The sequence below is a fragment of the Plecotus auritus genome (genome assembly GCF_963455305.1).
Source record: "Plecotus auritus genome assembly, chromosome: 2".
NCBI lineage: Eukaryota > Metazoa > Chordata > Mammalia > Chiroptera > Vespertilionidae > Plecotus > Plecotus auritus.
This window is the reverse complement of record NC_137771.1, coordinates 32318369-32433898: the sequence shown is the minus strand read 5'-3', so window position 1 is coordinate 32433898 and position 115530 is coordinate 32318369. Positions and strand designations below refer to the sequence as shown.

Here is a 115530-nt window from a genome sequence, read left to right as displayed (position 1 = left end):
GGGCAGACCTCGGCCCTGCCCCCTTACTGTTCACAGTGCAGCTTTGCGCTCTGCTCAAGCCACGGCTTTTCTGGCTGCAGGACCCCTGAGACCCACTCCACTCAACTTGAGTAAGGGCTTCATTATAAGGACAGAGTGTTGCTCACGGGAATCCAAAGACTGGCACTAAGGCCTCAGGGATTGTACCGCGAACTAGAAACCCGACAAAATGAGACAGTTTTCTTCTGTATCTCCTAGGACCTAGGAGACTCGCAGCCATCTTATTTTCTCGGTACACTTGCCCAATTCTGTCCTTCAATTGGCGGTCTCCTGGACCAAGTCCTTCTACCTCCATAGGCATAGTCAAACTGCCCTCAGGCTCCAAGTCCCCAATCCAATTCCTGAAAGAGAATCTGATTGGCTCTGTTCAAGCAGGGCCCAGACTTGGTCCAATCAGCTGTGGGCAGGGCCTCGAGGGCGGGGCCTCAGAAGGAGAAGGCTCGGCGGCCCCGAGGTGCCCTGACACCCTCACCTGCGTGCTCCATGGTCTCGAAGAGCAGCCGCACCAGCGCCGGTCGCCCCTGGGTCACCAGGGCCCGCGCCAGCCCCAGCACCTCGCCTGTGTGCCCGCGCCACACGCGCTGCAGCTCCTGCCGCAGGCGCGCCGCCGGGTACTTGCCCTGGGCGCGGTGCAGCCACGCGTCCACCTCGCGGCCCAGCTCGCCATCACTCAGCTGCGCCTGGCTCCACTGCGCCAGCAGCACCTCGAGCAGGCAGCCGAAGCCCTCGGTGTGGCTGCAGCCCGCGTCGTCCAACTCCACCACGCGTTTGAAGCAGGCCGCCGCGTTGGCCTCCTCGCCCTTGATGCGGAGGCACTTGCCCCGCAGCAGCTGCAGCTCAGGCAGCGTGGCGCCCAGCTCCAGCTCACCCGCCTTGGCCAGGAAGACCAGCGCCTGGTTCAGCGCCGCCTCATCCACTGCCAGCAGCTCCTGCATCGCATCCACGCCCATGTAGTAGTAGACCTGGGGTGGGGTGGCCAGGGTGAGCCATTCAAACCCCCACCCTCACCCCACCCCGACTCGCCCTGGCTGTTCCCCGCTTCCACAACTATTCACCGCAAATTTTGGTCCCCCTTCCCTGGAAAAGGAGAGACAGTATTCTGATTCCAGTTCCAACCCTACCACTCTTGGCCACATAACCTTGTGGGCCTCAGTTTTCTCATATATAAAATATGATCTTGTCACCTTTTGGTAATCATTCCCTGAGCATACTTCCTGAGTGCTTAGAAAGAATCAGGCCCTGTTCTAAACGATGTACGTGCATTTAATCCTCACCCGTAGGAGGTGGGTACTGTTATCAGGTAGGCGATGTCCCTATTACTCCCTGTGTCCTAGGATCCCAGGCCCGGCCTGGCAGAAAGTAAATAGGTTCTTAGTAAGCCATTGACTATGCAGCAAGCCAAGAAGCTGCCTTACCTGGCCGATGTCCAGGTAGGTCTTGAGGCCTGGGCATACCTTGACCACTTCCTCGAGGTCTGCCTTGGCGCAGGCCAGGTGGTTCCTGTCAGGCATGCCTCCGAGCCCCATCTTGACCCGCTCCAGGTCATGAAGGTAGGCTCTGATATGGACCTGCCCACAGAGAGTCAGCTCAGGAAAGATGCTCCAAGCAAGGACCCTCTGCCCGCCTTTCTACCCTAAATGAAGCCAGTCTCCTTCTCAACAGCAACTCAGGGAGCTTCTGTGGTGTAGCAGAAAGCCCCTGAGGTTGGGACCCAGGAGTTCTAGGTTTTAATGCTGTGCCAACCCGGGCTAGCCACTCCCCCTTCTGAGCCTTAGTTTCCCTGTCTGTACAATGATGAAGAGCCCTTCATTCATTCACTCATTATATCTGTATTGAGTGCCCACCATATGCCAAGCCCTGAGCTAGGTAGTGGGGTGCAATGGTGATAAGACAGATGAGGCCCCTGCCCTGGTAGAACTTAACATTCTAGTAAGAAGATGATCATGAACAAGTTAACAGCACCATTTCACGTGATAAGTGCTATTAAAATCTAAGCACGGTGATGGGTCGAGGTCACTGGGGAGAGCTCTGATTTACGACCTTAGGCTACCCCTAATCTACCCTACTGCCTTTCACAAGCACCTCCCATGCTCCAGGCATGGTGCATTGGATGTTACCCCACTTAGTCATCTTACCACCAGTCCCAGAGTGATGAGTGGAGATGTCAGATTTCAACCAGGACAGTCTGACTGCACTGGGTACCAGTCAAGAAGAGGCTGCAGGCCATTGACCACATAGGTTATCGTGGAACGGATGCCTGCAGTGGGTGGTGGGTGGGGGGGCGTCCTTTATTCTTTCACTCAACAACTGTACAGAACCTAAACCGTGTGCCTCGTGACTCCTAAGCTCCTTTCTACCATGAAGGCCTCATTATCTCTGAGCTCCGGCAACAGGGTCTTGGCCCGTGGCCCCTGTTGTCTGATTCCCGAGGTAGGAGGAGGTGGAGTTAAAGGGTGACTCACCTTGGCCCTTGTGCAGTACGCCTGCCAGTTGAGCTCCGGATCACGTAGGATATCCAGGGCCATGTTGCAGGTGCCAATGGCCATATCCTGCTTTCCTAGGAAGTGGAAGATTTTGGCCAGGCGATTCAGGATCGGGGGTTGGTCCTTGGCAATCTCGATGGCCTGGGTGGGTAAAGGGAGGAGGGTGAGAGCAAACAATTTGTCTGTTTGTCTGCAAGAACTAGCTAAATAGGGCCTGACCTTCAGGAACCCCAACTCTGGACGGAGCCCGGTCGTCGCAATGCTTATTCCCCATATCCACCTGCCGGGAAGCTCAGTCTTCTCATGGAGCCCAACACTTGACTTGCTGCCGTGCTCTCTGCCATGTTCATGGGTCATGTCCAGTGAATCTCTCCAGACCCCAAGCAAACCCCTTTTCCTCAAACACATCCAGTGTGCTCTTCCCCATTTCTCAGGGCAGGTGGGAGGAGGGGCCAGAACCAGCCTCTACCTCCCTGTACCCAGTGCAGTGTTTCTAGCTCGGCCACAGCACTGGGCCCCTGTTGTTACTGATGGCTGCTGTGTGTGTTCTCTGCTGCCCCTGAGAGGGTGAGTTCCTGCAGGGCCGGGGCCCTGCTGTGCATCTCTTTGCCCCAGCACAGAGAAGGTGCTCAAGGAGGGGTGAAGGCCGTGTTTTTGTTAAATTGGACATAAATCTCAGAACACTCACGAGCCAGTGCTAATGCCCTGTCCTAAGATCTCTCATCAAGAAATTGCTCATCACCCACCAGCAAACAATAGGGACGCGCCCTTGCAGGGCACAGTGCTGCGTGCCGTGCCCAGGTGAGTGGTATCACAGGGCCGGCCTCCAGGGAAGACTTCAAAACGGAGCTGAGCGTAGAAACTGCCACTTACACAAGGTGCCAAGAATAAGGCTTGAACAGCACTTTACAGTTCATAATGAACGGTTTTGAGTTTCTCAGTCATCTAGAAGGCAGACAGACCACATAATTAACAGATAAGGAGGCTCAGAGATGGAAGTGACTTGCCTTAGGATCACAAAGCCTGTGGGCACAGCTGGCACTAGACCCTGGCTAAACCCATCCTCTCTCCACTAGGCCTCTGGAGGTGGGAGGGACAACGTGAACCAAGGGCCAAGAGGAAAAGCACGAGGATGTGTCTGGGAAATGGTGACGAGCATAGAAGACGAAGCTGGACACAGGCTTGGGCCAGACCGGGTGTGGGGAGGGCCTGACTCTCAGCAAAGAGGATGGATGTCTGGGAGCACTTCTGTTTTGTTTGGGATGGAGAGAAAGGCCTGGAGGGAGGGCACCTCCTGGGCGGGCACACAGTGGGAGCTGAAAGTGGGGGGTGACACCCAGAGAAGCAGAGGGTTCCAAAAGAGGAGGATGGGGCGGTAGGCTCCGTCCCAGTTTGGAGAGTGGGTGTGGCTGGGGGCACATACCTTGCCAAAGCAGTCCAGGGAGTCGGTCCCTGAGTACCCGCAGTCGTGGACGCCCATGGGGGTGGTGGAGAAGGTGTGCTTCCTCTCCAGCAGCATCCCGAGGTAGCACCAGGCCAGGGCTGGGGGGAGTGGGGGAGAGGGGTCTCTAGGAGGCAGCAGGGAGGAGAGAGGGAGAGGAGCCACGAGGAGGGAGGGGACCAGCTGCACCCAGGTGTCGGCTCCCAGGTAGACAAAGGGAGGGTCAGTGGCGTGAAATCCCGGAGGGCCACTCAGGGACCCAGCGAAAGAAACAAAGGTGGGGAGAGGGGACGCGAGAGTGGATGGATGAGTGCACGGTGGTGCTAACCTGTGCTTACTGCGTCCCTCAGGGGACCTTTGAAGGTGCACAGCCTCTCTGGCTGCAGCTCGGAAGTTCTGGACCCTGTTCTAGCCCCGTGGCCCTGTGACGGTGCCTGCACTGCTCTCCAGCACAGCCTCCGTTCCCAGCCAGAAGGTGGGCTGAGAGGCTGAGACAGGAGCTGTTTCTTCCACGTTAGGTCTGAGACACACACCTGAACACATGCGGGTGTAGTGATTTGTGATTGGTGTATTCACCTGTGCAAGGTGAGTGAGCTCTCGAGATGAACAAGTGAATATGTGAGACAGAGGGTGAGGGAGAGAAACAGGGTCCGAAAAAGGGAGGCAGTGCTGTGGGGGGGCGGGGGGGGGGGGGAGAGGACAGAGAGAGGCTGCTCTCCACCATCCCCGCGCCCTACCTCGGTGGTGGGGGTCGGAGGACTTGAGGACTTGGCGGAGCAGGGCCAGTGTGCGGTTGAAGGCGGGCAGCCTCTTCTGCTCCTCTCTGCCCAGCTCCAGGAAGATGCCATCTAGCCTGTGGCCAAGGAAAGGATGCAGCTGGTTGGTACCCCTCCAGGCTGTCCCCCGTGTGCTGTAAGTCCTCCCTTTCCCTGGCCACTGGCAGGGAGGGAGGCTTGGGGAGCCCTTGCCATGCAGATGGGCTCAGCCACTTCTCCCCTGGGCTCCAGGCCACACCTCCCCCCCATCCCGTGCCCCCTTCCCAGCCTGACCTGATGAAAAGCGTTGCCATGGTGAAGTACCAGCCCCTTTTCTCCTCCATGGGGATCTGGGGAAGCAGAGAATGGCCGGTGCTGCTGTTATTGAAGTGCTCAGGCTACTGTTCATAGATCCCCACATTTCCCCTGAACCCTGAGAAGCAGCCAGTCGTACAAGGGCTTTGGCCTTAAACATTCTTGATTTAGTCCTGGCTCTGCCATTGACTGGCGGGATGACCTTGGGCAAGTCACTTCCTGCCTCTGGCCACAGAGGATTTGACGAGATGACCTGTGTGAACGCCCTGCATGAGGAGCCCAGCACAGAGCCTGTGCGGGATACATTCCCTCCCCTCCGGTCTTGCTCTCCAAGCTAAGCTCCCCTCCCTGGCCCCCAACCTGTACTCTGCATCCCCCCACCCAGGGGCCCACACTCCACTGGTCACCTCTCCCTGCAGGCCATCCACTCTCCCCCTTGGCACCCCCCTCAGCTCCCACCTTCCTGAGAAAGCCCCTTTGGGCCTGCTAAGTGAGCTCAGCTGAGGCCCAGGACCCCCCTGAAGCATCTCCCATCGTTATTCTTGCCAACCTTGCCATGCATTTAGACCGACTTGGGCACCAGATAAAATATTTATGCTGTTATTTATGGGAGTAGCTGTTCCTGCCTTGGGAAGGAATTTTAATGAAAACCAATAAAACCCCCAGTGCATATCAGCAGCTCCGCTCAGGCTCCAGCCCCTCCCTCTGCATTCATCTCCTGTCGATGAGCTCCAGGCTCCATTCTGCACTCACCCCCACCCCACTGTGGCTTCCTCAGCTCAGACCCCATCATCCCTCCTCTCCCCCCGCCACCCTCCACCCCCAACTCCCAGCAGCTGGGGTGAATGCATTCAGTGCGGCCAGCATTTCTGGGCATCTGTGGTGTGAGGCCCAGTGTTGGGTGCGGTGGGGATGTGGAAATGAAAGGGAGCCACACCCTGGCCTAAATGGGCTCGCAGCCTGGCTGGTGAAACGGACCCAGGCGTAAATAACACAGCATGCAGATGTGGAGTGCCTGCCATGTGCCAGGATCCTGATACCGATGACCTCAATCTCACAACACCTGGGTGTCATCCCATTTTACAGAGGAACATATTAAGGCTCAGAGAGGTGAAGTGACTTGCTCACGTTCACACAGCGTGCGATGTCAGAGCTGGGATTTGAACCCCTTTGTTAGTCTCCAAAGCCCATGCTTCCCTCACCACACCAGGTTGCCAATAACTATAGTACAAGGCAGAGTGTGACCAAGGCCCTGAGAGGGATGCAGACAAATACAGCAGGATGGAGACAAAGTCTAGCAGAGGATGGGCTGTGGGGTGGGTCTTGAATGGCAGCGGTATCAGAGGGGGGGGGGGGCAGGGCTCAGCATGGAGATGTGTGGGCAGCCTGGTGAGCTGGAGCATGGCGTGTGGAGGTGTGATGTGGGGGAACTAAAGCTCTCAAGTTACGTTGCAGCTGCTCCGGGGAGGCCATGGATGAGCTTGGAGGGAGGAAGAGAGGAAGGGAACCTGTGAGTCAGATCCCAGTGAGTGAACCAAGACAGACTACCAAGAGGAGGCCCCACTAAGTGCATTTCTCAGCCACTCCTCCCCAAGTATCTTCCTGTGTGGCCCAGGCTGAGCCATGGGGATAGGAGAGGCAAGAGGCAGGTCCTGCCTTTAGGAGTTCCTGGTCTGGCAGGAAAGGCAGAACCAAAGACACTGAGTAAAGGAACACCAGGGGTATGGGAGGAGGTACCTACAAAATCCAGGGGTACCCCCAAGGCTTCTAGAGGAGGGCGAGCTAGAGCAGGGTTCCCAAGGACAAGTAGGAACCAACCCAGTGGATATGATGTAAGGAGGCATTCCAGACGGAGGGGACATTGTGTGCAAAGGCTGAGATGAGTAAGCATGGTGTGTTGGGGGCTGCATGAAGCCCCAGGTGGCTGGACGGGGCAGGGGTGGTGGTAGTGGTGGTGGTGGTGGTGGTGATGAGCCAGCAGGGCTACACCAGGAGGAGCCTCTGAGTGCCAGGCTTAGGACCTGGAGATCATCCACAGGGCAGCAGGGAGCCATAGAAGGGGTTAGAGCTGGGGAGTGCCAAGATCCAATGTGTTTTTACATTCACCTTGGAGAGTAATCCTGTTCTGTATGAGGGAATATGTGTAGGGGGCTTTAGCTGGAACAGGGCTGTCCAGAGGGGAGAGAAGCAGGTCTCAAGTGTTAAAGGGTATCCTTGAGAGCTCAGGGGGAAACACTGGCCAAAGCCACAGCTGAGGTCAGCTGCTGGGTAACCTTCCCTGCTGCAACTACAGAGGACCTGGGATGTCGGACGGGACCTCAGATTCATGGGACAACTACTGTGGGCCAAGCTGGCTGAAGATCTGGACTTTAGATCTGGTCCTGACCATGGAAAGATTGAAGGCATGTGTGCCTCAAGCTCCCTGGCTGCTGGTAGATATGATCTCATGACCTCTGACCCCAGGCCCACTTTGAGGTTGGCCAAACTGATTCATGATAGGTAGAGACAGAACCTGCTCCCCGTCTCAGGCTCCTTATAAGGAGGTGTGGCCACAAGCGAGATCAGGGGTAGTAGACGTGGGGGCTGTAACACCAAGAGCAGAGGCCAGGTGGCCGTGTCTGGCACTGGGCTGAAGAGTTACACCTCGGGCTGTGTCCTTATCTGCAAAGGAGGATAATAATACCAACCTCATAGGCATGTGAAGCAGCGCCTAGACTGGAGTACTTGCTCCATTAATATTTGCTCCCTTTCTCCTGGTTTGGGTTAAAGCTGAATGGAGTTAGGGGTGTAACTCATGCCTTTATAGTCCTAGCCTCAAGCCTTGTCCACAACACTCAATTATTTTGATCAACCTCCTTATTATATCTTGGAGGACACTGAGACCACAGAGGTGAAGCAACTTACCAAAGGTCACACAGAAGTTAGTATCGGGTTAAAAACCCAGTGGTTTCGCCACCACTCTGATATGCTTGAGTAATTCAAGAGCCTGGTTATGGTTTGAACTAAGCAAGCAATACTACCACCTGGTGGCAGTATGCCTGAATTGCAGGGACAACTCAGTTGACTCTCCTTCCCCTTCAATTAGAAGACTGAAACTGATTTTCAGAAAAGTAGCTAGATGAGTGACATCTGTATGACATCACAAAGACAGTCCCTTCTTAGATTCCAGCTTATGGGGTGGAAGATACGGAACGGAGTTAATTGTTTAAATGGATCTGATCTGAAACCTTGTTGTGCCTGAGGTTTAATCTTCTAGCTCTGTGATGAAGATTACAGGATGCCATGCACTCTGCTGTACAATTCTGGCCCTGAAATGGGCTGTCTCTTTAAAAATTCTTCTGGTTGTAGCTGAAGCAGCAGCTGAAGCTGTTACCAGGGGCAACCTGGCAAGCCATCTTGCATTAAATTAAATTAAACAGGCCTCTGACTGCTCCCTCCCTCCTGGAGGAGGGAAGGGCTATTCTACCTCTCTCCCAGAAAATAAAGTTGCTGTGAAACCTCTTACGTGGCAAGGAATTCACTTCCAGAGCTGATGGCTCCCAGAGGCAAGATGTTTGCAGGCAGCCTGGGAGGGGCTGCAAAGACCTCTGCCAGAAGGGTGTTTACTGAGGGCCTGCCTGGCGTGGGATCTGGGCAGGACGGCTCACCCTTTCTCCTGTTACAGCCTTATCATGAGCTGGGGGTTCTGGGGCCTATAAGAGGGGGGTGGCCAATGTGTGAGTCAGCCCAGGCTTCAAGCTGGAGGGCTCTCAAATGTGGCTGCTCCTCGGGGCAGATCTGTGGGAGGGGACGGGCAAGGAGCAGGTGCCAGCACTGAACCTGATTTGAAATCCTTAGACCCTGGTACTAACTGAAGGTGAGAGTGAGGAATAGACCTCAGGAGAGGGGTTCTCAGGACATTTCCCAGCTTCTCTGAGGCTCTCACTATTAAGTCCCTCATTTTAGAGATGGGGAAACCAAGCCTCAAAGAGGCAGAGACGCTAGTATTTAAATAACCTGGTATTCAGGCCAGGTCTTCAAGTTCGTTTTCCCATAACACCTAGCTGCAAGTGTTCATACAACGCTTATCGTTTAAAAAGTGCACGCACACAGATTCCACTCGATCCTCAGAACACCCTGTGTGGAATGTAAAGTGGGTTATCACTACCCTCTTAGTACCCTCTTAGTACAGATGGGAAAACGGAGGCAAGATGATGTCCTTAAAGTCACGCGGCTAGTATGAAAGCCTGGACTGGAACCTAGGAATGGTGCTTTTTTTTGTTGTTATGCTGATAACAGCACGTTTTATGGAGCACTTGCCATGTACCGGGCACACAGTTTGCGTGTGTTAACGATTCCTGCCCTCTCCAGACTCTCCTATGAGGTAGAGACTGTTATTATCCTGATTTTATAGATGAAGCAACTGTGGTGCAGAGTGGCCCAGCTAGAAGGTAGCAGAGCTGAGAACTCAGCAGCTTAGCCCCAGAGTCCCTGCACCCAACTACCCTAGACTAGTGGTTCTCAAAGTGTGATCCCGGGACCCACAGCATCAGCATCACCTCAGCATCACCTGGGAATCTGATAGAAGTGCAGATTCCTGACTCATGAAATCAGAGACTCTGGGGGGTGGGGCCCTGCAACCCATGTTTTAACAGGCCCTCATGGGGGAAACCTGTACGGCACTGCAGGGAGCCCAGTGAGAACAGGCTGGCTGGTGGATCTTTTGAAAATGAGCCGAAGGATCAGAAGCTGTAATCCTCTGGAAAGCCTGAAGATCCTGCAGTTTGATGGGTAAGTGACAGAGGTGGGTGGTTTGGTAGAACCTGCAGAGACTAGTAGGATGAGGATAAGCTATTACAGAGCAGGTTTGTGTTAACTCGGGGGTACAAGGATGGATCTTAGCCATTCTATTGACTTTGAAAGGTGGCCCTCCAAAGAAGGAAATGCAGGGGGCTAGGCTATTTTAAAGGATCTCAATAGAAGATCTGTTAGTCTACCAGTGGTTTATGATTCTGTGGGCATCTGAATAGGCTATATAGGGACCTTGTTGGTTCTTAAGGAAAATATTCGCCTTGCACTGTGAACTTTGCCCCTGCTGACTGCTGTACTCTATATTTGCCAGTTAGTTCTTGACAGCTGACTCATTTTCTCTCAGGGAAGGGGCAATGAGCAGGAAAGGGAATGAACATTTCTTGAGCATGGACTATCCACCAGGCATTCAGCGCATCGTGGCCCTGGATCCTCACAGCAGCCCGAGGTGCAATGCATCCTCCTCCTTTTACAGGTGAGGAAGCAGAGGCTGAGAAAAAGCCATGGACCAGCCCAGCCCCACGCCCGGGACAGGGCAGAAGTGTCAGGATCCAGTTCAGACCTGCCTCCCTCCAATGTCCCTATTCTTTCCACCTCATCAAGCCAACCCTGTTAAAGCTGACACTGCAGAAAGAAAAGTCACAACAAGGTGGCAGGACTCGGGAATATGTTCTTCCTGCACAACTGGAAAGTCCTCTGTGATGCCAGAGAGCAGCCTCCCTGATCTGCACACCAAGCCCTGCCCCCTCCCCACCTGGGTCTTCCCTGCCACCTGTGGGGCGTGCGCAGGAAGCAGAGCAGGGGTCTCTTCTCTTCAGTGGGTATGGGGAGTGAACAGAGGGAGGGGACTGGAGGCCACCCCTGCCTAGAAAGGCTACTGGCTCAGCCTCGGCCTCAGCGTCCGCCTTTACAAACTGGGATGGTCCACGTGGCCTGCCTGAGCCACAGGTGTGTTAGTGGTGGTCAGTGCGACCGGGTGGAGGCGATTTGAAGGATGGATGCTATGCCATGGAAGTAAGTCACTTGTGCATCCCTGTCTTATGTTCCCTGGAGGGTTCTGTGTGAATCTTAAGATCCGATCAGATCAACCGCAGCTCCCTGTTGTCACCCTTTCTGGTCCTACCGAGGTCTGTCCTGCAAACCCAGGCCCTGTGGGTCACCAGTGCTTTGCACTGGTCCCCCAGACTTGCAGGACTGCCTTGAGCCACTTCTCTCTCTATTCCACTGTCCCCAGAGAAAAGGGATCCTGTCTAGTCCTGGGTCCAAATCCAGCTCTGGCTCTGGTAGAGGCTGGGTGGGTCTAACAAGTGCCTTGCCCTCTGTAGTGATGCCTGCGTTTTCTCAGCTCCTCCCATAGGTCCCATAGTGCTGTGTGCACCCTTAAATAACTTTATCTTTTCTCCTGTAAAAGAGGCAGCTGGGCCAGATGATGCTAAAGGCTTTGGCCCTGGGTCCTGTACCAGTGAGGAGGGCAGACTCAGTTCCCCAACTGTGCCAGGTAAGCAGGGAGAGAAGCTAGCAGCAAACTCAGAATATGCTAATATGCAAATGTGAGTGACAGCAAGGCCATCCGAAGGTTGGAGCTAGAGCCTCGGGAAAGCGGTCCCTTGGCCTGGGCTTTATGTCCCAGAGACCAGAATCTACATCTTTCTCATGGCTCATCGATAGAACGGAGTTAATACCACTTCTGATTTCCCAGCTGATCTATGAAAAGCACATGAGTGCACAGTACCTAGCTCATCACCCAGCAGTCATATATTTCCTTTCCTAGTTGAACTAAATCAAACCACTCAGATTTATGGAGTGTGTGTGTGTGTGTGTGTGTGTGTGTGTGTGTGCGCGCGCGCGCGCGCACCTGCACATGTTTGCAAGCACCATGGGAGGAGAAACCTGCCCATGAGCTCATAAGTTGGAGATCAACTCTTAAGCCCTCAAAATGCTGTCTCCCACATTCCCTAAGCTGAGTGTTCCCACCTCCTTGTGTGTTTATGCATTTTCTTCTGCCAGGAGGTTCATTCCTTCCCCCACTTCTGTGCTTCTCAAGGTCCTTCCTGTCCCTGAAATCACCTACCCACTACCTTAGTCCAGCCCCTCATTCGACAGAGGAGGAAACAGAGGCCTAAGGAGGCGAGATGACTTGCCCACTGTCAGGTCAGGGCTGGGGCGTGTGCTCATATCCTGGCTCCTAACCCCAAGTGGGGGGTCTTCTCTAATATCATTGTTCTTTTTCCAAGGCAGGTTCTGGGCCAGGATGAGGGAGGCCACAGGAAGGGCAGGAGGAAGCAGAGAGGGAACGGGGCTCACAAGGAAGCAGAGTCTGTGGCTCTCAGAGTGTCCTCCTGGCAGTCCCATCAGGGGATGAGAACAAGAAGCCTGCGTCCCTCGATGCTCACTGGGGCTGGGCCTTCCCTCTGTGACCCCAGCTATACCCCTCCTTCTATACCCATTGGGCTGGTACCACTGTCCCCAGTTCACAGAGGAAGACATGGACTCCCCTGCAGCCTGCAGACTCCCACACTGACTGAGGTCACACCTGCATCTGTCCTGCAAAGAGCATCAGTACCTTTGGGGCAGCTCTGATGTTGGGGGAAGAGGGGAGAGTGAGAAAGGAAGATTGAAGTAGAGAGAGGGGCAGAAGGTGTGTGTGCACGCGCTGGAGACCTCAGGATTGCTGACTGGCTGTGTCCTTGGCCTTCCTCCTAGGTCCCCACCCGCTGGGTGTGGCGATGGGAATGTCCACACCTTTGTTTGTGAGGCCAGCCTGCCAGCACTGCCTGCCTCCCCACCCGCCCCTGCTGGCCAGGTGAAATCTCATACAATGGGTCGCCTTGGGCAAGTTACTTCCATCTCTGGGCCTTGGTACAGTGGGGAATCACAATACTCAGCTGGCAGAGTGTCTGTGAGGTTTGAATAAAAATCAAATGCACCAGTGAATGTAAACTTCTGAGCTCCGTGCCTGGGCACAGGCTGGGGTGGAGGGCACCCACTGCAGGGCGGGCCTGCCCTGAGCCGGGTGCAGGGGTGGAGAACCCGCAGCCCTGCACGTGTGCATGTATAAACTACGGGGAAAGGGAAGAAACTCAAGTAGCTGAGTTAGCTTGGGACGGGGATATTACTTCTTTAAGAATTATGAGTTTCAGTCATCTTATTTACAAAAAAACATATTTACAAAAAATAGGGATTTTAAGACTTAAAATTCAGTTATTCAACTACATTAAACTTAACAGTAGTCACAAACTCCTTCTGGGTGTCCAGCTCTGTGCTAGACAGTAGTTGGTGGGGGAAGATAGAGGGAGACACAGGGTTCCCCCTCTAGGGGGCAGATCCCTTGGAGATAAGCCAGAGGCTGGGAATGGCTCGGCTAACAGCAACAGCAAAGTGCTGTGGGGCCAGAGGGTGGGCAGGGAGACGGGCTGGGCCCCTAATGCGATCTGCATCCTGCCTGGAGCTTTTCATGTTCTCTCACTTCACCCGCACAGCAACCCTGTGAGACAGATGTTAGAATCCCATTTTGCAGATAAGGGAACTGAGGCTTAGAGAGGTGACATGATTTGCTGATGGAGACAGAATTTTAACTTGGTCTAATTCCAAAATATTCTTAATACCCACTCAACCTTGAGATTTGCCACCAAGAATCCATCTGTGACTGTGTGTGTGTGTGTGTGTAGGGGGATGGGAGGAGGGGAGGAATGATAGATAAAAGCAATCTGCCTGATCATATTTTTGTAACTTGAGAAAGAGGAAAGGGAATGAAGAGCTGGGAAAGGAAGTCATAAACACTCACCCGCCCACACACACACTCGGCTTATTTTTGGATTATGGGCCAAATTATTAGCTTTTGTAATGTTTTCTCTTGTAATTTTATTAGCAGACGAGCAGCTGTGCATTGGTTCTTCAGCTGCGCTTCATCCTATGAACGGCAGGGGCTCCTCCTGCCTGGGTCAGTCCCACCCCATTAGGACGGCGTCTCTTGGAGCTGCAGCCCTGGTGGGTCAGACCATCAGCTGCTCACCCAGCAGTGCTGCTGTGGGTGGCGACCCTCTCAATTGGGTCCCACAACTGCTGCTCTGCAGTCCCATCTCCTCCTCCCCGGCCCCCAACTCTGACTTCATCTCTGCCCTCATCCTTCCAGACCCCCCTAATGATACATGGAAACCCACCTTTTCTCCCTCGACACTTCCTCCACCCTAGATTCCCAGTGGTTTTCAAGGGGTCACGCTCACAACCCACCAGCCACCTGCACGGCACTTATCACCTCCCCCCACCCCTCCCCCAACTTCTCTGACTTCTCCAGAAAGAGCAGAGGCTTTGAAGTCAGGCAGAGTGAGGTGGATTCAACTGCCACTTACAGTGACCTGGCACAAGTTACCTAGCCTGGCTGTGCCTCAGTTCCCAGATCTGTAAAATGGGATGGGGTTCTTGTGAGGATGGCCTAGGATCAAGTCCGGAAGGCACCCACAGAAGATCTTCATGAATATTCCCTGTGCGGAGCTGTGTGTGGGAGGAAGGAAGGCATCAGGGGGAGGTGACGCTTGAGCTGGGTCTTTATGGATGGAGTCTGCCTTCTATGCAGAGGGCACCTAGCTACGCAGGGAGGTATGAAACAGCACCGAGTGTTCGGAGAAGAATAAGTAGTTTAGACTCGCTGGTAAGTAGGTTCAAGGGGAGTAGGAGGAACCGTGGCAAAGAGGAGGGCGGGACCCAGATTCCAGGGAGCGGGCAGTCAGGGCCGTCCTGTGCTCCACCCCCTGAAGCTTCTGGCTGCCCCTTTCTGGGCCTCCTTCCCTGCTCCCCTTTGGAAGTCACCAAAGCCCTGGGGCTCTGCAGGTCCCCCCAGGCCCTCTGCTGGGCGTGCCCTCACCTCCTTCCTGCCAGTCAGCCCACTCCTGCCTGTTCCCAGCGGCCCTCAGCCACTGGAGCCGAGAGGGAGTGCTCCTTCTCCAGACGCAGGCACGCCCCCTCCATCCCCAGGACCCAGACTCTCAGGGCACTGCTGACTCGACATTGGTCCCATGTCCCGGAGTACACGTCCCTTGTCAACCTGGGGGCCTATTTTTGGTTCAGAAAGTATGGTCTTTGGTGCACAGCACTCGGAGATGACTGTCACCTGGCACAGGCCACGTCATGATGCCTGTGACCTCAGCCAGACGTAGGTACTTGTCCCTTTGGCTTCTGCTCCCACAGGAGGGGCCCAGGCAAGGCTAGTTAATGAAGAAACACCTCCTCCCTTAGTCCATGAGCTGCTTAAAGACAGGGCCTGGCATGCACCAGGTGCTCAGTACATGTGAAGATGCTGAGCACATGCCTCTCAGACATGCCCAGAATTGACCGGTTTATGCACACTTTCAGCTCACGATTCAATTGGATAATCAGTGAACCAAGATCACTATTGTCTAATGTTCACGGAGCAGACACTGAGGCCAGAGACGAAAGTGACAGCAAAATAGTGAGAGCTGAGCCCCTTTCCTCGGATTACAATGAAGTCATCGTCATTATGCTGATTGTAGCTATTTCTTGAGCACCTACTCTGTGCCAGCTACTTTACAAGCACGATCTCTTCTAATCCCTGGATGATGAAATGGGAGCTCCAAATTCCCAACTTTCTCCTAGGATTTGTTGGGGGGAACTGATCACAGCCCCTCTGTCCAGACCTGGGGAGCAGCGGCTGGGCCAGGCCTGAGGACACAGCACACAGGCCGGTGGCCACCTCCCACCTATGCAATCAGCTCTCTCCCCGGGGCACTGGGCAGCACCCTGCTCCCCTGCTCGACACTCCTCTGGGAGGTGACCCCACCAGGGAGGGAGGAGCCAGCCTCCATTCCAACCCTACCCCCAAACCTCTGCCTTCCTGCTCCCCTCCTCCAGGAAGCCTTCCCCAGGAGCCCCTTCCGGAGAGCAGGAGGGGACCTTGGAGACCACCCTACCCCCTTCCTGTCCCCCTTTCACAGGTGGGGAAACCACAGCCCAGGCAGGAGAAGGCCTCCCACCCTTCCCACCCAGCAGGCCTCCTGGCTCCCAGCCCAGGCAGGGCGTAGGCCCCACTCTGCTGCCGAGACCACACTCAACACAAACATGCTGGCCATGCCTTTCCACTGAGGGCAGCTTCATTCAGGGCCTTGGGCTTTAAAACAGGAGACCTGGGTCCCTGTTGGCCCCACGCATGGCCTCAGCTGCACCCAGTATGGGGTGGAGATGATCCTCTCAGGCCGGGAGGGGAAGGGGTTATCTGTGATCCTGCCATCTCTGTGCAGACTCTATTCCGGGTGCTTTCCAAATATCAGCTCTTAGCTATGACATCAACCAGATGAGAATGTCCCCATTTAACAGATGAGGAAGCCAAGGACATCAGTACCATTAGTATTCCCATTTTACAGAGGGAAACAGAAGTCAGTGATGCTAAGGACAGACTGGAGGAGAGAGAGCATGGGGGAGCTGAGATTTGGACCGGACCCCCTGACTGAGTACTGTCTTCATCTCCACCCTGTACTGCTCCTCAAGTTAAACCCCTGTGGTCCACCCTGCACCCCCTGAGGTCTGGACTCCACAATTCCTCTTTGAAGCCAAGAGCTTTGGTGGAAAAAGCTCTAACGGCATGTGCAGAGGCTTTGTGAGTGGAGCCCTATGTGATGGCGTGTTGTTATTTAAATATCACAAATCTAAAACATAATAAAATGTCATTGTTATCAGTTCAACTCTGCCTGTGCTGTGCCTTCACAGAAAAATCACGATACCTCTCTGAACTGAGGTTCCCTCTTCTGTAGGAAGGAGGACAAGGCCTCTACTCACCGGTCATCCAAAGCAGGTTGCCTCTGAGAATGGCACCCAGTGATCCCTACCTCCTGATATCTGTGCCCCGGGGAATCCCCTCCTTCAGTGTGGACTAGACCTACCGACTCGCTTCTACTGAACAGAATGTAGTAAAAATGATGGCTGTCCACATGGCAAGGATTTGAAGGAGGCCTCTGGGTGCAGCCAGTGAGGAACTGAATCCTGTCAACAGCCATCAGAACAAGCTTGGAAGGAGAGCCAGCAAACCTTCAGATGAGACCACAGCCCAGAGGCACCAGCTGAGCCACCAAACCCTGAGATAATACATGCTTATTGCTTTAAGCTGCTAAGTTTCAGAGGGTATTTGTTATGCAGTGATAGGTAACTAGTATGCCTAATATTTGTCTCTTTAGTGCCAGGCCCTGGGCTGCACCTACATTCATTCAAGATACATTAGTGAGCCCTGACTGTTTTGGCTCAGTGGATAGTCGGCCTGTGGACTCAGGGGTCCCAGGTTCGATTCCGGTCAAGGGCATGTACCTTGGTTGCAGGCACATGCCCAGTGGGGAGTGTGCAGGAGGCAGCTGATCGATGTTTCTCTCTCATCGACATTTCTAGCTCTGTCCCTCTCCTTTCCTCTCTGTAAAAAATCAATAATAATAAAAAGATACATTAGTGAGTCCACTGTGTACCACGTATTGGGTGTACATACGGTGGTAAGCCAAGCAAATATTGTCCTCACTCTCAAAGACCTCAAGGTTGAGCTGGGGAGACAGACTTGTAAATGGGCGGTGTGAGCCGTGGTATGGGAGCCCAGGGAGGCATCTGACCCAGCCTGGAGAAGTAAGTGGAGGGATGTCCGAGACTATGGAGAACCTTCCAGGCAAAGGTGAGCAGAAAGGCACCTCAGAATGAGGCCGAGAGAGTGACAAAGTGGGTGTAAGAAGACTTGGCTCAGGGGGGACAAGGGGAAGTAGACCACAGGAAAAGCCTGGCTGGGAGGGGGACGTGGCAAAGGGGGGCTGCGATCACGCAGGGCCCCCCATGCCCACAGCAGAGCCTTGGACTTGTCTGCCAGGCAGTGGGAGTCACTGGTGGTTGTAAGCAGCTGAGGAGCATGGGTAGCAAGATTGAGAACATGAACTGGCTGCAGGTGGAGGACGAGGCAGAGGGTCAGACCAGAGGGCGGGAACCCAGGCGGGATGATGGACTGGTTCAGGCAGGGACTGATGGAGGCTGGGCTGACGGAGGGAGGCTGGAGAGGAGCTGACAGACCTCAGAGATACGAGGAGGCGGAATGGACAGGATTTGAGGTCTGAATGGATGGGGATGGGGGTGCAGGGGAGAGGGGAGGTAAGAATGCTGCCCAAGTGTCTGGCACGGTGTCCCGTCGTGCCTTTTCCTTGGGTGGGTGTGCACAGACACGGGGACAGTTACTTGCTGGGAGGGGCAGGATGAGAAGGATGAGTTAGTCAAGTGGAGTTTGTGGTGTTGCCAGAATAAAAATCTACGGCAGGCTACTCCACTATAGGGAGAGGGCCCACCCCTAGCCCAGCAGAGAAAAGTTCCAGAGTTGGCCTGGGCCCCACGGGGGTGGCTGGAGAGGAGAGGAACATTGGAAAGGTTCTCTGAAAGCCAACGGGCCAGGGTTTGCGTTGTCTAGGGCAGTGGTCGGCAAACTGCGGCTCGCAAGCCGCGGTTTGCCGCTCTGTTGACTAATGAGTTTGCAGACCACTGACCAATAATTACAGGCTATTGTTGTTCCTTGTGATTAAGCCCCAGGGGGTTGCGGGAACAGCCTTGCAGACCTTGAGGACCACAACCTCAGCCCTCCCAGCCTGGGGAGGAGTCACCCACCTGCTGCCCGTAGCTCAGCGCCTTGTCGTAGAGCGTGATGCCCGCCGCCAGCACCTGCGCGCGCTCCTCTGGGCTGGCGCAGCCCACGTCGAAGCCATGGGCATAGCCCTGCTCCGCCAGGCAACGCGCGGCACGGACGTGGGGGTCCCTGTCCGCCTCGGAGTCGGCATCGGCCGCCAGGCCCATGAGGCTGGCCAGTCTCCCGGCGCAAACCTCTTCCTCTTCCTCCTGCCCCAGCCGCCCGTACACGTGCGCCAGATTGGCCCAGGCGTTGAGGTTGCCCGGATCCTCATGGGCCACCTGGAGGAAGCTCTCGCGGGCCTCGTCCAGCTCCTCCAGGTAGAAGGCAAAGGTGCCCAGGAGGTGGCGCACCGCCAAGCGCTGCGGGGCGGCCGCCAGCCCTAGCTCCTGCTGCAGGCCTTCCCGCTGCAGCTTCAGGTCCCGGGCGCGGAGAGAGGCCGGCGAGCGCGGCTCAAAGTTCACCTGCATCTCCAGGTGGAAGTGGCCCGGGAGGTAGTCCAGGTCGTCGATGAGGGCGTCCAGGTCCTCGGCCACGGCCTCGGGGTCCGCCATGTCTGCCCCGCTGCTCCCCGGCCCGGCCCTTGCCCAGGAGGCTGCGGAAGGCAGTGGATTGGGCGCCCCGCGAGCCAGCCTGGCGCAGGGAGCTGAAGGTCAGCGCTCGGCAGCGCAGGGCGCGGCCACCTCCGGGTCCCGGGGCGCCTCCCGCCGGTGGGTAGGTCCCTGTGGGTGTTTCCGCTTTCACCACTCAGGTGCACAATCAGGTGTGCCAGACAAACAGGTGCATTGCCAAATGCGGGCGCGCAAAGCCCGGTGCATGGCAAAGGCGTGTTTTCATTCTCTGTGCGGAAGAAACGGAGGCTCAGGAGGAAAAGGACATGCCGAGGTCACAGAACTGAGTTGCGCTCAACCAGGCCTGGAACCCAGCCAGGCTCTTCCTCCGTGGGCACTGCTCCACCCTCCCTGAGTGAGCTTGCTGACTGGGAGAGCCAGGACTGGCCCTTCCAGCTACCCTCACCGGCCCGCTCACCCCTGCTGCTGTCCCATCACCACCATAGTTCCGCAGTGTTCTTCCTCTGAGCAGAGCCTGCCACCTCCCTCCCGCTCCTCCTTTGGCCTTATTTACCAGGCTTCTCCACTTGGATTTTCCTGCCTTCTCTGCCCGCAGCTGGCCCCATTGCAAAGACGAAGGGGCTCCACGTGCTGGCTCTAATGCTGGTTCTCCATTGCTATTGTGCGACCTGCATCATCTCACACTGTGGACTTCCCTCATCTGACATGAGGGTGACTTCCCCGCCCCCAGGGGCAGGGTAGATCTCATGGGTAGACCTGGCAAGTGTCACTCTGGATAACTGCCAGCTCCCACTCCTTACCCTTGGTCCCAGCCCATCCCGCACTCCACCCGTGGCCTTGTAAGGCGGGGGTGGGCTCCCTACCCTCCAGAAGGCTGGGCGGTCACCACCATCCCTGCTGCAAGGCTGTTTGCCCTCCAGCGCTTGGCTTTTGCGGCAAGCCTGTCCCTTTTCACCGAGGCCCTGCTCCTGAGATCCTGTTGCTTCAACTTTTCGAAAAACAGAGCAGCATCTTCAAGAGGAGAAATAGAGCCAATTAGTAAACTTGGAAAAAAATATTTGACTTGAACAATAAAAAAAAGTAAATTAAAACAACAGTCTGGTGCTATTTTTCACCTGTAATTTTAATTTAATAATTTTTTGGTTAATCCTCATCTAGGGATATTTTTCATTGAATTCTTAAGAGAGAGTGGAAGGGAAGAAGGGAGGGAAAGAGGGAAGAGAGGGAAACATCGATGTGAAAGAGACACATCAATTGGTTGACTCCTACACGTACCCTGACCAGGTCCAGGGATCAAACCTGCAACCCAGGTACATGCCCTTGGCTGGGACCTGCAACCCTTTGGTGTGTGGACTGACACTCTAACCATTTAGACACACCAGCCAGGGCTAAAATTTAATAATTTTCTGGTGATCATGAGATGAAATGTGGGCTCTGACCTTCTTGGAAGGACAAGGAATGGATTCCAGAGTGTTCGGCTTTTTAAAAATATTTGATTGTGGTAATATATACTGAACATAAAATTTACCATTTTACAATTTTTAAGTATACAGTTCAGTAGCATTAGGTATATTCACATTGTTGTGCAACCGTCACCACCACCCATTTCTAGAATGTTTTCATCTTCTCAAACTGTAACTCTGCGCCTATTAAACAATAATTCCCACTCCCCCCTTCTCTAGTTCTGGTAACCACCATTCTACTGCTGTCTCAATTAACTTGACTACTTCAACTGCCTATGAATGGAATCTGTATATATAAAAGCCTAATATGCAAAGTATCCCCTTGGGAGTTTGACCCACTGGGAGTTTGATCGCTCACTATGATGTGCGCTGACCACCAGGGGGTGGCATGGAATGAAGGAAGGCCCCAGCTGGCAGCCAGCAGCTGCTAGGGACTCTACCCGTGCATGAATTTTGTGCACTGAATCTCTAGTAATATAATATTTGCCCTTTTGTGTCTGGCTTATTTCACTTAGAATAATGTCAATGTTCTTCCATCTTGTAGCATACTTCAGAATTTCCTCCTTTTTAATGCTGAATATTTCACTGTATGTACATTACCCATTTTGTTTATCCATTCATCCATTCACCCCAAGCGAGTGGCTTCTGTCTCTTGACTATTGGGTACAATGCATGTACAAATATCTATTTGAGACCTGCTTTCAATCCTTTTGGGTATATACCCAGAAGTGGAATCGCTTGGTCATATAGTAATTGTAAGTTTAATTTTTTGAAGAACTGCTATACTATTTTCCATGGAGCTGCACCATTTTACATTCCCACCAACCATGCACAAATGTTCTTATTTCTCGGCAGTGGCCAAAGCCCCATCACAGAAGCCTGAATCTTGGCCGAGAAGCTGGACTTGACTCCGTTGACATAAGAGATGGTTCCAGAATCTGGATGAGTTAGAAACTCTTGCAGCCAGGGAACTCTCAAACCTAGTTGTGAATTCCAAATCCACTGTGTGGTCCTACACCTCACAGATGTGAGCAGGGCAAATTACTCTCCCCGTCTGAGCCTTAGTGTCCTCTTCTGTGTAATGGGGGTTGGAGGGGGGTTGCAGCAGTACCTACAACAGAGAAAGAGTGAGTTGCTATGATGGGGAAGCTGTGGGCTAACTGTAGTCCTTGCTGCACAGCTGACTCACCCTGGCCTGCTCTGGTCTGTCTGGCAGCCAGGACTCCCATCACAGTGGACCTTGGATGATAGCCTGTGGTCACTCCGCCATGAGTCCTACAGCCAGGAGGCTCAGGCAGGGACAGAAGCAGCCCAGGCAGGTCTGGGACACCCTGAGAGTACCTGAGCAGGCCCAGGGCTGGTCACAGGGGCTCCCCTTGCACAGGACTTGGTAGTGTACACAGCCACCCCTCACTGACACCCCAAAACAGCTCCTCCAGGAGGCTGCAGTCATATGTCTGCAGGAAACGGAACCTTGGCCAGGGTAACTTGCCCAAGGCCACCAGCTGGGAAGCAGCAGGGCCAGGATTCAAACCTGAGTCTCTTTGAGGATTTACGCATTCTTGGGAAGCTGGTCTAGGTTCATTTGTTTGTTCATTTGTCACTCAGCAAAGATTTACTGAGCATTTACTATGTGCCAGGTACTGCCAAGGAGTGAATGAGACACAGTCTCTGCCCTGGACCTTCTGCAGGTCCCTTTCTGAGGGCAGTATTGACCTCTTACTGAGCTTCTGCTGCATGCCAGGAGCATACCTAAATTAGCCCACGTACCCTCACAGCAATCTGGAGAGACAGAGACTATTCACTTGGTTTTACAGGGAAGAAAGTTGAGAATCAGAGAAGGAGGCGGCTTGCCCAAGGTAGCGCAGTTGGGAAGGGGCAGCATCTGTGCTTCAGCTCAGCAGTGCGGGGTGGACACTGCCGGCCATGCCTGGTGCCTGCCTGACCTGCTGCCTGAGCGGCACGGCTGTGCTGGGCGTCCACCTTTCCTATTGAAATGCTATGTTGGGATGTCAGAAGGGCATTGGGTGGGGCCGGAAAGGAGACCACTGTCCCCGTAGTCCAGTTCCACAAGGGGCTAGATGCAGAGAAAGTCCTATTTCTGACTTAAGTCCTTAATGTAGGAGGGGTGTAGTTCTCTGCTGTGCCTGATAAAGGAGGAGGAGGGTAGAGAACTGGCCTGTTGGGAGCATATACTCTCAACTCCTTTCTTTACCTAGTAGGTCATACATATACTTCAATGAGGAGTTTGGAATTCTCCTCCTCCAGGAAGCCTTCCCTGATCTACCCACCCACGGCTGGTCAGAGGCCTTCCTCTCTCATGGGCCTGGCCACACTTTGTGGTCGTTATTTCCCCTGCTAGCCTCTCCGGGCTGGGACCTCATGTGAGCCCCATGCACCCTGCACAGCCTCTGCAGAGAGTGCGTGTGTGGGGGGATGTCTGAGGGAGGATGAGTCCTGACTCCATCCTTGCCGTCCTTCCTCCCTCTCTGCAGCCTTACTCATGCCCCCTGCTGGCTCCCCTTCTCTCCCCAAAGGGGGGAAGGAACCAGGTGCCCTCTTTGCCCAAGTCGAGCCATCGTGGGTTCCCATGGGCAGACGGGGAACACTCAGAGGCATTCCCTGAACTGTGCTCTACCTGACCCGTTGCTGAGCCGGGGGTCAAAGAAAGAAATCAGAAACGGTTCCTCAACAGGTAACTCTAAAACCCGACCATCGACCATGGACATCCATATTAACCACCGGGAGGGGCCATTAAGCCTGCAGGGCTCGGGGAAGGATCTCTGGCAAGGCAGCGTGTGAAAACATGCACAGCGCAATGAAAAAGTCGGGGGACAGCACAGGCAGGCCTGTGGGGGCGCCACGTGGGCACAGACGCGCCAGGGTTCTCTGGAGAATCACAAATCTCGGGCTCGGTTGCTGTGGCAGCAGCGGAGGCCCGCGGACCAGAACCCGCGACAGGCGCGCGGAGGAGTCCCGGGGGGAGGCGGGAGGGCCCAGCCCTCAAAGGACCTCGCCGCTGGGGCGGGCCAGCAGGCGCCTTGGCCGTGAAGTGGTTCAGCGGGGCGCCTTGCCTTTCGGGGTACAGAGCCACAGGTGGGGCTGGGCTGGAAGTTGGAAGGAGAAAGAGCCACCAGTGCAGGGGAGGAGCTGTAGAAGGAGGGGGGCAGTGAGGGGTGGGAGGCTGGACACCCCTCCCCCCATACCTGCTGCACTTTCCTGTCTAGAATCTGTTGATCACTGTTATTAAATTATTTAAAACCATTTCAAAAGCACCTACAAGGTGCCAGGCTCAGAGGCCAAGTGCCCTGGCCCGTACATAGCAGGTCGCTCAGCTTAAAAGTGGTGGGTGGGGTTTCAGTCCAGGGGTCTTTCTTCATTCATACTTACATATAATATTGAGATATACATACCGCCTACTCTATATGTTGTAGCATCTGGTGATACAGCAGTGAACAAAACAGCAAAACCTTGTACTCAGGGTTTGCATTCTTGTGGGGCGGGGTGGTTGGAGTGGATAATAAACAAAAAGAACGATATATAAAATGTTGGGTAGTGATAAGGGTTATGGAGAAAAAGAAAGCTGGGAGGAGGAGGAGGTGAGTGCTGGAGGGTGGGGCGGGGGTTGCATAGAGAAAATGACTTTGAGTAAAGGCTCCCAGTGGCGGGAAGGGGACCAGGCAAGAGTGGGAGGTGACCAGGAAGGACGAAGGCCCTGAGGTGGGAGCAGCGCTGTCACCCTTCACGTACTAGCTCCAAAGTCACCTTCCCTACCCCCAACCTGCTTGTGCTAGGGCTGGGGGCCAGGCGCTGGGCTCTCCCACGGCCTCTGTTCTTCCCCAGGTTTGATGTCTCTGCTGTTTTTCTGAGCAGAAGAAGCTGAGAACCTTCATGGAGGTCCAGCTTCGTTCCATAGACCAAGTGAGTCTCCCCAGCTTTGCTGACCCTCCCACGTGGGCTAGCCTCTGCCCTCTGAGCCCCCCACCGTGGTGGATGAGCTGAGCCATCTAGGGATAAGCCTTACACCTCTCCACGCCCTTAGTCCTCAGCACAGAGCTTGGTTAGAGCCAGGGCAGGACAGTAGTGAACACAGCGTGGGTGGGGGCCACAGAGACCTGGGTTCCATCCCCACCTCTTGCACTGGCTGGCTGTGGGCTCTTGCATGAGTTACTCCTCCTCCCTGAAGTGTGAGGAGGCCAATGACAGAAGAATTCATGTTGGTACCTTGAGTACCAGGCCCCTCAGTGCCAGGCTAGGTGCTGGGGGTGGGGCAGAGAGGGGCAGGTCACGCCCAGGTCAGGGTCCAACTTCATGAGGACTTGCTGTGGGTGGACTGGGTGTGTGTGGCTGTCCCAGCTCTGACTGTGCTCTGACTCAGTCCTACTTAGGACCTGGGACCTATGGCTGCAAGGAGACCTGCTTCAGCAAGAAAAAGGTCAAGAAGGAGGTGGGTACAGGCTGGGCCAAGGCCCAGAAAGCCATCTGGCTGCCCCAGCTGCCCCACTTCTAGTAGCAGACCATCATGAGAGAGGAGCGGCTGCAGGTGAGGTCCCTGGGCCGCGCTGCTCCCCACTCCAGTGGAGGCCTCAGTGTCCTCCCAGGCCCAGGAGAGCTTGTCCTTTAAGGACCACCATCATCTCCCTGGGCTCCTTCCACGTGGACATCCCCAAGTTCAAGGTGTTCACCTTCTCTCTTTTCTTGAAGGGGCAGAAGGACAAGCTCGGGCCTGGCTCCTACAACTTCAAAGACTTCTTAGAACAGCTGCAGCAGAAACCGTGCAGCAACCGGGGGCTGCTCAGCTCCGGGGAGCTTCGCTTCCGAGGACTCATCGGGGTAGGTGTCCTCCTAGAAGGACTGGGCGCCCTCCCACCCTCTGCCCTTTTCAGAGCATGGTGCCTGGGTGGTGCTGGAAGCGCCCCTCTTGTCCCATTTCCTCCCCAGGTTTGGCCCGGCTCACCTTTGGGTCCCCACAGCCCTCAGTTTTCCAGGGCCACAGCCTCAAGGCCACTGGCTGGGGTATAGCCCTGTGTCTGTCCCCCAACTAGACCGGAAGTTCCCTGCTGCCAGGGATGGGTCTGGTTCATCTCTGAGCCCCCAGCACAGAGCCCGGCATATATTAGGTGCTCAACAAACTCATTCGTCTATATGTCCAGCCAGTAATGATGGGGCACCCTCTAAATGCCATGCACTGTCGTTGGTCCTGGGGATCCAGCAGTGATGAAGACAAGGTTCTGCTGTCCTGGCATCCTAGAGCTAGAAACAGCAGCATAAAGAAGCAAGTCCTACGCCATCAGGCTTATGAGGAAACCTGAGACGGGAGGGATAGAAAGTGATGGAAGTGTAATTTATAGAGTGGCCAGGGATGGGCTCTGGGAGGAGGTGACATCTGAGCAAAGCCTGCACGATGTGAGCAACTGAGATTCATGGTATCTGCGAGAGAGCATTCTGGGCAAGCAGGACCAGCGAAGGCGAAGGCCCTGAGTTAGACCAGCAGGCAGGAGGCCAGTGTGGCTGGAGAGAGTGGGCAAGGACAGAGGAAGAGAGAGAGCAGAGCACTGAGGGCCGGCCGGGAGGACCTGGCAGCAATGTGGGGCTTCTGGTTTGATCCCAAGGGCTGTGTGAGGACAGTGGAGGGTTTTGTTGGGAAGGGCCTGGCTAATATTTTCAGAGGTACACCCTGCTTGTGGAGGTGAAGGTTGGAGGCTGCAGTGGTCCAGATGGGAGGTGATGGCCATGGGAGGGGGGTGGGCGGGAGGGCCACAGTGGAATCACTGTGGGCCAGGATGAACATCCCATGTGAGGGAAGGGGGACACACTGAATGGGGTTCAAGCTCAGTAAGGTCATGAGAGAGAAGGCAGGAGTCACACTATACTGAGTGAGTACTCGGTTTGCTGAGTGCCTCACCTCCCCTGGCCCTCGCACGCTCTGTGCTGGACACTCTTGGCTGCTCCCGGCTCCTCACACGCACCACGCTCTTTCAACTAGGGCTTTGCTCCCACTCTCCCTGTTGCCAGAAATGCCCTTCTTCCTTTAGTAGCCCTTCACCTAAGAAACTCCTAGTCACCCCTCAGCTCTCAGCTCCAAGGTCTGATCTGAGCCCCCACTAGGTGACATCTCCCTTTCCTAAGCACCCCTATTGTGATTGTGTGTTTCATCTCCCCTTCTCCCCACTGGAATCAGCCCCTGAGGGTGGGCCACATCTGCCTAGCTGCTGCAGATTCCCAGGTCCTAGTGGTTCCTGGCACATAGTAGGCACACAAGAAGTATCTGTGGACTCTGCATGCCTGCCTCCTAAGTACCAGGTACTCCAAAACATTCTCATTTTTTACATTCACTCCTAATGAGGCCCTGGAGGCTCAGAGAGGGTAAGCAACTTGCCTCAGGCTGCACAGCTGCAAGCCAGGAATGTCCAACCCTACATCCAGGGCCTTTCCCCCATACCTCATCACTGGGAAGCCTTCTCTGCGGCCTGGAAATTACTCCTTGCCTTGCTCAGGGGACAAGTACCTGCATCTTCAGATTTAGATGCTGTAACTGCAACATAGAGAGGGGCTGCCTGCAGGCATTTAAAAATGAGTCACTAGCTTCAGATCTAAAGTAGTAATGGCTGACACTTAACACAACACTTACCCAGGCCAGGCACTGTCCTAAGCACTTCAGTGTAGTAATTAATTTAATCTTCACAACAACCCTATGAAGTAGTCACTGTCGTCATCTCCACTTTCTAGATGAGAAAACTGGCGTTCAGAGGGTTTCAGTAGCCGCCCAAGACCACAGAGCTACTAAGTGACAGAAGCAGGGTTTGAATTCAGGTGTCCACACGTAACGGCTGCATAACTTGGCTTTTGTCCCTTGAGTCACTGTGGAGGACAGGGTCTCATGTCAGAGCCCAGCCCAGCTGAGGGCAGAGGAGTTGGGGAACACATCCGATGCTGTGTGTTTCCTTCCTGGGTCCCCAGTCCCAAGCTCTAGGGCCCCTGTGAGTGTTGGCCAAACAGAGTGACAATGCCATGGCGTGCCCCTCCCTTCCAGCTGTCTCCTCCCCTCTGGTCCCCATATCTGCTCCTGCAGTCACCTTGGCCAGGCCCTGCAGGATTTCCCGGAGTTGCTCTCCTAGGCTCAGCCTTGGACAATAAGTTCAAGGAGGTGTCACTGCCCTGGTGGTGAAGGCAGCGGGGAGCTCACGTCCCAGGCCTGCTTTCCTCAGTCATCGCCTTGCTGTGAGACCTGGGCTGGGAACCTGATGGCCTCCCCCGTCTCTGGTCCCCACTGTTGTCCCCCCACCACTGCAGGTCCATAAACACTACCTGCCAAAGCTGAGGGGCCTGCTTTGGGGTCCCATGACTCTCCCCCCCGTCACCCCCCAGAGGATGGGGCTGTTGAACCCTGCAAAGGCCATGCCTTCTCCTCTGGTTTCTGAGCCCCATCCCCCACTGGCACTGGGTGCTGCCACCACCCTTCCCTCTGCATTCTCCCCGCTCTTGGCTTTGGGGACACTCGGCTCTGCAGCCCTGGAGTTCCTCCACCAGCCTCCCTCCTCTTCCCCAGCCCTCCCCACTTTGGGGTGATCTCTTTCCCTCAGCCAGGCTCCCTGCAGATAGCTCCAGATCCACACCCCAGGCTCCCTCAGGCACCTCAAACTCTGCACCACTCACCACCCCCATCACATGTCAACATCTCCCCCAGGCCTGCTCTTCCAGGGAACGGTTCCACCCAGCTGCCAGAGCCAGGACCCAGACCCCCGTCCTCTGTAGTCACTGGGGTCTGTGCTCTCGCCTCCTGTCCTCCTCCTCCCACCCTTGCTGCCTCTGCCCTGGCCCAGACCACTGCCCCACCCCACCTAGGGGCAGCCTCTGATGGATTCCCTGGTCTCCTACATTGCCAGCACCTTCCTCAGCGCCTCACACCTCAGAATCAGGTCTTAATGAGCCTCAGGCCCCACTGTGGATTGGTTGCCTCCCGCACGTGCCCGGACCAGGGCCAGGGATGGAGCCTGCAACTGAGGCACATGTCCTAGACCAGACTGGAACCCAGGACCCTTCAGTCCACAGGCCTGTGCTCTAGCCACTGAACCAAACCAGTCAGGGCTAAAAAAAATCTTATAAGTGCCAGTTCCTCTGTTCCCACACATTCTTGTGGACCTGAAAGTCTGAAGGAAGGGTGAGGCTCTGCCACGGAGCGCCTGCACTGGGCTGCAGAGGCCGCGGCACGATGTGGCTCACTGCCCTCCCGCCGCAGTGCCTGCATGGTGCCTGGCAAACAGTAGAGGCTCAGAAAGATGGTGGATTTTGGAGTTGGAACCCTTGCACTGCCTCTTTCTGGAGGTGGGACCTTGGACACAGGTTTGCCCCTCTGTGACTCGGTTTCCCCATCTATAATTGCGGACGGCACTGATTTGATCTCAGCGTTTGCCTCCAGGACCAAGATGTTAGGCTTGTGAACACCTACCACATGGTGCAGGGACCCAGCTTCCTGCCTTGGGGCTTTCCTCCTGAACCCCCTGGAAACCCAGGCCCTGGGAGCAGGCAACGTTGAGTCGTGTTCCTCTGAGGGCAACAATTCGGGTGCCTTCAGAAGCCAGATTCTCCCAGCAGAGCTCCTGTCCTCTCCTCCCGCCTGGTTGCCTGCTTCTGGCTGCTTCCCCAGGGCTTCCAGAGGTGGGAAGGGCTGAGCCATCATGGAGCAGTGGTGACCCCTGGTGGCTAAAAGATGCAGAACAGCAACAAACATCCCTCTGGGTCTCTGGTCAAGGACCTCCACCCACCCACCCGAGTACACTGCAGGGTGGCTCTTCTCATTCCACTTACAAAGAACATATTTATTTAATATATATATATATATATGTATGTATGTATATATATATATATATATATATATGTTTTTATTGATTTTAGTGAGAGAGGAAGGGAGAGGGGGAGAGAGATAGAAACATCGATGAGAGGGAAACATCAACATCGATTGGCTGCCTCCTGCACACCTACTGGGGATTGAGCCCGTGACCTGTTGGTGCGTGGGTCAACACTCAACCACTGAGCCACACCAGCCGGCCGAAAGACTATTTCTGACCTTGGCAGTCAAGGTCCCAGGTGGTCATTCCAGCCTCTCTTACCTCCTCTCACCCCCTCCACGACAGCCACCCCACCCTGTCTTACCATGCGTCAGTGCTCACTATGTGCTGGGCACCGTGCAGAACGCTTTATGGACATTTAAACATTTTATCCTCATCACCCTGGAAGAAAGTATTACTATTCCCACGTTACAAAGGTGGACCATGAGGCTTAGAACGATTAAGTGGTCTGCCCAACAGGGTACAGTGCGGTGGCTATTTCAGGGTATACTCAGCTAGGAAACAGCAGAGGCAGGATTCAAACCCAGGACTCCAGATCCATCCAGGTCAAGGCACAGTGAAACTCATTCATGCAAATGCAGGGCTGTGACATGGATGTAATAGATGGAATTTCCGAGACCGCCAAAGCAAGCGACTGTCTGGGCTGACGGGGGAAGGAAGGCTTCATTTCTGAGAGAGGACATTTGAGATGGCTCTGCAGGATTAGAATAATTTTCCGAGGAAAAGAAGGCAGGAAGGGCATTCTGGGTGGCAGTCACAGCACAAGTAAGCACAGCTAAGGAGGTTGGCAGAATGGCATGTGTTTGGGGACCAGCAAAGACCCACTTAGGCTGAAGTGGGAGTGTCAGAAAGGAGCAGCAAAAGATAAGCTGAGAGGCAGCAGGGCCCTGGTGAAGAGTGAATGTGGAACTGAAGGTCTGATCGGCGGTGAAGGCTCCTAGGTCAACAGTGCAGTGGGTTGGGGGGCGGTTGGCACCCAGAGCCCCTGAAAATCCTACTCCCCTCTTGGGGGCATCACTTAGCACAAAGAGTGGGACTGATGGCCTCATGTCTCCCCCTTCCCCCACAGAACTACTATCCAGGCCCTGGAAATTATGGAGAGAAGGGCAACCCATACACAAGGCTGGAGGAGAAGGCCTGGAACCGGTCTCACTCCGAGGGCCTCATGTGCCGGATGACCAACAAGCCGCACCCCTTGGGTCACGAGGTAGCCTCCTCCCCTGGCCAGTCCTGGCCGCCTGCCTGCATAGTCCTGGGAGCAGACTCCCAGAGCAGATGGGGAACCCGAGACCCCCAGAGGCGAGGGGCCTGCTTCCGCAGCCCTCCACAGAGACTGGCATCTGTGCTCTGTTCCAGGGCAGCGGTCTGGCACCGTGCACCTACTCCTTCAAAAGTGGCATCGAGGCATTCGTGGAACGCTCCATGGGCACCCGCGGCCCCTATGACACCTTCTCCGGTGATCGAAGCAAGCCCCAACCTTACGGACATTACTCTGTGCAGGTGTGTACCCTCCTCACGTGGGGGTGATTTCCCCAGCAGGATAACAGGCCTCACTACCACCCGGAACACCACCATGTGCCAGGCACCATGCCCTTCCCACACCCTGCTCACTTCACCCTCGCAGCAGGGCGAGATATAGCTCCCTGAGTTAGATGAGGAAACCGAGGCTGGCCACCCCACTCATAAGGTGCAGTCCTGGGATTTGAACCCCTGCACGTCTGTCTGACTTCACTGCCAGTCCTCTCTCCTCTGCACTGGCATGAGTTACAGAAGCAGTGCAGATGGCCACAAGGCCGTGGATGGGAGACTGGCCACAAAGCCTGCAGGGACTTCGACAGCTCAGGTCTGGGTGCTGCTGTTCTGGACACACTTACTTTCCAGGCATCACAGACCCAGCTAAGCTGCCTGGGTTAGTGGCACAGTTAACTAGGCAGAGACTGGAGGGCTGGGAGGGGAAACTGAGGCATAATTTTAGCTCGAGCCTGGCCAGTGTGGCTCAGTGGTTGAGTGTCGACCCATGAACCAGGAGGTCAGGGTTCAATGCCTGGTCAAGGTTCAATTCCTGGTCAGGGTGGCTCAATCCCCAGGAGGGGGCATGCAGGAGGAAGCTGATCAATGATTCTCTCTTATCATTGATGTTTCTCTCTCTCTCTCTCTCTCTCTCTCTCTCTCTCTCTCCCTTCCTCTCTGAAATCAATAAAAATACATTAAAAAATAATTTTAGCTTGAGCCTCCCTTTCCTGTACCCATCAAGTTCCTGTTGTGGGTTCCATCACACCCTGTGCTTTGCTTTCTTCATGCTCGTAACAACTGGACTCCAGTATTTGTGTAATTACCTATTTTTATTTTTATTTTTTTTGTCTCCACGTCGCTCTGTGTGGACGTTTAGGCCAGGTAATGGTCTAGGTGCAGGGCAAACCTGCCCCTTTGGCGGTTACATGCTAATGGAAATGGAGACATAGTCATGAGTGAAAAACAAGATAGAGTGTTAGCAGGTGGTGAGTGCTGTGTAAAGGGCACCGGAGTGCTGGGAAGAGGGTGGGTGGGGATATGTTGAATACTTTTGGGTCAGTTGGTAAATGGCCACTGAACTGAGCCACCTGATGCCAGCAGTCCTGCATTGAGCGTCTGCACCCTGGTGGTCAGTGCACATCATAGCGACCGGTCGTTCTGCCACTTGGTTGATTTGCACATTAGCCTTTTATTATATAGGATGAGCCTGCATTGACACATCATTGCCTAAAGTCCACAGCTGACATTAGCTTCTTGGTGGTGTACATTCTGCGCGTTTGGACACATGTATGATGATGATATGTACCCACCAGTATAGTATCATACAGAGTAGTTCTCTGCCCAAACGTCCTCTGTGTTCCCCCATTAGACTCAGTAAGTGTTCATGAAACAAGTGAAAGAAAGAAGGAATGGATACCCTCAAAGTGGGCCTGTGGGTGGGGGTGCTAGAGACTACCGACTGATCCGCCCCAGCTGGGGCTGCCTTCACCTGCCTCGGGGCCTGGCTGCAGGGTGTCCTGGCTGCAGTGGGTGGGGAGTGGTGCCTCATTGGGTGGCCACTTGCTTTTCTCCAATTGCTGGGGAGGGTCCAGAGGGGAACCCTTGATTCCCCTGGCTTAACAGATAACCTTTCCCTCCTCTCTGTTTCTCAGAAAAAAAAGCCCAGTGAGCTGATGAGTGTCAAGAGCTTCGTGGAAGAACTTAACTCTCCTTGCAATAAGAAGCGTGGAGCATTTTCCAAACTTTCCCGCACCCCAACAACCCCTTCAGAGAGGATTTACTGGAGCACCCTCAGCCAGTGTCCCCGAAAACTAGTCAGTTCCTCCCCCACCCCATCCCCGCCTGCCTTCCTTCCTCTCTTGGAAAGTACTCCTGAGGGCCAGGGTACAGTGCGGTGGCTATTTCAGGGGTTCAGGGGGAGAGCTCAGCCTCGTGTCAGACCCATCTGGTTCCCAATCCTGGTCTTGCACTTCCCAGTCACGCTGGGTGAGTCCCTCTCACTCTCTGAGCCTTGGTTTGCACCTTGATCTAACCAGGAGCATGCCAGGTGGCTGTGAGCATTGAATGAGGTTAAGGACTGGAGCCCATAGTGTGGAGCCTGGTCTGAGAAAGTGCCCGGTCAGCATTGATCTGCACCCTACTCCCCCCCCGCCCCGCCCCTGGAGAGAAAACAAGGGGGGACACTGGGGCAGGGCAGAGTGCAAACAAGGGCTCTACCCTGACCAGGACTGCATGCCTGTTCCCGCTGAGGGAGTCTTGGGCTCCCCTCTGTGGGGTGATAGCCTGTCATCTGAGTAGGCCCCCGACTTTAGCTGGGCACCCCCTCCCCAGCAGGGTGTGGGGAAGGGAAAAGGGTACCGGCATTTTTCAAATGCCTTGCCTGCTCTGGGCCTGGCACCTTCCAGCATCTCCACCCATGGAGGGGTTTCCATTTGCATTTCCCAAAAGGAAACGGGGTCCCAGAGATAGGAAGGGCTTGCCCAGGCTCCCCCAGCGAGGGCGAGACGGAGCCAGTCGGACCCAACCCATCGAGCTCCAAAGTCTGGAGGCTTCTGCTCCCAGGCTGGGGTCTGTCATCTCTCTGGACCCTCCCAGGCCTGGAGGACCCTGGGAACCTGGAAATAGGTGTCAGGCTAGAGGGTGGGGGTTAGTATGGGAGGCATGGATTTATGAGGGCACCATAGGGCCCTTCACCCCTGGGAGGTGGGCTCCTGGTGAGCTGGGAGGTGGCTGGCCTCCCACTGTCCTTGGCTCAAGGCCCAGGGCTATCGGGCGCCCTCACCTGCCCTGGCCCCAGGCTGACCACTGCCAGACCTCCCCAGCTTTCCGCCTTTATCGCTTACCCCTAGGCCACGGCTGGGCCCGGTACGTGGCTTCCTCCAGAGAAGGAATGCAAACGTGGCATCCAGCCACCATTCCTGCTGTCCTCCAAGCGGACAAGCGGAAGGAGCAACCAGATTCTTCTGGGGAGCTGGGTGAGTGGGTCTGCGGGGGCGACGAGCAGCCCCGAACCCCCTGCCCCGCCCTGGGAACTGATGCTCTGAGTGAGGCCTGTTCCCCACCTTCTCTCCCCCAGGGACTAACACCCACTCCCACTATCATATTCCTCTAAGACATCCGTTTTCAAACTGGAGCGGGCATTAGCGTCCCCGTAGAGGGCTTGTGAAAACACCGATTGCTGGGCCCCACACCAGAGCACCTGATTCAGAGCCTGGGGTGGGGCCTGGGAATTTCCACTTGCAACAAGTTCCCGGGTGATGCAGATGATGCTGCCCCAGGGACCACACTTTGAGAACCACTGCGCTAAGGGACATCACCCAGAACTGTCTCATTCTCTTCTTTTTTCAGGGGCGCGCTCCCTCCCTTCTCTTTTGTATTTGTCTTGAGGCCTCAGGGGCAACTGGTGGAGTTGGCCTGTTTCTCCTCCCTGGTTGAGCAAGGACTCCAGTGTCCCCCCTTTTCCCATCTTCCTCCTCCCCAAAGGCAGCCAACCCCATGTGTGATGTAATCTTCCCCTGTCCTGACTTCCAGTAGCACAGGTTAGCTGTGCCTGGTTTTGAACCGCTGTATTTTTAAAAAAATATATTTTTATTGATTTCAGAGAGAGAGAAACATCAATGATGAGAATCATTGACTGTCTGCCTTCTGCATGTCCCCTAATGGGGATTGACCTGCAACCCGGGCATGTGTCCTGACCAGAATCAAACCATGATCTCCTGGTTCATAGGTCGATGTTCAACCACTGAGTCATGCCAGCCGGGCTGAACAGCTGTATATTTTTAAGGCCTCTCCTGGTTTCCCTGGGAACATCTTGCTTATAACTCACTTGTCTTCTCATTATGCTCCCATTGCCTCATCCCACCCCATACCTGAGCTCCACAGCAGTATGCCAGCCATCCCACCTCCTCACCTCCTCACCTCCCTGCAAGATGGCATGGTCCCCAGTGTACCTACACCACACGCCCCTCCTGCTTCTCATGAGGACCAGCTGGTCAGTTCCCCTCCTCCTTCCTTTTCTCACCGCCAGCCTGCATCTCCTGCAGGGAGGAGGGTCTTCCCTCGGACACCCCAAATGTGTTTAGAAAAGAGCCAAATGACCTTGCTGCTGCCACAGGGCTGGCTGAAGTGGGAGGGGCTGAAGTGAGGCCTGGGTTCCAGAGGCTGTGCTCGCCCGCACATCTGGCTGGGAGCCTGCTCCCCCACAAGACAGGCCTTTCTCTTGCTGGCAGCAAGTTCAGCTCCACATTGGACGATGGTTTGGTTCCCAGCTTCTCCCAGCTCACCCTTGGTGCTGCTTCACCGTGGATGGCGGGTCCCTGTCCTGAGATTGCTCTGCCCTCACCAGTCACCCTGGGCAGGTTGATCTCCTCTATGAACCTCTGTCTTGTATCTACGGCCGACCCAGGTTTCTGGGTGGGATGGCATATTCATTTCCTAGGGCTGCCATAGTAAAGTACCACAAACTAGATGGCTTAAACAACAGGAACTTATCCTCTCACAGATCTGGAGGCTGGAGGTCTGAAATCCAGGTGTCAGCAGGGCTGTGCTCCCTCTGAGACCTGCTGAGGGAATCCTTCCTCTTCCTCGCCTGTGGTGGCCAGCAATCCTTGGGCTTCCTTGGCTTGGAAATGTATCACCCCAATCTCTGTGTTGTATGGCCGTCTTCCCCCTCCCCCTCCCCTACCCCCGCCCCATCTCTACGGACACCTGTCACGTTGGGTTAAGAGCCCACCCTACTCCAGTGCAACATCATCTTAACTAATTGCATCTGCAACTAAGGTCACACTCTAAGGCAGGCGTCCTCAAACTACGGCCCGCGGGCCGCATGCGGCCCACCGAGGACATTTATCCGGCCCGCCGGGTGCCACTGCCTGTCCTGCTTAGCAGCCGACTCGTCCCCGGCCCGCAGTGCGCATAGGAATTTGTTCATAGTTTTTTTTTTTTAAACGATAGTCCGGCCCTCCAACGGTCTGAGGGACAGTGAACTGGCCCCCCTGTTTAAAAAGTTTGAGGACCCCTGCTCTAAGGGGTTGGGGGTTAAGGCTTCCACATCTTTTTTGGGGACACAAGTCATCTCATAAGAAAGACAGTAGGGAGGAGCCTGGGGAGGGAGGAGGCCTGAGATCAAGTCTCCAGGCCAGGCATTCACCTGCTCACAGCCTGCCTCTCTCCCTGTGCAGAACCCTGTAGGTGTGGGCTACTACCTCAACACCTGGCTGCTGGAGACCAAGGACCAACGGCAGCGATATCGGTCCCTGTTCATGGGCGGAGCCAAGCGCTATCCCTCAAACCCGGACCGGGACAAGTTCTTGCAGTGAGTGCCCTGGAGCTCCAGCAGAGCTCACTCTAGGGTGGGCAGGGCCGTCCCCCAACTTGTGCTCCTTTCCCAAGGGAACACAGCGGCTGCCCCCAGAGCCTGTCCAACAACTGTGGCCGTGGAGAGAGTTCAGATCCCGGCTCTGCCGATTACTGGCTGTGTGAGGTGGGGCACGTCGCTTCACCTCTCTGAGCCTCATTTTCCTTAGCTGTCAGAAGGACAGGACTGTGGAGACCCAGAGGAGATGCTGTGGTAAGGAAAAGGAACTCATCAACACTAACTCCTTCCCCACGACCCACACAGTCCAGGCTCTGCCTCGCAAGGCTGCACCCCGTGGAATCTCTGTTTCTTGGTGTTCCTAACGGGGTTGGTGAAACTCGTTTCAGGATGCTGTTGTGAAACCAAAAGAAAAAGCACTTGAAAACCAGAGCTAGCTGTGAAACAGCTTGCAAGTGTTAGCGGCCGCTGCATTTTATTGACCTAAGAGGCCATCGGTTACTGTATGTGCTTAGTTTCAGGAATGAGAATGTGAAGCATGCACTTTAGTGTTGATCGTTCTGTTGGAAATCCCGGGGAGGGTGTAAGGACCAGGACTGCTCAGGGAAAACCAGCTTTTAATTGTTTATTTGTATTAAGGTAGTCCTGTGTCTTCCTTGTTTTGGTGGCTTCCTCAGAAAAAGGAATGGGAGGTAACATTTTTGATAGACTGCATTCCAGAAAAAAAATTACATTCCTTACCTGCGCAACTGATTGATACTTTGATTGGATATAAAATGTTAGGTTGGAAATAATCTTCCCTTGGAATTTTGAAGGCTTTGAGTTTCAAGTGTGTTTGTTGAGAATTCTGGTGCCATTCCGGTTTTCTGTCCTTTGTATGCAGCCTACATCTTCCTCTCTGGACCCTTTTAGGATCTTCTCTTTGTCCCTCGTGTTCTGAAATTTCATGGCCATGGGTCTTAGTGTGAGTCTATTTTCATTTATTGCTTTGGGTACTTTGTGGGTTCGTTCCTTCTGAAAACTCAGGACCTTCTGTTCTGGGAAAAGTTCTATGTTTTTGTCTTTGAAGACTTGCCCCTCTCTGTCTTCTCTTTCAGACGAATGGTTTGACGCTGTAATTTTCTTGTCTTTTCCCCCTTTATTTACCTTGTCTACCTTTTCTGTCCCACTTTCTGGTAAATTTTCTTTGTCCTTATCTTTCTTCCTTACTATTACCCTTTTATGTGTTGTCATCTTTTTTCATTTCCAAGAGCTCTTATGTGTATTTTTTTAAAATCCTCACCGGAGGATATTTTTTCCACTGATTTTTAGGGAGCGTGGGAGAAAGGGAGAGAAGAGGGAGGGGGAGAGTGAAAGAGAGAGAAACAGACAGACAGAGAAACACTGATGTGAGAGAGAGACATAGATCGGTTGCCTCCCACATTCACCCTGGCCATGTGCGCTTGACCAGGAATGGAACCCATGGACATTCGGTGCGCTGGACTGCCACTCTAACCACTGAGCAACACTAGCCAGGGCCGCTTGTGTGTTCCTGTCTCTTTAATATATATTTTATTGATTTTTTACAGAGAGGAAGGGAGAGGGATAGAGAGTTAGAAACATCGATGAGAGAGAAACATCGATCAGCTGCCTCCTGCACACCTCCCACTGGGGATGTGCCTGCCTCCAAGGTACATGCCCTTGACCGGAATTGAACCCAGGATCTTTCAGTCCGCAGGCCGACGCTCTATCCACTGAGCCAAACCCGTCAGGGCATTCCTTCCTCTTTAATAGCACCCTGCTCTGTGTCGTGCATGCAGCATGTCCTTTCATCTAAGGATAATGAGTTTTCCATAGGTTTCCTTTTACTCTGCATTGTCTCCACTTCCTCCAAGTATTTTTCTTTCACTCGATTTGTAAAGATAAGTAACAAACAAACAAATAAATAAATAATAAAGCAGGAGCACAGAATTAACAAAAACAAATGGGGACTGGATGACTGGAGGCACTCTCACTGGATCCTCACCGCTCCTCAGGGTCGTGCTGTTGTGCATCCCTGCCTTGGCTCCAGGGCGGCCATCACAGTCCAGTGTGCACAGCTGTGGGCGAGAGCGCGCAGACAGCCATGGGCTGTGCGGCTGCCGAGGAAAGGCCAGGGTGACGGCAGTGCTCCCTTCCCCATGTGCACATGAGTGAGTGAGGCTCGGAGGGGTGGGTGATGGGAAAGCCCAGGGTCCTGCAGCCAAATGGAGGTAGGGCAGCGACGAGGAGCCGGCTCTGACTCCGCCCTGTGCTTCAGCCTCTCTCCTCCTTGGCCCGTTTGGGGGAGGCTGTGGGTTGGCAGGACACAACATGTCTTTGAACAATTGCTGTCTTCAGTCCAGCAAGGGAGGGCATGTGTGGGAGAGTTGTGAAGTCACCTTCTGGAATGCATAGTTACGGCTAATCTTTCCCACCCCTCACTCCCAGGCCTCACCTCCTCCTCCCTGCCAAACCGCGCCTAGCTGGGCAGCCTGGGATTTCCCTCCTGCCTGGGAAAGGCCGCCTCTTGTTTGTCCTTCCTTAGAGCTGTGTGTATCGGTGCTGACACATTTGGCTGACTGACCCTGTGGACCAGGGTTTCCACCCGCTCACCTTTCTGGCTCGCACAGCCAGGTCTTTTGACTCCATCTGGCCCCCGTGGCTGTGTGGACATGGGCTGTGCTCCAGCCAGGCCTCGCTTTGTACTACCCCCTTGCTCTTCAGCCTTTGGCCACGCTGTGATCTGTTCTTGGAACAGCCTTCTCCCAGTTTCTGGAAAACTCCTATTCATCCTTCGCAACTGTGCTTAAACATGAGGCTTCCCAGATTTTTCCAGATAGTGTCTCTTCATTCTCAGCTTCTTGTGAGTTCCCTGGTTGGAGCACTGTCCCCATTATATTGTAATATTTGTTCATATGCTTGTGGTCCCTAATGAACAGAACCTCTCTATTGTCTGGCTCCAGCGTCTGCTGGCATGCATAGGAGGAGCTCAGTGGATGGGTGTCAAAGGACAAGTCAGTGCATTCATTGATGAAATGGCCCAGCATCTGGGTAGCTCCATGAAAGAAACACCTGGGAACTCTCATTTAATTAGGGAGCAATTCATTTTTCCTTAAGATTTTTTTTTTACCTGACATCTTATTATGAATTTTTTCAAACATACAGTAAAATTGAAATGATTTTACAATGTGCCCCTATACCTACCACTTAGATTATATCATTAATGTTTTATTCTTCTTGCTTTATGACATATACCTATTCATCTATTAATCTACTAACCATTCATCCATTCTCATTCTTCTATCCTTCTATTACTCATCTTATAATTTGATAAATTTCAAAGTAAATGACAGACATCAATATACTTTCTCCTAAGTACTTCAATATGCATACTACCTTTTTACATTTTAAACTAAAGCCATATTCCTTGCCCAGAAATCTAAGATTGAAATAATATCCATTCTTTGTAATAATAATTATAATTGGAATATATTTATAATGTATAGTGATTTTCTTTCTCTTTTTAAGAATATTTTTATTGATTTCAGAGAGGAAAGAAGAGGGAGAGAGAGATAGAAACATTAATGGTGAGAAAAAATCATTGATTGGCTGCCTTCTGCACACTCCTACTGGGGATTGAACCTGCAACACAGGCATGTGCCGTGACCGGGAATTGAACCATGACCTCTTGGTTCATAGGTTGACGCTCAACCACTGAGCCATGCCGACTGGGCTGTATAATGATTTTTTATGTCTTTACTGAACATAGTAACTTTAAAAGGTAGGTATTACTCTCAGTGTTTTTCAGTTGAGACAAATCAATTTGGAGCGAGTGTTTTTCCTAAAGTCACTGTTAGTCAATGGCATTCATGCATGGTCTCCAAAAATTAGTTGAGCACTTACTATCTGCCGGGCAAATCCTGCCTCCTGGGACATTGCATAAGAGAACCAGATAGCTGTTGGACCCCAGAGTGGCTCCCAGCTTCCTGGGGAAGGCACTCACTCCCCTTTCTACAGATTCAGGGCAGCGTGAGACGCAGGATGAGGGCAGATGGGATCCAGGACCTCTCTTCATTAAGAACACTTTCTGGAGGATGAGAGCAGGAAGGCTAAGGCAGAGACAGGGAAGGCTAAGGCAGAGACAGGGCCTTCACCATGACTCATCTTCATGTCCTCATCCCACCTGCCCTCACCTGATCATTTCCTTTTACCTCCTGGGCCTTTGTGTATGCTGCTATGATGGAAGTTTAGTCAGGAAATGGGGACTCTTAGGAAGTTCAGCACAGAGTTCCTGCTTCCTGAAACCCCCACGACGCATTTATTATTGAACACAGAAGTCTGGTGATTACCATGGAGACAGCATGTTGCCAGGGAAAGGCAGGGCCTTAGCTCCAAGGCAAGGCCATAATATTGCCCACTCTTCCTTCCTTCCTCTTTCCGTCCTTTCCCTCCTTCCTTCCTTCCCTCCCTTCCCTCCTGCCTTCTTTCTCATCCATCTTCCTTCCTTTATTTTTGGTGGGGGTAGACCCTTGAGCATGTTTCTGGGCTGATGGGTTGGGCTAAATGATCTTTTAGGTGCTAGGATTCTGTATTTGAAGTTCTGACAAAGCAACTTGGGGGCTCTGATGAGCTGAAGTGGGTGCAAAGTAGAGCGATCTCCTCCTTAGAAACAGGCTGTGTTGATAGGCAAGCTCCGGAGGTCAATTTTGGCCCCTCACCCAGTGTAGGATCTCCTGGGAAGCACAACCAGCAGGTACTGGTTCATCCCTGTGGGCACCCTCCAGGGATGGGGGGCCCACTCCCTCCCAAGGGGCCAGTTCCATTTTCTTTTTTTCCTCTTTCTTTTTAAAGGGAAAGGATCACACCTTTTACTAAGGGGAAGTGCCTTACAACTGTGGATTATAATTCGGATCCTACTCCTTGAAGCCACATGTGAAGGACAGCCTGCAGTGACCAGAGGGCCCAAAGGACTGAAGACAAATCTGGGGACCGGAGGGTGGAAGTGGGAATGGAGGGGTCTTGGAGAAAGGACACGGGAATGCCTGGGAGAGGGGAGAGATGTGGTGATGGGATCACTTCTGTCGGAGACATCTACCTGGGGTCACAGTGTCTGCTGGGACATCTGGAGCCAGGTAACTTTTGATATGAGAGCTCAGTTATCCTGAGAATTCAAACTGGCCAGTGACATGAACATGGGAGCCAGACAGCAGATGGACCGAAGGGGTGACATACGGTGGGCACTTTCGGGACCCCTTCTATTCTAAAGCCAAAGTCCTCGACCTCCTTCCTGTTCATTAAAATACGAGTGGTGGGGGCGTGTGGCATGTGTCATAAGGCAGCTCTAGATCCCCAGCAGGATTATTCCGTCTCCATCCATTTTGTAGGTGAGGAAATCGTCTTCACATGGTTCACTTGCCAAAATTTGTTAGATCACAACCTGGTGACAAAGCCAGGACTGTAGCCCAGAGCTCCTGACAACCAGGTCTGGTGCCTTAAAAAAGGTACTCCACCCTCCCCCTGCCCTAGCCAGGTTGGCTCAGTGGTTGGAGCGTCAGCTGGGAATTGAGCTTGCAACTAGTGTACATGCCCTTGACTGGAATTGAATCCACAACCCTTCAGTCCATGGGCCGAGGGAAGTAACCAATTGATGTGTCTCTTACATTGATGTTTCTGTCTCTCCTCCTCCCTTCCACACTCTCTAAAAATCAATGGAAAAGCATCCTTAGGTGAGGACAAATAAAAAAAGATAGAAAAGAGAAAGAACTCATGGATATGGACAACAGTATGGTGATTGCAGGGAGGGAGAGGAAGGTGAGGTGAAAGAGGGTATGGGGGGATAAATGGTGTTGGAAAAATAAAACAAAAATAAAGGGAAAAAAGAAAAAAATTGAGAAATAAGACTATTCTCATGTTTAGAATGATTCAGAATTAGTATATTTAAAAAAAAGATGCCCCCTCCCCCCATCGCCTCACCTGGACTCTTCCCTGCTCCCCCCTCCCCCCTGCAGTCTGCTCTCTACCTTGTGGATGGGAGGTCCTATTAACACCCACGCCAGTTCACATTGTGATAAGGATAGAAGTTCAAAAATGGGACATAAAGTCACCCATGAGCCCACTGCCCTAATGAACATGTCACGTCCCTCATGTTCTCTCAGTCCTCGCTCAGGGGCACGCAGGTTCAGAGGGAAAGTGACCTGGTGGGTGGCAGAGCCTGCACTTGAGCCAGGTCTGACTCCACATTGTGGTCCCCAGAGCAAGAAACAACAAAGGCCACTATCCAGGTCACACTTTTATTTTTACAGAAGCGGCGGCCACACAGCCACAGGGACATGAAGTATTCTGGACAGTAGTAGGCACAGCGCCTGCCGTGCAAGAGCCTGCCAGGGGAGACTCATGCCTCTCTCCTCCGGCCCCGCGACCAAGGAGGGAAAAATATCACACTCACACCCCCTCCCTTTTAGCAACACTCCATTAAATTACACATCTTTCCAGCCAAAGAAACTGGCTATAATTGATTTTACAGAAAACCTTCATGCAGCCACGAAACTCACAGCCCTGGAGGGAGGGGCCTGCTCTTTTACTTTCCACTCACTGGCCCCCAGTGCGAAGTTCAGCTCCATCTGGAACCAGCAGCACATGGATGGACAGTGATGGGACTGGCTATGAGAAAGCTGATAGCTCACCATGCTTCGAAGACTGCCCGTTCCAGGCAACACGTTATTGGAATAAAACATTAACGTGAGGCTGGTGCAATCCCGAGACCTTCCCTGCCCAGCCCCAGGTTGCGGGTGAGATCTGTGGACAGGATTTGGTTTGTAGGACTAAGGACAACAGAGGCTGCTGGCATCTCTGGCCACATTCCCAGTGGCTTATGGATGGAGGTTGCACTAGTGAAATGATGGGCGAGCCTTAGCTGTTGGGTTAATCTGCCCAGGTGAACCATTCCTCTACAGCAAGTAGGATCATCAGTTGAACCTGGAGCACATGGGCCCACTATGAGAGCTAATGCCAGAATTCATGTGCTTTGCATACAAGCTAGGGAACGGGGTTTTTATATTTTTCCTATGCCCCCTCCCAGAGGCCCAAGGGTAAGGGGGTCCCTTTGTCTTATGAGTACCATGAGTGCACCCAGCACTCAGAGGACCACGTTAAGGTACTTGGCAGTGTGCCAAGCCCTGGGGGGCGGGTGTGTGTGTGTGAGCATCTGTCAGTCAAAGCGTGACTCTGAGGATTCTGGCAACCTGCAGTGACAAGACCAACACTTCCTGCAAGGCTTTCTGAAAATGAGATGAGAGCCAGCCTTGGGCTGAAGGAAGGACTGTAAATGACAGACCACCCCCAAGGGTCCACTTGATCATTTATTTTTCCTCTGACTTTCCACACAAATGAGGCTTTCCACGGGTTTTGCAACCATGGGGTCTGAGATAGCCATGCACTTCTATAGCAGAATGGCCCCCAGGGAGGTCTCGTCTGTGCCGATGTGATGGATGAGGAAAAACTGTAGTTCTGAGGAACAAATGACTTGCCCACAGCTGCACAGCACAATGACAACACACCAGGGGCTGAAACCCAGGCCTCCCGGCTCCGGCTGCCGTGTGCGCTCTGCTCTCAGATGCCACTGCCTGGCCGGCTCACTCACCTCCAGCTTCCCTCTCAGGGCACAGTTCCTCCTCGATTCTGGGTCTTTAGCTGAGGCGGGACAGGTCTTAAGATGGAGTTGCATAAACAACCAAGTTTTAGTTAGTGGGGAAGGATCTAGGGAGGGTCCCTTCCCTCTGGAACGGAAACGGAGCTAATTTTTCTCTGAGCTTAGAATTTGTAAGGCACTGAAATTAACTACAGCTGGGGGTGGGTGGGGGGAGAAAGAAAGGAGATGAGTGGTTGGAGAAATCAAGTTGATATTCTATTCCTTCAGCCCCACAGTGAGGATCCACATGGAACCTAACAATGGCGGGCTCCACTTTCCTGCGAGTATGGTCCACCCCTCCCCACCATACCACAGAGTAACGCAGACGCACCCCCCATAACTAAGCAGGTGCTGGAGATAAGAGGCATGGGGGGCTGGAAAGCAAAGAATGAGTCCAGACCCTCTGGATCCAATTCAGAGAAGCCACTCGTTCCACCTGTGTAGGAATCCCAGGCCAAGGCCGGGATAGGATTCAACCCTGAAATGTCTTCCCCAGGGACATGGTCCACTAGGAGTAGACTCGGTGATGGCCGGGGGCATGCAAGCCTGAGCATGAAGGAGGGAAGGGCAGGATCACCGAGGACGGCAGAGAAAACTTTGGGATCTGACCTGGCTTTGGCACAGCACTTCCTGGGCCTGCCCGCCCATCTGTTGCCCTCCTGAGACTCCAGGGATGGAGAGGAACCTTCCTTCTCCCGTGAGGAGCAATTCTAGCTGACTGAAGCAATAGTGGTGCCACTCCAGGACAACCTTTCATCATTCCAGCCATGCCTGTGCCCAGGTGACCCAACATGGAGCTCTCGGGACTCAACCACTGAATCCGGAGCACTTCAGTCAGATGTGATACTGAATGGGAAGCAATGATAGCTACCACAGCCTGTGGACAGATACTGTTACCCTCTGTCAACAGATGAAGAGCCAGGCTCAGAGGGGTTGAGTGACTCACTCAGTGTCACACAGCAAATGAGTGGCTGAACGGGAACTGGACTCAGGTTTACCTGACTCCAAATCCCAAGTCCTTCCCACTCCACTGGGCGGCCCCTGGAAGCTGGGAGCAGTCGGTCGGGGCTGTCTGTGTGGGATTTCTGGAGGGGTTTGCTTCTGCAAGTGTGGATCTGGGAGAGCAGCCAAGTTTGAGTGAAGGGAAGATGCCTGCTGGCCCTGGGGGCAGGGCCCACCACACGTCGGTCTCTTTGTGGGCGGGCTCCGGCTCAGTGCCTGGCGGCCTTGCAGATCTTGTCATACACCTCGGGGAAGGCTTCCTGGCAATTGAGCTGCTCCCGCAGCTTGTGGTACAGGGAGCCATCAAACATCTCCCAGAACTCCTCGCGGTTCATGTAGCAGTCGGCGTACAGCATCTGGAACCTGCAGAACAGAGATGAGGGTGAGGACGGGGAGGTGATGTCAGTGGGACAGGGAGGGGAAGCAGATGAGAGAACCCCAACTGCTCTTCCGTGGAGCGCACTTTGCAGGCAGGAAGCACTTTTGGAGGATTTCCCTTGTTTAATCCCCTCATGACCTAGTAGTGGAGCGTGCGGGAATTCTAATCCCCATTTTGCAGATGGGAAATCGATGCTCAGGGTATTAAGTGGCTTGGCAGTGGAGGCAGAGTGAGGAGCAGAACTCGGACTGCTGGCTTCCCCCATGCTCGGTGCACCACACAGCGGCTCCCTGACAGGCTGCCGATTGCTCTCTCTTAATTTTTTTACTGATGTTCCATAAACTGCGCATATTGAAAGTGTACAACTTGCTAAGTGCCAGAAGCCAGTTCCAGCATGTCATAATTGCAAGAGTTTCATCAAAAGGTTGATGGAACTTGGGGACTCAACAAGGACTGAGTCACATATATTACTGCCTGTTGCGAATGGCTAAAGGCATTTCCCCAAACCTGAAAAGGATGATTGTTTGTTGCCAGACAGCATCTTAATCTACATGTTATTGTGTCCTACTGGCCAAACACCTGAATAGCCGTAGGCTATTCCCCAATCTGACAATGTACTCTGTAGAGGAAACCCTACCCTTTGATGTGTATATCTCCACCTTGCCTTAGGACAAATTGTGTTAATAAAAAAGTAAGGGGTCCTGAGCCAAGGAGAACTTGGTTTCTTTAGCCAGGCTCCTCTGAACCCCAATGCCTTTCAAAATTATCTTTCTTCTCTGGACTCTTATTTAATCTACACACGACCCTTTCTCCAGATTCCTGAACCCTTCTAGATGCCGATCAAGACCCACCAGCGTTAAATGATGCCCAGCATCTGGCAGCTAAGTTTGACATATGTATACAAACTAGAAACCATCACCTGAGTTGAGATAATGACCCCCCAAAGGGTCGTTGCTATCTACCATCCCATGGATTCTCGAATTTTATATAAATGGAAACATCGGTACTCCTTTTTCCTGGCTTCTTTCACAGTTATTCTGAGATCTGTCTGTGTTGTGTAGGTCAGGAGCTTGTTCCAGGCCGTTTTGTGAGCACTGCTCTGATCCAGGCCTCTGTGTAGCTTTCAGTCACAAATTCCTCCCTCCTTAGCTTAGCTTTGGTTTTCTAACCTGGAGTGGCAGACCCTGAACATATGGGAAATCACCATCATCTGCCCCAGGGCGAGGAGTGGGGCAATTCCTGGGTTTCTGACTCAAGCAGCTGGGGGGATGCAAGTGTGCTGACCAGAGGAGGGGATGCAGAGAGAAGAGGGGCAGGAGCCCAGCACTCCCACCTCACCTTTCACAAGGTACTTCCCGAAGCACAGACCGCCATAGGGAGTGACTGAGTTCTGCAGTGACCAGCTGGTCCCGCTCCAGAGCTGGCCACCTGGGCCCTTCCCTGCATGCCCCTGCAGCAGTCCCCTGGGGCGGGAGGCCAAAGGGACTGTGCCACGCTCTGGGCCACTCACCCATGCACGCTGCGGACAAACTTCTCCAACTGCCTCATGCAGGACCTGGCTTCAAAGTGCTTCACGCGTGGCTCCCCATAAGCTCCAATGTCCACGTAGAGCTCGGTCTCATCTCCCTTGGGGTGCACCAGGCCAGGCTGGCTGGGCAGGATGAATGGGCACAGCCAGATGGGGTAGACCTGAGTGGACCAGGGAGGAAGGTGTTGGTGCTTTCTCTCCAACAGGTGACATGCTCATAGCTGGCCCACACCACCCCTACCCAAATGGAGGCTCTGCAGCACTGTCCAGGGGCCCCTCCTCTGGCTGCTCACAGCTTCATCCCAACCCCCAAGACTGGGCCGGGAGCACCCACTCCACCATACTAGAGGGCACAATGTGAGCAATTCACAGCGGCTCGTCCCTGGGCCCTACTACTTCTCTCCCACCAGGGCCATGGCTGAGCAGGTCCATTTTGCAGTTGGGACACTGAGGCCCAGAGGGCAGGCATGGGCAGTCCCACAGTTCGGGGAGAAGACCATGGGTCCCATGGGATGGCTCTGGGCCCGCCCTGCCCTGCCTCAGCTCACGTGGATGTCGTTGTGGAAGGTGTGCAGGGCCTGCATCATGCACTTCATGGGCACCAGCATGTCCTGCACCACGTGGTGCTGTTCGTACAGCTTGCGTAGGGTCTCGCCCTGGGTCAGCTTCAGGAGGGAGATCTTGGGAGGCACCATCCATCCAAAGAGGTAGCGGAAGATGGGGTTGTTGCCGAAGGGGATGATGTCCTGAAAGACAGAGTTTGAAGATGGAGAGAAGGAACCAACCGGGGCCAGGAGCCAGGTCCTCGTTCAGTGCTCAACATGTATGACAGGGTCCGCCCCTCCTATTTGGAGGGGGCATAGTGGTACCCAGGATTTACCCAGTTGGATTAGGGTTTGATTCTCAGCTCTGTCATTGACCAGCTGTGATGACCTTGAGATAGTTACTTAACTTCTCTGAACTCAGTTTCCTTATCTGTACAATGGGACTTATAAGAATAGTGACATACCAAATGCAAGGCACTCAGCCCAGTGCCTGGAACAAAGTAAGGCAGCTATGACTGCTGTTCCAGTTGCTGAGGTCAGAGTGGCTGGCATGAGCATTTGAGAGAAAAATGCTGTTGAATGTGAAGAGGAATCTTCAGAGAGCTTAAGCAATTTCTTTCCTTTTTAAGAATTTATTGAGAGAGAAACATCAATTTGTTCTACTTATTTATGCATTCATCGGTTGTTTCTTTTATGTGCCCTGACCCGAGATCGAACCTGCAACTTTGGTGTATGGGATGACACTCGAACCAACTGAACTTCCCGGCCAGGGCCTTAAGCCACTTTTCTAAGGTCACACATCCAGGGACAGCTCTCACTGGGGTGGGCAAGGTCTGGCTCAGGTTCAGTAATGAGCCCACTGGTTTACAGAACCTCCTGAGTCTCCTGGGACAAATCTGGCCCACCCTCTGGTTTTGTAAGTGAAGTTTTATTGGAACCCAACCATGCCCATTTATTTACACACTGTCTATGGCTGCTTTCAGGCTGTAAGGGCAGAGTTGCTCCTAGAGAGACCTCAGGTAGAGAATTCCTACCTGGCCCTTTACAGAGAATGTTTGCTGACCTCTGCTCTACTGTATGGATGTGGCCTCATTTATTTAATCAGTTCTGTGCTGACGGGTGTGTGGGTCATTTCCTGAGCATCCCATTGAGTGTCCTTGTGTGCATGTGCCCTTGCCCATTTACACGTATGTTTACCTGCAAGGTAAGTTCCTAGAAGTGGAAAATTCTGCTTCAGACAGTGTATGCAATTTTAATGGGTTCTATTTTAAGAGCGTGCACCATTTTATACTCTCCCCGACAATGTAGGAGACGCAGTTTCCCACACCCTGGCCAGCACGCGTGTTATCAAACTTTGGCATCTCTCATTCAGAGAGGCAGAAAATGTGAGACCTGTAGTCTTGTTTCGCCTGCCTTTAGTTCTGAGTGAGACTGCATCATCTTTTTTATGTTTAAAAACCATTTATATTTCCCCCCCTAAAAACAGTCCATTGTTAGCCAAAAGTTATCAGCTGGAACCACTCCTTTTCCAAAGTCTCAACCTCACAAAGTTCAAGTTTAAACACTGTGCCCTGCCCTTCTTTCCTGCCTCTGTCTAGCCCTTATCCGTCCTTCTACCTCGTATGACCCTGGGTCCCATGCCCCTGGCTTCACTCCTGGTCCTGTCCCGCCAGCACACCAAGGTCAGTCTCTGCAGGGACCCTCATCACAGTCTCTTCCCTCCATGGCCTCAGCCTCCCAGCTGCCCTTGGCTTTTACCTGTGTCCATCCCCTACTGGCCTCCTTGCTCTACTGGGCTGCAGGCCCCACCACAGGTACCGGTCCAGTGGGCCCAGCCTGACCCAAGATCCCAACCCCAGAGGCAGGCCCTGTGACAATGGCATTCAAGAAACATGAACAACCTATCTACCTGTCCTTGCTTCCCTGCATTAGCCAACCACGTACACTGCTGAACATGAGGACAGCAGCGGGAGGGAAAGACAGGCTGCCCAGGGCCCCTTTGCTTTTCAGTCCTTCCTTCCTCACCAGTCGCTAAGGTGAGGTGTTAGTAGAATGTGAATGTCATCAAGAAGGGAAATGGGATTTAAATGTTTAACTTTTATTTACTTAAAATAACATGAAATAGCAAATATTTATGATAAGAGAGAGACCATGGGAGAAAGGAAGAAACATAATTTAAAACCTTTGACGGCACTTTTTTCCTGCTTGTTACACTTGGTCCTGAAAATTATGCAGCTAGTTAGCCCTGACGTGGAGCCAGCTGCCACTCGCTGTCCTACCTCTCCCTGTGTTGCCCATGGCAGTAAATGGCACCTCCAGCCTCCCAGTGGCTTGGGCCTCTAACCTTGGAATCACACTCATGGCCAATCTGTCCCGAAGGGGTTAGCCCCACCTTTGCAGACTCTCCCAATCTGACATATTTTTCCTCCTCCCATGCTACCACCCCGGACCACAGAAATCTTTCTTCTACTCTTCCACTCTTGTCACGCTTCCTCCCCATCTACTTGTCAAAGTTATTCTTTTAAAACAACAATCAGGTCAAAGCACTTTTCTAAGCAAAACCCTCCGCCAGTTTCCTATCATACTTGTAGTAAAATATAACGTCCTTCCCTCACCTATGAAGACATGCATGATCTAGGCTCTGGCTGTTGTGTGACCTCATTTTCCACCAGGGTTCTAGCTCAGGGGCTTTCTTGCTGCTTTTTAAAAGCATGCAACCCGCTGTGACAACTAGATACCCATATATCTTCCACCATATACAAAACTGAACTTTGCCCGGCCAGTGTGGCTAACTGGTTGAGGTCCTGGTTCGATTCCCGGTCAGGGCACATGCCCAGGTTGTGGGCTTGATCCCAAGTGTGGTGTGTGCAGGAGGCAGCCAATGGATGATGTTTTTTTCTCAGTGATGTTTCTATCTCTCTATCCCTCTCCCTTCCTCTCTGAAATCAATAAAAATATATTTAAAAATAAATATAAAAAACTTAAAATAAATCAATAACCTAAATTTAAGAGCTAAAGCTGTAAGCTCTTATAAGAAAACATAGGGATCAATCTTCATGACCTTGGATTTAGCAATGGATTCTTAGATATGACACTAAAAGCACAAGTAATGAAAAATAGATACACTGGACTTCATCAAAACTACAAACTTTTGTGTATTAAAAGATATTAACAAGAAAGCGAGAAGTCGACCTGTAGAATGGGAGAAAATACTTATAAGTCATCTATCTGGTATAGTAAGGGTCTAGTATTCAGAATATATAAACTCTTACAACTCAGCAACAAAGATAACCCAAATAAAAATGGGCAAAGGAACTGAATAGACACTTCTCCAAAAAATAAGCAAATGGCCAATAAGAATGTGAAACATCATCCGTCATTAGGAAAGTGCAAATCAAAATTACCATGAGATTCCACTTCATACCCACTAGGATGGATGGCTATAATCAAAACCCAGAAAATAACAAGTGTGGTGAGAAGGTAGAGAAAGCGAACACTGCTGCCGGGAGTGTGAAGTGGCTCAGCCACTGTGGAAAAAAGCTTGGCAGTTCTGCAGTAAGTTAGACACAAAGTTACCCTATGAATCAGCAATTCCACCCATAGGCATACACCCCAAAGCATGGAAACCTAGTACTCAAACAAATACTTGTCTGTGAATGTTCATAGCATTATTCACAATGCCAATAGGTGGAAACAATCCAAACATCCAACCACAGATGAACGTGGTCTACCCATACAATGGAGTGTTAGCCAGCAATGAAAAGGAATGAGTACTGATACATGCTACAACATGGATGGACCTTGAAAACATCATGCTAAGTGAAAGCAGCAGGTCACAAAAAGCTACATATTGTATAATTCCATTTATATGAAATAGTCTAAAACAGGTAATTTATAGGGACAGAACAGAGTGACGGTTGGGAGAGGCTAGGGAAAGGGAGAAAGGGAAGCATCTAATTAATGGGTACTGGATTTCTTTTTGGGTGGTAAAATGTTTTGGAACTAGACAGAGGTGATGGTTGCACAATATCATGAATGTACTAAATACCACTACACTGTATAATTTTATTTATGTAAATTGTATAATTTTAAATGGTTAATTTTATATGATTTCACTTCAATTAAAAGCAAAAAGGAAAAACACGCATGCAGCCCCTTAGGACCTGTGCTCACACTTTCTTTGCCTGGCGCGCTCTCTCCCAGAGCTCTGCATGGCCTGTCCTAGACGTTCAGGTCCCTGCTCATAAGTCATCTCCTGAGAGGCCTTCCCTGGGGCCCTTATGTAACATGTTCCTGCTCCCCACCCCTCCTCGCACAACAGCAAATTCTTGCTCACCTGTCAGGGCCAAGCTTAGGCTACCTCCAACCCTAGACTGGCCACTTCCTCTTTACAAGGTGATGTTTGTCTGCTTGGCGAGGCTACAACTCCTCAACGACGGAACAGGTCAGTGTTTCCCAAATTCCCCACCCAGCGCCCCGTTCTCAGGTGCTCAGTGACAGCCTGTAGCTTTAAGTGAAGATGGTCCGAACCCTCAGAAAGAAGCGACTGTTTTGCTGTGTAAGAGGGTGTTCCAATTCCCCAGGACAAAGCCACGCTTTTCCCCTGAGGGAGAGAGTGTGGCTACAATGTTAACTACCCTGGTTCCCTGCCCAGCAGGGTGGGAGGAGCCAGGACCTGGGAAACCCGAGCCTCACCTGGAGCTCCCAGAAGATGCTGCGCGTGTGCCGGTGGTAGTAGTGTCTCAAGGGGATGTATTCCAGGCCCTCTCGGTTTGTCTTCAGGTAGTTCTCCACGTGCTTGAAGAACCAGGGCTTGTAGTAATTGCCAATGCTATTCAGCTGAAATGACAGAGGGCTTTGTGTCAGCCCACAGACAAGCACCAAGGGCCATCAGAGCGTAACAGTGATACCCGGCTTCTGTTCAGCACTCCTGGCCTTTTCAAAGCTCTTTCATGTCTATTATCGCCTTTGAGACTCTTGACAGCCTGGCAAGGTTAAGCACAGCGGGAATTGCTAGCAGAGCGGGCAGAAGCTCAGAGGGTAAGTGGTGTGCCCAGGCCCAACAGCTGGTTTCTGACAGTCTAGTGAGCTTGGTGACCCGACCTCATCTGCTGCTCCTTCTCAATGAGAAAATCAAAGTGCAAATGTTTACCAGCATCTCTCATAAGCCAATGCTCCATGCCGGTGAATCCCTCCCTCTCTCCCTGCCTCCCACCAGGCGGGTGTTGGCACAAACACTGAGTATGGGTCATCTCCTCGCTGGCTCCCAGGGCCAAGAGCACTAATTAACCTCGGCCTTTCCCTGTCACTGGAGACCAAGCCCCGCGACCCTGAGCACAGCGCTGGCCCCAGCAGACCATCAATGGGGGGAGCTCACAGAGTAAACCAACGTGTTTCTCCAGCACCCGTCCTTGTGGCCCCAAGGCCTACATGGTCTGTTTAGCTGATGGTTCCTTCAGTCCTAAATGGTTCAAGACTTCATCTTCTGTGTGCCCTAGCTTATCTGGACCCCAGCTTCCTCATCGGTGAGATGAATTCTGGGCAGATGCTAGTGGAGAGCAGTGGGGTGGCACCCCGAAAGAGCACAGGCTCGTCACCCACCAGCTGTGTGACCGTGGGCGGGCCACTCTCTCAGCCTATTTCTTCACAGTAAAATGGTATTAAAAATATATGCTCTGGCCTGGCCAGCATTGTTCAGTGGCTAGAGCATCAGCCTGCACACTGAGAGGTTGCGGGTTCAATTCTTGGGTTGCAGGTTCTCCAACTTGGTCGGGGTGTCTGTGAGAGGCAACCAATTGATGTGGCTCTCTCACATCAATGTTTCTCTTTCTCTCTCCACCCCTCCTTTCCACACTCTAAAATCAATGGAAAAAATATCCTCCAGTGAGGATTAACAAAAAAAAAACCCCACAAAAAACAACAAAAATATATATATATGCTCTCTGGAAGTTTCTTTGGTGCCTATTGAAAATGATACACACACACACACACACACACACACACACACACACACACACACACACTGCAGATGCTCAGGCCTCACACAGACCAGCTTCTCGGGGATGAGAGCGGCACCCAGTTTTATGGGGCAGGTATGATCACACCCAGCTGGGTGTGCTCGGCAAAGGGTAGGAATAGAGAGTGGAGGCCACTTAGGAGAGGAAGTTGCCAGGGGACTATCAGGGAGGGACAGGCAGGCGCAGAGGTGAGAAGTGAGCCAGCCCCAGAGTAGCCATGATCTAGGCAGTGTCACCGGCACTAACGAGTCTATTCCTTATCTTCTTCACGGCCTTGCAGGGCGGGTCTGTCCCTGTTTCATGCATGGGACTGAGAATCTTCAAGGTCGAACAGATTGCCCAAGGCCACAAGGCTGCCCAGAAGCAGCCCAAGGACGCACCTCATGTTACACAACAAGACCAAGAACCTTGAATAGTGGACTCTGGAATGTGGACATGGTCAAAACAAAACAAAAAGCTATTAGTTTCTTTCCTGATTCTAAAAGCAACATACACCCTATGAAAATTTGAAACACTGAAGAAATATATGACTTGGGAAGACAGCTCTGTAGCCTCATCCCTGTAGCCTACTAAACCTAAAGTGCATTCGTTAGGTTTTAGTTTCTATGTACCTACATAGATTTATAAAATGGGACCATTCTGCACACACTCCTACCCAACACACTAGGCGACCCTAGGCAGGTGACTTAGCCTCTCTGAGCCTCCTTTTCTATGCAGGCAAACTGGAGGCATTATGACTCCCTGGGGTGATTGGAAGACTAAAAGGCAATGTAGGTGCTTGACCACCGCGGGGGGCACAGTATTCAGTTCCTGGTCCCATTGGCCTTCCACTCCCACATCCACTTGCCAACCCCCTTTACCTTGGAGCCAGTCAACCCTGTGGTGGCTGTTATCTGGGTGCCACCCCCTCTTGCTGGCCAATTTGCTGGTAGGCCACCTTGCAGGGAGGAAACCGGAGCCACGACATACCAGGAAACTGGGTGACAGGGCCTGTTTGTCCAACTGTTTCTGAGAGGATAGTGTGGGAGGACACCATGCGCTGGCCTCTGCCTGCTGATGGAAAGGAGATTGAAGCCCCACGGGCACATAGTAACCTGAGCTAACCCCCTGAGGGCCCTGGCCACACTCCTGCAGTGGCTCCAGCTGCATAATGAAATCGAGACTTGTGGGGACCTGGAGACAGGTGCTCTTCGACGGACACATCAGGAACCCCTTGTACCAGAGAAGCCAGATTACCCACCTCTCCCAGGGCACACAGCTGGGGCAGCCAGGTGGCCACCGGAGTTCCAGTTCCAACCCTGCACTTAGATAAGCCGCTCCTGTCTATGGCCTCCCCTGTGAAGAGGAGGCGGGCTGCCTCCTCCCAGGGCCCCAGTGAGACTGCCACGGCACAGCGTCTGCAGCGGCCTATCGCAGTACCTGGCACACAGGGACACATTCTTGAGCAGCCTCCCACACAGGAATATTTGGAAGAAATGTTCCTCAAAGGAAATGTCCACACATCTGATGGCATCTCTCACTCTCCCCTCCCAGCCCTCTCCCCACTGGGCTTCAAGGTCTCGCTCACAGGACACTCTGCCCAAGGCTGTGGCCTGGGGCCCCAGTCCCTCTGTCAAGGACACTAGACGGGCCTCTGGGTAAGGTCTCGGTCTTCTCCTTGGGAAAAAGGGTCATGGTGCTCAAACAGTTTAAAAGTTGTACAAACCCCTCTGCCCAATTGTAAGCTTAGGTGGCCTTTAACACATCAAACAGATGACGGAAGAACTGATAACAGTGGGGGTGGGGTTCCCCATGGCCCCTCCCTCAGCTTCTCACCACTGGCAGCCTCTAAGGAAAGCTTCAGAGAAGCTGGACAACCTCTGAACTAGACGGGGCTTGGCCTAGGAAGCACCAGGCCACGTGGGCTCCGTGTCTGGTGTTTCCATGCCTGGTCCAGCTCTCCACCGTCAGTGCTCACCAGTGTCCCACGAGGAATGGTGCTCAATCAGTATGTGTGGATGAGGCTAAATTCTAGAAGCTGACATGGAGGGGAAGGGATACTGAAGCAGGAGTCAGAGACCCAAATTACTATCTGCCCTGTGCTAGGTGTGTGTCCTCAGAGGAGTCTCTTTCCCCCCGGGCCTCATTTCCTTATTTGGAGAGAATTGTACCAAATGGTTTTTGAGTCTCTTCCAATTTTAAAATGTTTTAAGTATATATAGGTGTCAATCAAGCACCTTAAGAGTGCCTATCCCTCAATCTACTAATTCTACTTTAAGACAGTGTTTAAATTATAAACGAAAGATGTTCATAGCTACATTAATTTAAATGTGAAAAACTGGGAGCAGCTTAAATTTGCAACTGTGGGGCAGGGGTTTAGTAAACGACAGGGCATTCACTCAGGCAACGTTCCATAGACATTAAATATGACTATTTTTGAAGGCAATGTAAAAGCACGGGGAAATGCTTATCACACTAGACAAGGAAAACACATTTGAACAGGTGATCACAGCAGAAGACAAACAAAACCGAAAAACTGTGTGTGCAAAGAGATGTTCAACCTCACAAATGACCTGGGGGCTGCAAACCAAAACGAGATACTATTTTTAACCCTACCAGATTGGCCAAAATGAAAGGGCGATACTACCCAGTGTTGGCAGGAGGGAGGGAAAGGCATGCTCACGGACCGCTGCTGGGAGTGGACCGGGTGCTGCCGTTCTGAAGGGCTGTTTGGTCGTAGTTATCATAACATGCTCAACCCCTGGGGTCAGAAACTCCACTTTCTGGACTCGATTCTACAGAAGTGCTTATACAAGAGGCCAAGGACAGATGTAAGAGAATCTTCAGTGCAACCTTATTTTTAAGAACAAAACATTTTAAGCAATATAAATACTCATCAGTCAGCAGTGAGGCAGGTCAATATTTACATGCAACAAGGGGATCCTATGGAATAAAATGAGGGCATGTACACGTACACACGTACACACACACACACAAAGAAATAGGCCCTAAAGAACACACAACAAACTGTCACAAATGGCTGTGTGCCTGAGGGTGAAGAGACATATTTTAATTTTTTCTTTATATATTTCAACATTGTTATATTATTATTTTTTTACTTAGTTAATCCCCACCTGAGGAGTGGAAGGGATGGGGAGAGACAGAGAGAAACATCGATGTGAGAGAGACACATCGATTGGTCGCCTCCCCACCGGGGCTGGGGATCAAGCCTGCAACTGAGGTACTTGACTGGAATCGAACCTACCATCCTTCAGTCTGTGGGCCGATGTTCTATCCACAGAACCAAACTGGCCAGGGCTGCTATACTATTTTTGTAGTTTAAAAACTTAAAAAAAAAAAAAGTCTATGAACCAAAAAGAGAGGAAATAAATATACCAAGCACATTAGCAACAGCTGGCTTTGGGTCATGGTTATAGGTAGAGACTGTTCTTTCCTACTTGCTTACACTTTCCAAGTCTCTCCTAATAAAACTCATAAAAACTCTTATAAAACACTGCTATTAAAAATTATACAGCAAGTTGAAGAAGTATCCATTTGGATTCGGAGGCATCCAATCAATTACTAAATTGTGGCTTTGCCATCTTGTGGCAGTTTATATGACCTCTTAGAACTCGGTTTCCTCATCTATAAAATGGGGTTGCTGTGGGGATCAAAGCTCACACTTAGCAAGAGACATGCACATATGTGGCAGTTGGTAAGGGCAGAGGAACAGAAGCTTCGGTCACTGCCTCCGACAGCTCTGACTACAGATCCTGTTGCCCGAACCCCAGGTGTGCTGACCCAGATTGCAGCCTTGAAGAGGGTGGCTGTGAGGGTCAGCGTGGCTCTCAGGGTCAGTCCCAGCCCACCCAGGCCGCATCCTCCCAGGCCTGGCCCGCAGCAGCTGATGCCCTGGCCTACCTTGCTGGGCTCCACCTCGTCTGTCATGACCCCTGTCATGATGACAGCTTCATCCAGGGAGTAGAGCAGCCCTTCCACAAAGTGGTTCTCCTGCTGCTGGGACGCGTGCTTGAACTTGTCACAGATCTCCTCCAGGCCCCGCACAGGCTCAAACCGCAGCTTGACGTACTTCTTGGCGGGAATGATGCGAATCTCGGCGGCGACCAGGAAGCCCAGGGTCCCACACGACCAGGGCACAGCGTAGAACAGGTCTGAGTTTTCTGACTGTGAGCAGAGTTAACACATGCTGAGACTTTTAGCCTGGGCCCCACATCACAGCACGTTGTCAGCAGGAACACAAAGAACCCGGCCTGAACGAACTCCTGTTCTGTCACCATCTTGTGTAAACCCACAGGCACTTCACAAACTGTGCTTTCTGGCCTCAGCTTTCCCTCTGCAGCCTCAGTATGACCTTGGCCTGACACGGCCCTGTCGGGGGGTGCTCACAGAGAGTGCCTCCTCCCTCCTCCACTAGGCACAGCCCCCAGACCACAGGCTACCCAGGAAGAAGCCAGGACCAGCACTGCCCAAAGACCCAAAACGGGGGGCCAAGGGCCAACGCAGGTTAAACAAAGAGCAGAACCCTTACTGAGGGTCATGGTCACCAGGGAAACATTAAAATGCCTTCCTTCTGGGCCATTATCCACATTTACAAAGCCTTTCCCAGTCCATTAGCTATGGACTCCCCCCACAGCCTAGAGAGAGCATTAACACTCCAGTCAAATAGATAAGGAAAATGTGTCAAAGGTCACAGCCCACCCAAGCCTCCCCACTGTGAGGCTGAGATGCCACCCAACTCCCAATCCAGTGATTCAGCGTTCTCCCTGCAAAGCCTCATCTGCTTCCCCAAATCTGCTTCCTAACATCATCATTTTTTTGTTTGGGCAACTGCCTTAGAGACAGACAAGTGACTTTTCAGCTGGCCATTCTAACCTGATTCTTTGATTCTAATAAAGTGCCTTTTGAAAAAGTCCAGCTTTGTCAGGGCTCTACCACCTTCCGTATAGCCGGTGGGGCAGGGGCTGGAGCAGGGAAGCTCTGCAAGAGGCTGGCTGAAGCCTCTGGAACAGCCGAAGTGGGCAACGGTCCCCACCTGGGCCACCCGTTAATCCCACAGTCAGATCACAGCAGCAATACCCAGGCGTCTGCCGCGTGCTGCTTTCTCCTGACAGTGCATCTGTCAGACGGGAACCTGGGCCTCAGAGAGGGTGACTCACGAATGTCTGTCTCTTCTCTGTGCTGGTAATAAATAGGTCAGAAGGCAGGGCCCATCTGTTAAGGGAAATGGACTAAACTGATGTGAAAGGGGTCGCTCTTGTCCAAGACCTGAGCTCCTAAGCTGGGGATCCTGCCCTGGACTCTTCTGTGAGGCCGACTCCAGAGGCTCCCTAAAACACCCACTTCTAAAGGCTCGCACTGCCCCCCCACCCAGGAGCCCCTTAGATATGCCCGGAAGATCTGAGTTTCTCTAAGGTTCAATCCTGTCCTACTCCTTGGGATAAATGCTCTAACATCTGTATCCCACTTTGGGCAGTAAATTATTTTTTTTATTTCTCCAAAACAACCCCTCTTACCGCTTTTAGTTACCTCCCACAGCATCTGACACGGAGCTTTGATACCGAGGCCCGACTTCCCTACAGAAGTGGTATAGTGTAATGGACGGCTAAGGACATTGATCTGGGAGCTCAATAACCTAGATTTGAATCCAGCTCTGTGCGATTTACTAGCTGTGACCTGGAGTAAATTTATTAACCTCTCTATGCTTACTTTCCTGTCTGTAAAAATGTGGCTAATAATATACTTAACCCATAAAGTTGTTGAAGGATTAAAAGCCTTAATATATGTAAAGCATTTAAACAGTGTCTGAGCACATAAAGGGGCTATTTAAATCTCGGTTGTTGTTTTGAATACAGACCCAGACTGAACAACGGTATTTGAGATGAAGCACCCCCAAGGCGCCACCTCCCCAGTGCCAGGCTCCTGGATGCCCAGGGCAGGCAGGTGGGGCATCGGACTCTGAACTCACCGGGGTGCATCGCACAAAGCTGCCATCCGCCAGGACCAGCTCATAGGCGGTGCAGATGTGCTGGAACAGGCCGTACTTGTGGGACGATGACTCGATGCCCGTGCCCATGATCAAGCCCCCTGTAGAGACACACTTGTTAGCCAGGAGGAGCTGCGGGGTGTAGGGTGTGAGGGGAGGCAGGGATTGGGTAAAGGGCTCTTCACTGGAGCTGGGGAGCTCATAGCACAATGATATGACAGGGCTGGAAGAACGGGCTGTCCACTTAGGGGAGATTTCCCATGTCTGTGAATCTGGAGAGCGGGAGAGAGAAGGGAGGGCTTAGATGGGAGGGTGAGGGCTTGTTCAGAGGAAGGGGACAGATAAGAGACCCTGTCAAGGGCATGCACACCCTCACCTCTAGCCAGACCCAACCTACAAACCTGTGTGCATTCATTTTCATAGGGACCTTAATAAAAAGGGGGGTTGTTTGGGTGGCAGGAAGCTGTGTCCCATGGGAACAGTTAAAGGGACTGAAGGTGTGTCCCCCGGAGAAGAGAAGGCTTTGGGGACCCCAAGTCCTCCAGAAGGAAAGAGACTAGACATATTCTGTGTGCTCCACAGGGCAGAGTTGGAGCCGTGGATATGTCACAGGGAAGCAGATTCGAGCCAGAGATTGAGAAGTGCTGCCCGATCATTTGAGCTGTTCAGAAATTAAATGTCTGGCAGGGAGCCTCTGGAACTGGGGGGAACTTCTGTCACAGATGGAACAGTGGAGACTCCTGCACTGCAGGGAAGGGGGGCCAAGGTGCCTTAGCTCTGATCCTAACACCATCTGAGTCCTCACCCACTGTGAGATCATCGAGCTCGGGCAACACAGGCAGGGTCCAGCCAATGGAGGTCAGCAGAGCGGTCACCTGACCCATAGTCACCAAGGGTTCCACACGGACAATCTGTTGACACAAGAAGAGAAACCCTGAGTCACACGGAGGCTGCCAGGCCTAACAGGGGCTTCTGCATGCAGAAAGTGTCCTTCAAACCGTCCCAAACAACCGATGCGGACATGCCTACTCAGCCTTCACAGTCTCTTTCCTTCCAGTGAATGGGGTTTCTGGCTTTGGGTTTGCTATGGTTTAATCTTATCCTTTCAAATATCTTCACACTTAACACTCAGTTTATTTTCCTTCTAGATTATAGATTTGGAAGGTCATACACGAAGAAAATAAAAGTCATCCATATCAATGCTAATACCGGAGTGTGTGTCTTTTCAGTCTTTTTCCACACATGTTTATATTGCTATTTTGTATGTTTTAATATAGTGCATACACATACAAATACAAACACACACATTCTGATCTTACTTTTAAAATTTAACACAATATGATAACTATTGTCTGTCGTTATTAAAAACTCTCGGAAAACGTGATTTTTAGTGGGCACATTAATATGCCATCATGTGGACTTCAGCCGAGATGGAACAAAAAGGAACCAGATTTACCTTGCTGCCTGAAAACAAAGAATGGACAAAATATATAAAACAAGAGTTTTCAACATAGTGGGCATCAGGCAATGAAGTTAATGATCGCTGAGATGGGGAGCGGAGAGAGGGGGAACACAGGGGCCCAGTGGACTGAGTTGAGAGCCCAGAAGACTGAGGTGAATAGAATTTGCAGGACAGAGTACTGGAGAGGAAACTGTACAGAGAGAAAACCGAAGAGCTGCAAAGGTACCCACTGAATATTCAACGGAGTACAGACCAGTGCATACACATGAGGAGATTACCTGAGGCTGAGGCCAGGGGCAGAGCCACCAGAAAGGACAACAGGTAACAGTGCAGGGAACGGTATCTGTTCCCACGAGCTGATTGGAAACCTCATGCTTCACACAGCGTTGAGGAGAGTACTCAGAAGAGTCTTGCCTCCCAGAGGGGAATAGCTATCCCTAGATTTAAATGCTGCTCTGACCCCACCTAAAAAATCAAGACCCAACAGTATCAAACTGTTTCCTAGTAACTTAGCTATATCCCAGAACAAAGCTCAAGAAGGGTTACAGGAATACAAAAATATCCAGCACCCAACAAGGTAAAATTCACAATGTCTAAAAGCCAATCTAAGTTTACTAGGCTTGCAAAGGGGCAGACAAATTCAACCCACAGTGAGGAGAAAACTCATTAATCTGTTTTGATAAAATGGATCCAGATTTGACAGATATTAAAATTAGCAAACGATGGCATTAAAATAATTACTGCTGTATTCCTTATGTTCAAAAGTTAAGTAAAGACATTAAAAAGATAGTAAAAAAGAAAAAAAAACCCCCACAATGTCTGAGATGAAAAATACACTGGCTGGGATTAACAGAAAATTAGACAATGCAGAAGAAAAGAGCAGTGAACTTAACACACAGCAATAGAAACTATTCAAAATGAAACACTCTAGGAGGAAAAATTAAAATCAACAGTGTATCAGAGTGAGTTGTGGAACAACTTCAAGTGGCCTAATATATGTGTGATGGTAGTCCTCAAAGAGGAGAGGGTAGCAGACAGAAAAATATTTGAAGAAAAGAAGACCCAAATTTTCAAATTTGATGAAAATTATAATGAATCCCAAGCACAAGAATTATGAAGAAAACTATACCAGGGAATATGATAACTAAACTGCTCAAAACTAGTGATAACGAGAAAAATCTTAAAAACAGCTGGCAGGGAAAAAAGACATGTAACATACAGAGGAACAAAGATAAGGATAAGAGATTTCTTGTTGGGCTCGGCTGTGGTGGCTCAGTGGATTGAGCGTCATCCCATGAACCAAGAGGTCCCGGGTTTGATTCCCTGTCAGGGCACATGCCCGGGTTGCAGGTTCTACCCCCAGTAGGGGGCATGCAGGAGGCAGCCAGTCAATGAGTCTTATCATTGATGTTTCTATCTCTATCTCCCTCTCCCTTCCTCTCTGAAATCAATAAAAATATATTTAGAGAAAGAAAGGGAGAGAGAGAAAGAGAGGAAGAGAGAGAGGGAGAGAGAGGGAGAGAGATTTCTTGTTGGAAGCAATGCAAGCAAGAGGATAGTGAAGCTGGAATTCCATTCCCAGTGAAAATATCTTTCAGAAATGAAGGCAACTGCATATCCGTTAGGATGGCTACTGAAAAAAAACAAACACAAAAACAGGAAATGACAAGTGTTGATGAGGATGTGAAGAAACTCAAACCCTGCACACCGTTGGTGGGAAGGTAAAATGATACAGCTACTATGAAAAACAGTATAGTGGCTCCTCAAAAAATTAAACATAGAATTACCACATGACCCAGCAATTCCACTTCTGGGTATATACTCAAAAGAATTATTAAGCAGGGTCTTGAAAAGACATTTGTATATCCATGCGCAAAACACCATTATTCATTATGGCTAAAACAAGGAAGCAACCAAACGTCCATTGATAGATGAATGGATAAGTAACATGCGCTATATATGTACAATGGAATATTAGTCAGCCTTAAGAAGGAATGGAATTCTACAATGTGCTAGCTATAACATGGATGAACCTTGAGGACATGATGCTAAGTGAACTAAGCCAGTCACCAAAAGGCAAACACTGTATGATTCCACTTACATGAGATACTTAGAGTAGTCAAAATCATAGAGACAGAAAGCAGAATGGTGGTTGTCAGGGGCTGGAGGAAGGGGAGAATAGAGAGTTATTATTTAATGGGTATAGAGTTTCAGTTTTGCAAGATGAAAAGAATTATGGGAATGGATGGTGGTGATGGCCACATAACCTTATGAATATATTTAATGCCACTGATCTATACATTTAAAATGGTTAAGATGGTAAATTTTATGTTATTATGTATTTTAGTACAATAAAACCTGGAAAATAAAGGAAGGCAAAATAAATGTTTTCAGATATACAACAGCTATTCATCACCAGCAAAATCACCAAATAAGAACGTTAAAGGAGGTCCTTCAGGCAGAAGGAAATGAAACCAGATGGAAACACGAATCTACACAATGGAATGAAGAAATGGCAACTATATGGGTAAGTATATAAGATTTTTTCTTATTATTTAAATTTATTTAAAAGATAAATGATTATTAAAAAATAATAATGTAGCCCTAGCCGGTTTGGCTCAGTGGATAGAGCGTCGGCCTGTGGACTGAAGGGTCCCAGGTTCGATTCCGGTCCAGGGCACATGCTCTGGTTGTGGGCTTGATCCCCAGGAGGGGGTATGCAGGAAGCATCTGATCAATGATTCTCTCTCATCATTGATATTTCTACCTCTCTCTCCCTCTCTCTTCCTCTCTGAAAGCAATAAAAAAAATAAATAAAAAAATAATAGAGTAGATGAGAGGTAATAATAAAAAGAAAAGAAAAAAATACTCAACTTGTCTATCCTGTCATATAAGGCCTACTTGCTGGAGACTTAGAATTATGACTTTTAGTTGACAACTAAGCAAAGCAGCAGATACCATTTTGATTATAAGTTTTACAATAAAATCAATGATAAAATAAAATAATACTGTAGTGTGGGCTTTATAACATACATAACAGTAGCACAGAAGCAGGGAGGAGAGAAATGGAAGTGCATAAAATTACAATAAGATTCTTATACTATGCATAAAATAGGTTATAATTTGAAGGTAGACTGTGATAAGTAACATGTATAACATAAATCCTACAACTACGGCTAACATAAAGAGTTATAGCTAATAAGCCAACAAAAGAGCTAAAATAGAATCATAAAAATTATTTGGCAACCCACCTGAAACTAAAACAAAAATTTTTTAAATTAGTTGAAAACAACAACAACAAAGAATATTCAATAAACACTATTCTGTCTTAAAAAAAAAATTATTTGGTAATCCAAAAGAAGATAGAAAAAAAAAAAGGGAACAAACAAACAAACAAAAAACCCCCCAAAAAACGGGAAAAGTAGAAAACAAAGAACAAGGTGACAGAGTTAAGCCAAACTTTATCAATAATCAACATTAAATGGAAATGGTCTTACCATCTCAATTAAAAGGCAGATTGTGAGATTGGATTAAAAAAGCAAGACCTAACTAAATGCTGCCTATAAGAATACATTTTAAATATTTAAAAAACCAAATAGATTAAAAGAAAAATGATGGAAAAGATACACTGTACTACCACAAGCCAAAAAAAAAAAAAAAAAAAAAAAGCGGAATGGCTTTATTAATATCAGATGAAGTAGATTTCAGAGCAAAGAATATAACTAGGAATAAAGTAGATCATTTCATATTATAAAGGCTCAGTTGATTAATCAAAAGGACATAAAATTCCTAAACACTTATATACCTAATAAGAGCTTCAAAATACATGAAGCAAAAACTGATGAAACTGCAAGAGATATAAACAAATCCATAATCACAGGCAGAGATTTCAATAGCCCTATTTCAATAATCAGTAGGGAGAAAATCTGTAAGGATACAGACTTGCACAACACTATCCACCACCTTGACCTAATTGACATTTATAGTACAAACCAACCCAGAACAGCAGAATACACATTTTTTAAAAATGTGCATGAAGTATATGATTATCTAACCACTATGCTTTCACCTGAAACTAATACAAGATAATATTGAATGTAAAATAAACAAACAGACAAACTCAAAAGAAAAGAAACAACAACAAAAATGTGCATGGAACATTTACCAAGATATTCTGGGCCACAAAGTAAATCTCAATAAATTGAAAAACATTCTGATCATACAAAGTTTTCTGTCAACAACTGAATTCAATTAGAAATGAGTAACAGAGCTCTGGAAATCTCCCCAATATTTGGAAACGGAATAACATACTTCTAAATAACCCCTGGGTCAATGCAGACATCTAAAAGGAAACCAGAAAGTATTTTGAATTGCATGAAAATGAAAAGATAACATATCAAAATCTGTGGATTGGCTCAAGGGGGAAATTTATAACAGCATTAAACATTTATGTAAAATACTACAACCACATTAGAAAGCAATTTGGCAGTTTCTTAAAAAGTTCATCATACACCTATCATATGATCCAGCCATTCCTATCCTGGGTATTTAACCAAGAAACAGGAAGGCATATGTCCATACAAAGTGTGTCCATAATGTTCCTAGCCACTTTATTTATGAGAGTCCAAAGTTGGAAATAACCCAAATATCCATCAATAAGTGAAAGGATAGATAAGCTGTGATATATTCATACAATGGAATACTACTCAGCAATAAAACAGAATGTACTTCTGATACATGCTTTAACTTGCATGAATCTCAAAATAATTATGCTGAGCGAAAGAAACCAGACAAGAGTACATAATGCATGATTCCATTTATACAAAACTCTAACTGTAAACAAATTTACAGTGACAAAAAGCAGGTCATCATTTGCCTAGAGATGTGAGGGAAGAGGCAGAGAGGGCCTGAAAAAGGGATTGCCGAGGGGCAAGAAGAAACTTTTGGGGTGATTGGTATGTTCGCTGTCTTGATTGTGGTAATGATCTCACAGGTGTACACATATATGTCAAAATTTATTATCAAATTGTACGTTATGTGCAGTTTATCATATATCAAGTATATTTCAATAAAGCTATTTAGGGGGGAAAGGCATAGGAGATTATGGAATTTGGCCAAGGCCTCAAAACAAAATGCCATCATGTGGATATACACTGAGTGGCCAGATTATTATGATCTCTGAACGCATAATAATCTGGCCACTCAGTGTATATCCTATATAATAAAAGGCTAATATGCAAATTGTCCCCTCGACCAGGAGTTTGACCAGCAGGCAGGCCAGCCAACTGCCCATGTCCCCTCACCCTGGCCAGGCTAGCCAGACCCCACCCATGCATGAATTCATGCACCGGGCCTCTAATACACACACACACACACACACACACACACACACACACACACACACTGAGTGGTCAGATTATTATGCATTCAGAGATCATAATAATCTGGTCACTCAGTGTATATATCTAATAACTCCCTACTATTGGATATTGTGCTGTCTTGGATTAGAAATGAAGCTGTTACTAAAAGAAAGGAAGAAAGCAAGCAAGCTGTGATACAACCTTTCTCTGTGTTGTCTTTGATTAAAGCTTACTTCCTGTTTCCTTATCCAGGTTTTAGAATAGAATTACTAGATAGGCCAAAGAGTATGCATGTGTCTACAGCTATTAACAAGTGGGTCACCAGAAGCCTGGGACAAGGCCCACCCTCCCAGCTACTTCCACACCCATTGTTTGCCAGCATACCTCCTTACCGACAGAGGCTAAATAGGTTCCCTTGGTCTCTCATTCTGCCCAGGATTTCCCCATCTGTCTTCCTGTGGAACTGCAGACAATCAAAGAATCCCCTTGAACCCTCAGTTTGCCAACCTGTGAGATGGGGCTATAACTAACCTCTTTCACAGCTGTGAGGCTTTTGAGGTTGGCAATGGTCAGTAGGACCTTCTGTGATGACCAAGGTTCTCAGTCCTATCCATTCTGGGATGCCCTTGGCTGAAACCATCTCGCTGCAAGTCACTTGTACCAGGGCCAGTGCCCCGCCCACTCCCAGAGCCCGGGAACCATGCCACTCTCACCTCTTTCTTGGTGTCCACCTCCAGAATGTCCATCAGGTTGATCATAATGTTTTTGTGTGTCTTCTTGTACTTCCCAACCCGGAGCGAGACGGTGAGCCAGCCAGGGCGCCCTGTGCACATGAAGGTCTTGCTGCCTTGCTCCTTCCATTCTCGTACCTGAAACCAAGGAACAGAGGCTGAGCTAGCTCCACCTGCATCCCCACAGCAACTCGCAGCCCTGCTTTCAGGGAAGGGAGCTGGGAAGGATATCTGCCCTTGTCAGCAAATATTTACAGAGCTCTTGCCTTCTTCTAGGCCCTGGAAGGCCCACTGGCCTTACCCTCTTGGAATCTTCCTGGTGAGTGAGGCAGACAGGAAAGCTGAGGTGCTGCCACACCACAAGGCAGAATGAAAGAATGAAGAAAGCTGAAACACAGGTTCAAAGTGCTTTGAGAACATTAACTCTAATTGGGAAGGTCAGGAAAGGTGTTTTTTTTGTTGTTGTTGTTGTTTTTTGTTAATATATTTTATTGATTTTTTTTAACAGAGAGGAAGGGAGAGGGATAGAGAGCTAGAAACATCGATGGGAGAGAAACATCAATCAGCTGCCTCCTGCACACCCCTCACTGGGGATATGCCCGCTACCAAGGTACATGCCCTTGACCGGAATCGAACCTGGGACCTTTCAGTCCACAGGCTGATGCTCTATCCACTGAGCCAAACCGGTTAGGGCAGGAAAGGTTTTTTAATGGTGATAGTAGCAACCATACAAATGATAACGACTTACTGGGTGCTTGCACCGTGCCAGGCACTGTCTCATTTAATTCTTCCTACAACACCAGGGGGTTGGGATGATCTTTTGCAAATGAGAACACTGAGGCAAAATAACGTGCCCAAGGTTATACAGCCAGGGAAGGGCAGAGCCCAGATTCACAGCCAGGACTATCAGACTTCTGGGAGGACAGATGGGCTTGTATTAACATTCAACAGAGTAACAGCTAACATGTTCCGAGGCTTGTTATGTGCCAAGCTCTGTTCTAAGCATTTGCATGGGTTAACTCAGGTATCAGTTGGAGGGGAGGGAAAGGGCAGGGAAGGACCATCAAGCCAATGGAAGGAAGAGCTTTTGCAAAACCTCTACTGTAAGTGACCAGAGCACAAAACAAGGAGAATAAATGGCCCAGGAGATGACAAGTGATCAGGAACATAGAGGAAGTGCTCCCTTCCTACTGAGATGGACAAGGATGGGGGGCGGGGGGGGGGGAGGGTGGCTAGCTATTGCTATAACCTGTAACCTGTGACCATCCATTTCTTCTTTATTTTCTTCTAACACTCCCATCTTCCTTTGGCCCAGGTGATGGTGATCTCGCCCTGCCCCAGGCGGCAGGCATATGAGTCCATTCTCCTGGCCGTAGTGACCAGTTCAGGGATGGGGCCTATGACCCAAGTCACGCCAATAAGACTGGTTCCAAGAGAGGCACTCTCACTGTACTGGGGCTGCTAAGCTGGTTGGATGTAAGCCAGAAACTGCTGGGGCCTCCATAGGGCGACAGCCTCCCTGAGAATGAAGTCAACCCATAGGAAAGCAGAGCCAAGAGATTGCAGCTAGATGGAAAGGTGGAGATGAGGGATCCTAGATCCAGTCATGCCCAAGCCGGTTTTACTCCTGGACTTTTCAGGACCTGGGTCAATAAAATCCCTTTTTTTGCTCACCAGTCTAAGCTGAGTTTTTATCACTTGCAACCAGGAGCTGGGAAGGAGATTGCATTAAAGCTGATCGGGCAAACAGCTCAACATGGGGAAGAACTTTCCTACGATCAGAGGCCAGGGTGCCACAGGAAGTAGAGGTGTCCGAGCAGAGGGGAGTTATTGAGGAAGGGATCCTGTGACTAGGGGTGAAGGATCGGCAGGAGGGATTCCATAATCAAGCAGGCCTTGCCCCTGCCCACTGCAGTCCTAGGACACAATGCAAGCTCAGAGGTGTGGGTAATGGATTGAGGGTGCTATGTTCAAGCCGGAGGGTGGGCCACAAGGCATGAAGTGGATGTGGAAGCCATAAAGCCTGAAACATTGGTTGAATAGGAGCTAACCAAGATTTTTGGCAGGGAGGCAATGCTGTGGGGAGTGACTATGTATATGTCAGAGAGAGGTGGCGAGGGCCCAGAAGAGGGGCAACTAGTTCGGTAGCTATTACATGCCAGGTGTGAGACAACAGAACCAGACCTACAGGGTGGAATGGAATGGAATGGGATGGGATGGGATGGAATGGGATGGGATGGGATGGGATGGGATGGGAAAGAAAAAAATGTCAGAGTTCAGGCTCTGAAATCAGCTGACCTGGTTCCAGCCCCATTTACTAGCTATATCATCTTGAGCACTGACTTAGTTTGAACCTCAGTTTTTCCCATCTGTAGAATAGGTACAAGACCTACCAGGGTTGCTGTGAGGATTAGAAAGTACGGACACTGCAGGTCCAGGGTGGTGCTCCAGGCTGGTCGGGCCCCTTTTGGTTTAGTTTAAATAAACAAGAGTTCAGTGGGCTGTTCTGGGCCAGGTCCCATGAGTCAGAGGTGAGTTGGCTAACAGTCCCTGCCCTCCAGGAGCACACACTCTGATGGGGGAGAGAAACAGTTAAATGGAGAATCCGAACACATGGAAAGAGCTATGAAAGGGGGTACAGCTGGGGAGGGAGGGTAGGCAAGGCTCTGGAGCCATGACTGTGACAGGCAAAACCCAGGGCAGCCCAAGCAAAGCACTGGCAGACACTGCCCTCTCCTACTCCACCCACGGGTTCTCTCTCCCTTGTGGGAATGCTCTGAGCATCCATCTTCACATTCTTGCTTGCAGCACCCAGCGCGGTGCACACAGAACATGGAGGCTGCTACACCTGTGGCGAGGCGGGTAGCAGGAAACAGAAGCTCTTTGCAACCTGACGCTAGTAAGAGAGGAACAGAAGGAAGGGCAGAGGGAGCCAAAAACCTGCCCAGGCCGGATGGCTATGTCAGCCCTGGATGCAAGAAGGAGCTCAGCTCTGAGCAGCAGCAGGACAAGGCTCTGTGGGTGCTGATACACCGGAGGATGTACAGAGGTACTGGAAAGTGGGCAACTGTCTTGTCCAGGAGTGAGCATCGGCCCAGAGGCTGCAAGGCCCTCACCTTGGCTAAGTACTAACCTTGTCACTTTGGTCCTTTATTCTAATGTGTCAAAAGCTCCTTGGTGGTACAGAGTAATCTCTAAATTGAAGTTGCCTCCATAACCTAGCTCCAGGGGTCCTCAAACTTTTTAAACAGGGGGCCAGTTCACTGTCCCTCAGACCGTTGGAGGGCCAGACTATAGTTTAAAAAAAAAAAAACTATGAACAATTTCCTATGCGCACTGCCGGCCCGGGACAAGTCGGCTGCTAAGCAAGACAGGCAACAGCACCCGGCGGGCCGGATAAATGTCCTCGGCGGGCCGCATGCGGCCCGCGGGCCGTAGTTTGAGGACGCCTGCTCCAAACTGACTTTCCTTCCCCACTCCGCCTTCCTTCACACCCGCTCACACCTCTAGCCAGCTCCACTTCCTGGAAGCACTCCCTCCTCAGAAATTGCTCCGGCCTGGGGATAGCTACCAGCTCATTGCTCCCCCCCTTCGACCCCCCAAACCCCCCTATCTTATGATTCTTTATATTCCTCCTGGTATCTGCAGGTACTCTGCACATAGTGGGAACTCCATAAACATCGAAGCAATGTTTTCCTCTCCAAGCCTTTGTTTACTCCTCCCGTTTTCTCCCCGGAAAGCCGCCACCATCACATTTCTGAGTTCAAATCCCCCTGGAATGTCATCTCCTCGTGCGGGCTGGACTCCCCCTGCACCGCAGAACACTCCGCACCTCGCGCCCGGCGGAGCACGCAGACCGCTCCATCCCTCGAGCCCGGGGTGGACGCCCGCCCGGGAGTGCTCACCTGCTTCTGGATGTCCCGTACACGCTGCTCGTGGAGGCGCGGCGCGCTGCTGAGCTTGAACACCACCCAGGCGCGCACGTAGTAGTAGATGTCAAAGATGAGCGAAAGCGGCAGCAGGAAGAGACACACGAACACCCAGCGCTGGTGAATGAGCACGAACTCCAGCCCCTTCACGCGGATCCAGAGCAGGAAGAGCAGCGCGCACACGGCCAACGACACGGCGGGCTCCATGGTGGGGCCGACGGCGCGCCGCGCGGGGGAGGGGGTATCGGCTCGCGTCGCCGATCACCGCCACCCGCCCAGTGCCCGCCTGCGCCCGTCGCCGGCTCCTAAAGAGCGGGGGTGGGAGGGTGTGTGTGTGTGTGGGGGGGGGTCGCTTCGCTGCCACACGATTGGCTCGGGTCGCAAAGGTTCGGTGGGCCGAGACTCGGATGACGACCAATGGCGAGCCGCGCGGGAGATCGGACCAGGAACCCGCTGCTTTTATTGGCTGAAGGAGTCAGGTCGCTCCACCCTCTTTGCGCCGACGCGCGGGGAGGGGTTGGCCAGGGACCCAGACGCTGGCGGGGTCGACTGAGTGCTGCGTCGCGGATGTTGCAGGGGCACGGGAGGCGGGATTGGGGCTTCCCGTCTTGGGGGCTGCGGGGACTGCCCCTTAGCCGACGGGCGCGGCTGCTTCCTTTCCCATCTCCTTAGGTGGCGCCTTCGCGAGAGGCGGGCGAAGCAGTCACGCGTTGCGTTACCTTCCGAGAGGAGGGTTAAGGTGGGGTGGGGCGCCCCACGGCCCTATGTAAATCTCCTTGCAGCTTGGGGATTACGGTCCTGGCTAGCAATCTTCCCCCTTTCCCAATCTGCTGAGGGAGTTGGGGAGGGCTGAAGGGGGGAGAATGATGGAGGAAACTAGCTATTGTAAAGCCTCTAGCGCCCACTCTGCCAGGCTGTGTTGCAGGCCCTGGGATAGGGTGGTGAACAAAGCAGATGGCCCTGCCCTCATGGAGCAGCCAGTCCAGAGGAGCGGGGACTGTTAACGGCAAAAGCCTAAATATGGTGTCATTTACATTTCGTCTCTTCTGAAATTTTAAGAAGTGTCAGAGATTTTTATTTTAGAAGCCAGACAACTTACCAGGTGTGCCAACTGGCGCTATGTAGCTATCCACTTTCTTCTTTTACCTTTGCTTTAACATGCATTCTTAGGAGGTTCCCTGGGCCCCACTCTCCCTCTGTTCAGTGCCTTTGCTCAAGCTGGCACCTCTGGAATGCTCTTTCCCATCCCCTTCATAGAGCTAACATCTCACATCCTTGAAGGCAGCTCAGAGCCACTTTTAACATTAATTACACTCTTTGTCACTTCCTTCCCCTTTCAGGTGCTGCTAAAATAGTGCATCTATGTCATGCATAATTCTTTCACAATTTTTTGGTCTTTTTATATGTTTCTCACATTCATAAACTGAGCTTTAGAACAATCAATGTCTGATTCACTTTTATATTTCCAGTTACCAGCATAATGCTTGGTGCATAATAGACACCCCAGTGTTTGTTGACCAATGAATGAATGAAGAATGTAGGCAGAGGCTCACATACTCAGTAATGATCAAAGTCTAAATAGTGAGAGGCTGTTTGCATTGGGCTTGGCATGTGACTAGTCTAAACTGTGATATACTTTTTTTTTAAATTAATTTTAGAGAAATATTGACTTGTTGTTCCACTTATGTATGCATTCATTGGTTGCTTCTTCTATGCTCTGACTAGGGATCAAACCCACAACCTTTGCACATTGGGATGATGCTCTAACCAACTGAACTACTGGGCCAGGGTCAAATTTTGATGTATTTTAAGTGTGGAACACAGTGGATTTCAAAGACTTACTACAAAAAAAAGAGAATGCAAAATATCTCAATAATTATATGGATTGTGTGTGAAGCGATAATATTTTGATATATTAGGTTAAGTAAAATATAGTATTTGAATTTATTTCACTTGCTTTATTTACTTTTTTTACTCTCTTTTTTTTTGTTAACCCTCACCCAAGGATATTTTTCCATTGATTTTTAGAGAAAGTGGAAGAGAGAGGGAAAGATCAATGTGAGAGAAACACATCGATTGATTGCCTCCTGCATGCGCCCTGACCAGGGTCGGGGCCGAGGAGGAGCCTGCAACAGAGGTACATGCCTTTGACCGGATTCAAACCTATGACCCTTCAGTTTGCAGGCCAGCGCTCTATCCTCTGAGCCAAACCAGCTAGGGCTATTTACTTTTTAAATGTGGCTACTAAAAAAAAAAAAAAAAAATTCAGATTGGTTTGCATTATTTCTCTAGCAGCTCCAATCAAGAGGGCATATGTAATTGGAGTAAGAGGAGAGGCACTGTGAAATGCCTTTCCCCTGGTTCTGTCAGAATTCAAATGTTGGAACTGTTAGAGAGGGCTTTGCTTTGAAAGCTCAGCCATCAAGAGTATTGTTGGGGAATGAGGTAACCTGGAAAGTTAAGTTCATTGGACCAAAGTGTTTAGTGTCTTGTAGGAGAAACAACAGAAATTACTGGTAATCAGAAGAGCTTTACACTTGGAAAGAGAAAGGAAGCCCTAGGAAGAACACAAGACTGATCTTTAGGGGACAACTTACCAAAAAGAAAAGGAATGAAAAAATACTCAGAACAATTGTTTATGCAGCATGCATGTTCTTATTCTCCCTTCCTGCCTACTCTGATTATTCTTTTCTCGCCACAAACTTCAACCATTTGGGTGGCTATTGTCTGGGCAAGACAAACAGTTACCATGAGTTGGGCCAGTTAATTCATTTTATTTTTAACTTAACATATAGTAAAATTGTTTATCTTTATGTACAGTGTATGAATGTTAGCACATGTAAGGGTTCTTTTAACCACTAACACAATGAGGATACAGAACAGTCCCATCCCCCCAAAAAATCCCTCCTGAACCCTTTTATAGTCATATCCTTCCCCTTCCCCTAGCCCCTGGCAACCACTGCTCTGTTCTTAGTACTATAATTTTGTCTTTTCAGAAGGTCATATGAATGGAATCATGCAATGTGTAATCTCAGCCCCATTAATTGTTTTTAAATAGATATTTTTATTGTGATAAAATACACCTAACATAACAATTACCATCTTAACTATTTTTTTTAAAAATCCTCACCCAAGGATATTTTTTCCATTGATTTTTTATTTTTTGACAGAGTGGAAGGGAGGGAGGAAGGGAAGAGAGAAAAACATTGAAGTGAGAGAGACACATCTATTGGTTGCCTCCCCCTCTTGCCCAGACCAGAGCAGGGGATTGAACCTGCAACTGAGGTACATGCCCTTGAATAGGAATCAAACAACCCTCGACCCTTTGGTCTGCAGGCCGACACTCTAACCACTGAACAAACCAGCCAGGGCTTAACTATTTTGTTAAAAATATGTTTTTATTGATTTTTAGAGAGAGGAAGGGAGAGGGATAGAGAGATGGAAACATTGCTGAGAGAGAAACATCAATGATTACTGCCTCCTGCACACCTCCTACTATGGATCCAGCAATCCCAGGCATGTTTCCTGATTGGGAATGAACTGTGACCTCTTGGTTCCTAGGTCGACACTCAATCACTGAGCCACACTGGCTGAGCCCATCTTAACTATTTTTAAATGTACAACTCAGTGGTATTAAATAATTAACATTATTGTGCAGCCATCACAGCCCTCCATTCCCATAAGTCTTTTCATCTTGTGAACTGAAACTCATTAAACAATAACTGCCCATTATCCCCTCCCTCCAGTGCCTGGCAACCACGATTCTGCTTAGTGTCTCTGGTTTTGACCACTCTGAGTATCTCATAAAAGTGGAATCACACAGTATTTGGCTTTTGGTGATGGGCTTTTTTCACTTAGCATAATACCCTCGAGGTTTATCCTTGTCACAGTGTTTTGCAGAATTTCCTTCCTTGTGAAGGCTGAGTAATATCCCCTTATCTGTACTACATTCTGCTTATCCAGTCATCTGTTAATGGATGTTTGGGTTGCTTTTGTTTTTTAGCTACTGTGAATGCTGCTGCTATGAACATGGATATACAAATATCTTTCCAAGATCCCGCTTTCAATTCTTTTGGGTATATACCCAGAAGTGGAATTGCTGAACCATATGGAAATTCTATGTTTAATTTTTTAGGAACTGCCATACTGCTTCCCCATGAATAGTACACGGACTCCCATTTCTCCATCTTCACCAGCACTTGTTTTCCGTGTTTTTAAAAAATAGTAGCCATCCTAATGGGTGTGAGGTGGAATCTCATTGTAGTTTTGATTTGCATTTCCTCAATGACTAGTGATGTTGAGCAACTTTTTTTCTTTTTTTTTTTTTCTTTCTTTTTTTTTTTTTTTTATGTTGAGCATATTTTCGTGTGCTTTTTGACCAATCATAAATCTTTGGAGAAATGTCCATTGAAATCCTTTGCCTATTTTTTTAATATATTCTATTGATTTTTTACAGAGAGGAAGGGAGAGGGATAGAGAGTTAGAAACATGGATGAGAGAGAAACATCAATCAGCTGCCTCCTGCACACCTTCTACTGGGGATGTGCCCGCAACCAAGGTACATGCCCTTGACCGGAATCGAACCTGGGACCTTTCAGTCTGCAGGCTGACGCTCTATCCACTGAGCCAAACCGGCTAGGGCTCCTTTGCCTATTTTGAACCAGGTAGTTTTTGTTGTTGTTGTTGAATTTTAGGCATTCTCTCTATATTATGGATATTAATCCTATATCAGGTAAATTATTTGCAATTATTGTCTTCCATTTTATGGGTTGTTGGGCCCATTAATTTTTGCCCAAGTCAAAGAAACTTCCTTCAATAGGGAGTCTACTCACAAATGCACATATTGTTAATAAATGTACATCATGTACATGAAAATTCAGTTAGGATGCTTAGGTATAGGGTGTTCTGGTTAACAAGTTCTCAGGTTAACTGGAAATTAAGCAAATCCCCTTTACAGTTTGACCATGTAGCAATTTCTCAAAAATATGAGTCCCCATTTTTTCTTAATAAGCAGAGCCTAATGAATACAGTAATTCTTTTATTAAGGAGCTCAATAAACACCAGAGTTCTGACAAAGAGCATTTTCTTATATTTGTACAGTACATCTACTGAAATCATTTGGTCTTTACAATCAGTCTGAGGGGTGACAATGCAGAGAACTATTAATCCTTGTCATTTTTAATAAATGGGGACATTTAGACAGAGACAGCTTAAGTGACTTGCCGGATCACAGTCTAATTCTGGTGGATAGATAAGCGAAAATATGGCCCCCATCTTCTGGATCTTTCCACCAGTTGAGCCTGCTCCCTTATTGTGTGAAACATCACTTCTTATGGTTCAGTTCCATAGATATAAAGTGGAAGTTTTAGAATAAGGCTTCTCGAAGTATGTGTGGTCTGCAGACCAGCCACATCCCAATGCTGGATAAACGCAGATTCTTGGACTCTTCCACACCTCACTGAATCTAAATCTCCAGATTGGCTATTTAAAAAAAGGTCTCCAAGTTAGGCTGATGCATGCTAACACTTAGGAGATTGGACTGGATGTGTATTGACTCGGACACTTCTCTAAGAATATTATCTTTGCTTTTTAAATAACACCCTGATAAGAGATTCTTTTCCCTTGCAAAGTGCAGCTTTCACCTAAAAGACAAATTTATCCAGAAAACTGTAATATGCGAAACTTCCCGATAATCAAGATTTTATTGTCTTACTGCCTTAAGTCTTTTAGGAATAGTAAGCAGTTTTTGAAGTCTCCAAGACAAGACATTAACTTGATTGTAGGGGAGTTGGCTTTCTTATGCTACTGGATGGAGTCATTCATTTATTCATTCATTCACTCAATCTCTCACTTGTGATGATTTGGCTGCATGTAACTAAAGAGCTGCAATAACAAGGGTGATATTCTCCTGTAGCAAGAAGTCTGAATGTCTGTTGACTCAGAGTTGCTACTCATTGGCTCAATGACATCCTGACAGACCCAGTTCTTCCTGTCCTCTGCTTGCTCTGTGTTTCCCAGATTAGCTTTCCTGGTGATGGCCAGGGTGGCCACCATTCTGGTGTTCCACCAGATATAGCAACATTCAGCAGAAGACGGAGACTCCATTTAGATGGAAAGTAACTGTATCCACAGCACACCTATTCAGTGATTAGTGATGTGCAGAAACTGTGCAAAGTAATGGGGATATAGTAGTGAACTAGAGATAATCCTTGCCATGACAAATAATTGTGGGAGATCTAGACAAATCAACAGGTAATGATAAATCAATGTGTTAAGTACTCTGAGAAGGAATTATTGGGTACTATGAAAGCACATGAACACACACACACACGAAGTCTTCTGAGAGTAATTGATTACTAAGCAGACACACCATAGGATGAATAGGAGTTAGTCAGGTGAAGTATTTGGGTTTAAAGGATTAAGAACACGCCAGGAGAGGAACCATGTGTGAAAGCCTGGAAGAGTGTGAGGGGATGTTGTATTTGGGAACTGAAAGGAATTTATACTGAACAGTATATACAATGGGCACTGTACAGGAAAGCACAGAGAAGAAAGTAAAAAAAAACCCACCTCAAATTTCATCATCCAGAGATAACTGAAGTTCACATATTCATGACCATCCTTCTAGACATGTCATAGACGTACACACATACACATATATAACTTTTACAAAACAAGATTGACTCAAACTGAGCTTTACAATTTACTTTTTTAAAAGTTAACCAGCCCTAGCTGGTTTGGCTAAGTGGATAGAGTGTCAGCCTGCAGTCTGAAGGGTCCCAGGTTCGAATTCATCAAGGGCACATGCACAGGTTGCAGGCTCGATCCCCAATAGGGGGCATGCAGAAGGCAGCCAATCAATGATTCTCTCTCATCATTGATGTTTCTATCTCTCTCCCTTCCTCTCTGAAATCAATAAAAATATATAAGAATAAATTAAAAAAATAAAAGCTCTAAAAATAAATAAAAAGTTAACCATATGCTATTGACACTTATAGATTCATTTTTTTGTTTTTTGTTTGTTTTTGTATTCCAATGTATGTTTGTGTGAATGTATATAGGAGTTTGTGTATGAATACAGGTGTTTGTGTATGTGTGTGTGCATGCATGTGTAGCTTAATTTATTCAATTAGTCCTCCATTGAAGGACATTTAAATTGTTTTCAATGTTTTATGATGACGAGCAAAGTTCCAGTGAATTTTCATTGTCATACAGAGTGTCCCCAAAAATGTATACACATTTTGAATAATTATTAATTCCAATTGGTTAAATCTGAAAAAAAAGAAACATCAATTGAGCTATCAACTGTTAAAGTGTTTATACATTTTTTTGGCACACCCTGTATTTTCAAACTTACAAATTTTTTTTCAATTTCTTGTTTTCAATTTTTTTAAAAAATATATTTTTATTGATTTCATAGATGAAGGGAGAGGGAGAGAGAGATAGAAACATCAATGATGAGAATTATTGCTTGGCTGCCTCCTACACACCCCCTACTGGGGATCGAGTCCACAACCCGGGCATATGCCCTTGACCGGAGTCTAACCTGGGACCTTTCTTTTTTTTTTTTTCATTCTTTTTTTTTTTAATTTCTTTATTGATTAAGGTATTACATATGTGTCCTCATCCCTCCATTAATCCCCCAACCCCCCCCCTCATGCCCTCACCCCCCTGGAGTTTGTGTCCATTGGTTAGACTTATATTTATGCATTCAAGTCCTTTGGTTGATCTCTCCTCATTACCCTCCTCCTCCCCTACCTTCCCTCTGGGGTTTGACAGTCTGATCAATGCTTCTCTGTCTCTGGATCTGTCCCTGTTCATCAGTTTATGTTGTTCATTATATTCCATACGTGAGTGAGATCATGTGGTATTTATTGTTCTCTGACTGGCTTATTTCAGTTAGCATAATGCTCTCCAGTTCCATCCATGCTGTTGCAAATGGTAAGAATTCCTTCTTTTTTACCGAAGCGTAGTATTCCATTGTGTAGATGTACCACAGTTTTTTAATCCACTCATCTGCTGATGGGCACTTAGGCTGTTTTCAAATCTTAGCTATGGTGAATTGTGCTGCTATGAACATAGGGGTGCATATATCCTTTCTGATTGGTGTTTCTAGTTTCTTGGGATATATTCCTAGGAGTGGGATCGCAGGGTCAAATGGGAGTTCCATTTTTAGTTTTTTGAGGAAACTCCATACTGTTCTCCACAGTGGCTGCACCAGTCTGCATTCCCACCAGCAGTGCACCAGGGTTCCCTTTTCTCCGCATCCTCGCCAACACTTGTCATTTGTTGATTTGTTGATGATAGCCATTCTGACAGGTGTGAGATGATACTGCATTGTCATTTGATTTGCATCTCTCCGATAATTAGTGACTTTGAGCATGTTTTCATATGTCTCTTGGCCTTCCTTCTGTCCTCCTTCGAAAAGTGTCTATTTAGGTCTGTTACCCATTTTTTGATTGGATTGTTTATCTTCCTTTTGTTAAGTTGTATGAGTTCCCTGTAAATGTTGGAGATTAAACCCTTAACCTGGGACCTTTCAGTCCGAGGCAGATGCTCTATCCATTGAGCCAAACCGACTAGGGCTCTTGTTTTAAATTTTTAAAATATTTTTATTTTTATTAATTTCAGAGAGGAAGAGAGAGGAAGATAGAAACATCAATAATAAGAGAATCATTGACCGGCTGCCTCCTGCACGCCCCACACTGGGGATGAGCCCACAACGTGGGCATAGGCCCTGACCGGGAATCCAACTGTGAACTCCTGGTTCATAGGTCGATGTTCAACCACTGAGCCACGCTGCCGGGCTTCAATTTCTTTCATATATTTTTTTAAATATTTTATTGATATTTTACAGAGAGGAAGGGAGAGGGATAGAGAGCTAGAAACATCGATGAGAGAGAAACATCGATCAGCTGCCTCCTGCACACCCCCTACTGGGGATATGCCCGCAACCAAGGTACATGCCCTTAACTGGAATCGAACCCGGGATCCTTCAGTCCGCAGGCCGATGCTCTATCCACTGAGCCAAACCGATTTCGGCAATTTCTTTCATATTTTAAAATCTATTGCCAAACCACTAGCTATACAAATAGCAATTTCCTCACATCCTTACTAACAGTATGGCATCTCATGTTTGTTCAGATAGTAGGAATTTCAGACACAGTGGCTGGCTATGCCATTTGGCCTGTCAGTATCTCCCACAGCACACATGGAAGTAGTTTGCTGAAGACCAGCCAGCCACCACTCTCCTTTTCCAGCTGCTATAATGTCTAGTTCTCAGAGCTTTCTAGAGACGAAAGATTGAAGCCGGTGTTTCAGACTGACCAGTCTTGGCAATCGAGAGGCAGTCAGCAGAAATCGGGGAGGTGCCATTTCTGTCGCTGGCCCTGTTTTCACACTTGACTATGGTTCCCAAGGGCAGTTCTTGCAGCTCCTTTGTGGCTACAGCCTCCTTTGTGCTCAGCTCAGCCACAGACTTTCTGACCAATGTTCTCACTGGTTAAAAAAAAAAAATCAATGAATTAACCATCAAATATCCATCGCACAGAGTGATCATAAAGCCTCCACACATTAGCTTGTGACCCCGTTATTTGTTTTAATATGTTTAACCTCTGTGTGCCTAGAGCCCAGCACATGGCCAGTGTCCCAAAGTCACCTGGTCCCCAGCTTGATTCTTTTTTCTTCTAATTTTTGAAAAATTGATTTGAGAGAGAGAAGCACCAATTTTTTGTTCTACTTATTTATACATTCATTAGTTGATTCTAGTATCCACCCTGACCGGGGATCGAACCTACATCCTTGGTGTATCAGGATGATGCTCTAACTAACTGAGCTACCCAGCCAGGGCTCCAGCTTGATTCTTGAATCAGAATAACTTCAGTTTCTTCTAACAAAATCAGAACATCCCTTAAAGAACACTATTGGGAAATAAGCATCACATACAAGCAATAACATCTGTATATCTTCATTTGTTTAATGATCAGACTTCCAGCAGCTCACTATTAAAAACACCAGTGAAGCCGAGTAGAGGAAAGTACCAATCTCATTCTGATAGTTCTGGCTTGAAGCCCAACTCTTTCATATATTAATCTTGGGCAAGTTACCTAATTGTTCTAGATAAGTTCTGGCTTGCGGTAAGTTTCTAGTGACTATTATCTGTCATTGCCATTTCTCAACAGAATGGGGTAAGTGTTTCTGATCATTTACTGAGCCTATGCCCTTGTTCTCTGGCAGAGATAAAGGGTTCCTAAGTCATAGACTATTGACTTAAATTGATGTGTAAAATCAAACCACTGGTTTAATAAGCTTGGTGGTCTGACATTCTGAGGTGGTGGGTGGAGGAACAAGTTGCCACATAGAGAAGGGACAGCTGATGGGTGAGAGGGAACTACAGAGGCAGCAGGATTGCTACACAGTAACAGAAAAGCAGCCTGGGTCCGTTCACTGAGGGACAAAGTGTCCTCTCTCAGTGGCCTGCCAGAGGGCATGGTTGTGGGTTTGACAGTTCTTTATAATAATAGATGTGTATAATGATCATTGGAAGCATCAATTAAAGGTCAAATGTGTCCGAGTAAGCTGTTCAGCCAGGCAACGAGGTGTGTAATGCCTTTTTAAAAGACACCTGAGCTTAGCTTTGGAAGAGAAACCACCAGTTAGTCTAAACTCTTTCCGGCTCAGGAGCAGCATGTTCTCCAGTTAAGAAGTATATAGTCCAAAAATATGTTTAAAAATCAAGGACCATTCTAGGGCTAACTTGTTATTTTGTCATGTAAAGAAACCAAGAAACAAACAAACAAAAGAACCACCACCTACTGTCATTATCTTTTCAAAAAAGAAGAGGAATTTTAATGTCAGAAAAAGTCTGAAGGTCTCAGTCTTGGCATAAAGGACAACCCTTCGAACTGGGCACATGTAGCGCTGAGAAACACTGGGTGCATTTCACAGCTTTTCTGACTGTGTTGTGACTTTGGGGAACATGGTTGTGGACCAACCCAAAGCGCTTGGAATTTAGAAAGTGCTGCACTCTAAAGCTGTGGTTCTCAAAGTGCCTGCGCAGGGCCAGCAGCAGCAGCAGCAGCAGCAGCAGCAGCGTGAGAACTGGTTGGAGATGCACTCTTAGGCCCCACACCCGCCCCGCAAAGCAAGCATTCTGGATGTGGTCCCAGCAACCTGTGTTTTAACAAGTCCTCGCGTGATTCTGACACACCCAGAGCTGAGAGCCACTGCTGTAAATTGTCTCTTCTAGACGGATTGCACCCACCTTCTCTGGAAAACCGCCAGTGGCAGGATCCCGCCACCTTGCAAAGAAGGCTGTTCCCAGGTGAGTCACCACAGTGGTTGAGTTTGCAGGGGGTTAGAAACTCCTAGACTAGCCTCCTTGGTCCCGTTCTCTCCCCTTGAGAACATAGAATGAGTCCTCTCTGTCTAATCTCACATGACAACACAGTATGCATCTGAAGGTGACTATTAAGGCCGGCCACTGCTCTGACTGGCTCTCTCATAGCTTGTTCTCTAGTCCTCTTTTCAGCCTGATCACCCTCATCTGGATGCCCATTATTATCATCATCATCACCAACTACCATTTATTGACTACTTGTGACTATCTGCCACACACTGCTCGGGATATTCCTTTTTCCCCACTTTTAATCTTCTCAACAACCCTGGGAAGTTGGTCTGCTACCTACATTTTACAGAAAGAAAATAAGTTCAGGGAGGTCAAGTAACATCCAATATCACTCAGTTTGTAAGTAGCTGAGCCAGGGTTCCACACTCAGTTCTGTGTCACTCCAGGTCTCATGCTATTTCCACTATTCCAGGCTGCCCTTAAATTTCCATCAAAGTCTTATTAAGTTAGGGGAGGCTGAGCCAGGAAGAGATGTTCATGAACGGTGAGTATGCGACATGTGGGAAGAGCGTGGACTCTAGAGTTAAGAAATCTGGGTTGAGTTCCATAGTCTGCAGTTACTAAGTATACGCCCTTAGCAAAGTGTCCGGTACACAGAGCTCGGTAAATATCTCTGTTATTATTACCAAATAGTTGTACTTAGCAGTTATATAATTATAATATAGAGGAGCTATATACAGACACAGGTGCATTATAGCAATATAAGCCAGTGTCTCCTTTCCAGCTCCACTGCACCCCCAGCTATTTCTGAACCTGGACTATCTCAGCAACTTCTTAACCAATTCTCTGTCTCCAGCTTCTGACTTATGCAAGCCAGCCTATACATGCTAAAAAATCAATCCTGCTAAAGTTCAACTCTAATTATGGTGTCATCTCCCTGCTAACACACCATCTTCAAGTGAGGTTCAAGTTTCTCTTCCTTCATGGACTCTGGTTCCAGCTGAAGCCAGTTATGCCTTTCTTCACACATGGAGTTCTCCTGCATTGTCTCTGTCTACAATGGCCACCGTCTCCACCTTATCCTCCATGGCTCTGCCTCATGGCTCCCAGTCAAACATTTTCAATGACCCAGTGCTATTTCTCTCATGAACCATTTCCTACAACCTCCAAGGAGACTGGGCAACTTCTCCCTTTGAACTTATTTGACCTTTATTTCCTGAATAATTATTTTTGAAATCACTTGGCCTTTATTTTATTTTATTTTTTTGATATATTTTTATTGATTTCAGAGGGGAGGGGAGAGGGAGAAAGGGATAGAAACATCAGTGATGAGGGAGAATCATGGATTGGCTGCCTCCTGCACATTTCCTATGGGGATCCAGCCCACAACCTGGGCATGCGCCCTGACCTGGGAATGGAACCGGCGACCTTTTTGTTCATAGGCTGTCGCTCAACCACTGCACCACACCAGTTGGGCTGGCCTTTATTTTTTGAATTATAATAGTATTAGGAAAAGAACTTAGATTTTGCCACCAGATAGACCTGGGTTCAAATTCTGAGTCTTCCTCTAATTAGTGTATCATATTCCTGAGATTCCCTTATATGGGAATTGGGGATAAAATCCCTCTCATGTGTGTCTGTGAAGAACTAAAAGAGACTAGGAAACAGAAGTCCCCCAATTCCAGTGTCTGTTCCCTTCTCCCCGGCATGGGTACCATGATTTATACCCCCTATTTGTTAAGAGCAGGAACTTCATCTTCATCACGTTGGTACCACCTGCAGTGCTTAGAACAATTCTTTATATACAGATGCTCAATAAATACATGTTGAAATGGACTTTCTGCCTCTTACTAGCTAAGTGGTCTCAGTTTGCTTAACTTCTCTAAGTCAGTTTTCTTATCCTTAAAGTTAGTGACATTAAAATTAATCTGAATGTTTGTTCCAGCCAAGTCATTCTTTCATTTTTTCAACAAATATCAATTGAGCACCTATCATGTGTTAGCTGGTCTGCTAGGCAGTGCAGATGAAATGGTAGGGCAGATGTTCTGTAATTAGAACTTTGGTCCCGGAGCAGGAGTGTGGAATGGTACTGTTCCTTTTTTGAAACAATTTTTAATTGATTGATGAGAGAGAGAGAGAAACATTGATTTGTTGTTCCACTTATTTGTGCATTCATTGGCTGATTCTTACATGTGCCCTGACTGGGGATGGAACCCGCAACTTTGGTGTGGGCGACGCTCTAACCAACCGAGTTGCCCGGCCAGGGCAGAATGGCACTGGTCTAATGTTGACATTGGAGAGGAATGCGTGTAGGCAGCCTGGGAGTGTTGGAGCTCCCAGGCCTAGAGTACCCTGTCATCATCGATGGGAGCATCATTGTTTCCCTTTGCTTGGTGCTTCACAGGAGGCTGCATATTAGTTGGGTACCCGGTTTTGTTTTGTTTTTTAAATTGATTTCAGAGAGGAAGGAAGAGGGAGAGAGAGATAGAAACATCAATGATGAGAGAAAATCATTGATCAGCTGCCTCCTGCATGCTCCCCACTAGAGATCAAGCCTGCAACCAGGGCATGTGCCATGACCAGGAGTCGAACTGTGATCTCCTGGTTCATAGGTCGACGCTCAACCTCTGGGCAGGTTTGTGTTTTTTTAAAACAGCTTTACTGAGATAGAATTTACATATCATAAAATGTGCCTGTTTAAAGTGTACAATTCAATGGTTTTTTCGTATATTTACAGAATTGTGCAACCATCACCCTATCCATTGTAGAACATTTTGATCCCCCAAAGAAACTGGCTTGTTTATCTCTCTGACACAGGACTTTGCCCAAGTTAAGCCCTGCCTTTCTTCACCAGCCCAGTAATGTGCTCAGCTCACTGTGGAGGTGGCAGGGTTGAGAAATTAGAGTGTGGAAATATATCTTAATGAGATCATGGATAATCACTTGATAAATCGGCTTAAAACACACTGCCACCCCCAGAGATCCCCAGCTCAGCTGCATGAGCTTGCCCAGCTGAAGGAACCTTCTGCACACACAGCTGTCCTATCAGCCCTGCTCAGCCAGCTCCAGCGCTCCCTGCTGTCTGTATCAGCAGATTCCTCAAAGCAGCAGGCCCAGATGACCTCAGAGGGTGCCATCCCACCCTTCCTGTTTATCTCCCTCTCCTCCCCTTGTTCTCCTCCTTTGCCCCCAGTACCACTCTCACCTCCCTCATTCAGACCATTATCCTTCTCTGTCCTGTCTTACAAATGCCCCTGTAACAACAAAGCCTTCCCCTGATCCTGCCTCCCTCACCATCCCCTCCCGCTTCTCTATATAGACACGATCCTTGGGCAGGTTGCTCATACGTCTGCCCCCTTCCCTCCGTCCTATTACCTCGGCAAGCTCACTGGCTCCTGTGCCCCTCTCCTAAACGCCTGAATCCAGACCACCGACGGCTTTAGAATGGCCAGACCCAGAGGCCCCTTTCAGTCTTCCTTCCTGCCCTCTGGGTCCTCTCTCTTCTCCAAGCCCTGTCCTCCTGGGCCTGTGACCCAGCACCCTCCTTCCACCCACGGAAGGGCCTTATCTATCTAATAATAGAGGAATATGCAAATTAGCCAGGACACCATAACATCACGACCAAACAACAGGGACCTGAGGCTGCATGGCACCTGGCCAGGGCAAGGGACCTCAGGCTGCACCCCCCGCCTGGCAGGGCTTGACAGGGGACCTCAGGCCATGCCCCTTTCCTGGCAGGGCTTAACGGGGAACCTCAGGCCATGGCCCCCACCTGGAAGGGCTTGATGGGGGACCTTAGGCCGTGCCTTCCACCCTGGCGCTGGGCCAGGGGACCTCCGGCCGTGCCCCTCGCCTGGCGGGGCTTGACAGGGGACCTGAGACCATGCCTCCCGCCCGGAGGGGCTTGATGGGGGTGAGGTTGGCCGGGTCTGGGTCTCACCCAATGGGGTGAGGCTGGCCGGGTCTGGGTCTCCTGCGTTTTTGAAGTGCGTGCAGATGGTGGGCGGGGACTTGACTCTAGGTCCCGCGGCATGCCCCAGACTCTGACAGGAGGGAGATTTTCATATACATTTTACTAATTTTCTTTCTTCTCTGACACTTCTATTATAGAGAAAGGGCAAATAGCAATATTAAAATATTTCTTCAAATTAATTCCCTTTTAGTGTGCACGAATTTCGTGCACCGGGCCACTAGTTATAAAATTTATGCTGCTTCCACTGAAAATCAGTTTTTGGCGTCCCAGAGGTAGTGAGGAATGAAAAACAGTCCAGGTTGTGGAATCAACAGTTCCCAGGTTTCTAATCCTAGTCCTTCCACTTCTTAGGCAAATTGCTCCCACTTCCTCTCCATCTCCTCCTCTGGAAGACAGAGGTAAAAATCTCCACCTCTGGGCTGTTGTTAGACTGAGGAGTGACGATCAATGAATTGTAGACACCACTGCGCACTTGGAGAGCTGCCAGGGCACAGTGTGTTCATGGGGATAAGTCTCAGGTCTAACCAGGTTCCAGGGGAGAAGAATGAGAAGCACCTGGTGAATGGGGTGGTTCATTGTCCATGAAAATAAAATAAACGGGGGGCAATTTTCTGATGAAGTAAACATAGGGAGGTAGTCAGCCCCAAAGGCTTCTCGGAGGTTTTGAGTTTTAGAATGAAGAGCCTGGTGACCACAGAGGGGCCATCAGCTCACCAACACCAGGACCCTCCACACGCCAGGCCCAGGGCTGGGCACCACGTGCAGATGAGTGGCACAGGCTTGTTGTTTGGAAGCACACAGTACACTGAATCAATCCATTTAACTCAGAGGGACTTCTGGGTGCCGGGCTGGGGCTGAGGTTACAAAGTGAATTAAAGTTGGCTCTGCCCTCAAGAAATCAGAATTTAATAAGGGGCAAGTGAGACCAAAAGAATATCAGGCACGCAAAGCGTAGAGGACACCCTGCTATTTAAATGGCCTTGCTGCCCTGGCCAATGTGGCTCATTGGTTGGAGCATCATCCTGTGCACCGAAAGGTGGTGAGTTTGCTTTGGGGTCAGGGCACATGCCCTGGATTCAGGTTGGTAAGAACTAGGAGAATTCCATGGCAAGTAGAATGGGGAAACTGAGACAAGTAGCTGAACCAACTGTTGGAGCAATTTACAGCCAGATACAGAAGGTCACCTCCCTGGAGATAACATCTAGGTCTCAGTTGTATTTCAGCTCTAGGCCCAGAAAAGCAACAAAAAGAGGTGGGCAACGCCAGGACCAGCTGCAACGACTAATGACCCTCTGCCCTGGCACCGACCAGTCAGTAAAACCACAATCCTGGCAGGGCACACCTGGAAAACGCATGAATATTCTGTTGAAACTCTCCCCTGAGACCTCCCCTAAAATTCCCGCCTACAAGAGAGAGATCAGAGCCCTCAGGACAAAGGACCCAGTGTACCCTCTCTCTCTGGGGAGCATGCCCCTGCCTTTCCCTTTCCTCTCTTCTTCCCCCACAGGCACGTATCTCTTAAACTGTAAAGGACCCCACAAGATTTGCCACCAGGGGAGCAATGGGCAGCGGCAGCTCATCCCAGGTTAAGCCCCTGAACTTGTCTCCAAGTGACTTCCTAGTGAGCTAAAGCAGCCCTACCTCCGCCCCTTCCTTTCCTATAACGTTTTTAGAACCCACAGACCTGCTCAGGGCCAGGTTCCCTGTCCTGACCTCTCTGAGTCTGGGGCATCACCACGCAGGGTCTTTCCACATCCGAGGGTGATAGGGATCACCCTAGTGGTGGCATTGTGGGGGCAGGTCCCTGCCACTTGGCCAAGTGCTGGCAGTGAGGGCAACAGAAGTGATTAAGGCAGGGCATGCACCCACAGGGACCTCACCCTCTGCTGCAGGCTTCTCAACCATCCACCACACGTGAAGCCTGGGGAGTGGGACATATGCAGATCTTGCCCTGGTCCAGTGCTCAGTTGGTTGGAGCATCATCTTATGCACAGGAAGGTTACAGTTTGATTCCTGGTCAGGGCACATGCCTAGGTTGTGGGTTCGATCCCAGTCCAGGCAAATGATTTATGTATCTCACATTGAGCTCTCTCTCTCTTTCTCCCTCTCTAAAAATAAATTAAAAAATAAAATCAATAATGCAGATCCTGACTCAGGGGCCTGGGAGGGGCTGAAATTCTCGTTTCTGACAAGCTCCCAGGGATACGATGCTGCTGGTCCTGGACACACTTTAAAGAGCAAAGCAAAGCTTGAGCAGATATGTATTAAAGATCTTCTAGGTGCCACGCACTGGGCACTTTAAGAAATAACTTCTTCACATATTACTTTTCACATCCCTTTATATACCCACTAGGGGCCCGGTGCACGAAATTCATGCACTTGGCGGGGGGGTCCCCCCTCAGCCCAGCCTGCCCCCTCTCACATACTGGGAGCCCTCAGGGGATGTCCTACTGATGGCTTAAGCCGCAGTCTGGCCTCCCTTTGTGGAGGTGAGCGGGCTGATCAGGGGAAGGCACCTGCCCCATCACCCCGCTGCTGCAGCCACTGCCAGTCACCACAGCCACCAAGGTGTTTTCATCAACACGGACTCCGGTCCCTTCACCATGAAAAAGTGACAACTTTCTTTAGGCATTTTCAAGATGTGTCTTTCATAGGATATGACCTTTCTTTCTTTCTTTCTTTCTTTCTTTCTTTCTTTCTTTCTTTCTCTCTCTCTCTCTCTCTCTCTCTCTCTCTCTCTCTCTCTCTCTCTCTTTCTTTCTTTCTTCCTTTCTTTCTCCTCACCTGAGGATATGTTTCCATTGATTTTTTAGAGAATGTGGAAGAGAAAGGGAAAGACAGAGAGAAACATCAAAGTGAGAGGAACACTTTGATTGGTTGCCTCCTGCATGAGCCCTGACCTGGGCCCCAGCCAGGGAGGAGCCTGCAACCTAGGTACATGCCCTTGATCAGAATCTAACCCAGACCCTGCGGTCGGCGGCTGAGGCATTATCCACTGAGCCAAACCGCCTAGGGCAGGGTATGACATTTCTTAGCCCTCCAGCAGCGGACCTTCGTTTTTTTCTCCAGGAGTGTGGTGGAAAAGCCCTAGACCACCTTTTTGGATTCTTATACCCAAGTTACTAAGAATATTACCAGTGGCATACAGGGAGCTTAGCAATGAGCAGTCAGGAAAGGTGTTTCCTCTGGGTTCACACCTATCTCCTCTGATCTCTGGCTCCACCCCTGCCAAGGCCTAAAGCCTTGGGGACTGGGCAGGGGACCCCTAGCTCCCTCCCATTGCCCGGCTCTGCCCCCGGCCAAAGCCGCAAGCCTCTGGCCCAGGCTTGGGCCCTGAGTGGGGGACCCCCAGCTCGCTCTGATTGCCTGGCTCCGCCCCTGGCCAAGGCTGGCAAGGGCAGGTGGAAAGCTTGGCTTCCTCCATTGCCGGGGAAACCCAAGCCTCCCTCCTGCATTCCGTGGCCACAGCCATCTTGGTTGGGTTTATTTGCATATTTGCTCCTGATTGGCTTGTGGGCGTGGCTTGTGGTTTGTAGCGGAGGTATGGTCAATTTGCATATTACTATTTTATTAGATAGGATTTTGTACATTTTCCCTCTTTTGTCACCCCTCTCCCTTTGGTCATTATAGAGCTGGGAATTGGCCCTGGTTGATTTCTACAGAGAAATGTCCATTGCTCAGATTTTCCTCCTAGGAGGCCGACTCTGGTCATAGTGCAGAGAACCAGTGAAGGGGCCAGGAGTAGGGGCGGCGGTGGCAGGGGGGAGGAGGCGGTGAGTGGCCTTTGAAGTTGTCCAGTGCAGAGCTGGTGGCTATGACTAGGGCAGTGACAGGAAGGGAGAGAAATTGAGGGGTACCCACAATATTTTGTTGTGGTAATTAGGGGTAGGAGCGGGAAGGAGGGGAGACTCCAGGGGGATTCCCAGGATGGAAGTGAGTACCACTGATGCGCATGTGAGAATGGGAGGGGGGTTGGCAGAGAGGAGAGAAGTGGCTCTGTCAGGAGCACAGGACAGGGCACCCCCAGGGATCAGGCTTTAGGGTCCTCCAGGCCAGCGCCCACCACAGAGCCTGGCACAGCACCTCAATAAGTGCCTGTGGAATGACTGAAAACTGAACCAGGACCCAAGAGGTGGTATAGCAGGAACCACCAGCTGGACAATTGACCCCATTGTGCCTAAGAGTGTCTGAACTGTGCCTGGGCCTCTGCCCTGGGTCATTAAGGACCATTTGTGCCTGGCTGGTGTTGCTCAGTGGTTGAGCACAGACCCAGGAACCAAGAGGCCACCCGTTCAATTCTAGGTCGGGGCACATGCCGGGTTGTGGGCTCGATCCCCTGTAGTGGTGTGCAGGAAGCAGTGGATCGATGATGTTTCTATCTCTCTAAAAATCAATAAAAATGTGTATATATATATATATATATATATATATATATATATATATATATATATATATATACATTTTAAAGTATCATTTGTGACTTGTCTATGCCTGGCTGACTGGGCTCCTGGCTCCAGGGAGCCACCATTTGTCCAGGGAACCAGAGTGTAATGTGTCCTCAGTTGTCCAGCCCCACAATTAGAGGTATAATGGCAGAGCTCACCACAAGGTGGCGCTCATAGGCTTTTTATTTTTAATTTCCATCCCTCCCCCCAATAACAGGATTCTTTTTGTGTTGCTCAACAGCACCCTGACTTAGTCTTCACAAGTTAGGGAGCTGACTCCAAGTGCTGTCACGGCCTGGGAAACACAGGCTAGCACCCCAGACCAAAATAAAGGTCCTGATTCAACAACTCAGTTTGAATGGCAGCCCCCAGAGGCTCAATAATGCAACTCTCACTGGCTGTGTGACTTCGGGCAAGTCATCTACTTCTCGGAACCTCGGCTTTCCTAAAATAAAATAATGGGGATAATAATCATTCCTCTCTCAACCAGTTGTTGGGGAAAATAAGAGCAAATGGAAGCAGTACTGTATTGTGTTTTTCATAAGAGCCCCTGAAACCCAGCCCTGCAGGCCACTCTACGTGACTCTTCCAACCACTGTTTAGAGTCCCCATTGGCACCTGGCCCTGCGCTGGTGGCAGGCGGCCGGCCGGGGATGCAAAGATGAGTGTGGGGCAGGGATGGCCCTCAGGAGCCTGCAGCCTTGGGGAGATGGAAGACTCCTGAAGATTGTGAGTGATGCCCTTGAGGTCTCACAGCCAGTGTGTGGACCCTGAGTGTCCTGACCACCAGCCTGAGGTGACAGGAATTCAGAATAGTGACTTCGGCTCTCCCAGGCAGAGCGAGATTCCCTCTGATACCTGCCCAGTGCCTGTTAACACACTGGCATTAGGCTGGATGGTCCTGGTGAGTGAGGCTCCAGCTCAAACTCCAACACAGGAATTTACAAGAAAGCAGCATCATATTGCTTCCAGACATGGCTTCCTGTAGGTCTGAGCCTCTGCAGAAACCATAATAGAAAAAAAAAGAAAAACAAAAAAACCATAATAGGACCCATTGTCCACCGGCGACTCAAGGTCTCCTGGATGGCAGATCACGTGGTGCACTTTTCCTTGAATAAAATGCCCAGGGTTCCCCTCTGTGTAGAGAGGGGGGTCTGCTTTCCCTTCTTGGGAAAGAGGCACCAAGTGAGCCTGGCTTTTCCGTGATATCTGCCCAGTCAGGGAATGACAGGCAGTCAGATGTGGCTGTCACTGCAAGCTCTTTGCAGGTACCTGATACCATGTCTCTTTCCATCCCTTTTCAAGAAGGTCTACTTACCCAGAAGTGTAGCATTTTGGTGAGGAGCACAGACCCTGGAGCCAGACTGTGTGGGTTCAAATCTCAGCTCTGCTACGTACTAGCTTGGGCAGGTGACTTAGCTTTACTGTAGCTCAGTTCACATCTGTGAAGTGGGCTGCCATGAGAATTAAATGAGTTCTCATGTGTAAAGTGCTCAGAACAGTGCCTGTCACATGGTAAGTGCTATGTAAGTGTGAACTATTCTGCGACTTCTTTCCCTGCCTTGCCTTGCCTTGATGGGATGCAATAGGGAGCAAGGGACATGAACATTTATGCATATACTAGAGGCCCGATGCACGAAATTCGTGCAAGAGTAGGCCTTCCTTCCTCCGGCTGCTGGCACCGGCTTCTCTCTGGCACCCGGGACCTAGGCTTCCCTCGCAGCCCTGGCTTTGTCCAGAAGGTCGTCTGGAAGGATGTCCGGTCTAATTAGCATATTATGCTCTTATTATTATAGATATTTTAAATATATTTTTATTGATTTTAGAGAAAGAAGAGGGAGGGAGAGATAGAAACATCAGTGATGAGAGAATCACTGATCAGCTGCCTCCTACACGCCCCCATGCCCCCTACTGGGGATCAAGCCCGCAACCCAGGCATGTGCCCTGACCGAGAATCGAACCCTGACCTCCTGGATCACAGGTCTACGCTCAACCTCAGAGCCACACTGGTCCGGCGGGACATGAGCATTTATAAGGCAGCTTTATAAATTTGACCCAGGAGGAAACAGAGGTTCATTGTGAGGAAGTGGCCAGGGCCAGGCCACCTCTGCTGCAGAGGCGCAACCACGTCCTCCTCCCCAGGCTGGGCCCTCTCTGCTGTCCTCCCTAGCTTTTGCCCCCGTCTCCTAGGCCCTCAGCTGTCCCTCGGTGCCCCCTCACTCTAATCCGTGTGACTGGGAGTGGGTGTTAGAGTAAATAACACTGGCTGCTCTAACAAATGACCCTCAAATCTCAACACTTACCTCACTGGAGATTTCTCACTCCCACACAGTGGATTGCGGGTCAGATGTGGTGCGGGGTCTGCTCCACACAGTCACTCGAGGACCCTGAGTCCTTTCATCTAGTGACCTTGTCACCCTCCAGGGGCTCATCTGTGAAGCAAGATCTCCTGCCTCCAATGTCAGTACTTTTCCCACGTCCAAAATTCTTCTAGTGCAACCATGTCAATTGGGGAAACTAAGGCCCCAGAGAGGAAGGACATGGCCAGGGTCACTCTGCAGACTAAGGGCAATTTGGGAGTGAAATCAGAGCATTCAGGCCTGTCAGCAACTTTAGATATGGCATGTGCACCCCCCGCCCCCTCCACTAAATGTTGGGACACTAGGCCCAGAAAAGGGAATGAGTGGCAACATTTCTCCCAGAGTCTGGCTGGTGTCCCCTCCGGGGTGGGTGGAGTTGCCATTCACTAAGCAATGACCACGGGAGTCAGGGCAACTGGGGGTGGGGAGGAGGGTGGAGAATGGTGATTTGGTCTGAATAGGCTGAGTGTGAGGTTTTTATGGGTTATCAGCCACTGGGTGAGTGGGCTGGAGTTGGGAGTGGATTGGCACAGGAGGCAGGAGTTGAGGCAGGAAACAAGGCTCTCCCAGAATCCTGGCAGAGCAGTGGATGATTCCAGAAGAGCCTGTAACCTGGGAAGAAAGCACTGACTCTGAACAGAGTCCAGGATTCCTATTGGACTTGGATGGGAACTTGCCCATTAGCGAGTCCAATTCGGAAGAGGAGGAAGAAAGAGAACTATACCCCAGAATAGCGTCCCACAGCTTGAAAGGATCCCAACTCTTTATCGAAGGGGAAACTGAGGCTGAGAGGTGGCAGAGACTTGGCCAAGGCCACGAGGCCCAAACCAGGGCTCCTGTGCACCTGGCCAGCTCCTCCGACCACATTTCAGCATACTGACAACAGCTTTCCACACGGACAGCCAGCTTGTAGTAGCTTTCCCAAGATCTCTACAAACAGCTAGCTCCTGCCCAGAATCTGAGCCCTTTCATGTGTCTGCCTGAGCTCCCAGAGGTCACCTCTGGAGTCAAGGCTGTCGCCAGCCCTCCATCCACACACCTCCCGGCTCTCAGCCCTTTGTCTCAGATGGCAGACGAGATTTCCTCCTCTCACTGGCCTGCATCTCCCCTGCTCCAAGGCTGCGGGCCCAGGCTCAGCCCTCCCCGAACAGAGGTCTCAGAATAACCTTGGACTATCTCCTCCGCGCAGAAATTGCCTCCCAAGGAAGTGGAGGCCTTGAGGTTCTAAAGCCTTTCTTACCCACAGAGGGCAGTTTCCTCGTTTAGACCGTGAACGCAGAGGGACACAGCAGCTCCTTGCCTCTCCATGAACAGACTGTCTCCCAGGCACAGAATTCCAGGAGCCTGCAGGCCACTGGAGAGGGGGCACTGGAGAGGAGGGCCAAGGCCTTTCAAGGTTAGCTCAGGGGAACAACAAGTCCCTGGCAGATGCTGGAGCCTGAAAGTTCATCCTGGCACCCAGGTTAGTGCACCTCTGGGCCAGTAGGAATCTCAGGGGATGTCCCATAACCTCATTCACCCACCTTCAAATCATGCTCACTGACTCATCCTCCCCTTCACATAACAAGTATTTATTGAGCGCCTACTGTGTGTCAAACCTCTTCTAGGCACTAGAACTTTTTTGATAAAGCAGAGAAAACAAAGATTCGTGCTCTGAAGAAATGAATACTTTAGGAGAGGAATGGTTAAAAGAGACCTCTGTACTATTACGTTTACCCAGAGGCAGGAGGTATAGGTGTTGGGTGGACCTGAGTTTAAACTTGCTCTGTTCTCTGATCTTGGGTGGCCATTTTAACTTCTCTGAGCCTCATGTGGAGATAACAATTTCTACCTTATCCTCAGTTGGTTAAATATAGAGTTACCTTATAATCCATCCAGCAAATCTGCTCCGAGGTTGTATTCCCAAGGGACATGAAAACATCATATCCACGCAAAAACCTCTACTAGTACATGAATGCTCACAACATCAGTATTCATAGTAGCCAAAAAGTAGAAACAACTCAAATGTCCATCAACTGATGAATGGATAAATAAAATGTGGTATGTCCTACCCTGGTCGGATGGCTCAGTTGGTTGGAGCATCATCCCATACACCAAAAAGTTGTGGGATCAATTCCTGGTCAGTGCACATATCTAGGTTGCAGGTTCAATCCCCAGTTGGGGCACATATGGAAGGCAACTGATTGATGTTTCTTTCTCACATTGATGTTTGTTTTATTCTCTCTCTTTCTCTCTCTCTCCCTTTGTCTCTCTCTAAAAACCAATAAAAATATATCCTTGGGGTGAGGATTAAAAAATAATAATAAATACAAAATGTGGTATGTCCATACAATGGAATATAATTCAGCAATAAAAAGGAATGAAGCACTGATACATGCTACAACATGGATGATCCTTGAAACAGTATGCTAAGTGAAAGAAGCCAGATACAAAAGATCACATGTTATATATTTCCATTTATATAAAATGTCCAGAATAGGCAAACCTATAGAGACAGAAAGTAATAATTAGTAGTTGCCTAGGGCCAGGAGGAATGGAAGAACTAGATGGCTAAGGGGTGTCGGGTTTCTTTTTGAGGGTAATGAAAATGTTCCAAATGTATTATGGTGATGGATACACATCTCTGTGAAGATATCAAAAGTCACTAAAGTGTACATATAAATGGGTGAGTTTTATGGTACACTAGAGGCCTGGTGCACGAAATACGTGCACAGGGTGGGTGGGTGTCCCTCTGCCCGGCGTGCACCCTCTCCAATCCAGGACCCCTTGGGGGATGTCCGACTGCTGGTTTATATCCCACAGGGATCGGGCCTACACCGGCAGTCAGACATCGCTCTTGCAATCTGGGACCGCTGGTTCCTAACTGCTCACCTGCCTGTCTGCCTGATCGCCCCTAACCACCTCTGCCTGCCTGCCTGATCCCCCTAATTGCTCTCCCCTGCCGGCCTGATCATCCCTAACTGCCTCTGCCTTGGCCCTGCCACCATGGCTTTGCCCGGAAGGACGTCTGGAAGGTCGTCTGGAAGATGTCTGGTCTAATTAGCATATTACCCTTTTATTAGTATAGATGAATTACATCTCAGTACAGCTGGAAAAAAATCCTTCTACCATGTAGGGGTCTTTGAGAAATAAATGGCCTACCTAGCATAGTATCTGACATTTGGTAGATAGCCAATGATAGCTGTTATTCTGTTGATAATCCTTAATAGGCTGATTTATACAAAAGCTTAACAGTGTGTCTGTTGTCAACATCAGAATGGTGCAGCCTGTGGTAATCTGTGCCGTGGCTCGAGCAGATGCTCCTTCCTTACCCCCAGCCCCAGCCTTTTCGTTGCCTGTTGAAATCCTGTCCATATCACAACCCAGCTCAGAGGCTGCCTCGGCGAAGCCTCTGTATCAGTCTACTCAAAGTCCCGGGGTGTTCTCTGTAGTATCCCCAACAACAGGCATTCGGAGGCCAGCTCTTGTCACCACCTGGCTTGTTCCAAATTCTTTGTGAACATTCACCCCATGTGTCCTGCCCTGTGGGTCCAGCATGTCCCCTGGCACAGAGGGCATGGTCCTATAACCAGTGTTTACACACACATGCTCTGTCTTCCCTGGCACAGCACCTGTGAAGGGCAGAATTCTCAGATGGCCCTCATGGCCTTTGCTCTCTGGTTACATGGCAAGAGGAATTTTGTCCATGTAATTAAGATTACTAATCAGCTGACCTTAAGACAGAGAGATAGGTGGGCCTAACCTGATCACAGGCGCCCTTTAAAAGCAGAGTTTTCTTCCGCTGGTAGCAGAAAAGGCAGTCAGAGAGATTCACAGCTGGAGACAGCCTTGACTTGAGGGAGGTTCTTCATTACTGAGGTGGAGGCATCCATGGGGCAGGACCTGAGAGCGGCCCCTGGGAACGGAGAGCAGACCCTGGGGGACAACCAGAAAGAAAACGGGGCCTCAGTCCCACAACCGCAGGAATGGGATCCTGCCAATAATCTGGAAGCAGGATACTTCCCCAGAGCTTCTAGATAAGAGCCGGCCCAGCCCACACCTTGACTTGATTTTGGTCTTGTGAAACCCTACGCAGAGAACTCAGTTGACCCACCTGGATTTCTGACCTATAGAACTATGAGGTAATAAGCACAGCTGACTCTTGAACAACACAATCTGAACTGTGTGGGTCCACTTGCATGCAGGGTTTTTTTCATCTTGTAAACAGACAACAAACGTATGGTGTCAATAAATATAGTACACTACCCTAAATGTATTTTTTCTTCCTTATGATTTTCTTAATAACATTTTAGTTTCTCTAGCTTACTTTATTGTAAGATACAGTACATAATACATATAACATACAAAATATGTGTGAGTCGACTGTTTATGTTGTTGGTAAGGCTTCTGGTCAACAGTAGGCTAAGTTTTGGGGGAGTTAAAAGTTATTTCTTTTTTTCAGGTTTTAAAACTTTTTATTTGCATATTTAAAAAATTGTGCATTCCAACAATTAAAATCATTTTAACAACAAAAAATGATGGCACTCTGATTAAACTGCATTTTACAGCCTGCAGGACACCTTGGGCAGCTTGGTTTTTACTCTGGATTTCACTGTCGTCCCACCCAGCTCCTTCCTTCACCAACATGCACGTTTCCCTTCCCTGCCAGCCAGACAGGCAGGTGGGAGAGGCAGGTGTGGCCTTCGTTGTCAGTAGTTCTGATGTGAACAGGGGCAGCACAGTCACTTAAACTGATCCAACCTCTTTGCAAAAGTTATTCCTGGATTTTCAACTATGCCAGGCGTGGGGTCAGCACCCTTAATCCCTGTGTTATTCAAATGTCAACTGGGAGTGTTATATTAAACTAATACGTTTATGATCATTTGTTATAAACAACAGAGAATTAATATGGCAACTGCCTGTAGAGAAAAGTTTTATCACCATTTTACAAGCGATGAGGGCCAGAGAGGTGCGGCACTTGCCCAGGATTGCACAGTCCATTAGTGGCAGAGCTGAGAGGCTAGGGTAGGGATCAGCAGACATGTTCTATAAAGGTACAGATAGCAAAAATTTTAGGCTTTATGGGCTATATGGTTTACGTCACAACCCCTTAATTCTAATGTTGTAGCACAAAAGTAGTATATAAAAAATGAGCTTGGCTGTGATCCAATAAGATGTTATTTATGGACATTAAAATTTGAATTTTGTAAAATTTTCATGTATCATGAAATACTTTTCTTTTGATTTTCTTCAACCATTAAAAAAATGTAAAAAATCCTTCCTAGTGAGTAGGCCACATGAAAACAGGCAGTGAGCCAGATTTGATCCGTGGGACATAATCTGCCAGCCTGTTATACCTCAGGCAATTCACTTTCCTTTCCTGGACCTATAAAAACAGAAGTCAGCCCAGCCGGTGTGGCTAAGTGGTTGAGCGACGAACTATGAACCAGGAGGTTACAGTTTGATTACGGGTCAGGGCATATGCCTGGGTTGCGGCTCCATCCCCAGTGGGGGGTATGCAAGAAGCAGCCACGCAATGATTCTCTCTCATCATTGATGTTTCTATCTCTCTCTTCCTCTCCCTTCCTCTCTGAAATCAATAAAAACATATTAAAAAACAAAACAAAACAGAAATCAAAGGAGACCAATGGTTTTCAAAACTGTTCTCCCCCCAGTCTCCAGCCCCAGGATACCAGCCCCCTAAAAAAAACCTGCCACAGAACTCTAGCATCAAAAACTGATCAAAAGGGTACATGCTCTGACTGGTTGGGAGGGGGCCAGGGTCTCTGCCTGCTCCTGCCCCTTCTACCCTCTTCTCCTCGTGTATAAGAGACATGCTGGGAGGTCTGGTTGAGAAGTGACATGGTAGAGTTTCTGAGACTTTTCTATGGCATTCAGGAACACAGGGCTGGCTTTCGAGAATCTCAGGGTTATTTTCTCTTATATTTCTTTATATCATACTAGTGACCTGGTGCATGGATTCATGCACACTGAAAGGAAATTAATTAGAAGAGATATTTTAATATCGCTATTCGCCCTTTCTTTATAATAGAAGTCAACCAAATTCACGATCAACAATGACAGATGAAACATACGTGTGCAATTGGCACCAGTGAGAGCTTTGTAGGTATTGTGCATGTGCGAGTCAACTTAGCCTTTTATATATATAACTTAGAGGCCTGGTGCATGAAATTCGTGCACTGGGGGTTGGGGTGTCCCTCAGCCCAGCCTGCACCCTCTCCAATCTGGGACCCCTCGAGGGATGTCCGACCACCCCCAACTGCCCTCCCTTGCAGGCCTGGTCCCTCCCAACTGCCCTCCCCTGCTGGCCTGATCATCCACAACTGCCCTCCCTTGCAGGCCTGTTCCCTCCCAACTGCCTTCCCCTGCTGGCCATCTTGTGGCAGCCATCTTGTGTCCACATGGGGGCAGCCATCTTTGACCACATGGGGGCAGTCATCTTGTGTGTTGGAGTGATGGTCAATTTGCATATTACTCTTTTATTAGATAGGATAGAGGCCTGGTGCAGGGGTGGGGGCCAGCTGGGTTGCCCTGAAGGGTGTCCCGGATCAGGGTGGGGGTTCCCTTGGGGCATGGGGCAGCCTGGGCGAGGGGCCTGTTGTAGTTTGCAGGCCGGCCATGCCCCCCGGCGACCCAATAAATCCCTGGTATCTGGGATTTATTTATCTTCTATAATTGAAACTTTGTAGCCTTGAGTGGAGGCCTAGGCTGGCCAGGGTGTGTGGAAAGCTTGGCTTCCTCCATTACCGGGGAAACCCAAGCCTCCTGCTCTCTCCGTGGCTGCAGCCATCTTGGTTGGGTTAATTTTCATACTAGCTCCTGATTGGCTGGTAGGTGTGGCTTGTGGGTGTAGCTGAGTGATGGTTAATTTGCATATTACTCTTTTATTAGATAGGACTATATAGAATAAAGTTGCTTAATTAGACCTGCTTTCTGATTTAGCTAAAATTTTTCCAGCCCAGTGAAGCACCCCAACTTCTTTTTCAGGTAATTGTCAGTAACACAGCAGTAAATATCAACACAAAGCAGATTATTATTATAGATCACACAGGGAGAACAAAGGGTAAAATATTTAACTGCAGCAGTGTTTGACTATATTCTGTGCAGTGAGAAAACCTGAAGTCATTTTCAAGATCCACCATTTCTTACTTCTTTTCAGTCGGGTCAAGTTTCTAGGCTTTCTAAATCTCTGTTTTCCAGCTAACGAAAAGAAAGTAGGATTTCACCAAGTCTCCTATCTACCTACTCCAGGACTTCTGTGAGGATCAAATGAGATGAGGCACGGGAAGTGCTTCACAGACATTTGGTTACAGTGTGAAATGTTCGCACCTGGCTATAAAGCAAGTCATGTTTCTGGGCTGAAGAAACTTCAAGGATGCTAGTCATCGCTAGGGAGGGGAAGCCCAGTTTGCTGCGTGATGTCATTACCCGGTGCCCTCAGCAACCATTTCCAGGCTGGCCATGGGGTCTCGTTGGCTGCAATTTGGTGGGCTGTCGCTCCGGGGTGGTGGTGGGGCCTGTGTCCCACTTGGGGAAGCTGAGTGTTGCTTTGTCAGCCAGGTCTGCGCTGCTGTTTCTCTGTAAATGGCAAGTGTGCGTCATGACAGCTCCTGCGTTGTCTGCCCCCTGGTGGTCAGTGCACGTCATAGTGACCGGTTGGACAGTGGGAAGGACACTTAGCATATTAGCCTTTTATATATATAGATATTAATCTATAATAATAAAGGCATAATATGCAAATTGACCAAACAACCAAACGGCAGAACAACCATCCAGGTGACATTCTCGATGACCAAACTATGACACGCACTGGCACCAGGCCAGCCAAGGCGGGTGTGATGTGAATGGTCGGGGGGCCCCACCATCGCCCCACGATTGCCCCACAGAGGGAGGCCCAGGCCACCGGCCAGCGACACTGTGGCAGGTACGTGGGGCCGGCCAGTGATTGCCCCACAGAGGGAGGCCCAGGCCAGCCAAGCGATCGCACCCCACGCCTGTCACCTGCAGAGGGAGGCAACTGGTGATGGGAGAGGGGAGGGCAGCGCCATACAGATGGCAACCAGTGGCAGCAGCGGGGATGGGGGTGGGGCCAGATGCCGGTAGCCGGGGGAAGGTAAGCCCCAATAGGCCCTGATTGTCAGCCAGGCCTAGGGACCCTACCCGAGGGGTCCCAGATTGTGAAAGGGCACAGGCCAGACTGAGGAACACCCCCCCCGTGCATGAATTTCATGCACCAGGCCTCTAGTGATATATATAAAAGCCTAAGCAACCAGATGACCAGGTGACTGGCCGGTAGCTATGACGCACACTAACCACCAGGGGGCAGATACTCAATGCAGGAGCTGCCCCCTGGTGGTCAGTGCACTCCCACAGTGGGAGTGCCACTCAGCTGACAGAAGGGTGCCAGATGCCGGGCTCACAGCTCGAGAGAGCAGCTGTGGCGGTGTGAGCCTCTCCCTGGACAATCCCCCTGTACGCCCGAGCTTTGCACACTACTTCGTGCACTACTTTGTGTTGTGCGGGATCAACGTGGACAGCGGGCTGGAGCCTGCTGAGCTGGCGGGTAAGGCCAGGCTGCCGTGGCGCGGAGGTCCACTGATCCCCACAGGCCAGGCCGAGGGACCCCATCGGTGCACGAATCTGTGCACCGGGCCTCTAGTATACTTATATTTATTTTCCTGTCCCTCTGTGGAACATGTGATAGCATCCTTTGAACTAGTTAGTCTCCAAAGCCTGTGATATCTAAGCCAGAGCTTCTCAACCTTGGTACTTGACTCCTGAGATGGGATCACTCTTTCGGAGAGCTGCCCTGTGTGCTGCAGGATGTTTAGATGTAGTAGCATTGCCCCATCACAGTCATTACGGCTGTGACAATCAAAAATGTCTCTACACATTGTCAAATGTTCTCTGGGGGTTGGGGTAGGCAAAATTGCCTGGGGTTGAGAACACTGGCCTAAACCCCCTCTTTCAGGAAGTCAAACCTCAGAATCCTGTTGCTATTTGGCATTAATGAATGTGCTCAGAGACTCTTCTTTAAAGATATTCCCACGCTAGATCTTGACCAGCCTTGGCTGCATTGCTGGCAGGCCTTGAGATGCCCCCACTCCCTGAGTCTTCTTCCCTCACTATGGGAATGAGCTGTGCTCCTGGAGGCGACAGAACCACCCACCACTATTGTATACCCCATGCTGTTCACGACTTATATCCATGGTGGTCCTACTACGAGCCAGCTTTGAGATGGCACGAGGAGGGTGGGGTGGGGATAGGACATATGTGCCCTCAAGGTGCTGTCTACAGGGTAGCCAGACATGTGAGTGAAAAACTAGAATGCAGTGAGATATGGAAAGATGTTCACGATGAATTATGTGAAATGAAAATGAAAACTATTAAAAAGGGCATGCCATGTATGACCAGATTTTTGTAAACTGTGTACACTTAGAAAGAGTTACATCACAATGTTACAGTAGTTGGTTGTCTCTAGGATGTGGTCCTGCAAAAGGATGCTGGACCCCTGTCCTGGAGGCAGGAGGTGGGGGAGGGAGGGAGGCTGCTCTGCCAGGAAGATCATGGTTTCTCTCATTGCTTCTCTTCCACTTACAGATATAATAATAATAATAATGGCCAATATTACTAAGTACTTACTATAAGCCAAACACTGTTGCTAAGCACATTATATAATAACTCAGTTAACCCTCATAACAACCATAAGAAGCCTGATTCCAGTGCTTATTGCTTCTCCAAATGTGGCCATGGGCCCGAGAGGGTGGGGAGGTAGGGGTGGGCAGAGCTTGTGCAGATGAGGCTGCATTTAGGGAAATGTTTTTCTCCCTTTACAGGGTTGGCAACTGTTCTTCACAGACTGTGAAGGGGATATTCTGCATAAGGGTCTGGAAGATTCAGAACGACATGGGTTTTGGCACCTCTTCTCCCCACCCCGACTCCCTACTCCTCACGTATAGACTGTGCGACTCTGGGTAAGGCACTTGTCTCCCAGCCTCGATGATTTCACTGAGTGATCATTAACAAGAAAAACAAATATAATATTGTACATCAACTGTAATTGAAAAATAAAATTCTTTAAAAAAACATGAAAAACTGCTGGCTGGTGATGTTTGTAATAAGTGGGTGCGCCCCCTAGAAGCAAAAGCTGGTGACCATTTTCTCCTCTGAGTCTCCAACCTGGTGCCAGGGAATATCTGAGGCTGCTGGTTCAGAAAGGGTCTGCAAGTATATCCAAGCCCGTAGGGCTCCCCAGAGATCCCAAAAGGTGGGGAAGAGGAAGATGGAGCCAGGAGAATGGGCCAGATCCCTGGGTTCCAATCAGGACCTAGTCCCAGTGATCCTGGCCCTGCTGGGTCTGGCTGGGTCTTGAGCCAAGTCAGACCCAGTCCTTGCCCTCAGAGAGTCACCACTGACTAAGGAGATTCTCAAATAGAGCCATTGTAATGTGAGAGTGCACCCTGCCAGCTCTGTGGGGAATCCTTGGCATGGGTGAGGGGACTCAGGCCCTGCCCTGTCCCCTGCCCTATCAGAGCAGCAGGAAAAGACAAAAACAAAACCCAGACCGACCTAGGCTGGTCTGGGAATCAGCTCCCTTTGACCCACATGAACTTGCCAAGGTTTAACCAGCCCGTGACTTTGTCCGGGCTTTGCACTGCTACTCCTCCAGCCTGGATGCTCTGCCCCATCACACCTTTCTAAGGTAACTCCGGTGTCCTCCCATAGAAGAATTCACACACACACACACACACACACAGCTGATCCTCCCTCCAGACACCCCCAAAACCAGTCCACAAAAATTGCTTTTAGCCTGCACTTGTTAAACGCCCAGTGTTTAACCTCAAGTGCTTAACTCATTCAGTCCTCACATTTTAAAAAATATATATATTTTTACTGATTTCAGAGAGAAAGGAAGAGAGAAATAGAAACATCAATGATGAGAGAGAGTCATTGATTGGCTGCCTCCTGCACACCCCAGAATGGGGATTGAACCTGCAACCGGGGCCCGGATGGAACCTTAACCTCCTGATTCAGAGATCGCCGCTCAACCACTGAGCCCCGCCAGCTGGACCATCCTCACACGTTTGAATCTTCAGCCCTCCTTTGACACAGGAGGAAGGTTCAGAGAAGTGAGGTCTCACAATCAGGTGGGAGGCCTGCTCTCAAGCCCCCTTCTCCCAGGAGCTTGGGGCAGGAGCCAGGGGAAGTACCTACCCACGGGCCTTTATTTCTGAGACTGACTTCCGCTAGGCTGTGAGGTCTTGGGGGTCTCCCTTAGGGCTGGCTCTCAGACTGACCTAAGGGAGAAGAAAAAGCCAGTTGCGTAAATGAAGTTTGCGGTAAAGCACTGAGGCCAGCGACATTCCCCGCTTTGGTCTCAGTTTCCCTTGCTGTAGAGTGGGAGTAAGAAGCGGTGGCTCTGGAATCCTAGATCCCTCTCTGGCTTGGCGTTGGTGGCTCTCAGAGCAGTCGTCTCCGTTCCCACGCCCCGCCCCCCGCCCCCGCCCTTGTCCCCGGGAGCGGGGTGGGACGTAGTGGGGGCAGGACAGCCTCAAGGCCAGACGATTCCCTACTGTTCCAGGGTAACAGCGGTCTCGGCGCTCCCCGTGCAGGAAAACCGTAACCCTCGCCAGCCCCACGCGCGCTTTCGCTTTAAGGCCGGGCGGGGCGGCACCTGGAGCCGCCCCGGAGTCGCGGGAACTGGTCCCGGAGTTTCCGCCAGACCCGGCGGCCGGCAAGGACGAGGATCCCAGGAGAGGTGCGGCGGGCCCCGCCCAGAGCCGGAGCCCAGAGGACAGGTCCGCAGTCGGCCGAGCCGGAGCCCAGAGGACAGGTCCGCAGAGGGCCGGAGCCGGGCGGTCGCCAAGCCGGTCCTGGGCGAGCCCCGCGGAGTAGATGAGCTGCTGGTGCGCGCCGCCGGACACCGCGCCAGCGAGGGAAGTCGGCTCGGCACCTCCGCTCGGGTGCGGGGCGGCGGCGGCGGACCCGACGGACGCGGCTGCGGGTAGGAGACAGGCAAGATCCCGGGACAAGACCCGGACCCGACCTCTGCGCGGCGCGGAGAGTGGGGCTCGGGATCGTCGCCAGGGCCACCCCCTCACGGCCGGCGCCCCCTGCAGACCGGAGGGACTCGTTTCCAAGTGCTCTGCCGCTCTCCTTCCGACAGCCACCATGCCTCTGCCCCCCGGATCCCCGTGCCTGGACTGCCCCTGACGCCTACGCGCGATGGCTGCGCCCCAGGTGGGTACGAGCTTCCTCCTCTCGCTCCTTCGGGAGCAACCCGGCTCCGCCTGACGCCTAACCCGTCTGGTCCCTTTCCCTCACCTTGACCGCGGGGGCTTGCTGGGCAGTCTGCAACTCGGCTGTCTTCTGTGTTCTAACTCGCTGAGCGGCCTTGGGCCCAGGCGCGCAGGACCTCAGTTTAGGTGGAGATGGTTGGGCCACTTCTAGTTTAGAAAACATGGTTCAGTTCTTTACAGCAAACTGGCACCTAACGTTCCCTTGTGGGTAGCAGGACAACATGGTGTTATTGTGTCCATTTCACAAAGGAGGGAAGGCAGGCATGGAGAAGCTAGGTAACCCGCCCAGGATCAGAGCAGGGCCGTTCTCTGTCCAGCTCCCTTGGCGTCACCGTGCTTCACATACAGCTGGCCATCTTGCCACCGTATCTTCACAACTTACTCCTCCTCCCTGGGAGGTAGGAATTTGAGCTCAGAGACGTTGCGCTGCCTGATAGAATGGCGGTAATCAGTGGGGCCATCAATCAGATGCAAGGAAAGGCCTCCTGTGGCTGGTGGGAGGCGAGGGTGGCAGCTGTGGGAAGACTTCTGGGAAGATGAGGTGTTGTGCTGGATCTTGAAGGGGTGGGGCTGTGAAATGAGGGCCCTGGATGGGGACAGAGGGCTCCCCAGCCTGGGAGAGCAACAGGTGTAGAGGCCCCCAGGTGGCAGGAGTTTGGATGTGTTTGTGTGTGGGAGGATGAGGGAGGTGAGCGAGGGCACCAGCCTGGCAGGCTGAGTGCCAGGATCAGGGCTTCTCTGGGGTTGGGGTTATTCCCTCCAGGGCAGGGAGTTCCGTCTTCCTTCCCCAGCAGGGTACCGTGTACACAAGTGTGAGAGGCTGTTACCTGGCCCTTAGCGGGTCTGCCTAGGGCTGGCCAGCAGTGTGTGTGTGTGTTTTTAAATACATTTTTATTGATTTCAGAGAGGAAAGGAGAGGGAGGGAGAGAGAGGAAAAAAAACAATGATGAGAGAGAATCACTCATCATTGATCAGCTGCCTCCTGCACACCCACTACTGGGGATAGTGCCCTGACCGGGAATCGAACCATGACCTCCTGATTCACAGGTCGATGCTCAACCACTGAGCACACTAGCCAGGCAGTGTGTGGGTTCGTGACCTTGTGCAGGAAAGATTTTGCAACAGGAGTCCAGGTGATTGAGAGTACTTTATTAGAGCTGTGGACAGGGGACAAGGAAGGGCTTAGGATAGAAGAAGCGACAGGAGAGCCTGGGCGGGGCTGCTTTTGCTCACTGGAAAGTCCGGGAAAATGGGGCCTTGGAGACAGGTTGCACATCTCATGGGGTCCCTTAGAAGTTAGGAGATGCACTCCTGTAGGGGAAGAGGAAAGGGAAAGGTGAGAGCTTACTCCAGAGAGGGGGGTACCTGCTGGGTCCTTTGTTTTGAGGGTTTTTAAAGGCTGCGAATTTAGGGGCAGTCTTAGAGAGATTTCAATAAAATATTCATCAGCTTTTCCATGACCTTTTAGGGTCGTGGTCTCGACTGATTGGTCAGCACCAGGGCAGGGTCATTAGTTATTGCAGCTGGTCCAGGAGTTGCCCACCAAAGGTTGCTGCTTTTCTGGGCCTGGAGCTGAAATACTACGGAGGCCTACATTCTGTCTCTAGGGAGGTGACCTTTTGCATCTGGCTGTAAATTGTTCATTCAGCTACCTGCCTCCGTTTCCCTATTCTACTTGCCAAGGAATCTTCCTAGCTTCTTACTATCCTGCCTCAAGGTGAGTAAGCTGCCAGAAGACAACTCTGAAACAGGTCAGGGGAACCTTGGGCCAGGACACCTGTTGCTGATGATCAGCCAGAACTCCGATCTGTAAATAATGAAAACCACTGCACAGCAACAGAACAGGATGTCCTTCATCCAGTGGACACTGGCGCCCTCCGTCCCTGGAATGGCAGGTAGCCTGTGTCCTGCCTGCCTACAGGGGGATCCACATGGAAGGAAGGAGACCCACACAGAGGGAGATGCCCTCACTGGTGACAGCATGCTAAGGGCAATTGCAGGGGCTTGTCTGAGGAGGACAGTGCATTCTAGAGAGTGAGAAGGGCCTGTGCCAAAGACTTACAGATACATCTCTTCACAGCAAGGTCTCACCTTCATATACTTAAACATTCAGATAGATCTAAGCTGTGCACACACCCAGGAATTTGAGTCAGACTAGACCTGGGTTCAAGTTTGACACTGACCTCGGACAGACAGTTTTCTAGCCCCATGTCCTTGGGACATGTTGCTGCTCTGAGGATCACGTGATGGGACACCAGTAAAGTGCTTGGTGTGATGTCCAGCCCATGTAAATGCCCAGCACACACCTGCTGTCATCATCATTGCGTATTCCAGGGAGAAATGGAAAGGAAACATCCACATGGGGATCATGCGCATCTCTGTAGAGCAGGCTGAATGTTAATCTCTATTTTGCATTATTATACCCCTCTGAGGTTTTCTCCTCTTCCCACAGTAAAAAGCATCTAAGTTACCTGATGCAGGAGTGAGTTCTTCAGGTGTTGAGAAACTTGGTTGTATCTGGGTGTGGGCAAAGTCTCTCACCTGTCTGGCTCCTGTCTCATTTGCAAAACAGGAATTTCTCTCCCTGCCCTGTTGTGAGGAGTCAGCTGAGATGCTGGGTATGAAGGGCAACTGTCAAGTGCCATAATATACGGCCCAGGGCTTACGGTGATTGATTTGCTGTTTTGGTGTGTGTTTTTTTTTCAAGTTGGTTTCTCCAGCTTTTTCTCTTGACAGCCTCTCCTTGCTGTCTGACTTTGGGGGGAGGGTAGTCAGGTTCTTTTCTTCCCCCATGAAAATGCCTGAGCTGGAGACAGGAGGCACTTGCCCCAAAGACAGATTCACAGGCAGAGAACTGCAGGTAATTTGCAAATGGCCCAGAGGGATTGGGGTATATTATAGATTCTCTCTCCCACATGTGCATGCACACACATACACCCACACACTTTTTTAAAATATATTTTTAATTGATTTCAGAGAGGAAGGAATAGGGAGAGAGAGATAGAAACATCAATGATGAGAAAGAATCATTGACCAGCTGCCTCCTGCACACCCACCTCCACTGGGGACCGAGCCCGCAACCCGGGCATGTGCCCTGACCAGGAATCAAACTGTGACCCCCTGGTTCATAGGTCGACATTCAACCCCTGAGCCACATCGGCTGGACCACACACATTCTCTTATTGATAACATGGGTGGATTTATTTCTTAACCACACACATTTAATTTAATATAATTTATTTATTAATTATTTTTTTAATTGATGAGAAAGAGAAAGAGAGATATTAGTGTGAGAGAGAAACATTGATCAGTTGCCTCCTGTATGCATCCTGACCAGGGAGTGAGCCCTCAACCTAGGTATGTGCCCTGACTGGGAATCAAACCTGCAACCTTGTGGTGTACGGGACGATGCTCCAGCCAACTGAGCCACACGGCCAGGGCACCACACATACATTTTAAAACACATTTGGGAACATACTCTTCAAAATTTTTAAATTTATTTTTGATTATAATTGACATACAGTATTATATTAGTTTCAGGTGTACAACATCTTTATTCCACATTTATATACCTTACAGAGTAAGCACCACAATAAATCTATTAACCATCTGCCACCATACATAGTTTATTGCGATGTTATTGACTCTATTCCCTATGCGATACTTTCCATGCCTGTGACTTACGTTATAACAGGAAGTTTGTACTCCTTAAGCCCCTTCCCCTTTTACCCCTCCCTCCACCCCTCTGGTGAGAACATGCCCTTTTGAAATCTGAAGCTTCACCTACTGTATCTTGAACATTGTGCACACCCTTCTGCTCCCCTAGGAGCATGTCTTTGAATAGCTGCTCCCCAGGGCATCGTTCTGATGTACCACGTCTGGCTGGGCAAACTCCCATTTGGAAGGTGTTTCTGGCCATTGAAGTTTCTCTGAGGTCTGTGAGTTCCCTGCTTCTCTGGCTCAGCTTTTGGGAGGGGAGATGGTACCACACTGAGTTCTCCCAGCAGCCTGCTGGAGCACCTGCTCCTTGTACAGATGAGGCAGCAGGCCCAGAGCAGCAGAGAGGCTCAGCCCAGGACACAGCCGGTGAGCTGCAGTGTGGGGACCAGAGCCAGGCCTCTGCTTCATGGCTGGGTGCTGAAGCAGCTGGAATCCTCTGGAATCCCCCCTCACCCACTCTTCCAGCTGTGAGCAGGCTTTTCACACACAAATATTTGGCCAGCAACACTATCCCCCTCATTTAAGGGAATTTCTTTAACAAATCTTTATTTAGCAGCTATTATGTGCTAGGCTTTGGGGGATAGAGCAGCGAACAAGGCCAATATTGACAGCAAAGGAGAAGTTAATCACAGACAGGTAAGTACTGTGGTTCAATAAGGCTGAGGGAATTGGGTATTTAAAGTGTCACTGGCAAAGGTTTCATGGGTGGGGCTGAGCTGAGCCTTGAGGGGAGATAATGGGCAGTTACCAGGAAGAGAACAGCATGTACGCCTTTGGGGACCACACACACGTATGTTTTAGCCCCTTCCTGTCTGGGCCCAGGCTTCCTCCCAGTGTTTGATGTTTGTTTTTTTTTTCTCCCTTTGCATGTTTTCTTTACCTACTTGAGATAACACTATATGGGTAATTAGGTATTCTAAGTTGACAAAAGTAAGATATCAAAAACATTTCCCTCCTGTTAAACATTTGTGCTGAGTTAGATTTTTAAAAATAAGTCCTTAATAGTCCATCTAGAGGTTGTGCCATGGTTTACTCACTGTTTCCCTGGAGTTGGGCATTTTGGCTCTTTCCAGGTTAGGATCATTATAAACAAGGCCACCGTGGACATTTTTGTGCACAATTTTGCTTCAGATCATGAACTTCACCTTCAGACATCTCTGCGCCCTCCTTCACGCTTGCTCCGTTTCCTGTCCTGCATTTCGTGTCTTCCTCTGTCTGATGGAGGTGACCCTGTCGACCTCTCGGGATTGTGACTGGGCGAAGTGAGGAATGTGTAACCAGCCAGCCCGATCCTGGCAGGCCCGATGGACTCAAGAGGTGTTTACTCTTCTCCCTCCCAGCCTGTGGAGTCTTATACCCACTGGGCAGATGAGGCCTCTGAGGCCTGGAGGGGCCCCGGAGCAAACATCGCCACACTTACTGAACTCGATCCCAGGCGTGGTGCTAGCAACTTCAGACACATCCACTGTGACCTTCAAAACAGCCCCGCAAAGTTAGGAGCATCATCTCCATTACACGGATGAGGACACTGAGGCACAGAGAACTCAAATGACCTCTCCAGGGCCGCCCAGTGACCTCAGGTGGAGGAGAACTAAAACCCAGGCTCCCAGTACTTGGCAGGCTGCTTACATGCCCATTTCTTCTCCTCTTTCTCTCTGCAGGTACAGAACTGTGACAGGGGCCGAGTGGCCTCCACCCTCCGCTACGGCATGTTGGTCAGCAGCACAGTGTTTCTGATCACCGGGACACTCTGCTTCGCGTGGTGGAGTGAAGGGGATAAGGGTGTTCAACCCAGCCAGCCGGCCCCACCCACTGGGTACCCTGCGCCCGAGGCCCCCAGGTCCCTGCTCAGGTCCATCAGCTTCTTCTGCTTTGGGGCAGGTGGCTTGCTGCTGCTCCTTGGCCTGCTGTGGTCCATCAAGGCCCATGCCTGGGGGTCACCCCGAAGTGACCCATATCACCTCTCCAGAGACCTGTACTACCTCACTGTAGAGCCATCGGAGAAGGAGAGCTGCAGGTTAATGGGGAATGGCGGGGGCTGCAGGTTGGGGCCGTAGGTGACGATGTTTGCTCCATCATCATGCATTTGCTCAGCAAACTCTCATGGGGTTCCTCCTCAGGACCAGGCTTTGTCTATGCCTTGGGGACTTGAAGGGTGATCAGCACAGTCCTGGAGGAGTGTAAAGCCCCATGACAGAGGTAGAGTGGCCTCCCCATGGGGTAGTTAGAGCTGTGAGAGAGGCATAGACACAGTCCTGTGGAGATATGGGGGAATCCAGGAAGGCTTCCTGGAAGAGGTGGAAAGCTGAGCTTAGCATGGTATGGGGCAGAGTAGCACAGTGGTTAAGAGCCCAAGCGCAGGCGTGAGACTGACTGGGACCCTCTCCTGGTTCTACTAACTAGCAGTAGGACTTCAAGTAGATCATGCAACCCCACTGAGCCTCAGCCTCATCTGAAATAAAACAGGAATAATAACAGCAGCAATAATAGCAAACACCTGTGTAGTACTAACCATGGGCCAGACACTGTTCTATGTGCTTTTCATATAGTTACTCTTTTAATCCTTATAGCAGTCCTCTGAAGTGGGTACGGTTATTTACTCCATTTATAGATGAGGAAACGGAGGCACCACGATGTTACTAAGTAACTTGCCCAAGGACACCCAGGTAGTGTATGTCAGGGCCAGGACTTGGACCAGAGTCTGTGCTGTCTGTCACCCATTCCCTGACTCGGGGGACACAGGGAGAATGAAATGAGATGATGCGTACGTAGAACTTAGCCCAGTGCCTGGCATACAGTAGGTGCACAGTAAATGTCACCTTTTCCTCAAGAGGCTAAGGTGGCGAGAGGCGGGTTAGGCAGGCAGAGTAGCATGTACAAAGGCTCAGGGGAGGGTCGGGGGTAGGGGGGAGACAGAAATCTTGCAATAGACAACATTTCTCAAGCTTCATTTTCATTTTTAATCCCTCTTGGGAGGCTCTTAGGCATTTTTTTTCTCAATCCTCCCCTGTAAAGTTTAAATACCACAGTTACATTATATATGTGTTTATGTTCTGTATGTATATCTGTGCTTTATATCACCAATACCAAGAGCCAATTTTTGCCTTGTTGAGTAAGTGAATTATGCCTGCACTTATTATGTATTTATTCATTCGACCAAGTATTGGGTGTACCCACATGTCAGGGGCCTGCGTACATCTTCTCCAGCCCTCTTTCCCCTGCAAGGTAAAAACTGGTGCCCTGTCCGGCCGACATGGCTCAGTGGTTGAGTGTCGACCTATGAACCAGGAGGTCATGGTTTGATTCCTGGTCAGGGCATATCCCCGGGTTGGCGGGCTCAATCCCTAGTGTGAGGCGTGCAGGAGGCAGCCGGTCAATGATTCTCCCTCATCATTGATGTTCCCATCTCTCTCTTTCCCTCTCCCTTCCTCTCTGAAATCAATAAAAATATATTTTAAAAAGGGGAGGGGGGAGAATGCATGCTGAGTTAAGGAATGTAACAGGTTATTCCCACTACTGGCTTGTGAATCCTTGAGGTCAGAGACAATAGAGTATTCAACAGAGGCCACTTAGTCCAATGGCTGGGCCTTGGTTTGACCCGACTGTTAGAAGGGCAGGGCCTTGGGAACTCTCCAGCCAAACTCTTCACTTTTTGGATGAGGACCCGGGTTGCAGAGAGACTGGTGACTGGTCACACCACAGGTTAGTGGTCAGCTGGAACCAGGCCAGGCCTCAGGGCCCTCTGGCCCAGATGTGGCCCTCCCCACCCAGGGTGGCCTGAGTGTAGGGGTGAGTGTTGTCTGTACACACAGCCATGTTGACCCCACAGGGCCCAGACCACAGCTGTAGGTGAGGCCACCGGCCTTCACTCCCAGCTGGGCCAGGGAGGAGGCCCTCCCAGGAGGCCGCAGAGTGCTCCAACCCATCTTAGATTAAGAACTGGGTGGCTGGAGGTCAGGGAGGCTGCTGTTGTTCATGCCTGTCCCTGGGGCTGACTCAGCCCAGCCCTGCCGCCTGGGAGACCAGCATCTGGCCCCCAGGGGGAGGTCACTCTACTGCTCCTATCCCAGGCACCTCACTCTCTGAAGATAAACCCAGGTCAGAGAGGCCTTCTGGGCTGATGGCTTGGCCAGATTTTTCCCCCTCTTGGACCTCATTCTCGACATTTATTTATCTACTTGTTCTTTCACACATTTAACAACATATACCGAGTACTGTGTGGTGGGTCCTTTGCAGGGCACTGACAACACCACACTGGACAAAACAGATAAAGCCCCTGCCCTCTAGGGGCTCCCATCTTATGTGTGAGCCCCTCAGTAGGGTGGCTAGACAGGATGCACCCCAGGACCACCACCCTCAGTGAGCAGAGCAGAAAACGCATGGTCCTATTCAGACAGGAGGGTTTCAGTCTCTGCTCTTTTCTTTGATAAGCTGTGTGTCTTTGGGCATGTTACTTAGACTCTCTGAGCCATGTCTAATTCCTCATCTGTCGGCTACGGGTGACAGACCTTTTCCCTTGGATTGTTGTTAGGTTCAGATGAGATGACAGGTGGGGAAGTGCGTACACTTTAAAGTTCGTGCACACATTATCTTTTGCTGCCATTAGGATGCTTTATAGTTTACAGTGGATGCTATGCCCACTAACTGATTTGAGCCTCAACCACTCATAAGTGAAGCAGCTTATGAGGTAAGTTAAGGATTAGGCCCATTTTACAGATGAGAAAGCTGAGGTTTGGAGAGATTAGGCGCTGGGTGGGGAGAGGTGTGATAGATGAAGTTGGCTGAGTTTTGCAGCCGGACAGAGCTGGGGCTTTGCTGCCTGGTTGATGTGTGACTTTCACTTATCTGTACCACCCAGGGTTGTCATGAATGTGAAATAGTCTGCTTCTAAGCAAACTTCCTGCTGCAGGCTCACCTCACCTATGCCCTGCCCTGCTCTGCCCATGGTTAGCTGCTGGGGTGGCCCCAAGCATATCCAATGCCTGTGTCATGTCTTCAGGGCTTGGGGAAGAGGGGAGCGGCAGAGGTGTGTCTGAGAAGTGACCAAGGCAGGAGAGGCTGGAAGCCTTCTTACCTCCTTTTTTTCTTGAGTGTTGTCAAAGCTTTTTCCATTTTTCTCTGCCTTGAATCTATAAAATGAAAATCATTACCCCCATTTTACAGATAAGGAGAAAGAGGCTCAGAGAGGGTTGTGAACACAGCCTAGGTCACACAGCAATAGAACCTGGTTTGCCTGCCTCCAGGAGCTATGATCTTCACCTGCCCTCACCTGCAAAGGATGCTGGGAGTGCAGAGAAGGATGAGGTCTCTTATTAGCTTCCTCTGCTGCGAGGCTCCTGGGCTGGCTCAGAGGAGGAGGGTCTGTGAGAGAAGTTTGGAAGAGCACGGGATAGGGAATCCCAGCTTTGGCTCCTGGCTGGTGCCCTCCATCACACTGCCTGCTTCTTGACCTGTCTGTGGCTGGAGCAGCAAGCCTGCCTCCCCGTGGGCCGCTCTGAGGGCTGCGTTGGGCTTGGGCTGAGAAGACACGTTGCCCAGAGACACGCCATGTCCCCAGTGGATGATGGGTGCTCACATGAGGGGCATCTGCAGGTCCCAGCTTGGCACCTCCTAACCCCTGGAGCGAAGTCCCCTCCACTTCCTCTTCTGTCCTATGGGCCAGCCTCTGCCATCTGCCACTCCTTTGTCTAGATAGGCAGGTCCACGGTGTGGACTGAATGGCTTCCCCACCAGCTGCAAACTGGTGACCCTGGGCGAGTGACAGCCTTCCTGTGGGAGATCTGGGGTGAGCTTTGCTCCCCACACCCCTTCCTCAAGGAGACCTTTGAGACTTGGTGGCTGGTGGCCATTTACAGAGCATGTGCCAAGCAGCCCTGCATTATCTCATTTAATCTGCACACAGTTCTGTGGGGGAGGGGCCATTATTGTCCCCATTTACAGAGGGGAAACTGAGGCTCAGATTAATGGAGTTACGATCCTGGTCGCCCACCAGGAATGTGGCAGAACAGGGAGTTGAACCAGTCAGTGCGCAGACTCAAGGCCTCAAGTGACTGAGGTGGGAAGGGACTTTCAGGATCACCTACTGAGCCCCTGTATCTGACAGTATCACCCCCAAAGCAGAAGCAGGCCTAGGATCAGTGACACTCCCACCACACAGAGTCCTAAGGCGGGGAGGGAAAGGGACTCCCCAGAGGTGACCCCCTGGGGCCCTGAGTGGCCTGAGGGCTGGGGTCTATTCTTGGAATCCAGCTGCAGAGCCTGGATGGAGGAGCCTCGGGACCTGGTCTCTGCCTCACATCCCTGCCCGGTGGTTCATTTCAGGGAGCTGGAGGCCAGTCTCAGAAAGCCAGGCTGCTCAGAGACAGGCGTGGCTGACTTTATCTCCGGGGTAGACAACCAGAGGTACTCCCTTGGCGGACGGACCACATCAGGGCCTCCGGCATCCAGATGGGCAGGAGAGCTAAGGTCTCCCATCCTGCTCGGAGCGTCCACTGCTCTGGCTCTTGTGAGAGAGATGAGAGCCTGATCAGGTGTGGCTCAGTGGTTGAGCGGTGACCCAGAAACCAAGAAGTCACTGGTTTGATTCCC

The 115530-nt window shown here is 50.2% G+C and overlaps 4 protein-coding genes across 4 annotated transcripts in view; 2 read left to right on the top strand and 2 right to left on the bottom strand.

Annotated features, from left to right (window-relative positions):
• Positions 1–464: 464 nt before the first annotated feature.
• Positions 465–19019, bottom strand: TTC22 (tetratricopeptide repeat domain 22; the record flags this gene model as incomplete). Its single annotated transcript, XM_080656033.1, has 7 exons — positions 465–1001; positions 1455–1607; positions 2502–2663; positions 3946–4064; positions 4701–4816; positions 5013–5068; positions 18447–19019. The coding sequence occupies 7 exons, from the start codon at positions 19017–19019 to the stop codon at positions 465–467; spliced, it is 1716 nt and encodes a 571-aa protein (XP_080512159.1).
• Positions 19018–41099, top strand: CIMAP2 (ciliary microtubule associated protein 2; the record flags this gene model as incomplete). The annotated part of the gene is given in 13 exon segments (XM_080657113.1): positions 19018–19117; positions 23537–23559; positions 23562–23596; positions 24344–24359; positions 24879–25007; positions 25014–25043; positions 25211–25333; positions 30419–30556; positions 30706–30849; positions 32514–32675; positions 33711–33836; positions 36042–36175; positions 41027–41099. Coding segments are annotated over 13 exon segments (1233 nt in total).
• Positions 41100–42451: 1352 nt separating this feature from the next.
• On the bottom strand, positions 42452–71112 carry DHCR24 (24-dehydrocholesterol reductase). Its single transcript, XM_080655148.1, has 9 exons — positions 70775–71112; positions 66852–67007; positions 60122–60227; positions 59299–59417; positions 57234–57497; positions 52012–52155; positions 47320–47517; positions 46754–46932; positions 42452–45227 (listed from the first exon to the last, which is right to left on the bottom strand). Exons 1-9 carry the CDS (start codon positions 71003–71005, stop codon positions 45074–45076), a joined length of 1551 nt encoding a protein of 516 aa, XP_080511274.1. The 5' UTR covers positions 71006–71112; the 3' UTR covers positions 42452–45073.
• A 33392-nt stretch (positions 71113–104504) lies between these two features.
• The window catches only part of TMEM61 (transmembrane protein 61), a gene marked incomplete at its 3' end in the record, with an annotated part of 11955 nt that continues 929 nt past the window's right edge, over positions 104505–115530 (top strand). Inside the window, 2 exon segments of the mRNA XM_080654789.1 lie at positions 104505–105163; positions 110604–110959. Of these exon segments, the coding sequence (XP_080510915.1) occupies positions 105149–105163; positions 110604–110959 (371 nt within the window). The 5' untranslated portion in view covers positions 104505–105148.

Excerpts from the sequence above, each read along its gene's own strand:
- DHCR24 (XM_080655148.1), bottom strand. The coding sequence starts at position 71,005 with ATGGAGCCCGCCGTGTCGTTGGCCGTGTGCGCGCTGCTCTTCCTGCTC. Across the intron at positions 57,498-59,298 it reads GCTTTGTGCGATGCACCCCG|TCAGAAAACTCAGACCTGTT; the intron begins GTGAGTTCAGAG and ends CTCTGCTCACAG. Across the intron at positions 45,228-46,753 it reads TTTGTCCGCAGCGTGCATGG|GTTCCAGATGCTGTACGCCG; the intron begins GTGAGTGGCCCA and ends TCTGTTCTGCAG.